We start from the raw sequence: 114,843 nt of genomic DNA, 5'->3' as shown, positions 1-114,843 counted from the left end.
TCTCCTCTTTTTCTCTTTTTTTTTTTTTTTTTTTTTTTTTTTTTTTTTTTTTTTTTTTTTTTTTTTTTCTTTTTTTTTTTTTTTTTTTTTTTTTTTTTTTTTTTTTATGCAAGTACAGAAGCAGAGATTGCAGCAATGAGGGAGAAGAGACTCAAATAAAACAAGTGTGTAATTATGCGAACATATGTGTGTTCATGTTCTTGGATATAAAATACAACAAAATTGTAAAAACAATTTACAAAATGCATGCATTCATGCATGTGTATGTCGTCGTTAGGAAGATTCTCTTTCTCTATGGAAAATAAAACTTTAGGTTCTTTTTTTTTCTCCAATTCAATAAGTCTAAAAACAGATGGACTATTGAGTCTATGGCAAATCGTACAGATCACACAAGCCACACAAATCGCACAAACGGTTGTAGGTATAGATCATGAAGAAGCTTCGTCTCCCCCTCTCTCTCTCTCTCTCTCTCTATATATATATATATATATATATATATAATGACTCTATGGTTTTTACTTTTTTGTATAAAATATACGAAAAAACTTAAGTTCTACTGAATGTTTTAATTAATTTGAGGTGTCTCAAAGAAACAAAGGTATACCCATGTACATACATGCATGTATTTTTATGTATACAAAAAAAAATAAAATAAAATAAAAAAATACACATATACATGTGCATATACATACACATATATCACTTTAAATCTAAATCATATTCGATGATACGTACTTTTTTTTTCTTTTTTTTCTGAGCTCTAAATTGTATGCAATATATTATGAACAATACAAGATGTACAATAAACGAAGATTAAAATTAGGAGCATTTTTTCAATCATCCAATTTTTTCTTCCTTTTTTTTGAATAATCTACAGATTCGTGTAACAAAAATGGTTTATGAATTAATAGTGAAAAAAAGAAAGGAAATCCTCGGAGAGGTAGACAAAAAGGTACACTAAAATTATTTAAGTTTTTATAATTACGACGAGTATGCAAAATTTACAATGGCAGTGATAATGATTATTATGATGATCAGAATAGTCACAATAATTACACCAAATTTTTAGGAATAAAATATAAATTAAAAAAAACAAAATTATCATTATATTTCTATATACATGGGAAATCAAATCATAATATGAATGTACGTACGTACGTACACATTTTTTTTACACATTCTTAGGTTAGTATGCTGTCATGGTGCTCAGACGTACATGTGGAGCTAGCCGGATAAGTTACGAGAAGAGTTATGTATTCACTGTGAATATTAAGAAAGAAATTTTACAAAGGATATTCCTTGGTTCCTTTCTTATGTTGCAAAAAAAAAAAAAAAAAAAAAAAAAATTATTATGGACTATACGAATTTATATATACAAAAATGTATATATTTTATTTAAAGCTTGTCTAATTTTTTCTATACTAATAGAGGTACATCATAAATACACAGCTATTCACTCCCTTCATTTCAAATTTCCATATTGTGCTCATTAAATAGGAAAAACAAATAAATCGTTCAGATTTGAGGTGAGAGACAATAAAAAAAAAAAAAAAAAAAAAGAAAAAAAAAAAAAAAAGGTATAGACATATGTATGCACATATGGATATATAATATTCACATGAACCCCTTACCATTCGCACGTTTGTACGTGTGTATGTACTCTCATATATGCACATATACATGTGTATTTATATGCATACATATATATGTATGTTTGTAGGGAATATTTAACATGTATGAGCATTAATATATACCAGGTTTTAAGCAAATGAGACAGTGATAAATGTTCAAAAACGACAGAAAAAAAAAAAAAAAAAAAAAAAAAAAAAAAAAAAATCGTTTTGAATAATTTAATTAAAAATTAAAAAAATGTAATTTTTTTTTTTTTTTTTTTTTTTTTTTTTTTTTCTGTCGTTTTTGAACAAAATACTATGAAAAATAAACTCATTAGATTAAGCTGAAATTAGTATTTACAACAAAACAAGGCAAAAAATACATGAAAAGAAAAGAAGAAAAAAAAAAAAAAAAAAAATTATCAATACCTATACAAGTAAAGCTTATCCATTATTACAAGAAATGAGCGTGCAGATGTTATTAATATATTTCTATATGTCTCAATATTTGTAAACACACGCCCTTTACAGGTTCATATGCGTAAATATATTCTATATGGCGTACAAATATAAAGAATAATAAATTAGCTGGTTCGTACTTTTACCTTATAAAAGTGCATATTGCTTTGTATGGAAAGTGGAAAAAAAAAAAAAAAAAAAAAAAAGTTAAATAATTCCTATGAATAGTGATAAATTTTATTTTAACGCTACTTTTAAAAGAATAAAATGAATGTAAGACAATGCATAAAGGTAAATAATAAAGGGAAAATATGGGGGAATGGAAATTTTAAAATTAAAAAATTTACTGCATACAAAGTGGTAAGTAGACTCTAGGATAGAAGCGTGGCTTTGCAAAAGTGGCCAAGTTAAAAATGGAAAATTAAAAAATGGAAAGTGAAAAATGGGGAACAAAAATTAGAAACAAAATTTGGAAAACCAAAAGTGGAAAATCGAGTATTGATCATTCATACACTGACGAATCGTGTAATGCAGAACAGTATTCAAAATTTAATCTTTTTTTTTTCTATTTTTTTTCAGACATAGATATGAAAAGGAGGGAAATTATATCATACTCAAAAAAAAAAAAAAAAAAAAAAAAAAAAAAATTTATGAAAGCGATTGCAGAAACGACTACACTACACTGCACAGTGATACTAAGTCCAATGATATTTGTGGTAGAGAAAAAATATTTAAATACTTTAAAAAAAGAAAAATGAAAAAAAAAATGTTCATGTAGAAGATTCCATATTTTGCTTCCTCCCCGATCGAATAAAATAAAACAACTGTGTAAAAACTGGTAATAAAAACAAATAATATAAAAAAAAATAAATAAATAACCAGTAATTTTAACAAATCACCTGAAAAGGGAAGCAAACATAAGTGTTGTAAAAAAATGAAATTTATGCAAAGTGGAGGCAAAGGAGAAAATTTTCCATAGTGACGGAATAAAACAGCGAAACAACGTAAATGGGAAATGAAAGAAAAATGTAAAAATGATATAAAAATTACACGCGCATAAATCTACCCGACGCACTTAATTATGCAGACAATGTTGCACATGTGTAAGGAGACATAAAAAAAAAAAAAAAAAAAAATGCTAATTTGATGGGTTTGGGAGAATGTGAGAAATAATGGAATATTGATAAAAAAAACTTCTATAAAATTAAAAAAGAAAAATAAATGAACAAATTGTTTGTTAACTTTTTTTTTTTTTCTTTTGCACACTGGGAATATCTATTTTGTGCCATAGATGCATAAATAGGTGATCGTGCACAGGTCGGTGTAAATACTTACACGTTGCGATATTACTAACTGGAAAAGAAAAAAAAATGAAATAAGTATAATGAGTAATGCTGGAAATGTGAGCAAATACGAGAAAAATGAGCAATACGAGTATGAGCCATGCATGTAAAACAATGTGAATATTGAATACTCCTCATAAACATTCGGTTTGAATAAACATACAATAAAATTTACTTTTTACAAAGAATCACCGTTTAAAAGAAGAAAAAAAAAAAAAAAAAAAAAAAAAAAAAAACATTGGATATATGTGCAGCGCGTTCAAATTTTCATGTCTACGTACATGTCTATGTTTATTTCAATTTTCATATCAATTTTATTTTAATTTTTATAATTAAAAAAAAAAAAAAAAAAAAAAAAAAAAAAAAAAAAAAGCATTGGATATATGTGCAGCGCGTTCAAATTTTCATGTCTACGTACATGTCTATGTTTATTTCAATTTTCATATCAATTTTATTTTACTTCTTATAATTCGTAAATTCAGATTTATTGTTTCAGATTTCCCATCTGTTTATACTTATAGCCATTATCTTGAAACTGTTTTTTGCATGTTTTGCATTTTTTTTCTTTAATTTACATTGCATGAACGGGGTAAGACAAAATGTGAAGCAAACTACGTTAAAAAAAAAAAAAAAAAAAAAAATTGTCAGATTAAATACAAGCAGTGGTATGGCATGTTGAATGGAATTGTGGCGAAGCGTAAAAGGAAAAATACGAAAAAAATATATACATAAATGGTTAAAGAAATCAGACGCTGAACACTTGGGTGTTTGAACATATGAACCAAAAGCTGAAAAGCAACAGAGAAATTCAAAAAATGTGTCTTGTAAAAAAAGAAAAAAAAAAAAAATGGTGAAGGAATATATAGCCTTGTGCAGAATTTCCACATATCACGAAGGCGTACAAATTCAGTTGGTAGTATATGTCCAATTAGAATACATTGTCTTTGAGTGAAAAGAAAAAATGAAAAATGAATGATCAGTTAAGTGAGAAATATTTTAACTATGTAGAATATAAAAGTCTACCTTCGTGTAATTTTAAATTGCTGAGAGAGCATAAAAAATGTGTTTTTCACATGCAAGTAGTGCAAATATGGAAGAAGAGCTCTAAAAAAGGAAAAAAAAAAAATAATAAATAAATAAATAAAGAGACATAGACAGAGAAAGAGAAAGATAGATGCAAGAACACTCAAATTGGAAAAGAAATGGTAGAATGTGTGTTCACCTCACTGAATCTGTTGCACATGTTCGTATATACACAGAGCCACAAATAGGCATAATCACAAACATGTTTACATACATATGTGTATGTATATTAATATTTTACCGCGAGAATGAAGAGAATCAGGACTAAAAAAGTCTTATAATAAATAGGGGAAATTAAAAAGGTGGAAATATAATCAATAAATTTCAATGAAAAAAATAAAGATGGAATTTTTTTTAAAATAATCATATACATGTACATTTTTTAAAATGTTAAATGAGAATAATTAAAAGCTACATTAAAAAAAAAAAAGTCCTAAAATTAAAGGAGGGAAAATTCATAAATGTCTGCTTTGTTGTTTATACAAAATCTTATATGATCACATTCGATTGTTAAAATTATTTGCTCAAGTAAAAAAAAAAAAAAAAAAAAAAAATGTAAAGAGAAGTATAGAATGAAATATAACAGGAAAGACATTGTGTTTATTTCAAAACTATGAATAGTAAGGATTTAATATAAAAAATGAAGTCCAAATGAAAAGAAGCAAGTATGATAACAAAATTCAGGATTATTTTTAATTGCAGTTAATTGTTTTGTTATGTACACAAAAGCATATACACTTGAGGGATCAATTATTTTTATAAGTATGCTAATGTTGCAACAAAATAGAATAAAACTTCTATTCTTGTCTTAAGTATTATAGTTTTTTTTTTTTTTTTATAACAATAATTTTCATACTTTTTTTTTTTTTTTTTTTTATTTAAAAATGGATTTTTAATCGTAAACCCTAAGATTTTTCTTACACCAATTGTCTATCGTGTAATTACAACACAAAAGGGAAAGACAAAAAAAAAAAAAAAAAAAGAAAAAATAGAATGTGAATAGGAATTTCACTTAAAAGGAATGAAATGGTGCATTTGCAAACATAAGAAGCGTAGTGTATATTTTTATCAGCAATTAGACATTTTTACCATTTGTGAATATCCAAGTTGTATAAATTTTTGAAACCCTCCGTTCATGTTTTCACATGTAATATACTGGGATCAATGCTGAGCAAAAATTTAATGATTTTTTATTTTATTATTTATTTTATTTTTTTTTTTTTATGAATGTTCATAAGAAAAAGTAAATTCTGCATATAGCTAGAAATTAAAAAAATAATCATTTAATATGTTTCAATATTGAAAAAGCCAAAATGAAAAGTATGGATTTAGAAATAATAAAAACGGGAAAGACAATTACGAGGAGAAATTATTAATTTCAATTTAAGATTTTTATGAGGAACCATTTTTTATATATAGCTTGAAAAGGGATGGATGAAAAAAAAAAAAAAAAAAAAAAAAATTGTGAACATTTCAGAAAAACCAAGAACAACTATTTTAAATAACCACAAGCAGTTTTGTCTTTTCCCTTCAATCAAGTTATGAATAAAGCAGGGTAAATTTTTTGTTTCGTTCAGGATTTTTTAAACGCAAATAATTCTTATTTTCTTAAATGTAGCATTACTTTTAATTCTAGACTTGTTACTCTAATGGATTACTTTCATATTTAAGAAATTGTTATTTGATTTCTTGGATATTATAACCGGATGTGTGTTTTTGTATGTGGGGTCAGGGTAGTAGGGACTTGTTACAAATATCTGATAGGTAAAAAAGTCACTTTAATACTTGAACAAAATATGATTTTTAAGAATTTATTTTAAACTATATTTAAAATGATGAAAAATGGTTTTACGAAACATTTTTTATCTTAATGAACTCTGTTCCTTTTTTTTTTTTTTTTTTTTTTTTTTTAAATTGAGCATAATAACTTTTGGCAGCATCTAGAAAACACCAATGTTGTTTGTTGTGTGCAATTATGTGCTTATAATATGTTGGAATATTTTTTTTCTTTTTCTGCCACTTTTCACAAGTTGAATGAGATGATTTTTTTGGAATATATATTCATGCATATATATACACATATTAACATATTAACCTGTGGGGGGTTATTACTTTACACACATTGCTATGCAATAGCAAAGATTCGATAGGTATATTTTTTTTTGTAAACATAACAAAATTACAATGATAAAGCCATTCTGATGATCTCCAATGTTTAGGTTAGACAGGTACAACTTGTGAAATATGAAAGAAGAGGAAGCAGAAGAAAAAGAAGAAGAGGAAGAGGAAGGCTTCTTTATGGTCTTTCCCCTTTGTTCACCTATGCCTACTTACAACAGTTCAATTGAAAAGTGGAATTTCTTTGAACATTAAATTGATCCATTTATATTTTTAAGAAATTGTCTTAATTCAGGAATAATTTTGAGGACTCATGAAAATGGAATGAGCATAATTAAAAAGGGAAAAAAAAACGGAAAAAAAAAAAAAAAAAAAAAAAAAAAAAAAAAACAGGGTTATAGATGAGTAACGATGGAAGAAAGAGAGCTGTAGACACATGGTAATAAAAAAGGAAAGAAAAGGGATATAATTTGGATCATTTAGGTGGTATTACATTAAAGGTGATGACATATTTTTTTATTAACAGTAATCTATATATACATAAATTATGATGATATACAAGATTTAATCTAAAAGGAAATATTAAATAATTTTTTGTTTAGACAAATTTAAAATTTATAATACGTTCTTTGTGGTGTGTGTGTGTGTGTGTGTGTGTGTGTAGATGTGGGGGAAATGGGGTGAGGATAATTTAAAAAAAAAAAAAAAAAAAAAAGGGGGGCAAAAAATAATCTTTGTAACACAAATAAGTAAATTGCATATATACAGTGTAAATTTTATTCTTTTTTTTTTTTTTTTTTCCTTGAGAATCCACTGTTCCATTTACATGGTTTCTTTAATAGGTACAAGCCATAAAAGGGGTGAGTATATTATCAATGATATCAAATAAAAAAAAGCTAAAAATGGGGTAAAGGAGGTTCTTACAATGAGTTATAATACTGTGGTGATGATGCAAGATGTTCGGTAGGTTATGCTGAGGTGCACATAGGATGAATAGATGAATGGATGGATGAATAAATAAATGAATGAATAAAATAAAATGGATGAATTTACTTGTTATTTTAAATGTGCTTCTGTATGACGTTATGTCGGAAAGCCATCCACCTGAAAAGTTAAAAGCGGGATTGGCGAACATGGGCAAAAAATGAGGGAAAAAACATGAGAGGGAAAATTAGAATGAAACTATATATTCTGCATTATTCTAATTTTGTGGCTCTTACCAAAATAAGCGCTGATAGACCAAACGACGTAGTATAAGCTTTGTACACCCATCCATCTCCCTAATTCATTTAAAAAAAAAAAAAAAAAAAAGGTGGAGAAAATATATTTACTTAAAATCAAAGATATATATTCATATTAAAAATGTATTTTCTAGTTGTGTATATTTGTCTACATCTCACATATTTTACGCATAGTTTAATTTAAAACATTTTTTTTTTTTTTTTTTTCTTTTACAAACCTGTGTACCGGTTCGTGTCAATAAAGTCATACAGAATACTTTTATCTATAGAATTGGTACAATTTTGAAAGACGCTCCTAGGGAAGAAGAAATGAGAAAATGTAGTTTTATGGATGTGCTTCTCAAATGGGGGGTGTGTTTTGCTCTGTTCGTACAAATACTAATTGGTGATCTTCATTTAAAAAAAAAAAAAAAAAAAAAAAAGGGTACCTAAAAATGTGAACCTTCAAAACATCCTGATAATTGTGTATGTATAAGAGTGAACATAGCAACCTGAAAATGGGAAAAGGGTGTGTCATATGGTAGGGGTGGTGGTGGTGGTAGAGGAGAAGGACGTCTATAGAAACGAATTTCCTCTTTGCTGTGTTAATTTAAGCATAAACTTAGTGAGCATAATTAAAATATATGGCAGTAGCCTAAAAGCAGTAGGGCATATTCGTTTTGTGATATTTTTAAAATAATTACAAAAAACCAATGCTCGTGAAGAATAGGGAAACCTGGGCCCTCCCCAGGGACTTGGACAGTTTTTGCGAGACTATGCGGGGGAAAAAGGTAAAAAAAGGTATATATATATATATATGTATGAACAAATGTGTGTTGTTTCGCGCCCCATTTTAACGGACGGATTTGACAGATGTAAAAGAATACACTTCAGCTCATTCGCTTGTACAATACATACGAGATAGGACGATCCTTTTTTTTTTTTTTTTTTTTTTTTTTTTTTTTTTTTCTAAGAAATTACTGTATGTAAAAAAGGTTAAGAGGACAGGAATAACAATGTTGAGGACGCACATCAAAATGGGAGAAACTTTATATTCGGATTTCAGAAACAGAGAGAAGTATTTAAATGTCATGCCTACAAAGGTCAGGGTGCATAATGAGTGTGTAACGGGGATGCACCAGTGTAGGATATACTTGTGTGTGTGTGTGTAGCAGAAGGGGTGGTTTTCTACTCCTTTTAAGGGAAAACATTTGCAGATAAGAGACATGTCAATATGAAAGTCTTCCCATCCTTCACTAGAGATGGTAATAAAAAAAAAAAAAAAGTGTTAATGCAAGAAGGGTTACCTGCTCCTGCTAGGGTAATGATATGTGACACAAAAACAATGTATGGTATATGATTAGTGGAAAAGCAAAACATATGTTTTTTGTCATTTTTTTTGGTAATTAATTCTATTTCTTCAGGACTTTTCATTTGATCTATACTATTATTCTGCCATAGAAAACTTATCAATGTTTGCGGGAGAATTGTTAATATAGAAAACTGAAATATGATAAAAATGTTTTTAATATTCCACTTGTCGTTATACACATAAAATAATATGAGACAAAAAAAAGGTCCTAGCATGGTAGCTGCAGTGCTTATAAGTTTTTGGTATGTGAAAATGATGCTCTTCTTTCCTGAGAAATAGTCGATATGTTTTTTTTGGTTCGTGTATTTGTGAATATATGTGCTACTCGATTGTGGTGTGGTGGTGGTGTGGTGGAAGGATTGGCGATAAAAAGACATAAACACCATTTTGCAAAAAAGTATGCACATGTGGATAGGGATACAAGTAAAAATATTATGTAGTGATATATGAACAACTCACCTCGATCTATGCTTTCTATGAATATGGACTCGGTTATAACATGGGAGCACTCATGTAACATCTTGGTTATGGCAGTGACAAATATAATTAATCCTAAACTGTTGGTTCTTATAAACATGTAATGAATAATGTTAACTAAGAGATATGATACGGATATAATTTTCAGAATTTTTTTCCTTTCATTTTTATGCTTATCACAGTAATACCCCACTAAGGGGGTTATGATTAAACATACTGAAGAATTAATAATAGACAACAAACCGATGATTTTATTTTTCTTAAATTTTAAATAAATATAATGATCATGCAGAAAGGTGTTTCTCATTGAATAATTTATCCTGTCAAAGAATTGGTGGAAGAACATCAGAATAATATTTATGTGCCATCTTCTTTTCCCTTTCCATTTTTTCATTTTTCCTTCATCATTAGGATGTTCCTTCTGCGTCCACGTTTCTTAACTTTTGCCTCCACGCTTCTTAACTTGTGAGTACACTTGGAATGTCTTGATTAAGGGCAGTACACACTGTCAAGCTTCGCACCTTTCTTCTGCAGACAAATATGAAAAAAAATATAGTGATCCTCCTCTCAGAGATTGCTTTTCTCTATATCCTTATCGATGATTCTGAAGTTTTTATTTTTTTTCTTACAAGGAAAAAGTTACATATGTCTGATGATTTAAAATGGGAATTCCTTAACTCTTACAAATTTTTTTTTATTTTTTTTTTTTTATTTATTTTTATTTTTTGGTGGGTGGGTGGGGGGTATGGACACCACCACGTGTTAAGAGAACTGCTCCAAATTAGCTTCTCTGAATTGACAGTACTAAATTAGTAAGAAGAAAAATATGAATTGGCATATATCCAGGTGATCTGTTGTGATAATGATGATGATCATGGGAGAGTGAAAGTGACGAAGGTTGGGCATAGTGTTTAGTTTAGACGACTTAAGAATGGAATTAAATAAGAACGGGGTGGGAGTTCAGAGTGTACAGAAAAAAAAGGAAAAACATAATAGCCTAAACGGGTTGTAGCATGCATGTGTGTCTATGCTTTGATTTTCCCCAGTTGGAGTGACTCAGATATATATATATTGGATTTACATATTGGCATTTGGTGCGTTTAGCTAGTTGTCAAAAAATCATCCATTTTGCAAAAGTCACTTTTTTTTTTTTTTTTATGTATGCCACTAGACATGAGCAATCCAACGTAGAAACATATGATATACTCCATAAAGTTAAAACGTAGAGATGTGTGGACTTACCATTTTTGCTTCACTTGAGTCCTTTTTATAACCAAAGAATTAGCATTTTTATTTTAATGGAGATATATTAGCACTTAATATTATGTCAGGCATTAGTATGCAGTAGGGCATTATGACTATAGTTATGAATAAAGCAATATGTATGTTTATGCATATGTATGTTTATGCATATGTATATTTATGCATATGTATATTTATGCATATGTATATTTATGCATATGTATATTTATGCATATGTATGTACATATGTGTGCGCCAGATGTACTAATGAGTGTTTCACACGTAGTAAGTAGCGGCTAGAGGACATTCCTAAAAGTATATCTTCAAATGGTGAAGATGTAGGTGGCTCATGATATAGATAGGTAATTATGTAAAAAAAAAAAAAAAAAAAAAAAAAAAAAAAAAAAAAAAAATGAAAAAAAAAAATAAGGGGAAAAAAAGAAATAAAAAAAAGAGAGGGAAAAGGGGGAAAAAAAAAAAAAAAAAAAAAAAAAAAAAAAAAAAAAAAAGGGGGAGAAAATAAAAATAAAATTAATAGGTAATTATGTAAAAAAAAAAAAAAAAAAAAAAAAAAAAAAAAAAAAATAAATGTATTAAAACAATTAGGGGTCAAAATGCCTTTATTCTACTGCTGCGTAAGTTGGGAAACAACGAAAAAAAATAAAAAAAAATAAAAAAATTAAAAGGGGGTACGTGGGATAGATGGGGCTAGTCGAGAAAAAGGAAATAAATACCAATTGTGTATTATGCATATATTTTAATGGGTATAGAGCTTTCATAAAAATACATAAAAATTGACATATGAGAATGAGAGGAAAAGGCTGATTCAAAAAAAAAAAAAAAAAAAAAAAAAAAAAACGCTGTTGTGAAGGAATATTCGGAGGTGAAACAATTGTGAAAAGAATAATTCCAAATTGTTGGAAGGCAAACAAGAAAAGGATGTAATAGCGGTACAATGTAAGTGCATGTCATGGTGCCTAATTGTAAAGCTTCAGATGCATAGAAAGGTTCAGACGGGATAAAGCATAAAGGGTGCTCCATAATATATGCATATATGAATATATTCAATATATAATATGTATACAATGTATATATTATATTTTTTTTTTTTTTTTCCGCTTTCGCTGAAACTTTTAACTTCTCCTGATTTCATAAATCACAATGACAGATAATGCCTTTTTTCGAGATTTTATTTAGTGCACTATATTTCAAACAAATTGGAAAAAAAAATGACACCTTCTGTGTTGATATTCTTTTAGTGCCAAAATTATCGTCATATTATTATTAGTGGATGATTACACGAATTTTGCCTCCACTTTTTTTTTTTTTTTTTTTTTTTTTTGTAGTTGTTGTTGTTGTTGTTGTCCTGGATTCTGTGAATTGTGTATATGTATACAATATATATATGTGCATATATGGGTATGCAATTTTTTTTCCCTTTACCCTTCTTGTGGAAACAGAACCCCAAGCTCAGAGGGAAGGGAGTAGGTAGTACCTAGCGGAGGTGTACTAAAAAAAGAGGTTAACTATTTATTTATTCTATTTATTTTATTCTATTTATTTTATTCTATTTATTTTATTCTATTTATTTTATTCTATTTATTTTATTCTATTTATTTATTCTATTTATTTTATTCTATTTATTTTATTTGTTGTATTTTATTCTATTTATTGTATTATATTTATTTGTTTTTTCCCGTGCGCGCTGTTAATAACATGAACAGTACAGCATGTTTTCGCTTTTTCGAATTGAGGATGTTATAAAGATTGAAGCTCATTTTAAGGATGACGAGATAAAAAGTGTAATTGAGTTCTTGCTAAGAGCAAAGTATATCGATAAGGTACGAGATTCAAAAGACCGAGGAGCACATTATAGTTTCCACAAATGCTCATAGAAGGATGGTTTCATATGTTAGCCTAGCCGAGTCACTGATGTCATAGCTCATAGCATAGTGCACATACGTACATGTACATATATAGAGAATATACATATGAATGGACATGTCCGGTTGTAGTAGGGGGAGTGATCATCCTCGACGTTACAACCTTGAATAGAGTTTTATTATAAAAGAAACGAAGAAAAAGCGATACAACTTTTTTTCTTGCTAAGGGAACATATACATTTCAACATGGAAAATATAATATTGCATTATTACATTTAGCAACTTTTTTTTTTTTTTTTTTTTTTTTTTTTAAGGTGCTTCAAAATGTTGGTTTGTGTGTTGGATTATATGACATACTTGATGTAAAAAACAAAGAAATCCTGAAAGGCACAGGTGAAATTAGATTTAATGTGATTTTTAGACTTGTATATTTCCAGCCCTTTGAAAACGAAATTATTGAAGGTTTTGTTAAGAACTCGGATTCTAATGGAATTATAAGTAAAATTATATGTACCCGTGGAGTGATGCGTATGTATGTGCATGATTAAGTGGATGAGTATGTATGTGCATACGTGTGGACGTGTTATTCCTTGAGTGTCCCAAGGAGGTACCTGAAAATACATGTTCGATGTGGTAACACACGCGTAAGCATCCTATTTTCCATTTAATTTGTAGTAAGCATAGGCTTTTTCGAAAACATAAGGGTGAACTCTGCCAATCTGAGGGAACCAAAGGAATTGTACGATAAATATGATAAAAAAAAATAAATAAAAAAATAAAATAAAAATAATAAAATAAAAAATAAAATAACAAAATAAAAATAATAAATTAAAAATAATAAAATAAAAAATAGAATAAAAATAAAAAATATAAACATAAAATTTTAAAGAAACAAAAATAAATGTCCCTGCAATAGCTGTAGTGTATGAATTATAGGTCTGAAGACGACCACACGTGTTACATATATGTGTACATATGTGTGCACTTATATATATGTACATATGTATGCTTTTTTTTTTTTTTTTCTTCACCCGGTTAGTGATGTGGAGAAGAAGGAATGGTACTGGACATACGAAGGAATTAAATTTTTTTATGCAAAAAATGAATTAATAAGAGTGAGAATTTTGGATACCTATTTCAGTGGTAAGCAAAGCAGGGAAAAAAAAAATAGAAAAACAGAAAAACAGAAAAACAGAAAAACAGAAAGGCAGAAAAAAATACATTTAAGGACTGCACATGAGCTGTGGCAACTGAAGACTAATGTGTATATATACTAGCGCGTACATGAAATATGCACATAAAAATATGTATGTATTTTTTTTTCGTCATTTTTTTGTAGACCCGAACGATATAAGAAAAGACAAAACAACACCATCCATGTCTATCACGGTAATATATTAGGGAGGAAGGATAAGTGATTACACTATTTGTTGATATGCTTTTTTTTTTTTTTTTACTTTGAATTGTCAATATAGCCATTTTGATACTTGACTGTTTTCCCATATTTCTTCATCCATTTATGTTATGCAAATTTTTTTTTTTTTTTTTTTTTTTTTTTTTTTATGTAGGGCACTGTACAACAGGATGGATTAGGATTGGTCAAATGGTGGAACTAATATATTACCTATGATATTATTTTTTTTTAAATTAATAAATGGATGAAGTATTTTTTTTTTTTTTTTTTTACGCATGATACGCACATCACATTAGTATATTGTTAATGTGCATGTTTATGTAAAGGAAACATGAGTTATAAACCCTAAGGATAGAGATGTGATGAATTGGATACATGTATAATCCTACACATGTTCTTCTAAACAGATACAAAAGAATTACTTTTAATTTTGTGATCTCTAGGTATGAGGTTATATTATTCCATATTCCCTCCTCGTGTGTATCACTAATGTAAATAAGAAAAATGGAACAAAGAAAAAAAAAAAAGAAAAAAGGATATCTCTTGGAAATGTAAATATAATTTATATGGCCCTAGACGATACAATGGGTTTTAACAAATTCTAACTTATTAGTATATCGCCCTTAGTATGCCTTTATTTTATGCTATTATTTTATTATTATTATTTTATTGCTATTATTTTATTATTATTATTTTATTACTATTATTTTATTACTATTATTTTATTATTATTATTTTATTACTATTATTTTATTACTATTATTTTATTATTATTATTTTATTACTATTATTTTATTACTATTATTTTATTACTATTATATTATTATTATTATTATTATTATTATTATTATTATTTTTTTTTTTTTTTTCCCTACTTTTTTGTATGAACTGTCATGTATTTAAAAACCTTCCTCTGTCTTTTCCCTTTTATGAACGAATTTAGCTTGTTTAAAATATTACAAAAGAATTCAACATCCCATTGATTATTCATCCTTTTTCCTTTGGGAATTGACACATCATTCTTAGCATACCATCAGATGAAATAAGACATTTATCCGTGTTAGAGAATACTAATATGATAGGTTTTCGAAACTTGTTCAATGTCGAAAGTTTTAATTTGTGTTTATAAAAACTTGTCACTTTTTTTTTTTTTTCTTTCAAAATTGATTTTGCACGGGAATAGAAGTTATGTGAAGTCGATTCAGGCCCACTACCCTTATGTAAGAACAAAATTAGGCTATTATGAAGGGGAAGGGAAAAAAAAAAAAAAAAAATAATAAAATCACGCAACCGTTTCTAATGGTACATCATATAAGCATGTAGATTTTTTTTTTTTTTTTCCGTTCATGTGTGCGAATCGATGCCGATCAACCTGTATCGTCAATCTCTGACAATTCACTTTCGTCTGATTCTATTTTTCCAGGTTGGTATGTGTGAATAAATGCATGTTTTGATTTTATTCCATTACCTATATAGAAGTTGAAAAATTGTTTATTTGAGTATACTGTAAAGGCCCCGTAAAAGAACAAATTGTATATAACGATTATGTCGTAGTGTAGATTATGATCACCATAGTAATTTCCATGATTGTAATGTCTCATTTTCCATGTGTGAATATTCTGATTTTCCTTTTGTCTATTTATGCTTCTCAATATTTTTAAAGGTGGGTTTTGTTTAATGAAGGTTTTTATTTTTGCATTTTTGTTGCTTCCAATTTTTGGATAGCTGATATGCCCATTTGGAAGGAAGTTATACTTAAAGTAGACCCAGTTCTCTAATTGTAACAGAATATTTGTATCAAACTGAAATTTTTTATTTTCTATTAAATCATCATCATGATAATCTTGCTTGACTTCATTGTTCCGTTTGTTTTCATCATCATCATCATCTTCCCATTGATCATTCTCTATATTTTCATTTTCTTCCTTGGATTCCCCAGAATCGTCAAATTTTTCTTTAGAACCATCCGAATGTTCTACTTCACCCTCTTCATTATTGTCTGAATCTATTTCTTTTTTTCTTTTCACAATTCCCTGTTTTTTTTTTCCACCCTCAGTACTTATGTAATATTTCTTAGGAGATATATGTGTATAGGATGATATGAGAGAAATGAGGGCTCGGAGGTAATGCTTTTCTTTTATTGCAATATTTGGAAATGAGGTTATAGTTTTGTTCATATTACCAGTAAGTAGTTTATTCGCTCTACTAGCTATTTTGATGTATTCTGGTGTTGTATGTTTTAGCTGAACCCAATCTTCCGTTCCGTTTACAGATACCCAGTAGATGTATTTGTTGACCTTTTTGTTGAAATTGGCATAGTCTTCCTCTTTGTATTTAAATTCGCACTCGCCCTCTTTCTTGGAAGTTTGTCCTCGGGTTCTTTTCTTAGTCCTCTTTTTGATTGCATCGTCTGTGTCGTCATCTTCATCCTCTTCGTCATCTTCATCCTCTTTGTCATCTTCATCCTCTTCATCACCTCCCGACTTGTCATCCGCTTGTCCTCTCACCATCGATGAAAAAGTGTCGCTGCTGGAGGATATAGATTGATTGGAATCGCTTAAAATTTTGAACTTTTTTTTTTTCCTTTGAAATAACAGATTAGAATCAGCCTTTAGCAATCCTTCCAAAATGTAGTAATCATTTTTTACCCCTTTCAGAATTCCCCAGAAATTTAATGACATCAATTCATGTTTATATTTTTGAAGAACATTTTTTATAGATTCATTGATGAAACAAACAGAATGGTTTTTAATATGATACCCTGCCCAATTGATTAATTTCGCTTGTTCGTAGAAATTTTTCATGAATGGCAAATGAGCAGGCTTGTCATTTGCATCTGGTTGGAATAATAATTTTATTTTAGCTAGCCAAACTTTTTTTTTTTTAATATAATCCTTTAGTATGTAATTATCTAAATTAGAGTCCTTTAAGTTTAGTTCTTTCGAATTATTTCCTGAATCATTGTTTGTGGTGGAAAAAGAGGAAGAAATGGGGTCCTTTTTTTTACTTTCCTTAATATGATTAGATATCATTTCAAAATTTTCATAGCATTTTTCAGGCTTCTCTACAATGATAAAGTTGATTAAATCACATATATGGCTATATACAGAGTGTCCATTTTCGTTTCGATTTTTTAGATAGTCCTTCGCGTTGTTAAGAGACAACATTAGGTTATTCTTCATTTTGGACACGTGCGTGTGTGTGTGCTATATGTACATTATATGTGTGCATGTATACTATATGTACATTATATGTGTATATATATATATATATGTATATATTTTTATCTCATTATTTTAAGATGTCTAGTGATGCAGGGTTCCTTTGTGAGTGTCCGTGAGCAGGAAATAATATTTCTTCCATTTAAAAAATTTATAGCATAATATTTAATGATACACAATTTGAATTACAAGAAAAAAAAAAAAAAAAAAAAAAAAGTGGATAACTTTCAATCTGGTTTTTTTCGAATATGTTGTCTAATGTGTGAATGTGGTGACAAATTGAATCGAACTTGACTCATAACCAAGTTTAGTTCAACTTAAATGAGTTTAAATTTAAGTTTCTCGAAGGTTGAGGAAAATAGTATTACATGTGTTTTATTTAATCATTGCGTGAAAAATGAAGAAGGCAAAAGTACAGGTATTAGTTTAGAGGTGTAACTGAAGAAATGCCATCTACGTGACACATTACAATATTTAGAATAGATGTATATACCCAAGCGAGAAATATAAGACCCGAAGAAAAATGCACAAACAAATATGTAATATTAACTCATTGCTCATGTAACCGAATTGTGCAAATTCGTTCTACATTTAATAAATTCTGTGGGCAGCAAAATGTGTTTCATGCACTAATTTAAGGAAGTTAGTTAATTTTATTATTGCTTCTACTATTATTACTACTACTATTATTACTACTACTATTATTACTACTACTATTATTACTACTACTATTATTATTATTACTATTATTTATTTTTTTTTTTTTAAAGTATTATATGGTAAGTGTACTTTACAGTGAGGTAATCATAATTTGATGAAGCATGTAGAGAGATACAATGAGTGAATAATATAAGAAACTTGAAATTTCTATATTTGTTCATATTTGCATTTAATACATAGTCTCATTAAATTATTTGATAACATTGACTATATCTTTAGTACCAATTCTCTTACAATGTGGAAGTGGAAAAACTGATGTATTGGTTTTTCTCTCATAGTACCCCACCTGTGCATCTAAAACGGAAGAATGTGCATTGTGCGGATGTCGCGAATGGGTCAGTGTGAAAGTTTTTTTTCGGACTATTTTAGGTGTAGCAAAAGAAGGAAATTGGATCTTACATTATTTCAATTAAACGAATTGTTTCATATGAGTTCCATTTTGACGATCTTTTTTTTTTTTTTTTTTAAGATATAAAGGTTTCATGTGATGTGCGCGTACAGTTAAAAGGAAGAGATAGAGAGAGAAAGAGAGAGAGATAGAGAGAGAAAGGGAGAGAGAGAGAGAGAGAGAGAGAGAGAGAGAGAGAGAGAGAGAGAGAGAGAGAGAGAGAGAGAGAGAGAGAGAGAGAGAGAGAGAGAGAGAGAGAGAGAGAGAGAGAGAGAGAGAAGAAAAAAAAAAAAAAAAAAAACTTGGCCTTTAAGACAGCTAGTAAAGGGGCACAAAAATAGCCCTAGTATTTCTGCTTTTTTTTTTTTTTTTTTTATTTCTTATATTTCTTATATTTTGAAGAATAAAAAAGGGAACTCGAACCAATGGTGCTTGCTATTTTTCCTATTTGTTTTCATTTTTTAGTTGTTTTATGGGCGAGAAATTATATAAGTTATTTTCTTCATTAAAATTGCAAAAAAAAAAAGTTCCAGAAACATGTGTGTAGACATTTTGTTATGTAGATAACTCGAATAAGAATTGTCTGTTTCAGTTTCCTTTTAATGAAAACTGTTCAATTTTCAATATTACTGTTTTTTTTTTTTTTTGGCTTGAACACAGGTGTGTATATATGTGTGAATTGGTAATTTTTCTAAATTTTTTATTTCCTCTTTTCCAAAAATTGTGAACGTGTGATCATCTGTGTTGTAGAAACCCACTTGGAATTTTTTTGTCATGTATAAGTTTTTCATAATTGTAGAATTTTGGTAAAAATTAAGATGGTTGTGATTACCACAGAAGAAAATTTTGAAATATTATTTTGCATATACTTTTTTGCATGTCCATTTTGCATGTCCTTTTTTGCATGTCCTTTTTTGCATTAACATTTTGCATGCACTTTTTTTCAAAAATTTACCCAACCCTAATGCCCTTATGCTTGTATATTGGGACATGTCAAATTGAAATCCACATTTTTATTAGTGTACATTAGGAAAGAAGGAAGTTTGGAAAATTACATTAGAAAGAACTGCACTAGGAGAAGTGGAAAGAAGAAGAAGAAAAAAAAAAAAAAAAAAAATGGATTTCCGAAACTGTCTATCAAGTGAAGACTATATATTTGAAATAAAAAACAATGAACAACTTTTTTACAGTAGTAGGATGTCTGCCAATATAAAACCAATCTGGAGTTTTAAAGGACATAACAATTCGATTGAAGGAATACATCTAGTTGATGAAAATGAATTTGTAACAATTTCACACGATTGTTTTGTTTCTGTGTGGGCATTAGATAATAATAAAAAAAACATAAAAAATTTTAAGCTGGAGAATCCAATATTATGTTCTAGTTATTATAATAAAAGTAAATATTTATGTGTTGGCATGACAAATAAAAATGACAACTTATGTATAATTGATATAGGGAATAAAAAGGTTAATGATAAAGTAGATAGTCAATGTAATTCTATTTTTTGTGTAAATTATTTTGATGAAGATAGAATAACGTATGGTAGTAAAGAAGGTTGCATATGTTTAACTGATTTGAATAGGAAAAAAAATATATATAGATATGAAGAACATGGAGATTGTTTAAATTCCTGTGCATGGAATAGTGATTATAAGATACATATTTTTAGCACGTATAAAGGGAATGTACTTTTTTTTGATTTTAGACAAAATTTACCTATATATCAAAATGAATATTTACACTCAAAATATTCTGTAAATGTTGTATACTCAGATAGTAATTATTTGTATTCAGGTGCATCTGATTGCTTAATAAAAAAATTCGATTTGAGATATATTGATTTGATGAAGCCTTTGGAAATATACGTTGGACACACCTCTCCGATTAGATTTTTATCTTTTTCTAGAAAGTATGATAACCTCTTTTGTTCTTCATCAGATAATGGTAGTATAAAACTTTGGAAGACAGAAAAAAATGTAGCCTCTGTGAATAGATTAGGTAAATCTTTTGCTTATCCTTCAACTTGTGTTTCTACAATTAATACAGGGTGTACTTTTCTTCCCCCTCTCCAAGGGGATTTAACAAACAAAACAGTCACTGGACGACAACAAAACAAAAAAATTATCAAAAATTTTTTACAATTAAACAAAATAACGGTGCGAAGAAATAATCGATCCGGTTCCAACATGTCTGAACGTAATCGTGGAAAACCATCTGACCCGTTGAGAAATGAAAATAACAATAAAAATAAAGAGAAAATGGGAAAACAAGAACGAATTAGTGCACTTGATACATATAGAAAAAGAACAGTAACTCCAAATTTACAAACTAGCCTTGATAAAAGAGTTCCAGTTGTTTCTAGGGACGAATTATTCAACATGATAAAAAGGAAGGGTGCAAATAAAAATAAGGAAATTTTACATAACCTCACAAGTAAGGTATATTCAAAAAAAAATACATCCGCTGAATTTCTTCAGGTTCAAACGAAAGGTACGAGAACAAGTAGCAAGTTTAAACTATCACTAACATCACATCAGGGTCCAACAACATCTATAAATAATTTGAGCAGCAGTAGGAACCTGAAAGTTCAAGGTAAAATTAGTGAAAACATGTTAAATGATTCTATAGATAGAGAAAGCAGCAATATTCCCTTGAATCCAGAACAATTGGTTGTACCCTTATTTTATAATGCAAATGACTTAGTTAAAAGTCATATAAAAAAAATTAAAATAGCACATCCCACTGTGACAATGTTAAATCATAGAAGTAGGGTTTCTTCCATGGTTTGGATGGATGATTTTGTTTTATCTACATCATGGGATCAAACCGTGAAATGTTGGAACATTCGAAATTATCTGAATGAGTAATCTTGTGTGCAGACGAAAGGGTTCCCAGAAACAGCTCTGTGAAGTGTGGGAAGTCTCAAGGCAAACTTCATGGTCAGCAACTTCGGGCCTAGTCAACTTTTGTGGCTCTTCATTTCACCATTATACACACACACATACACACAGGATCACAAGAACAGAAGCTAACAAGCATAAGGTGTAAAAGCATGCCCACATTGGCCTCAAATGTAGAGTCCCATTAGAGGAAATTGAACATGTGCCAATTCTTTTTTTCCCTACGCTTTTTTGATGGTTCGAGGAACTTGATCTTAACCTCGTGCACGTGCCTAGAAGTGCACACCGTACTGGCAGATATTCTCTTTTAAATAAATACCCATGAACTGTTCTTTTTTTTTTTTTTTCTCCTTTCCTATTTTTCATCACTTTTAATTCATTTTTTGATAATTTTTTTTAAAAACGTAAAAATGTTCATATAATTTTGGTATAAAAAAAATGCAGGTGGGTGGGGGGGAAAGAAGAACGAAGAAAGATGAACGAAGAAAGATGAACGAAGAAAGAAGAAATAAGATATACCATGGCGATATAACCAAAAAAGGTTTGAGAGTTTTTGACGAGGGTGAAGGGATATAAGGGGAAAAAAATAAAAAAGACACATGGGCCAAATATATGGACGAAAAATATTTCCCCCTTTTCTCCAAGAGGTAGAGGAGTTGATGAAAAGATAAAAAATGGAAAAAAAAAAAGAAAAAAAAACAAGTGTTTCAGGGATTAACGACTAGGTAAACATATGTGATCACACATAATTTAGTACTTTGTTTAAATGTGTCTACGTGATGGAGTACAATTTGGAAGCATGATGTTTTTTTTTTTTTTTTTTTTTTTTTTTTTTTTACAATTCGTCTTTTTCGTTCGACTTCGAATCATCCTGAACAAATTCAGGTAAAGTTTGTCCCTTGAGCATGGTAAATTTAGCATCTCCTCCAGATATTTTTTCCAAAAGTTTTTCAATATTTTCTTTAGTTGCTACTAAGTCTTCATTCAGTTTTGCATATCGAATTCGTTTGTATGGGTTGAAAACAACGACTGAAGGATAATTCTTGAGTTCGAATAGGGCGCGAAAGTTTACTTCCGTGGCTATGTCTATCCACATGTATCGAAAGTTGATACCTCTGCAAAGTTAAGGTATGTTGTGATTTGGATGGTGCAATCGATATGGAAGATGCATGTGGTATGGGAGATGTAATCGATATGGAACATGTCATTCGAAAAAGCATGTATGTATGTATGCGTGTAAGCAAGGCACACGCTAATAGTGTTTTCCTTTTTTCCACACTCATGTGCTGTAAAAACGGGGACAGGGGGAAACTCACCTTCCATCTATGTGTGGCTTGAACTTCTCCTTTAAGGCAAGAAGCATGTCGATTTCTGATTTTTCCAATTTTTCTCCTTCCTTCAAATAAATGAGACACAAACCTTTATCGGCTTTCTTAAAACATATATCTCCATGAGACAATTTCGTGCATTTGGGTATGAGTTCAAATTTCCATGGTTTTTCTACAGTTTTTTCAGGAGATATGTCAAATCCTCCACCAAGGACAAATGTCTCCGAATGCACATTCAGCCAATCAAACATGTTAATAAAATTTGGTTTTCCTTTATAGGTATCAACAAGTTTATTTTTTTTTAAAATGATTATACTTGGAAAATTTTTGATGTTATATTTTTGAACTAGATCATTTAATTCGTTGTTAATATAACAGAACATTAATTTTTTATTAAAACTGGTACTTAGTGCATTTAGTACATAATTTGGTTTTTTTTTATTACTAAATATTAAGACTTTTGGCATGTTTTCATGTTTCGAAAGAAAAACATTAAAATCTTTAACTTCTTTAATAATATCTATTTTGGATGGAATAAGATACGTATATTTTTTTAAATTGGTTTCATTCATTTCTTCAGTAAATAGGAACTTGGGCATTGGGGCTATAGGGTATATCATGAAATGATGTGTATTTGTATTTTTATAATCTGGAACATAAAGAGATAATTCACTTTCACATAAGGTTGGGTTATCATCACAATCGGCAACACATAAGGTTAAGATTCCTTTAAATTTTGCTGCCACATCATTGTAACTTTGTATTACATTTTTTATATTTTTATTTGATTTTTTGAAAAATAAAACAGAAAATACTTTTTCACTCCGAAATTTGTTTACTACTGTGTTGAAATTATGATTATTCACGATTTGCAAATCGTGTTTTATTGAATCTAGGAGGGACTCAGCATTGCATGTCTTGTACAAAAGTAGTAGTAGCAGCAGCAGAGGAACAACTCGGGATGGGACAAAAGGATGTTTCATTTTTGATACTCCAAAGTTTGTTTATATTATGAAAGTTTTTTTTTTTTTTTGGGGAGGTAGTGGACGAAAAAATTACACAATTCTGCTAAATTTCTTTCCTGAAAATGAAAGTTCTTAAGTTTTTTGCAGAATTTAGAGATCCCACAGATGAAGTATCGAGATAAGAACTCTTTTTTGATAATGAATTTTTTTTTTTGCTTAAGCATATGCGTACTTGTTTATGAAGTGTTTTTTGATATCTGGATCTGTGTTCCTTTACATATTCTGTGTCAGTTGTACATTCTATCGTGTGTATGTATGTGTGTATGTATGTGTGTATGTATGTGTGTATGTATATGTGTATGTATGTATATACATATATATATATCAATATATCAATATATCAATATATCAAGTCAATGTTTGTGATTAAATGCACACAATATATGTCACACTATATGAACACACCCTGAGATACTAGCATAATTTGCATTCGTCAAATGGTGTATCCCTCCGAAAAATGAAGCCAATAACTTTTATGCAACCCCTCTCAGAAACAAATTATCAAAAAAAAAAGAAAAAAAAAAAAAAAAAAAAAAAAAAAAAAAAAAAAAAAAAAAAAAAAAAAAAAAAAAAAAAAAAAAAAAAAAAAAAAAAAAAAAAAAAAAAAAAAAAAAAAAAAAAAAAAAAAAAAAAAAAAAAAAAAAAAAAAAAAAAAAAAAAAAAAAAGAGGGGGAAAAAAAAAGAAAAAAAAAAAAAAAAAAAAAAAAAAAAAAAAAAAAAAAGGAAAAAAAAAAAGGAAGAAAAAAAAGGAAAAAAAAAAAAAAAAAAAAAAAAATGCTTGTTTTCTCGTTTTGGTAAATTTTACGCAAAATTCAAGAAAGCGGGGGAAATAAAAAAAAAAAAAAATAAAAAAGGGGTGATCAAAAGGATGTACATAATAATAATGGGTATACTGTTTTAGGCATACACGTTTAAGAAGTGCATTTTAGAAAGTTCAGCTTAGGAAGTACAGCTAGGAAAATGCAGGTTTAGAAATAGTTATATTGGAACACTAGTTTAGAAATGTACTTTTTTCCGTGCCATGTAATGTGTTAATAAAGATCCTTCCCACGTGGGGTTAGGACATGTAGCCTCACAAAATTGCTATTCTGTTTTAATAAAATAAAATAAATAAATAAATAAATAAATAGATAAATAAAAAAACGTTGAAATGTTTTTCCCCCTATTTTTTTTGAAAGGAGAGAAGAAAAAAAAAAAAAAAAAAAAGTTTTAGATTCACACTTATCTTTTTTCTTTCCCTACTTTTTTGGTTCCCATTTTTGGTTCTCTTTTTCGGTTCTTCATTATTCATTTTTTTTCTGTGGATTTTTATATTATAGTTTTCTTTTTTGGCATCATCCTAAAAGAATGTCGTGTGATTGTTCTATTCATGAATCATAAGGTGCGCCTCACCAAGGTGGTGTAAAAAAGTGATACAAAGAAATGATTATGAAGATTTGGCAAAAAAAAAAAAAAAAAAAAAAAATCGAATTGAGTGAAATGAGAAGTAAAAAAGGGTACAATATAAGAAATAAAAAAAAAAAATAAATGTGCACACTGAAAGATTGTTCTATGAGTTCACTTACACGATTATGCAAATTTTTGATGGGGTACTTTCTGTCAGCAGATAACGCAGCGAATGAGCATTCTACATTTTAAAGGTTTTACGTAACGCGTAAAAAGAGAGTAATTGGGGGTGTGCGAAAAACAGAGTTCATTTTTATTTATCTGCAGATTGATCTATTTGTTCATTCGTTTGTTCATTCGTTTGTTCATTCGTTTGTTCATTCGTTTGTTCATTCGTTTGTTCACTCGTTTGTTTATTTATTCGTTCATTCGTTTATTTGTTTGTTTATTTATTTATATTTTTTTTTTTTTTTCTATTTTTTCTTTGTGTGTGCATATAATTAAAGGCTTTTTTTGAATATGCTTCCCTCTACACATACGTGTACATTTTTTTTTTTTCATCTTAAAAATACAAAGAATTTTTGCTTTGATTTTTAATCATTTCAGACATGTATTTGCATGTACGTATGCGCATGTCCTTGGGAATACACCTCAATCGATTGTTTCTTTAGACCACCTCAAGGCGGAGGAGGCGGTAGATTGTGGAGATCCGTTTAATGGGAAGGTTTAACCAGAGTTAAAAAAAAAAAGCAGAAACGCAGAAAAGTAGAAACGCAGAAAAGTAGAAACGCAGAAAAGTAGAAAAGCAGAAAAAACAAAAATCAGTGAATGCTTAACTCAAGGTAACTCGGAAAAAAAAAGATATTGTTGTTTCAAAGATACACTGTTGCAATGATATACAAAAAATAATTGGGCAAAAAGAAATAAAATAAAACAGTGAATACCACATTCTGTCTGAAAAATCTAGCATATGTGTTTTGAGCTAATTTTGTGATTAACTCGTGAAGACGAATCGTTATTTGCTTCAAAGGGGTTGAAGCCGCTTAACACATTTTGAGGAGCGACGAATGAGGGTGGAAAAGAGAAGAAAATAGAAAGCACAAAAAAAGAGAAGAAAATAGAAAACAGAAAAAAAGAGAAGAAGAAATTGCTTCTCCAAAATATATCCACTTAATGAATGCCTTTATTTCACATCCTTTTGATCCATTTTTTTTTTATGACCAATGAACATTTCTTGCAAGAAATGGTTCCACAAAAACATCTTGGCGTGACACAATACTAGCACAACAGCGTATATATGTGCACGTATATATATGTACCTGTATATGCATTTACATACATATATATATATATTTATATTTATATATACAGTTATATAGCAGAAGAGCAGAGCCTGTCAAAGCAAGGGCGGAGCATTAATTTAAACGCTTCGTGAGGAATGCACATACATGGTTACAGGATATTCTTTCCATGAAGACACATGATGAAGGAAAATGTGAAGAAAGAAACTTATCCAGAAGAAGAAAACAAGAATGATCGGAGGGAAACGAACTTGAAAAATTTCGAAAAAACCTTGTAATGCTTGCATGCCGAAAAGGATTACATTCAATATTTTTTTCATTTCTACTAGCTTTGTCATCTCTACGATTTTTTTCATCTCTACGAGTTTCTTCATCTCTATGAGTTATGTCCTGTCAGTCCTGCTAAATATGTTTCATGAAGTTGTTTACGGGAGGACAGTTGTCGTGCACTGCTTTTTTTTTTTTTGAATGAAAATTTCCAGGCGATTTAAAGTTCGCTAGAGGAACCCCTTCACATGTTCATCGTGATGACAAAGTGAAGAAAAAAAAATAAGTTTTAGCAGTTATGTGTTTATATCTCATACAACCCTGTTCTGTCCAATAGACGCAAATGCAAAAAAAAAAAAAAAAAAAAAAAAAAAAAAAATAATATTTTTATTTAGATCATTGTGTCAGTTCTGTCCTTATTGTCATTTCCTTTTTCACATCCACTTTACAGCATTGACGATTGGCAGAAAGCCCTGAAGAGAGTGGAAGAAGGAAGGAGGTGCTTTGAACATGTAAGCACCATATTTTTGGAGATTATTCGTATTGAAAAAGAATATGAGCATAACTTAAGAAACTTATGTAACTCATTTAAAGAATTTAATGATGAATCATCAGGTATTAAGAGCGGAATGATAAGTTTAAAAAGAAACCTTGAAAGGAGATGTGAACAGATAACAGATTTTATTAATTATGTTGAATGTGAGATATTAAATAATACGTTAAATACAACTTTAATAAATCATAAAAATGTGTATGATCAAATAAAAATTGATGGGATGGAGAATGATAAAATGGTAGAAAAGGCGAAAAGGGAAACTGTAAAATATGTGAAAAATTGTATAAATGCTTATGAAAATTTAATAGAATCTATTCATGTTTTTCATAACAGTACTTATTATCATCCACTAAAGAGAATTCAACTTTCCAATACATGTATAGATCAATATTTACTAGCGAAAAAAAGGGAATATGAATATAGGAACACCATAAATAATGTTAATCAAGTCGAATTAAAAAAGGAAAAAAAAATGAAAAGTATTTTGTATTCCTTAGAATCAATGGATTATAAAAGAATTTCATGTATAAAGGATAATTGCATGAAATATCTAATTTTTTTTACTTCATATATAAGAAATGTTCAGTATGATCTCAACAGTTGTATAAATGTTTTCAAGGACGTGGATCCAATTCGGGAGATTGAGGAATACTGCACATTGTATGGGTGTGATCGTGGTGGTGAAGATGGCACTACTACCGATGTGGCCACTACTGCTGGTGTTGGTACTACTACCGATGTGGGTACTACTACTAGTGTTGGTACTTCTACCAATGCAGGTACTACTGCTGTTGTTGGTAGTAAGAATCTTTCAAGAAAGAGACAAAGTGGGGAATTTTTATTTTACAATAATATTGTATCTTGGCCAATGCTAATAGATTATCAAAATGAATTCAATTTCGTTGGAAACAGATATCCACAGAATAGTAAATTAGATTATTCTGTGAACCATGATTATGTGAATAGCTCTAAGAGTAAATATAGCAATTTAATTTCTTCCCTTTTTAATGTTAACGTGTACAGAAATTTAATTCAAAATGAGGATAGTGACAGAAGGTTCAAGGATCATGGGGAGAAAAAAAAAAGCGTTAATAATGTATATACAAACATATTTAATGAAATTGTTTTTTTTAAAACCAAGGACGAAGAAGAAAAGGAATCAAGTCATGAGGACATGAGTCACGAGGAGGAAGCTTCTGATGAGGGATCTGTCAAAGGTGGAGAGAATAATGATGAATCGTCCAATCATAATTACATATCTAACTATGATAAGGAAACATTTCCCACGCGGAAGGAAGGCAATGACAAGGGAGATGAAATTTATGAATGTTCAGAAAAAGGGAAACATGACAGAGGAGATGAAATTTATGAATGTTCAGAAAAAGGGAAACATGACAAAGGAGATGAAATTTATGAATGTTCAGAAAAAGGGAAACATAACAAAGGAGATGAAATTTATGAATGTTCAGAAAAAGGGAAACATAACAAAGGAGATGCAATTTCAAGTGTGACGATGGGGATAACACTAGATAAAGTTGATCCAAGTGAGAATAGAGTGGTAGGGAATGGAAATGCAATGAATCCGAGTAAACGTGAGGAGGGTGTTGAGTCATATGCTGATGCTGAGGGGACAGACACAGGGGATTTGGTTAGAAGTAATATTGATGATATGAATAATAAAAACGATGATAATATGAGTCAAGCAGAAGAGGTTAGGAGTCCTGGGGAGTGTATGGAATGTGTTAATAAAATCATCAATAAACATGGTGATAAACGAAATAATGCTCCTTACGAAGGAGGTATGAATGCACCGGTTGAAAGAGGTAACAGTGTGCAACGAAATTCCGATTTGAGTTACACGTACATAAGAGACATGCTCGAAAAAGAGGAGGACACCGAAAAGGAGGATGAGTCAGACAGCATGAGTAGTGAAATGAACTGTTCTAATAGATTTAAAAAGATGGAAATTTTTTTTCAATTTTATTTAAAAAATTTATTTCATGGTAATTTTGCTAAAATAGAAGAATTTAACATCACATCATATTTTAATGTGTACAATTATAGGCTTATATTTTGTGAGTGTTTATTGTATTATATTAAGAAGGGGAAAACATATTTTAAAAATATGAATGCCATGATTATATTTGCAAAAATTATTTTATCTTTTTTAGATTACTGTAGTTTATACTTTGATTATTGGTCTTCCATATATATTTTAGTTGCATCAGAAAATTTTTATTTTGAAGTGCAGGAAAATTATCATCTGAATGTAAAGCGGTTGCTAGATGAGTGCCACTTTTGGGAGAAATATGAAAACAAAATTTCATCTAGAACTGGAGAATCCCAAGTACGGTATAAAAAAATGAGTCCTGACAATGTACAGGGAAAGATAAAATCCACTTCTCGAGAGAGTGATTTTCTCTCGTTGGACGTGAATGAAAATGTGAATGAAAATGTGAATGAAAATGTGAATGAGTATGTGAATGAGTATGCGAATGAGTATGTGAATGAGTTTGCGAATGAGTATGCAAATGAGAATGTGAAATGCGTCTCTTCCAAGGGGAAGAGCGTACATGTACTATCAAAAGCAAATAATACACTTGTGGAAGGGAAGAGGAGTGTTGTAAATATATACGAGAATAGAGAAGAAGGAGAAAAGGAAGTTGTCGCCACTGAGAAGGATGGTCATGAGGATATTTCCAATGTTGAATCCTCCATACGTGCTGAAACAAGAAAAGAGGATCAAAGACATGAAATATACGAAACAAACTCTTTAAGTATACTGAGAGAAAACTCCACAAATAAGGATTCCATTGAGGATACAGAAAGAAATAATCAGATGATGGAAGACCATCACACTTTTGAAGCGAACATAGAAGAGTGCAAGAAGAGTACAGAAGCGGATACATCATCTATCAGTAAAGGCAGAAGCAAGATCGAATGCAAGGGCAATTGTGAGGATAATCCACAGATGAAGAAAATTTATTTGCACAAATTTTTGTATGCCCATAACTTATGGAATAACATAAAGTTCTGGGAAGTGAGTCTCTTAGTGATTATATCAGAAATAATTCAAGAAAATGTTTTAATGGAAAAACTAAAATATGAAAATAAAGAATCATTAATTAAAAAATATTTTTTTTTTTTCAAATATTTTAATTTATACAATAGTATGATTGATTTTGGCTTGTCAATTAATCAAATAGGTTTGCTACTGAACAAAATATTTCACAATTTTAACTTGAAAAACGACCCCATTTCTCGCAAATATTTTTTTCAAGTTATTGACATAGCTACGAATAAAAACATTACTTTAAATTATATCAAAACAGATGCAAGTAATTTAAACACCGAATATAAGAAGTATTACCTGCAGTATTATAACAACTTTTTGAATGATGACAATAGAGACGGTGGGGGGAAAAAAAAGTGACGTTTACAGGGGGGAAGGGGGTCAATCTTCCAGCACAGCTGATATGTATGTATTATATATATATATATATGTGTGTGTGTTGCCAATTGGGTAGCTCCAGTTGAAGAAGAGAATGCACATGTGTAGCTTTTCATTGCAGTTAAAACATAAATATTCTTTTTTTTTTCGCAAAAAAAATGTTACATATTTTGTTAGCAATTATTCACACCTTTTAGGGGATTGTTATGCCTTTTGTAAAAATATTTTTCTCCCTCGTCCTTTTGCTGTTCACATTTATGTCTTTGTTTTGCATCCGTCTGTATGAGTAACAAAATCTTTATCTTTGCATTTTTTTTTTTCACATAAAAATGGAGGAAAAATGAATTGAGATTAATATTTTCCGTTTATCAGAAAAAGTAAATATTTTTTTTTTTTTTTTTTTTTTACAACAAATAATTAATGATTATTTTGTGCTACAACGGAACAGTACACAAAACCATTTTATAATAACATTTGTAGGAGCCACTTGAGTGTATTACATTATCTTATTTTATTTTACTTTTACTAGTTACCTCTTTCACTGTTGTAATTTTTTTTTTTGTGTGTGCACAAACATGAGAAAAATATAACGAGAGCTATTTTTGCAAATTCTGTGTAAGAGGAATTCCCTTCGTTTTTGGATTTTTATAAGGATTGATTTTATTGTGTTCAAGGAAAAATGTAGAAAATAAAATAACACAATGTAGTTTTTTTTTTTTTTTGTGTTAACCCCTCCTCTCCCTTTCTACATGAGAATTAAAGCGTTTAGATGAATTAAAAAATAGAAGAGGTCACTACTTTATGTAAAAATTTGACGTTATGACTTTTCACAGTTTGAACATTTTGTTCAGTGAAAATGCAGACCGAGTAGCATAGTTTAAGGTTTGTACAGAATTCGTGAAGGGGGAAGTTGAATAATCGAGATGATAAAACTTCACGTATTCGTGAAAATAGGAAAAATTGTAGAAATACAAAATGTGTCATAAAAGGGAAAAAAAAAAATAAATCTACTTTTACACCACGTGTGTTACCTTTTTAATAATAATGCGATATACTTAACTTTAATTATGTATTTGTCATATGCATGTTCATGTCCTACTTGTGTGTACATTTGGCATTTTCACGAACATTGCAAATTATTGAAAAATTATAATTTAGATTAAATTATTTACGTATATATTAATTTTTAGAACACAAGTTTAATTATTTAAGTCTTTTACTTAAATGATTAACGTACTGTTTCTTTCCCCAAAGCTACATTCTTTGGAGAAATTATTTTTGTGTTTTGCAATTTTGTGGTATACCTTGAGTGAAAAGGATTGTTGTTTTTTAATTTTTGGAACACTTTTTTTCCTCTACGAAAAAATTGTAAGCCATGGGAGAAGAGCAATAAAAACACACATTATTCACTATTTATTTTATTTAAACGCAGTAAATAGTTGATCCTTGTATACACAGCCTCTTTCTTTTCCTAAAAAGGACTTGGTGAAAATAAGAGGGGGATAAAATTTTACTATGCCTACAGTTTATTTGCAAAATAGTGTAACGTGTATGTCACTATTTTTGATGAAGGGAAAAATATATATATATATATATATATATATATATTCATGTATGAATTTTTCTTCACACGAATTCATTAAAGATAGTGAAACCAAAAGGTGGTGAGAATGAAAAATGTGTATATTATGCAGTATACATAATTACGCATTTGTATGTAATTACATTCTGCTGATATTTGTGTAATATTGTTACATTTTTTTATTGCATACCCTTTTGACACATGTTGTTAAGGCTTCACATGAAAAAAAAAAAAAATACTATTCGCGTCAAATCACCTGACCATGCATACATAAAACGAACAATATATAATATTTCGTACATGCAATTCATGCGACATAATGTATTATTCACATTTATGAATCATTTTGTAGTTCGTTCTGGTTGTATGAATGTGCTTATACATGTGGTACATAAACATGTAAATATGGATTTTTCTCTTAATCCATTTGTTTAAATACCTATTGTGACAACACTTTATAATGTAGTTTTCCTATTACTTAATACATGAAACAGTGGCAGAGAGAGTCTGCATTAATTTCACAATCTCACAAGCTTTGTTATGATATATATATATATATATGTACATACATGTGTATTGTATTCCTGTGCACATACACCTTGCAACAATCCGTTGTATGTTTTATGGAGTTGCATCCTGCATTAAAGTGTAGAAAAATTTGCTTGTAAAAATGCTATGAGTTCAATAAATGTTGCAAAAGTTCATTTCTACCATTTTTAAGATTATTTAAGATAATTTGTGACTATTGAATTTCTTTCATTTGTGTTTTTAAAAAAAATTATACATACTGATGTATTAATTTTTTTTTTTTTTTTTTTTTTTTTTTTTACGGCGATAGCCCTTTATACTTTTTTTTTTTTTTTTTTTTTTTTTTTTTTTTTTTTTTTTTTTTTTTTTTTTTTTTTTTTTTTTTTTTTTTTTTTTTTTTTTTTTTTTTTTCTAATTATATGTGAAGGGGAAAAAAAGAAGTGGTTGTTTAAGAGTATAGTTATTGTTAAGGTAAAAAAAAAAAAAGATAGTGAAAAAATTATTTGTATATATATGACTATTTTTGTATATATATTTATTTATGCATTTCTTTATACGTTTGTTTATACATATATAATGTGGAAAAAGCGGAAATTTTTTCAGCCTTTCATTTAAGAGAAAAAATAAATAAAGTCAAGATTAACCAAATTTAGTGAAATTATTCAAGGTTAAAAAAATTAATAAAAAAAATAAAAAAATAAAAATAAAATAAATAAATGAGAATTAAATTAAAGTGAAAAAATGAAAAATAAAGGAAAATAAATGAAAATGTGAATGAACGATACAAAAATATACATATATGTATATATATATATATTTACGTATATATGAATAAACGTACATGCTAGATATGAATACTTATTGTTATGCAAGCTTCATTGCGAACGTACGCATGTTATGATGTGCTCCTTGTGTATGCACATTAAGGGAAATACACATGCCATCCATACTTGCATCGCCTGCCTATTTTTTTAGCATTATAACTGTGCTTGAATATTTTTCACTTGATTTAATGCGTGTTCTTTGTCATAACAAATTACAATGTGTAAATTGCGTCCTTTTGCCTCTTTGTTTTGAATTTTTTCTTTTTTCTTTTTTGTTTCACAATTTCTCTTTACCTTTTTTGTTTCACATTTTTTCTTTGCCTTTTTTGTTTCACATTTTTTCCTTGCCTTTTTTGTTTCACATTTTTTCCTTGCCTTTTTTGTTTCACATTTTTTCCTTGCCTTTTTTGTTTTACAATTTTTTTTTTTTTTTTTTTTTTTTTTTTTTTTTTGCCTTGCGTGCCTTTCTACCTTGCATTTTTGACGTGCCAATTTGTGGGCATTTTCCATCTTTCTAGTTCTCGCTACCCATCCCTCATGATTCATCAGATTTATTTTCATTTTTCTTTTAAGAAAATTTACCACCTTTAAAAATACAAATACGAAGACAGAAAATTGTGGAAAGAGGTACAGGATTGTCAACTTTTTGCTTGCAACATGGTATAGTGTGTCCATGCTTATGTCATTGCACGTATATATAAGGAATATAGGCATGTATATGTGGATAAATATGTACACGCCTGTATGCACACATTCATGCGTATGCATAATTATGCAAAAAGCAGAATATTTTTAAATATACATCAGGATTAGAAGTAATAAGCATATACGCAATAAGTGAGAAAAAAAAAAAAAAAAAAAAAAAAAACCAATAAAAGAATTTGCAAAAACGAAACAATAAAAATAAAACAAGAAAAGGGCTAATTGGATGTAACAAATTATACAACTCTCCCCTTTTTTGTGAATTCAAAGGGGAGACAAGAGAAGAAATTTGGAGAATTGATAAAGTTTATATAGCGTCATTCTTATTTATTCATTTTGAAAAAAGAGAACTATTTCCTTATACCAATATATACGCTTTTGTGTTCATGTGTTGCACCCAAAAATATCAGAAGGAATGCACCACGCAACTGTATTAACACGGGTCAGCAGAAAAAAGAAAAACGTTTGATTAATTAATTTGTTAATAAAGTGTATCGTGTTATATTGTTTGTGAATAATTTGTGGGCTTAATTTGTGTATATAACTGAGTTTATAAATTGCGTCCATTCGTTTTTTTTTCATTTTTTCATTTTTTCTTTTTTTTTTTTTTTTTTTTTGTATACAAGCACGAGATAGTGTTCACGAAAATTCAGAAGACATCATTGTCAGTGTTACCTTTTTTTGTTACGTAAAATTTAACCGGAAGGGGAAAATTCATCTAACGCGTGTGCTGTGTATGTATGCATTTGTTTATATGCATTACATGTGTATATGTATGTGTGTAAAACCTTGCATGTGTATTTACACATAAGTGTTTGCAGAGTATGTACCTGTCTCATGTACAGACCAGCCTTAGGTCCATTTGCACGCACACACACATGTATATCCATATATATACATAGGAAGCATACGAGCGCAAATCCCAATTTGTGGGAAGATAATCAAAAAGAACACATAGACTATACATTTCAAAATGTTCAGAAATGTACGTGATTACTTCAAGAGTACCAATGAAAAAAACGAAAACGAAGATAAAGCAACAGTTATTGAAAACATTAACAATTGTAACGACAGTAACGAAAGTAGCAAGAGGAATGGAAATGGGATGAATGACCAAATTGATGAAAGAGGAGTAGGAGGAACCCCGTGCGATGTGACAAACAATGAAAATTATTTAAATGAAGCATCTTACAAAAATATAAGTGATATTTGTAAAGAAGAAATGAATATAGAGAATAGTTTAAAAAAAAAATATGAAAGTTATAACGACTTGGATGATGCTAGAAAAAGATTTATTATGAGTGACGAAGAAAGTGGACGGAACAAGGATCCCCCTAGTAATGGAGATACGAACAAAACTAGCGAATCCTTTGTGAATAATTGTGAAAACGGAGTTAGTTCCGTTATCAGTGACGTTGTTGAAGAGTCCAACATGGACTCGGAGAGTAGAGGTGTCGAAGTGGGAAGTAAAAATGGAAGTAGTCATGGTAGTAAAGATGGAAGCAAAGATGGAAGCAAAGATGAAAGTAAATATGGAGGTGACCCTCGGAGCGAATTTGAAAACGAGGAAGACACTTTTGTACCAAATGATAACAGCATGAGGGTTAAGCACAAATTGGACCCAAGTGTTGAATCTCTTAAAAGGAGGAAATTAAGCGAAAATGGTATAATGGAACAAGAGGAGGAAAATAAAGAGAATGAAGATGAAGAAATTGTTGGTGAAACAGAAGAAATGGACGAATCCCAGATGAATAATGATGTGAAATCGAACGAAGGAGATACTGATGCAGAAAAGGAAGAAGCTAAGGAGGAGGATGGGGAGAAGAAGAAGAATAATAATAATCAGGAAAATACCCATGAACAGAGTGAAGAAAAGATGAATTATTTACAAGATAAACTGGAACTTCTTTTATCTGAGACGAAACGATACACGGAAAAGCTTTCAGGGCAACGATTAAAAATGAACATGCAATCGAAGGTCAACAAAACGAGACGTTGTGCATTGACTGAAAAAGAGGAAGATTATATGCTATTGCAAGATGCAAATGAGGAGGATGAACCATTTATTATAAAACAGCCAACTAACATTAATGGGTGCATGAAACCGTATCAGATAGAAGGGTTAAATTGGTTATATCAATTATATAGACACAGAATTAATGGTATTTTAGCAGATGAAATGGGACTTGGTAAAACATTGCAAACAATTAGTTTGTTATGTTATTTACGATTCAATAAGAATATAAAGAGAAAAAGTATTATCATATGTCCAAGATCCACATTGGACAACTGGTATCAAGAAATAAAAAAGTGGTGCACTGAAATGAAGGCTTTTAAATATTATGGAAGTAAGGAACAAAGGAGAGAATTAAATAAAAAAGTATTACACACAGATTATGATATATTATTAACAACGTACGAAATAGTTATTAAGGATAAAAATGCCTTGTTTGATATTGATTGGTTTTTCCTGGTTATAGATGAAGCACATCGAATAAAAAATGATAAAAGTGTGTTAAGTACATCGGTTCGTTTTTTAAGATCAGAGAACAGATTATTAATCACAGGTACACCATTACATAACAATTTAAAAGAATTATGGTCCTTGTTGAATTTTTTAATGCCAAAAATATTTGACAATTCAGAAGAATTTGATAATTTGTTTAACATCTCAAAAATTAGCACAAATGATAATAAGCAGAGTGAAATAATTACCCAATTGCACACAATTTTGAAACCATTTATGTTAAGAAGATTAAAAGTTGAAGTAGAGCAATCGTTACCTCCCAAAAGAGAAATTTACGTTTTCGTTGGCATGTCAAAATTGCAGAAAAAGTTATATTCAGATATACTTAGTAAGAATATAGATGTAATTAATGCCATGACAGGAAGTAAGAATCAAATGCTTAATATACTGATGCAGCTGAGGAAATGTTGTAATCATCCATACCTATTTGATGGTATAGAAGAACCACCATATATTGAAGGAAATCATTTAATTGAAACATCAGGAAAAATGTCCCTTTTAGATAAACTTTTACCAAGATTGAAAAAAGAAAATTCTCGTGTATTGTTATTTTCACAAATGACAAGAGTGTTGGATATTATAGATGATTATTGTAGATGGAAAAATTATGAATATTTACGGATTGATGGTTCAACTGTGGGTGACGAAAGACAAATAAGAATTAACCAATTCAATGAACCAAATAGTAAATATTTTATTTTTTTACTATCAACAAGAGCAGGAGGAATAGGTATCAACTTAACAACTGCTGATATTGTTATTTTATTCGATTCAGATTATAATCCACAAATGGATATCCAAGCAATGGATAGAGCACATCGTATAGGGCAGAAAAAAAGAGTTATTGTGTACAGATTTGTGACGCAAAATTCGGTAGAAGAGAAAATTGTTGAAAGAGCAGCAAAGAAGCTGAAGTTAGATTCACTTATTATTCAAAAAGGGAAATTAAATTTAAACAATAAAGAAAATAATAAACAAGAATTACATGACATTTTAAATTTTGGAGCACCAGAAGTATATAAAACGCAAGACATTTCTTCCATTTCGGATGAAGATATTGATATCATTCTTGCGAATGCTGAAAAGAGAACAATGGAAATTGAAAACAAATTGAAAAATTTAGAAAATATATTTGATCTATCGAATATATCCCTGGATGGAGGATTGAATATGTACAATAATTTGACAAAGAATGATTCTGGAGAATCAAGTGATGAAGAATATTCTGATTCTGCAGATGAGGAAGAAGAAGAAGAAGAAGAGGAAGAAGAGGAAGGAGGAGAAGGTGGTGGTGCTGCTCATGGTTCATTAGGAGGTAACGTTCTTGAAGGGGAGGGGACAACATCAGTAGGAGGAGTAGTAGATGGAGGAGGAGGGAAGAAGAAAAAGAAGAAGAAAAAAAAAAATATTAACAAAATAAGGAGAACAATAAAAAATTTTTTAAAAAATAATAAAAAGAACATGACTTTCCTGGATTTAGGAGAAAGAAAAAGTAAATGGAAAGTTATGAATTCTACATGTAACAAAATCAATAAGAAAAAAATGGTACTTCATGGATGGAGAGCAGAAGCTAGAGGAGGACATGACTTTCAATTTTTTAATAATGAAAAATTAGATGAATTAGAAAAATTAGAAGAAAAGTGGAATAAATATCGCGTTTGTCAAGATAAAATTAGGAAAATTATAGATGCACAAAGTGATCAAAAAGATTTTGAAAAATATATTAATTTTTCAGATTTTCTAGACAGACATGGAAAGAATGTTTATGAAATTATTAATCTGATATATCCAAATATTTTTGATGAAAAAATGAATGAAGCTGATAAGGAAGGTAGAGACGGGGGGGAGGAGGGAGGGATTGGTGTTGTTGTTTGTGGTGGTGGTGGTGGTAGTAGTAGTAATCACAATAAGAGCTTTGCAGAAGATGGAAATATCAAAAGTCAGGATGATAAAAGCAAGGCGGCTAGTTCTAAAAGTGGAAATGGTATTATTGTTAAAGGAAGTGTCAATGGAAGTAATGATGAGGTTCAACAGATTAAGAGGAAAATTATACAACTTTTTGAATCCAAAAACAAATTAAGTATGGTTAGGTTTAGGGATAAGAATGTGAAGGTGTGTTATGAATATTTGACAAATTTTATTAAGAGGCACTTGGGGGATAACAATAACGAAAGTAACAATAACAAAAAGGGGAAAAACAACAAGCCGATTAGAAAGAGTATCGATCATGATATGGCTAGTATAGATATTGATCAAATTAAAAATGAAAAGGAAGAACTTCTGAAACAGGGGTTCTCTAAGTGGAACAAAGCAGAATTTAATAAACTCATGAGCGGCTTGATAATTTATGGCAGTGAAGATATTGAATTCATTTATCAGAAATATTTCAGCAACTCGAAAAAGTCAATGGAGGATATAAAAGCTTACCTGCGAGTCTTTTTTAGAAGATACGATCGGGTGAAGGGGGTAAGTAGTTTAAGCTGGAGGTGTCCGTTTGAGAGGGGCCCACCCACTTTGAGAAAAACCTTGGGAGAAAAAAAATTTTTTTTTTTTTTTTTTTTTTCTTTGCCTCATCGGGAGGTATTTCGCTATACAATGATTGTCCCCCTCCCCCTAGATGCCCTTATGATATTCCATCATTTCTGTGTCTTGCATCGTAGGTAACTTAAATTATTTACATTTTTCCTATTTCTTTCATAGGGTATAAGACTATTCGACAAAATACAAAAGTCCGATTTGCAGAGACAGATGATACAGGAGGAAAATGATCTTATTGCAAATTTTGTAATTTAAATTTTTTTTTATGAATATAACAACATGAGCATGCATGTTTGTACACAATGAATTTAGTTATCTGCATGCACAATTTTACACATGTAGGAATGTGTAATGTATTCCCCTTAGTTTTTTTTTTTAATCCGTTAACACATTATCCCTGAAACGAATTTTATCTCTTCCTGACAGGTTGAAAAGCAGTTATCTGATGGAGTTGATACTATTGACAAACTACAGCTTCCTCCTAATTTGTGCTATGAATATTTACAAAAAAAAGAAGAATTGCCAAACACTACCGGTGAGGTTAAGGAAGAAAAGGAAATTAAGGATGCTTTGAATGAAGAAGAAATTTCATATTATGAAAAAGAAAATAAAATATTACTTTGGTTATTGTACCAGCAGGGGGTAGTTCACACGAAGAGCATTCATATTTTGGTGAGTTTACATACCAGCTTGATGGGAAAAAAAAAAAAAAAAAAAAAAAATCTTAAGTGGTTCATCAGTTTTGCTTTTGTTACTCGAATTTGTAATATAAACAAATGGTACTTTTGTTCTTTACATGGATCAGAGGGGTGGGAGAGTGTATATCTTGTTTCCATTTTTAGTTCATATTTTCTCATTTTTGCGATTTATATTTTTTCTCTCATAAGTTACGGTGGAAAATCTCGTGCATGCATATTAGATATATATATATATAAACATACATGCATATATATGTATGCACTCGTCCCTCATGATAATTTAAATACACTGTATTATATATTTCTTTGCCCATTTTAGACGCCATATTATTGGGCCCAAGCGCATAATTTTTTTAAGTACGCAAGCACCCCGTTTGAAAACATTGAATATAGATGCAGACTAATCGTTGATGCTGTTGTCCAAATGAGCAGAACAGTAAGTGAACATTTACTTATTCTTGAGCATGTGTATTTAAGTCATCACCAGAGTGTGTTGTATGTGGATAATGCTATCAAAATGAATTTCTATTAAGAGGAAGAGATTCTACTTCTACCTCTTTATCTCATCGATTGTGCATGATGGGTGTTTTTCATATGCATATATATGAACCCCCACACATATATATATATATATATATATATATATATATGTACTTATATATAAGTACATATATGTAATTATGCTGGTACTTGCATCTTTGTTCCCGTTTTGTTTGACGTAATCCGAACGATGACAGTTTAACAAAATATACAAAATTTTCTCATTATCCATACACGAGTGATGATATGATGTGCACATCCTAAAAACTGTTTATACAACACTTTTTCCCATTGTCTAGGATTCAAAACCTCCCAGTAATAAAGAAAAGAAAAAATGACAATAGTGATATATTTTTTGCTCGAGCACGTGTTCTAGCATAATTTTTGAGGTTTAAATTGGTAGAAGTTTTTTCACTTGTGAATTTGAAAGCTGAAGTGTGTTGCGTTACGAGTATATGCATAAGCATAAGTTGAAGTATAAGTATAGCCATAAGTATAAGCACAAGTATAGCCATAAGTATAAGCATAAGTATAAGCACAAGTACAGGAATAAGTATAAGTATAAGCACAAGTATGCATTGTGGGAGATTTCACGTCTCCTTTAAAATTTTTTTTTTGCATAAACAGGAAACAAAAAAAAAAAAAAAAAAAAAATTACTATTTTGAATGTTCTTTTTTTATCTCGACAATTTGTAATGTACTAGGTTTTTTTTTTTTTTTTTGCCATTAACCCTTAATATTTATGTTACATTTTTTAACGTAATTATTCTATTTTATACAATTTTTTAAACAACTCTTTTTTTTTTTTTTTTTTTTTTTTGTTCCTTATGCCTTTATGAGATATGACAATAATGGCAAGCAACACATATTATACATATATTTTGTATATACTTTGTCGTAAGTATATGTAATTTTATATATATGCTATACTATATAGATTTATACATATATATTATATACATTACACGAACACGTACACGTACTCGTGAATCTCATTTGGTAACATATAATATGTATACATGTGTTAAATTGTATATAGAAACTTAGTGATTTTATACACATATGTGATGATGAATTGTAGGTTATATATATTTCCAACTTTTGTTCACATACCTTTTAAATTGTCAATTGATTTTTTTTTTTTTAATTTTTCTCAACATTTCTTAGAACTTATCATTTCTTATCATTTCTTAACATTTCTTATCATTTCTTATCATTTCTTACCACTTTTTATCATTTCTTACCACACCTTACCATTTTTTAGCACTTCTTAACACTTCTTAATTTTTTTTTTTTTTTTTTTTTGCGATGTTATAGCTTCTACTTAGTTTTTTGTTGTTCTAAGGTTTTGCGTTTTACAAATTTGTTATCATATGAAGGAACATGAAATAAAAAAAAAAAAAAAATTATAACAGAAATGTTAGAAATTGAAGGAAAAGAATTTTTTCTACAATCCCTTCGAGTTACAGTGCATTGTTAAATTGTGCATAAACACATTATATAAAGGCATAGTTTTTATGGCCTCACGTCGCTGAAAGACTCAGAATTTCCTTGTTGATATACAAATTTGAATATGAATGTATAGATGTGTATATAAGAAATTCAAGTTTATACAAAAATTTCGCCCTTTTTGACAAATATAGCTCGTTTTGTTGCTACTTCCGTTTCGTCCGTTTCTAATGTTTTGTGGCATCAACGCCACATCACTTCAGTGTTACATTGTTTCAGTACCTTACGAGATTTCACAATTTTTCCATCCTCAAGATTTCTTTAAAACATGTCATATTCAACAAAAAAGAAAGAAAATAAAAAGATAAATCAGAAGAATGCGAGTAGTTTTGAATTTAACTCGGACATTCAAAATGACATAGGTATTATAAAGTCCTACACCTTAAGGATCTTAAAAATAGTAAATGAAAAAGAGGAGTTTTTTTTTTTTTTTTTTTGTAACTATTATAAAATGGCCGTTTCCAAATTATTGAAATGAGCGAGAAAAAGACGAAATACAAAGATGTTCCCAATCATTTTGTGTACATATGACACGTTGAAGTATATATGTACTTTTCAACACATTGATGAACATTTTTTTTTTTTTTTTTCCTTTTTTTCTTGTTCCACTTTAGAATGAAAATGAAGTGTGTTCGGTTGAGAGCTCCGAAAAAGTGTAAGCACAATGAGGGGAGACCAAAATTAGGGAAAGAGAGAGATAGAGAGAGAGAGAAAGAGATGAAGGTCATTTCTGCGAATTTTCAAAATATGAATTCGTTGATATGGGGCTTCTGTCCACATTTGGCTCATAAATTTAGAAAAGCCTGATGAAACCATGTTAAAATTAAGAAGAAAAAGTGACACATTTTTTGTTAAATGTGAAAATTAGAGAATAAAGTAGCGTAAAAACTAGTATAAAGGTGCACGTAAAAAAGGAGCTCCATCCATGGTCCACTCCTACAGTTGTACATATTTTAAACTAAACAGTTTTGTACATATATATTCGTGTACTAAATTTGTAGACAAGGAATTGTGCAAGAGGGAAAAGTGAAAATCCAGGAAATACAGAGAAAGTTGAAGAATTATTCTAGTAATGTAGAAAATGCCCCACAAAGTGAAAGGGTATGCCTATCCGAATATAGCTCAGTGTGAACATTTCCTTTTTTGTCACTATACGTTTTCATGTGTGAAATTTATGTATACTTACTTTTATATGCACATATTTGAATATAAGAATGAGTATATATCCAGCACCATCCACTTTTCTGCATGCCAGGGGTGAAAAATTTAAGAGTACATAAAAGGCACAACAATTTTGAGTATCGAATATATATATATATATATATTTTCTTCGTGTGACATTTAAATAATGATTTTTTTTTTTTTTTTTTTTTTTTTTCTTCCTATTTAAATTGTATAGATAAGAGTGAAGCTTATGTTGCAGAAGTTATCGAACTCATATATAGAAGCGGTAAACAATTTTCAAAATGCATCTAAAAATTATATTAACAAAACAGTTTTAAGTGACATGTCATTAAAAAATGTGAACACATCTAATGGGAATTTGGGATATGATTCATTTAATAACTTTTCAAGAAATAGTGATTCAAATTATGATTCTAATAGAGACAAGTTTAATGTAAACATTTATGATTATAATTTTTATGAAAATGAAAATTATGAGGGAAGTTATGCCATTCCTACGGGAGGTTTGGAAAATGTAAAAGGGGAGAAAAAAAAAAAGAAATATAAAAATAATATTTTTACAGGAAATAAAAAAAGTGAAATTAATGAATACCTATTGCAGAATGATGGATATATGGAAAACGGTGGATATGAAGATAACAGAGATCTGGAGAATCCTGTGCAAAATGAAGAATTTATATCAGTAAAAACGGTAGATATTGAAAATGAAATATTGAATCAGAAAAATAAGGAAATAAAAAAATTACATAAAGATATAATTAATATACAAGAATTATACAAGGAATTATTTGATCAAATAAATGTTCAAGGAGAAAGCATTGACAACATAGATTCTCAAATAATGACGACCCATGATAATATTCTTTTGACCGGTCGAGAAATTGAAATAACTAGAAGTAGATATTTTAGGAGTATAAGGTGTACAGGATTCCTTATTTTTGTTTTAATAATTTTGTTAGTAATTATTTTGGTAGTCTTTAGGGTTATATGATTTGCTGGTCCCTGTATGTGTGTAGTGCAGCAAACGGTAAAAAAAAAAAAAAAAAAAAAAAAAAAAAAAAGAGTGATCACAGAAAAGTAGTGAACAAAGTTTTAATTTTGTCATTTTACATACATATGTTATTTCCTTGCACAAAAGGATTTTTTTTTTTCTTTTTTTATACACTCCCATCTATTATATACAGAATAAGTATTCCACATAAAAGCTGTGTGTTTGTTTAGTTGTTATAGAGTTATGGACACTTTTTTCATTTGGCTGTTTTTTTTTTTTTTTTTTTTTTTTTGCATGTAAAATTAGACCCACCTTTGTCAATAAAATGAATGATGAGTCTATTGATTTCCTTTTTCTTTGAATTTTATTGTACAGTTGTCGCACCATTGCTTGTAGTGGAACACATCTCACCATGTCTACCAACGGTGTTTTTATTTATATCTAATAATAAATACCCTTATATTCCTATCTTGCTTTATTTTTGCAAATTTTTTTTTTTTCACACATCTAGATGAACAAATTCATTCAGCTGTAAAAGGGACATATGGGTTACACTCACCCAATCCGTCTTGATTATTGAATTGTTTTGCTGATTTTTTTTTTTTTTTTCTTTTTTTTGGAATGCATTTCTTTGCATTTGTATTTCTACGTATTACTACTTTGTAGTGCTTTTTTGTAAGTTTGCAATTTCTGTTGAAATTGAATTTTTTTTTTTTTTTTTTTTGCCTGCTTCATAGTGATAAGATATAATATGCATAACTGCCAATAATATTCACTTTTTATTTTATTTTTTTAAGTTTTGTAAAAGATTTAATTGAAGTCTTGTTCGTGTAAAACGAATTTTTTTTTCTTTTTATTTAAATCAAACTTTCATTAGATAAAAAAAGGAGTAACACACATTATGAACGTAAGTAAAAAGAAGCTGAAAATTTTATCTTGAGACATGTGGTGAGACAAGCTTTGCATTTTCTCTGGCTTCTTTATGTATATTTGAAAGAAATGCAAACCTATTTGTGCAGTGGTTGTTCGTAAAGGTTGATTTGATTTCTCTGTAATGAAAAACATACATATATATATATATATATATATATATATATTGAACCTCTGCAGTAACTATAGCAATTGTCAAGAGTGATATGTAGGGCCGTGGAAGTGTGGTAGAAACTGGAGAATCTAATTTATTCTGGTGTTGAAATGTCCATAAACGTGTGTAATGTAATATGTACGACTATAAGAACAATGTACCTTCAAATGTGTATGCGAATGAACGAGATAATTGTGTTTTTTGCCTAAGCACAAAGTTTTCTCTTTTGTTAACATGACAAAAAAGCAAATTTAAAAAAAAAAAAAAAATTTTTTTATAGGAAGAAAAATGGTAGTTTTAAGAAAGAACATACAAGTTCTAAGGAAGTTGCTTTGGGTAAGAGAAAAATACACTGAGCAGCAATTGAAACAGATTGTTATACACTTGTATATATTTTTGTATGTTTGAGAGAAATTTGGTTATGCTGATTCATCACGAACGCACATACACCACGTCCGTACTATCTTTGCATCAAGGGATGAACAAAAAAGTTATTATTCAATTTGATTTGCATAAATTATGATGGAAAAAGGAAGAAAAAAAAGTGAGAAAAAAATAAGGAGTAAAAAACAAGGAAAAAAAAGTAAAATAAATGTAAAAAGGTAAAGATGAGAAAATGATCAAATCATAAATTCTAAATAACCTGCAAGAGAGAAAGTTGTGCAATGAGAAGCCTGCAAAGTTAGGATAGCGTAAACCGAAAAATAAGTAACAAATTCCAAATTTTGTTTATTGTTAATTTGTGCAGAACTGAAAGAAAAAAAAAAAAAAAAAAAAGGGAAGTGGAATTCTTTTTAAAATTTTTTAAATAATATATTATTACTTGCTTGAAGTTGAAGAAATATAAATCAAATATCCTCGAATTGGTTTATAAGGCATTTTTATACTCCTTTTCCCCGCATACTTAAAATATAGGCAAAACTGATAGCTTCATAAATGGCTACAAAATATATACAGGTGTATTAAAAACACCAGCACGAATGTCTCTATGTTTATATGACACGTACATGTACTTACATATATGTGTACACGCCCTTTCCTCTACATGTGCCAATTTTTTTTTTTTTTTTTTTTTTTTACCAATCCTGATAAAGGGAAGTTCCCTAAAAAGTAAAGAGTAGTTGGATGAGAAGTGGAGAAATTATTCTGATCTCATCGTTTCGGAGCATATTTTTGAAAGGCATTTTTTTTTTTTTTTTCAATTTGATGAAAGGGTGTTTATTTGTAGTGGGTAAAACGTACATGAGGAAAGGGCACTGAAAGGATATAAATAAATATATATATGTATATATATACATACATATATATATATATATACATGCATATATACATATCCATATACAGGCATGCATATGTATGTACAGACATTCGGCAGAAGGAAATTGAATTTTGTTCGAGGTGAAGACAGATCGAAATATCTGTTGTACAGCATATTCAGTTAATTTTGTAAATACATAAAAGTGAACAGTTAAAAAGGGAAGCGAACCTACCACTTTTCCAAGCTTGGGTGGAGGAATGGACGAGTAAATATATATGAACGTGCAGAGGGGAAGAGACATCAGTTCGTATGTATATATGACATGCTGGTAAAATATATATATTGTGTAGAAGGTTGTAAATATTTACGTTTCCAAGAGGAAATTGTCACTTCAAGCTTTTTTCCTTTTGAAGAGACAAAATGCCAACGATATCCGTGCACGAAGAAGATCTTATAGAAAAACTGGGAGAAAAAATCGAAGAAGAAAAACTGAACAACATTTGCTTCGAATTTGGAATAGAAATTGACGACGTGGAATATAAAAATGAGAAGAAGATTTATAAGATAGAAGTACCTGCTAACAGGTATGATCTCGTATGTGCAGAAGGATTATGCAGAGCGTTAAAAAATTTCATGGGAAAATATGAAAAGATAAAATATAATTTATTAACAAATAGTGAAGATGCATGTATGAAAGAAAATCATTATATGAATGTTAACAAATCGGTAGATGAAAGAAGAGGTTATGTTGTTTCATCTGTTTTGAAAAATATAAAAATTAATGAGAGTATTTATAATAATATAATTGAATTACAAGAAAAGTTACATCATAACTTGGGGAAGAGGAGAACTGTATTAGCTATTGGAATTCATGATTATGATAAAATAAAATTTCCTGTAGAATATAAATTTGAGGAAAAATCAAAAATAAATTTTATTCCCTTAAATGAAAGTGAAAATTTGAATGGAACTAATTTGATAAAATTTTATAAAGACAATATAAATTTAAAATCTTATTTAAAAATTATAAGCGATTTTGAAAAATATCCAATCATAGTAGATGCAGAGAATAAGATATTATCCCTTCCTCCAATTATAAACTGTGATCATACCAAAATTACGTATGGCACAACAAATTTATTTATTGAATGTACAGCCATTGATAAAAAGAAAGCTGAAATAGCTGTAAATATTATTTGTTCAATGTTATCAGAATACTGTACTCCAAAATATTCAATTCATTCTTTTCTTGTTTTATATGATAAAAATCATAATCTCGAAAATGGAAATAGGTATTTATATCCTATTTTTAAAAATAAGACCTTGACATGTAAGATTGATTATGTTAAGAAGTTATCAGGTATTTCAGATTTAACAGTAAAAGATGTTGGACCCTTGTTACAAAAAATGATGATAGAAACGAAAGTCATCGATAATACAACATTCATTGTGGATGTTCCTTTTTACAGATCAGATATAATGCACTGTTGTGATATTATTGAAGATATAGCTATTGCTTATGGGTATGGAAATATTAAAGCTGAAAATGTTGTGTTTTCAAAAAAAAATTCACTAAATGCATGCTCAGAATTGTTCAGAAATGCATTGGTTGAATGTGCTTATACTGAAGTTATGACAAATGCATTATTATCAAAAAGGGAAAATTACGAGTTTATGTTGAGGAAACACAAGGAATACAACGACGAGAAGATAAATGTAGAAGAGTATAATCCATTAGCACCACCTGTTCAAATACTAAATTCCAAAACATCAGAATATGAAATTGTAAGAACATCTCTAATTGTGAATTTGTTAAAATTTGTTTCAGCAAATAAGCATAGAGAGTTGCCATTACGTTTTTTTGAAATTGGAGATATTTCCTACACCACATGTAACAAAACTGATACCAATGCTGTGAATAAAAGGTACTTATCCATTATCTTTGCTGATAAGTTTACTGCTGGCATGGAGGAAGCACATGGTATGTTAGAAACAATTTTGAAGGAATTTCAGCTTTTTAGCGATTACAAAATTGAGGAAAAGAAAAAGGAAAACATATCCATAAGGTCTGACGTTTTTTACAAGTTGGTACAAAAGGAAGGTAAGGGGGAGAGAGAGTGACGGGGATCGATTAGCTTGCACACACGTGAAGTATGCGACACCATGGATGTGAAAAAGGAGTTGCTGTTAGTAGAATCACTCGTGGAGCTGCTATTAGTAGAAGCACTCGTAGAGCTGCTATTAGTAGAAGCACTCATAGAGCTGCTATTAGTAGAAGCACTCATAGAGCTCCTATTAAAAGTGTTAATCTTAAAAACATCATTTGTTATGCAATGTCTGTACATTTTTATACGCACAAGAGGTGCATATATGTGTACATTTGCTCATGCCATTAATTGTGGCATATGATCATATTTTGAATTTTTGCTGTAATTATTTTCTTTCATTCGTCAAAATTTTAAAAATACGCAGATCCTTCATACCTGAATGAGAGAGTAGTTGACATCGTTTTATTTCCACACAATTTAAAGTTTGGAATTTTGGGAATAATTCATCCCAAGGTTCTGGAAAATTTTTCCATCGACATTCCAGGTATAAATAAATTCGTTAAAGAGTTTTTAAGCGTTCTTTTTTTAGTTTCTCATGAATATGTATGAATGCACATTTGGGCGTCCTTTTATTTGCTGGCAAATTATGTGTTTTCCATGTTTCTTCAGTTTCTTCAGTTTCTTCAATTTTTTCAGTTTTTTCAGTTTTTTCGGTTTCTTCAGTTTCTTCAGTTTTTTGTGTTTCTTAAGTTTCTTCAGTTTTTTGTGTTTCTTAAGTTTCTTCAGTTTTTTGTGTTTCTTAAGTTTCCTGCGTTTCCTGCGTTTTTTTTATTATTATTAAGATGTATATTGCAGTGTGCACACATTTGGAATTTTTTCAAACGTCACTTCATTATTGCATACTCCATTTTTACAGTGTCTGTTGTAGAGATAAACATCGAGACCATAATGGACGTCCTGATGATCTGAAAAGTTATCGAGTAATATTTTCCAATTCCGTTAAATGGAAATAAAGAAAAAATGGATTTTAAAACATATTCAGTTATGTATATATTCCTTCAATTTTTCATCAAAATAGTTGAGAGCGAATAGGTATGGATTGTCCGGATTTTTTTGAACCAATTTTGCAATGAATTCCGAAACAATTTCTTCAAAGTAAGGGGGTACATTATACTTGTCCAGATTAAGCTTATCGATTTTCTTAAATTCAAACGTGTTTGTACTTTCCATCATGAAGTGGGGGAAAAAAATTTTGCTGAAAAAAAAAAAAAAAAAAAAAAAAAATACATACATGCATACGTATGTACAAATATACGTACATACATACAAACAAACAAAAAGGGAAGAAAAGAAAAAGAGAGAGAGATTGAAAGGTAGAAAGAGAAAATTAGAAGTATTAAATTAAATCATGTTTTATATGTTTATCTGTAAATATATATACCATTTGTGCATATACATGAATACTTACACTTTCATACACCTTGGGTAAATCACGTATGCTTAGGGATTCAACAAGACAAGAGAAATTTTACATGTGCATATTTCGTAGTTGTGAAAAAAAAAAAAAAAAAAAAAAAAAAAAAAAGACTAAAAGTTGTACCAGCATAAAATGACATTTTTTTTTTTTTTTTTTTTTTTTTTTTCATTGTCAAAAGTGAAGAAGTTTATGCTTTTTCAGAAGTAGAACTGAACACAATAAATATATGCATGTACTGTATATTGGTTTACGTGTGTATATGTATAAATGTTGTTGTGTTTTAAGGTGCTTTTATAGCTGTTATTCACAGTTAATATGAGCATCTATTGGGAGGGCAGAGAAAATTTTTTCACTTTTTATGCAAAATGTACACCTTGCACATTGTTCATTACAGAATGTGTATGAGTCCCATGGATGAATACGTAATTTGAGAAAATTTTTATTTTATTTTTTTTTTTTTATTCATAACACTTTGACGTTATTAACATTTATCAAAATTGAAAATTCCATTTTATAATTAGGAAGACAAAAATGATTATATATGTTGTAGTTTACTGTTTATTGGTAGGCTGTTTTAACTTTTTTTTGAAAACATGATTAAAAAGGGGGTGAGGGTAGGGACAAAACATGTGGAGAAAAATGGGAAGAAAAAAATCATGTTACTTTTTAAAAAGTAAAAACACATGCTTGAGGAGTAAACAAAAAATGAAGGAAAATTTATAGAAATAATCACATTATTCAGTAGTAGTATATATATATGTAACGCAATGGATGTATGACATTTATTCTTGTACTGCTTTATTTACTTGCTATGGAGGAGGAAATATTACGCATAAATATGTAATTACATTTTCGGGAATACATGTTAGAACTACATTTTGTATATACAGTAAGACAATACATGGTGTAAAAAAAAAAAAAAAAAATACGTACGCATGTTATATGGTACATATATATATATATATATATATATATATATATATATATTTTTTTTTCCCCCTTTCTTTTTTAATGGAAATAAGAAAATTACACTATAATAGTATATAACCGTATAATGGCACTTTTATTTATGGTAAAAGCATGCACCAGTTTTGCTTCGACATTATATGTGGGTCGTATACAAGGTTTTTGCATATTTACAAATGGTAATGTGTTTCTCTATGTGTGTTACTTGTCTATTCTTTTCTTCATAGACTAGTAATTTACTGGTTTTCATCATGGTTTGAATTATTGCTAACGGTTCTTCGATTGGAGTAATTGGTTAAATTAATTAAATTCTCCATATTGTGATTGGGTGAACTTACCCCCATGTTAGCTGTAATAAAGTTGCGGTTCGTATTGAATTTGGTATGAGATCTCCCATTTATATCTGCATTCATGCCTGTATTAATATTTCTAACAATGTTTACATTTCTCACATTTTCACTGGAGATAGTATTTCCATTTTGCGCATTCCTTTGCATTTCGCTAAAATTGTATTGACTATCGGTATCTAACATTTTATTATTTTTATCACTCAAATTGTGCACATTAGAGAGATAATAATTTTCATTATGCTTATTTCCTTCTACTATAGCATGAGATAGGATGGAGGAACTGTTAAGACAGTTGATATGTGAGGCATGGTTTTGGGAGATTTGATTATCCATATCACTCGCATTTCTTCCATTGTAATTGGGATATCTTTTTACAGTATTGGATGAAACATTGTGAGATTGTTGATGTATATTCGTGTAGTTGTTAGGTTTGGTGATGTTTCCATTTATATAATTATTTTTAATTGCTTTTCTTAATATATCAATGTTGGTGATATTTGCAAAGTTGCTGTTCAAGTTCATACTTGTGTTTTCATTCATGTTTACGTTGCTTTGGTTTATTAGGTTGTGTGTATTAGTGGTCGTATTACTATGATTGTTATGACTCATGTTTGGAAATATTTTATTGAAATTTAAATCATTTGCACGGGTGAAATTTTTTACATCTATACTGCTTCTGTCCTTGTTGTGTGGGATGCCATTCCTCACATTTGTCAAATTTATAGCGCTAGTACTTGTACTTGTATTTGTATTTAGATTCGTATTTGTGTTACTTGGGTTGATACCAGTGGATCCAGCACTTACATTTGAACCCAAACCAGAAGTGAAATGCTCCATCTGGTTAACTAAACAAGAGTGGGCTATGGATTGAAACAAGTTTTCTATTTCTGGAGATACATGAACAAAGGAACAATTCCAAAATTTAAAAATTGGATTTTTTATTAATTCAATAAATGTTATTAATAATCCCCAAGGGTGTGGTCTATGTACTATTAAACGTTCTAACAAAATTCCTGTTATTTGTTCATTGACAATTTCCATTTTTGATATGTTGAATATCCATAGGAGAAGACAAGAAAAATAGTGGGTATGAGCATTGGGATATCTTAAATGATTGGCTATGGAAGACAATAAATAATATCTTCCTTCCATATCTAACTTGTATGTCAAATGAAGTATTATTTCCAATGCTGGATGAGATTCTGATACTTTATCTATCATTAAAATTTGAGGAGGCAAAGACATTCCTATGTATAGAACTAGAGCATTTATTAAAGATATGTTATATTTTGTTTTTAAATATAAAGCTTTCATTTTGTTTTTTACAATAAGTTTTTTATGAATTCTTTTTAAACTTTTAACACTTCTTGTAACAAAATAATCATCTACATCTTTTTTTATTTTATAATCAATGAGTATAAATGTAAAGTTGTTTAAAATAACTGGTACCACTTTCATCTCTGGTAGTAAGTCAACCTTCAAATTTGGGTAAAATGGATGAGGTAATTTGAGATTTCTTGGAAATGCTGATAAAATTAAATTCCTCAACTGAACACAATTTAATGGTATGGAATTACAAAATGAAAAATTGTATACACATAAAAACTCTGGAAAATCATGTAATAATATTAACAATGTTCTTAGTGTTCCTCTATATAGTATTTTAATGGATGGGGTTAAATAAGCATTTTTTAAAAATACATACAAAAATTCTAATAAATAAATTAGTAACTTGTTGTATATGCACCATCCTTTGGAAGTTTTTAATATTTTTGGTAAGAATAATTTATGACTAATCAATTCTAGCCATGCAAAAATGAATGTTGGGACACGTAGTGGATTCAGAATACATAAATAATATCCCAATGCTAAAATTAATTTATTATATGAATATTCAAAGTGTTTTTCATTTTTATTTATCTCAATTAGTATTGATAAAAATAATCGGAAGTATGGTCTTTGATTGAAGTTCCCAGAATTCCTTCTTGATTCCCGTACTACAATTCTGCAAAACATGTTCATCACTTTTTGAAACAGAATGAAAGGAGATATTTGCTGCGTGTCAACTAATTTCATCATGCATATAATCATTTTTGCCAGCGCATCCAGTGATATGGTATCAATTGCGTCCTTCAGCTGAGAATTTTTTTCCAACTTTGCTTTTGATTTGTCATTCCAGCTGTTTCCCCTCGTCGCATTTTCTCCCTCTACGTCTTCGCAATCGTGCAAATCCTCTTCATCATAATAGATATCATCGTCGTCAGATTTGTCAAAAAGGACGTGATTCATTTCTTCACTGTCCATCTCTTCATCGTTCACCTCCTCAATGTTCATCTCCTCAATGTTCACCTCCTCACTGTACACCTCATCATCGTTCACCTCCTCAATGTTCACTTCTTCCAATTCTTCCTCCACCTCGTAACTCTCATTACTATAACAGTCATGCTCGATATCCGTTTCGCGCGTCTCATATGTTTCATCTTCTTCTTCGCTCTCAATTTCTGTTTCGTCTTCTTCTTCGTCGCTCTCAATATCTGTTTCGTCTTCCTCTTCCTCGTCATCCTCTTCCTCGTCTTCCTCTTCCACGTCTTCCTCTTCCACGTCTTCCTCTGTTTCTTCCTCTACTTCTTCCTCTGTTTCTTCCTCTACCTCTTCCTCTGTTTCTTCCTCTACCTCTTCCTCTACTTCTCCATCTTGTTCTACCTCTACTTCTCCATCTTCCAGTTCCTCTAGCTCAACATCGGTACCATCTGCAGTATCCTCTGATCCCTCAGTTTCATCTTCTTCCATTTTGCATTCCTCCTCTTTATTCACTTTTTCTTCATCTAAGATGATCTGATTTCTGTCCTGATTATTGCATTTCTTCATGGGAGAGGCTGTTTTATTTTGACTTGCGTCGTGATACCCTCTTTCTTCTTCTTCTCCTCCTCCTCTATTAATATCAAAATTAGCTTCTGATTTGTTAAATTCTTTATCCGATTCTAACATGATCTCGATGCCTGCCGATTCACTAATTGCTGAGGATAGATTCCTTAACATTTCATTTTTTTTTATTTGCATATGATTTATATTACCTTTGTTTTTTCTTGAATATTCATTGTACTGTTCTTCACATTCAGAAAGGGATTGCTCCGAATATGACATGTTTGAATAAAAAGTTAAATTTGTTGATGCGACGTATGAGGAGCTTTCATCATTTGAATCTTCCGAATATTCACTGCTGGCATTATTTTTTTCTCTTTGTTCATTTATTTCATCATTATAATTTTTTTCTAAATTTTTTGTTTTTACGTCAAACTGTTCTGTTTTTACATCAAATCGCTTTGGTTTCTCTTCTTGAGAATTTTTTTTTGTCATTTTGCTTTTACAAGAACTCGATAATACTTCTTCATTTTTTGAACCATCTTTACATGTACTGTCAGGAATGCATACTTCATTAACGTTGTTATTATCTGTTTTCACAAGATTTACTTGGCTTGGGGTATTTTTTTCATTTGGAGCTTCTTCCTTTTGAGATTTTTTTTGGGGGTCCATGTTTGTGTGTTTACAATTTGCATCTCCTGGAAAATACGAATCATTGTTGTTTGAAATATGGAATTCATCTGAACCATTTTTATCCTTTTCCATTTCAGGTGTATTAGTGTATGGGTTGAGTGTTATAGTACGTGTACCTTCTACAGCTTTATAAATACATACGGAAAAAAAATTATCTGTATTTTTGTCAATTCTTAATAATCCCTGATTTGATATATTTTGAAAAAATTTAACATAACTCTGATTTGGGTTATCTACATTTTTTATATTGATTAATTTGATCCATTGAAAAAAAAAAATACTAATAATTTGTTCATGTTTTTTCGGTATTTTTTGTGGTTTTGGTACTATTCTGATACCTCCTACGCCTTTGTCCTTAAAATTTTTATTATTTGTTTTTTTTTGTAATACATTCCAATCTGTGTTCAGACAGAAATCAATTATTTGTGTGAGAGTTGTTATGTTATCTGGGTTCATTAAAATTTTTAAGTATTTTTTCTGCTCCTTTTTTATGTGTCTCTTGGATCTGTAAGAATGTACATTCGCCCTGTTTGCATTTTTATTCACCCTGCTGTTCAAACTGTTGTGATTGTCGTTGCGATTGTCGTTGCTATTGTCGTTGCTATTGTCGTTGCTATTGTCGTTGCTATTGTCGTAGCGATTGTCGTTGCTATTGTCGTAGCGATTGTCGTTCCTATTGTCGTTGCGATTGTCGTTCCTATTGTCGTTGCGATTGTCGTTCCTATTGTCGTTGCGATTGTCGTTCCTATTGTCGTTGCGATTGTCGTTCCTATTGTCGTTGCGATTGCCCTTGTCACTGCCGATGCCATTGATGAGGGATGGGTCGGTCTTCCCATTTTTGTTATGCATGTGCATGCCCTCCAACGAATATTCTTTGGCTCCTTCTCTATCTATGAGGCCAAAATTGTCTACACCTTTCAATTCGTCTTGGATTTTATGAAAACTCTGTTCCTCATTTAGCGAACTTAAAAGATCATCACTTAAATGGTTATACTCCCTTTTAAAATATTCCAGGGGGTTCTTTAATAATTCACTTTTTTTTATATCATTCATATGGGAAGAAGTGTTATTTATTCCTATGTATTTTGATTGATAGGTACTTTCTTCTTCTTCTTCTTCTTCTTCTTCTTCATTGGTTTCTCTTCCTCTTTCTCTTTCGCTTTTCTTTTTTTCATTTGCTTCTTCTGTCTCCTTATCTTTTAACTTGGCTTCCTCATGAATCTTTTGCAAATTTTTGCTATTTTGCACGTCTTTCCCACTTAGCTGTCCCTCCTCCCTCTGCCCTTCTTTTCCCTCAGTATGTATATCATTTCTGCTCAGAATCATTTGCATCATTACGTGATTTTTGTTCTTTCCTCTTTGTGCATCATCATCGGTTTCTGCTTGATCATCATTATCTTCTTCGTCATACTCCTCATCATCACTTTTTAAATATTCTTCACAAAAATGTGATAAATCAGAAAAAATGACGCTACCTCTTTTTTCTTGAATTTGTTTAGCCTGTTCAGTTAACAATTGGATAGCCAAATTTATGTTAACTGCTGGGGAATTTATTGAAAAAATAACATGATTCCTGAGAATATTCTTCTCTTTTAGAGTATTTAGAATTGTAAAAATATTATCAAAATAGCTGTATCTAAAAATTTGAAAATCAATTAAAATTTTTTTTAGCAATGATACAACAAACTCAACATTGGCAGTTAAATACATTTCGTTGTTCAGTTCCCTTTCCATGTAATGTTTATATTTCTCCATATCAACTAGATTATATCTAATAAAACCTGCTATTACATTAGCATTGTGTTTATGCAAATTTTTATTGATATACTTTCCATCGGATTCATTTTTATTTTGAATGTCATCTCGATTTAAATTGCTATAATTGAGGGAAGAAATTTCACTTCCCGCTTTGCTTATATCATCAGATTCTCTCTCCTTGATGACGGAGTTAGAAGTGGCAAAAATGGATTTGTTATAACTTGATGAATTATCATTTGAGAGGAATGAAATATCATCTGACGTTATATAATTCGTTATATGTTCTTTTAATGAGGGGCATTTCCTTTTTAGTTTTTCTAGTATGCATAGAAATACTTCAAAATATATTCCAGATGGATCATTGGCTTTATAAATCCATTGTGATTTGTTACTGTTATGAGGAATAATATCAAAAAGAAATTTATAAATTTTGTTTGAATATGATATTATGGTTTCATTTTTATGTTGTGTCAGGGCAGCAATTTCGGGTATGGATTTTATTAGGTTAAATATGCTTCCATCAACAGACAGGCTATATAAAATGTGCAGGCTAATTTTATTTACATTATCATGAGATTTTTCTTTATTTATGTTAAACAGTATTGGAGGCAATATGAGAATGTCCTTAATGGCGTCTTTCAGTTGGCTGGTTGCATGTTCCAACTTTTTTAGCACTTTATGTAGCTGTGAATTGGATCCTAGCGAAACCGAGGATGCAGAACCCGATTGATGATGCTGTTTATTACTATTATTGTTACTATTACTATTGTTACTATTACTATTGTTACTATTATTGTTACTATTACTATAGTTACTATTATTGATACTATTATTGATACTATTATTATTTTCATTCAGGTTACCTTTCGTGTGGCTCACATTCGGCAGATTTTTTATACTATTATTTTGGCTACATTCTGGGCTCGTTTTTTGGTTTGCTTCTCTGTCTGTGTCATTTTTTGGCGTGCCATTTTGCTGCTCATTATTTGTTAATTTTTGTTCGTTCATATTTTTCGAATGACCGATTTTTTCTTCTTTTTTTTGTAAATTTGAACTTGAAAATAGAGCATGCATGAGGGTACTTTGCTGATGATTATCTGCATTGACTTCATTAATGTTTTTGTATATTCGTGTTAATGCTTTGGCAGCTGCATGTAATTTTTTTAGTGGTGCTATATTTAAAAAATCTTTATAAATTTGCAACTGATTGTTAGTTACGGGTGATCCTAAGTTTAAGTATTGCGAAATTTCTAACTGAATTTTTTTGGTGTTTATTAGATGTGTGGGTTCCTTAAGTGTTATGCTATTTTCTTTAGCTACTTGTCTAGCTAAAAGGAATGGTTCTAATGCTTCATTTATATCTTTGATAGCTTTTTCAATAACTGCCTGTTCAATTAAACTACAACCAAATTCTAAATTATCTGCACTTAGAATTTGAACTACTTGTTCAATTAAAACTTGGTCATTACAATCCTTTGTACTTGTTTTTTCTAACCAATGCCTTAAATGTTGAGTGAGAGAAATGCGTAGAGGTTCTTTACAGGTAGCTAAGGCTAAAGAACCAGCTAGCGAAGCAATCATAATGTGGGCTGCTTTACGAATTAACATTTCATCTTTTTCTAAACAAAAATCTTTGCATATAATTTCTCTCGTGGTGACACAAGATATAGCTACTGATCTTTCTAATATGGCTGCAATAATTTCTTTAATAGCCTGGTAAAAAGCTATAGTGACTAAACTTTTTAAACTGGGTTGAATTTGAAATAGAGCTATTGATGGGGATATAATAACTGCATTGTTCAAGCTTTGTAAAAATTTACTGTTATTTATTTTCTCATTAATTAAATTGCTGTCAATCGATATATCTGGAATGTTTATGTTGCTATTACTATCATAATAGTTGACACTGTTGTTACCACTGTAATCAGTACCTCCTCTGCCATAATAATTGGCTTTACCCAAGCAGTTGCCATTATTGGCATAGCTCAGATTTGGGGTAGGCTGTTGTTCGTCCATAGTGTTTGGATTTTGATTTAAATTATTGGAAATCTTTTTGCGATAATTCGAATTAATAAAATTAAAATCTGGTGGGGAAAAGGAAGAAACTAACGTGGTGTCATTCGTTAGGGCATCAATCCTTTCTGCACCATGCTTGTTCCATTCGGATTCAGCATTATCTGAATTAATGTTTTGCTGGTTATTGTTACTGCTCATGTATTGAGCTTTATCTGGGGTATATCTGTTGCTTGGTCTTGCAATCTGAGCTGCATTATTCGCTGCATTATTCGCGGCATTATTTGCTGCATTATTCGCGGCATTATTCGCTGCATTATTCGCGGCATTATTAGCGGCATAATTCGCGGCATTATTCGCTGCATTATTCGCGGCACCTTTTGCAGCACTACTTGTTTTATTCATTGCTGCAATTCTTATTACATTTTCTAAGTCCCCCAACTTGGACTTCTCATTGAGGGAGTTTTCTGTTTTACTTATAAGATTATTATTAACATTTGTTAAGGTATCCCTTGGAGAAACATTTTTTAGATCGCCCCCAACTGAAGGAAAAATTGTGTTATTAATGATGTTAGTACTGCCACCTTTTGACACGAGCAAATTATTTTTCCTATTTTGTGCAGCACTACGCTTGCTGAGTAGAGTAGTTTTATTCTGAAATGCATGTATATCTAATGCCAAATTTTTGAATAGAATTTCTACTTCAAATATTGTATACGTTTTCACATTTGGTAATTCATGTATTTCTGTTAATAAGCATAACATAGTTGTTGTCCACGGATTTGGTGGTTTAAAATTTTTGGACAATTTTATAGATTCTAAAATTCTGCATACCATTGGTAATATGCAAACTAAGCATCCTTTTTCATATGCTTCGAATAAAACTAATTTTAAATCTAAAATTTTTGATTTTAGTGGTCTATTTCTCCCTAAGGTTATGAATCCTAACCAAGAACCTAAATTTTTCAGTACTGTTTTAAAAGCGCTAACTTCTTTCAGTTCATTTATATATTTAAATAATATTAGGATGCAGTCATACGTCATATTAATAATTGTATCAATAAGCATTGGATAACTTAGTTTATCAATAAACTCAAGGAATACTTCATGTAGGTTTACTTCCTTCGAGGCTCTGGATTTTACAATGTAAAAAGCTAGCCAATTGTAATACTCTGGTTGCATCACCTCTTTTAAAATTTTTATTTTTTCATCAATATTGAATGAACATAGGGTGTTAAATATACTAAATACTTCTCCTATTATTATTGAAGAAGGTACAATAACATTTTTTGTTAAATCGGTGTGATCCATTAAGCATTCAATTTGACCTAATCCAAATCCCCCCATGTTGTTTATATTTAAATTCGGTGGTAACTTCACCTGTACTCTGTCATAGAATGATTCCATAACTTCGTACAATGGTTCCCCTTTCTCTCTACTACTGTTTTTATTGTTACTGCCGATGTTGTTATTACTTCCGCTCTTGTTGCTGCTGCTGTTGTTGTTGCTGCTGCTGTTGTTGCTGCTGCTGTTGTTGTTGCTGCTGTTGTTGTTGTTACTGATACTGTTACTAGTGTTGTTATTATCACTGCCTCCATTATCATTATCCTTATCATCTTTATCAGCACTCTTGTTATTATTCACACATTTGACGCCTTCAGGCGTGGTGGCATATTTGGAACCATCGACAATACAATTTAAGCTAGTTTCACCTATATGTTCATTAAGGCTAGAGATATTAACAGAATTTGCAACGTATCTATTACCAAGGTTGAGTGTATTTCCTTGTGTAGTTAGAATTCGGTTAATTTGATTTTTATCATTTGGGGAGGCATACGATCGGTTAGTATACAACTGATTCGTGATACCAAAGGTATTGTTTGACTTATCACCATTTAGCATATTCACATTGGAAGTACTATTCTGGTTATTAACTGATGGGTTAAAGTTGCTTATTTTTGCATTCAAGTTATTGTTTATGCTATCGTCTATATTTTTGTTTTTGAAAGTATAATCACTTTTACTTAGGATATGATGCTGATTATTGTATTGATTAGGCGATTGCGTTAAGCCTGAGTTATTTGGTAATATGTCATTAATATAGGATAGCATATTATCATTATTTATGTTACCACTATTTCCACCTGTTTTATTGTTAGTATTAGTATTTTTCAGAAGACTGCTTAGGGCGCTGGAAAAAGTGTTATTATTGTTGTTACTGTTGGAACTGCTGGTCCCGATGAGATTATTGCTCACATTTGCATTGTCAGAAATTCCAGCACTGGAAGTGATACTACCTATATTGTAAATTAAATTATTTACATTCTTCACATTATTTGCATTGAGTGCAGGCGTCTTTTTCATCTCGTCACTAGACATTGGGGATATATTGTTGTTCCATGAGTTATTGTTTGAACCCATTTCTGAAAGATGTTTTATTTTTAATATTGTAGATGCATCTATGTATGGTAAACTTCTAAAATGCTCTGGAAGTGTATTTAACAAATTATTGCAATTAATTACGTATTGCGGATTGTACTGTCTTAAACTGGGGACTGATACTAGGGAAGATAAAAAACTGGGATAGCATATTAATGTGTCCTCAAACTGTTCCAATGCTGTGATTCCAAAGTTAAACATTTTTGAATCATTTCCTTTTTTTAAAGCTTCCAGAATACATTTCAAAGCAACAGCCAAAGTATTACCATAGGATAATAATAAATTATGTTTTATTAATTTTCCAAACAGCTGTGCAGTAGTATCCAATTCTTCTGAAGGATATTTTGGGAAAAATCTACATTCATTGAATAAAATTAATAACATTGATTTATATACCTCATTATTTTTGGATCCTTTGGGGGAATATGATAAACTTTTCATAATATCTATCATTGTATTTACTGTAATTTCCCCCGTGTATAATTTTGCAAAATAACCATTCACTTCACCCTCATGTTCACTCAGGAAAGCAGCGTCGACATGGACATTTATGTTGAAATTGTTATTCATTTTTTTAGCGCATGTTTTGTTTTTACTATATGCCTATAATGTAATATCGTTAAAGTATGTTTCTGCAGTTTTTTTTTTTTTTTTTTTTATTTACTTGGTGCTACCACGCACACAAACAATTATATATTTTTTCCGATTTATTTGTACGTATGGTTATATACAAATGCATGTATAGGTATTTTTGCGGTATATATGTTCGTGCGTGCACAAGTGGTTATTGATGTATATATGTGCTTACGTAAAAATATAATTATACAAGTATGTATGGGTGTATGTGCAAAAGTGATGGGATAATATATATATATATATATATTTATATCTCTCTTTAAATTTTTCCTTTTTTTTTTTTTTTTTTTTTTGCTTTGCTTTGCTTTGTGTGTTTGCGAGATTTTGTTTTCTTGTTGAAGCTTTGAAAGTAAAATGTACAAGCACTGTAAAAATTGTTTTGGGTTTCTTAACTTCTATATAAAGTGGAGATGAAGAAATAAAATAAATCTTAAGAATAACTTTTTAGTTTTTTTTTTTTTTTTTTTTTTTATAGTTTCTTGGGTTGTTTGTTTCTTCCTTTGTTCATGTGTTAAATTTTGTCATATATTCATTTATATGTGTTTAATGGCCCACTGATTATTTATTTTATTTTTTATTTTATTTTTTTTTTCTGTCATAAGAGCCTTTAAGATTTTTCTATAAAGTATGTACATATACATATGTACACGTAATATACATATATATATGTATATGTGTATATATGCATATTTTGACCACATTTTTTTTTTTTTTTTTAGCATACAAGAATGATGCATTGCACTACAAGTAATCACTAGTAATCTTTTGTTATTTTGAAGTGCACGGAAAGAGCCACAAAATGGAAGAAACCTCCTCTTTGGAATACAGTGTACACTACCAACATTTTGGTTTTCCTTCATGCTGTACTAACTCCTGTGCAGTGCCTATGTATTCTTAAGCAAGCACATTCTTACACGTACACGAGCATTTATCTGTGCTGATATTTACGCGACGGTACGCATAAGGTGCGGAATCAGTTAGCACATAGTGGTAAAATTCATTATTAAGTAATTTTTCCTTAAAGTTATATAGTTCCTCTACGTGTGGTGGCTTAGCTTTTTCTTTTTTTTTTTTTTTTTTTTTTATTCACAATGAGAAATGTATAATTGTACATACATGTGCTTATATATAATTATACATATTGTGTGCGTACCTTTTTTTTTTCCCCTCTATACATATTTTTTTTTTTTTCAACACACTTTTTATTCGTTTTAAAACTTGGGCGACAGAATATATTTTTTCTTCAATGTGGAGAATCATTTTCAGAATGTTAAAAAATAAAACCTTTATATTTACAAATTGAAGTAAAAGGAAGTCCCTTAAAATTGATGAGCCAAGAAGATGTTTTTTGTTGGCTATTTTCTAGCATAGGCAAATGTTGTGTGAACGTTTTTCATCCCCATGCTTTCTTTTCTTTTCTTTTTTTTTTTGCGTTTTTTCGTGTTTTTTTTTTTTTTTTTTTTTTTTTTCTTGATTTGCTTATTATTTCCAAAAGTTTCAATAGTTAAAGTTGAAAATGAATTCTATAAATACGTCAGTTTTTTAATTTTGATATAATTTTTTTCACATGAATAATTGAAGCTATACATATAAGGTATTTCAGATATGTACATTTACCACTGAGCACTAATACATATGCTGTTTCCCTTTTGAGTTTGTACATAAATTAATCCATTTTTGTGCTTGCACATACATGAATAAGAATGTAAGGATTTATTCACAAATGGGACATGCATTTGTCATGCGCACATTTTTTATGTTAAACGAGTTGTTTAATATGTAGTAAGGGGAAAAAAAAAAGAAAAAAAAAAAAAAAAAAAAAGCAAATACCCAACAGGAGTGTTCCAGTGATGAAAAATATTTACAGTGTTGATATTGGTACACATACAATTATATGTAAATTAGAACGTATAAATTAATGTAATCACAATAACAAATAGTAATTTCTGCTAATATATATATATCATAGCTTCATTCTTGAGGAGAATTTATCGTATCTATGGGCTCATTCGTGCAGGTAACATTGATTCGAAAGAGGAATAAAAAGTTTGTTTTATTTTGGAGCTCGGATATAGAGTTGGCTTCTTTTTTTTTTTTTTTTTTTTTTTTTTTTTATTCATGCTACAAAAGTAAATAATTTTATTGCAAGTCTATTTTATCCTATGAATATATAGAACTTGATAGAAAATAAACACCGTATTGGTAAATGCGTAAAAGTTGAAATGTGCACACATTTAAAATTTTGTAACACACACATTTTTTTGCTTTGATCTTTACATGAACAAAATCATAACCACTATGAATTAGTTAAGTCGGTTTTAGATTTTGTAAAGAGGAACGATAGTGAATGCTAATATACTCGATTTGGACAAATTAAGCTTTTTTTTTTTTTTTTTCCCTCCCCCAAATATCTATGAACATCACATACCCAAGTTTTTTTCTTCTTTTTTTTTTTAACAAAAAAAGTATTTATTTTTTCAATACTTTTAAAAGCATGCATGGATTCGAATAAAGTTTTATGTTTTTGATAACATTGATAAGGACATGACTGTCTTAGAAATATATCACACTATATTTTTATTTTTTTTTTCTCACTTTTTTCACACAATTTTTTTTGGATACAAAATTAAATGTATAAAACTATAGTGGCAATATAATATTATCTACAAACTAAAAAGAACAAAAAAAAAAAAAAAGGATAGGAAAGGGATATACCAAAAGATATTCATTCAAAGATCCAAACGTTTTACATCAATTTTATGAAGAAGGCATATATAGCAAAAATACACATAGAATTAGCAATAAGCACTGTGATAGTGAACTTTTGAATGAATGGAAAATATTTTATAAATTATATTAAACAGGAATGAAAAATAATAGTGAAAAATATTAATCAAAAATAGTAATGAAAAATAGTAATGAATGAAAAAAAAAAAAAAAAATCCCTTTTCCCCTTTTCCCTCGTCCTTTTTTTTTAATTTTTTTTATTGTATTAACTGTACTCTTACAAAAATTAGTTTTCGAATAAGTTTTTCTTTCATATTTTTACGTAAATATACAAAAGTGTACACTATATATATTGATACATTTTTGATACTGTTTAAAAAAAAATGTAACAATCGTTTTTTTACAAATAGGAATAAGTCTTTTTTCTATTTATTCAACTAATATAAAATATTCATAAAAAAGAAAAAAATATAGGAATATATTAGACGAGAAACACAGACGTGTAATGGTTTGGGATAAATCCATTCACACAAGGAGGTGTAATATATTTTTGCTTATGTGTATATTATGTATTCTCCCATGCACATGAGCAAAAATTTATATACATACAAGTAATTATATGTAAATGCCCAACTGAATATATACAAACATATAGGCATTTCAAAGGGGAATCAAATAAAATTTTAATTATACTTTTCTTTTTCTTTTTTTTCCCAATGATTGGTATGAATACGTGTAAGAAAAATAAAGTTTCATATAAAACAAATATTTTCTTAAAGTTGACTTGTAAAAACTTCTTTAACTTTTTTAAATATTTTGGATTTTTTTTAAGGAAATTTTCTCTAGACAATTTCCCAAATTCTCCTTTCGCAATTTTATATTCTGTTCTTGTAAAATTATGGTAAACACTAAATCCGAAAATTTTAGAAGTGCAATAAGCAGGTGTTTTCAATGTAGCATAGTATGGATAAGTTTGTAAAAGTATATGCGGAAAAGATGTTCCAAAAAAGGATCCATCTAAGTATACTTTTTCTTCTTCAGGTATTTTATAAATTTCTTGACATAATGGGCAATATATATGCACTTTTGCAATTTTAATTTGATCAAATAGACCAATTGGTAGTACATTATGCTGCGAACAACTAACTCTTGGACAACATCCAAAATCTCCTTTAATGTATTTATCCTTCATTAATGATAATCCTTTGGGAGTTGTAATAAATCTTGCATGAATTAGGGAATATAAACAAACAGCATCTTTTCCAAATGTGTTCTTAGCGTCATCTTCATCAGGAGCATCTCCAGCTATTATTGACAATAAATGATTAAAATTTGGTATTTCGGATTTTAACCCGTATAAATTAAATGAATCTGTTATATATTCATTATCTACTTCCACTAAAAAATTGCTCATGGCTTTACTGTTAAACCATTTTACCCATGATGTACTTTTATCTGATTTGGAATCATTATCATCTTTGTTTGAATCACTATTATTCATTTTTTTTTTTTTTTTTTTTTTTTTTTCTCTCTATTTAGTCTTCAAGATGTATCTGCTTATTCCGTATTTTATGAAATACTTTTATAACTATCTTAATCACACACATATGTATGTATTATTAACATATGTAAAGTGATAAAAAAAAAAAAAAAAAAAAACATATCTAGTTAATGATAATTATAAAATATACTAGACCTAATTCTTTTTTTTTTTTCTTTTTTTTTTTTTTTTATCTATATAATATCATGTGAGTTTAATAAAAGAGAACTAATTTTACATTTGTTTTAAGATTAGTGTGTTAAAATAAGTAAATATCTTAGTAACCTTCCAAAAAATGGTTATTCAAATTTTTATTAAATTTGCTTTTATATTTAATATTACGACATTCAATTTTTGTTCTGCTTTCGGCTTTTTTAAAAAATGAATGAAATATATTTTAATATTCCTTTTTTCCAACATTTATGAAAAGATTGGTATAACTCTTTGAATTATGTTCTGTTATTACTTGTTTGAAAGTGTGCCTTGGGAAGTAGAAGTTTGGGTAGAGGCTGGGATAATAAACTGATAACTAATAGTCTTATATACAAGAAAATGTATAACCCATGGTTTTAGGGATTCTTTTTTCATGGCGCGTTAATTTTCTTTTTATCCTTTTAGGGAAAAATGGCACATGTGAAAAATTACCATAACTTCAATTCGTGAAGTAGTGAGGAATAGTTATATACATGTGTATAGTGTATAGGTTTGAGGGGTAGTAGGAAGTATTATAAACCTTTTATGCATACATGTATGCCCCACCTACATTGGTGTTATAATTATACTCATTTAAATATACATAAATATACATAATTTCTCGTGGATACATTTTAATTACGCCTTTTTATATTCAACAATTATGTTAATATCAATGGTATAGAGATATATACACTTTGAATCATTCGTTTCCTTAATTTCATTATGGAATATTGAAAAAAAAAAAAAATTAATTAAAGATATATTAAATTTCGTGATAACAGTAGTGGCATTGTGAATGTACAATTATTTTAAAAAGTTTGTTTCCTATTTCGATTGTTGAAAGGCCTTGAATTTTTTTTTTTTTTTTTTTTTTTTTTCTTTCCTAATTGAAATATTACATACGTGTAAATAGGATAAATATACATACCCTATTTAAGTATACAAAATTAATGAGCAATTCTTGAAAATAAATTTGATCATCCTATTTTTATTCAATAGGAACATGAGAAAATTTTAATTCTGTTAAAATTTTTAAGTGTATACTTGTGAACATGGAAATCATTTTGCGAACAATTTTTTTATTCTCTTAAAATATAAAATAGAACTGGATTTTCATGGATGAAATCTTTCAGAATTTACATCAAAAAGTAGCTTATAAAACTCTTTATATGATAAAATGTCATTTATGCATATCATGTAAAAAAAAGGGTTAAAAGTTGTGTTCTTACATTCCTATTTGTAAATTTAAAGATTGCATAAAATATAAAATTAATAAGGTTCATTCGCTTTTGTACATGAGGTGTAGGAAAATGTGAAATACAAAATCAGATGAATATGGTGTGAATTATATGTTTTTTTCCAAGTGAAGAGAATGTAATGTGAGGTAAACTACAACTGTTTGATGTTGAAAATAAGTTACTTTTTTTTTTTTTTTTTTTCCTATTCCATTTTGTCATAATGAAATTACTATAGTGTTTTTTTTTTTTTTCTTTTTTTTGTCCATTTTATATCCTTCGTATTTATGCAAGCTCTGAGATGTTTTTTTTAAGAATGCTAATATTTGAAATAGTAAAGACTTGTTAGTCTCGCTTAACGAAAATAGTGTTGTAACATAGATAATATGGGTGTGTGTATGTATATATGTATGAGTACATGTGTACCTACTCTTAGAGCTTGAAGTTTGTGTGAAAATGTTAATTATTTACTTAGAAATGTTTGTAGGTAGGCATTGTAGAAAATTTAACATGGACATTTTTAACATTTGCAATGTGTTATGTATGTAATTTCGAAATGAAACTTCAAAAGGGTAGCACAAAAAATTTTATTACAATTTTTTTTTTTAATTTAAAAAAAAAAAAAAAAAAAAAAACATTATACTTTAATGTGTTTATTTGATTCTCTGAGTGCAATAAAATTTTTGCATGTTTTCTTTTTCTTTTTTTATTTGAAAAAATGGGCAAAAACAAAAATTGCGGGGAGTATGAATAATTTAAAACAAAAAAATTCAAATTCGGGAATGTGAACATGTGCATTTTGCATATTCGTATCAAATGTAAATGATACATCATGGGATGCATTTCGAATTTGCAAATGTTTAATCGTAACTAGGAAAAAAAAAAAAAAAAAAATCAAAATTTGTTTAAAACGAATGGTTGTCCATAAAAAAAAAAAAAAAAAAAAAGGCACACTTAAGAGGTGAATTAATTGAAAGCAAGCACATGCGTACGTACTTGTATGTATGCGTATATATATGTGTGAATGTGTCATGTGGTCTATTTGCTTATGCACTGGTTTTATAGAACTTCTGTTACAATACACGTTTTGCAAAATGGTATATCTTTTGTTAAAGATAAGCTTTATATTAGAAAATGTTTTCTCTATATGAATAAAACAGTTAATATATACTCATCCTTTTTTCAGACACATTTTTTATCTACGATATTTTTAACACCAAACTCTTCATATTCACTTTTGGTCATACAAAATTGCGGGAAGGTTCCCAAGGATGACAAAATGGATGCACCTATGAAACAGTTGTATTTTCTATCAAGCCCTTTACTATAAATAATTTTTGTGCTTTTCTCTTTTATTGTGTCTATAAAAGGTAGATACGATTTTAATATTCCAACAAAATTATGAAACATTGTAGATTCACCTGTTACAATTAAGAAATTAAGAACTTCATCTAAGTTCATATTTGCAGATATAAAGGATAAAATTCCTTTTTTAATAAAATCTTGTAAGCCATCAAATATTTCAAAGTAAGTTTCAATGTTATTTGAGTAACATATATTGGAATTCTTGTCAGCAGGGTTGTCTGGCATTCTTTCGATAACTGAATTAGAATTATTAATTCTGTAATTATATTTGTGTAAAGCTGGAAGCTTTAAATTTTTTAGGGAATCATAAAATAAATTAAAGTCGAAATTATTTAATGTTGCCATTTCGGTAACTTTACTTATACTATTTTGATTGTATTTCTTTCTAAAAAAGATATAAGGAAAAATAAGTTTTAATGATTCACAAGTGTTTTGATCTATCACATTACCGTCAGGTAATTTATAACTATTGCTAATTTCATTTATGTCTGCATTTTTTTTACTTTTATCAACCAAAGGTTGAAAATCATTAACTAAATTATCTTTTAATTGACTAACTACGTGAAGAGAACCCCAAAGATAGTACGATTTTGTGACTAAGGGGCATTTTAATATTCTAATTTCATTACATCCGTTTTCATTACTTAAACTTTTATCAATAGTAAAGTAAGGATATATTTTTATGTTTTTAGCATTTTCTAGATATGCTAAATAAATTCTATCTATTAGGTCTCCTCCTATGGGAACTTCTTCAATGTGTTTTTGAAATATATACCCCTCTTGTATTCCACATAAATTTGTACAATTTCGTTCAACATTTAGTACTAATCCAGATGTTCTTGCACATCCATAACATGATAAAACACTTCTTCTAGATAGGAATAACTGATATACATTATGTGTTTCAAACATTAATTCTGTAAACTTTTCTCGATATCTACTGTCTGTTTTGTTAGGTTCCGTTAATAAAATAGGATGATCTTGAAAATTATCATCTAATGCTTTACTACCTGATATGTCTTCAAGCAATTTTTCCATTACATCAAAATTTATATCATACTTACTCTTGTTATTATCGTCATATATATATTTCATTCCATATAATAATTCCACATTATCTCTTTTTATTTCTGGCAATAATGGGAATATAGTATGTTTTAGAGTTGCATTGTGTCCTATAGGTAACCCTAGAATTAGGTTAGAATTGTATCTGGGCGAGCATTCGCCTGAATACCCTGCCCTCATTTCACCATCGTTAATGTCTAAAATTATGGTCTGTATGTTCTGAAACATTTTTTCGCATGTGTAAAGAGTAGAGGGGGGTGACAACAAAAAAAAAAAAAAAAAAAAAAAAAAAAATATTTTTCAAATATCCTTATCTATTTATATAGGTTTATTTCCTGTTGGACTGTCCCACTCTATCTTTCCACATTTCCATATTAACCTGTGTGCAAGCTATCAAATGGGATAAGCAAAATCTTCAGTTTTTTTTTTTTTTTTTTATAAAAATGTTCTTATTAACTATTCTTTTCTCATATCGCTTCAGCATGTACAAATAGATGTTTCACCTTTTCATATCCTATAAAACTTTTTGAAGTCCAGTTATGTTCGCTATATTTGTGTATGTTAGTGTGGGTTATATATTTTTATATGTATTTTTGCTTGTGCTTCCTTTACGCTTGTTTTCTCTTTCTTATATGTTTCCAATTGTACATTTCCTTGTTTTTCTTTGGCATTTGTATAAAAACTAGTTTGTTAATCCCTTTGCGTATAAGAATGGCGATGCATATAATGGTAAAACAGTACACCTATACTAGTTTGACATATCTCCCCCAAGGAGTATAGCCGATTTCAACACGCACGTGTATTTATTATTTCATCTACTGTAATCGTTACAATGTTATTATGAGTGTTTAATAAGAGTGCTGGAAGCATTTTCTTCTTCTCTATATTTTCTAAGAGAAAAGTATTATATTTCGGAGTAAACTTGTATGCTTTGTTGAGAATCATGCTTTATAATTATTTTCACTTTTTTTTTTATTTTTTATTTTTTTTGGTACAGTTGGGGTGAAGTGGAAAAAATAAGGACATTTACACAATTTACTGCCAAAAAAATAGGTGCCAAGTGAGAACATGCCGTAAGCCTTCTTTATTTGTATAAATACATACGTAAATATTGTACATGAAAAATAATTTTTTTTATTATAAGTTTATGTAATGAAATATTTAATTCCCAATTATGTCAAGTTTGCTTTCACTTTATATTTTTTATTATTTATTTATTTTTTTTTTTTTTTAGATAAAGCTGCTTATTTTTTACTGTAATATTGTAAAAAAAACACAACTTTACAATTTCTTTATTTAAATTGATTACATTTTTAGAATATTCCCTTTCCCATTCCCTTTTGTTCTTTTTTTGTTTATGGAATGATTTGAAAACATTCTACGGAATGTTCAGTGAATTTTTTTTTTTCTTTTTTTCTTCTTTTTTCTTTTTTTTTTTTTTTTTTTTTTTGTCCCTTTTAGCCTATACGCTGGACATTAGTGGTAGGGCATGTAAACACATAGGCATATTTTTCACATATTAACTACGCTAATGATATAGCATAAAGAATTGTTGAAATTGAAAGATATGACATGAAAAACAATTAAAATTAATGTAATGTTCAGATGAAAAAATTTGAACGAACTTTGATTTTTTGAAACCCTTCATCCGTATGTCCAATTATAATTTTATTTTTCCGATTAGATATTTTCCCGACTTTGTCATTTGAACCTGCTTATTTTTCTGTCCAGGTATACACAAATATATGTTCCCATGCGAATATATTATGTGTGTTTTTACCTTTTCCAGGATTTTAGCACATTGTTCCTTTTTTCTATTCCTCGACAGTTTTTCATTTCTATGCAAAATTTTGATGATGCTATATTTTCACCTATTTTCCTTAATTACGTAAATCATGCAACATGATAAAAACTGTGTCACTATTTTAATTTATATTTCATATGAAAAAAAAAAAAAAAAAAATAACATAAAAGATGCAATTTTGTTTCTGCAAAAAAGTATTATGTGAGTTTAACTTTTTTATGAAATTTATAAGGTTGTGCATTATTTTTGTAAATCACAATAATAGTTTACTTAGTTCCTGTCTCATTATGATGAACTATGGTTTTTCATTTCCCCTTAATTTTTGTTCATTTTTCCGTGTCTTTGAAAAGGGGAATTTACCAATAAACACAATATGGCATCATGATTTTAGAAAAGCTTCCATTGCTACTTTTGTGATCCAGGGGTTGTTAGAGACTTGGTGAACTATTTTTTTCCTCGTCTCCAATATGTTAAATGCTTGTTCTATAATCATGATGAATTAATTATAAACAAGTGGAACATACAAAAGAGATAAAATAAAAATAGGACAAAATAAGGTAAAAAATAGGACAAAATAAGGTAAAAAATAGGACAAAATAAGGTAAAAAATAGGACAAAATAAGGTAAAAAATAGGACAAAATAAAGTAAAAATAAAAAAATTGCACTTGTTTTTTCAAGGCGTTAAAAATGTGTACATACATAGATCAAGCAGGATTTCAAAATGGGCAAGTCATTTATGCACGTCCTTGCTAAAAGGTGTAGTGTGGAGGGGAAATAAAACTGATTAATCAAATGTAATAACCTTTTTTCGAAAAACGTTTTAAAGTGATAAAAGAAGGTTTCTATGATATCGTTTAGCTCCTTTGTTTCATGTGATAATTCTAAGTGTTACTATAGTATCACTTAACTATATTATTTTTTTTTTTTTTTATTTCCTGTCTCTTTAAGGGTGATGCAAATGTTTGTTTTCCTTTTGTGTTAGGAAATAAATTAATGATAGTAAAAACTTGTTTGTACACTCTTGTCGATGTAACTTTTTTTTTTTTTTTTTTTTTTTTCATGTAACAGGACCATATATATACATATATTTGCACACATACATGCATTTGTTCATATTTACATATTTTTTCATCAAATTGTATAATAATATAAAAAATGCTAGTCATAATGAAAAAATTGGGAATTGTTTTTTTCATTTTACTTATCAAAGAAGTATTCACATTGAAAATATTATCAAAGAGAAAATATCCGAATGTGCAGAACGGAGTATATCAGTTAGACAACCGAGGAAGACCAATAAAAATTGTTGATGTAAATTACAATCATGTGTGGGAATTGCCAAAAAATGGAAGTGTTAATTCTTATGCCGTTGTTAAAAAAAATGGAAAAGTTAAAAAGTTTAGTGAAGGAACAAATATAATATATGGAACTACAAAAAAAGAAAATCTGGATGATGTTTTTGAAGATGAGGAAGTAGATGAAAATCAAATAAAAAAAGATATTGCAAAGAGTAAAAGAGTAAAAAATATAAAAAATGTTTCTAGTGTATCTAAGAATGAAAAAGAGATGGAAGAAAAGAAAAAAAAAAAAAAAAAGCTTGAAGTACCTGGTGCTATGCATATAACAGCTGAAGATGTCCCGGAGATGCAGGAGAAAGAAGAGGAGGAAGGGTAATGAAAATTTAAGAAAGATTTACAAAAACAGAATTTTACAAATTGTTTGATGACAATTGTTTATACATTTATAAATATGAGTATGTATGAACCAGAGGAAAAAATTCCCAAAGTGGGCAACATAAAATTCCTACTACTATTTCAACAACCCATGAAAGGAGTCCTTACATTACACAATTAGGATAACTCTAAAATTTTTACAAAATGTACATTTTTTTTTTTTTTTTTTTTTTTTTTTTTTACACATTTTAAGATATGGCGATATAGCAAAAGAATTAGGAGGTACTTGAAAATATACAATGGAATAATAAAATGAGCAAGAATAAACAGTTTTTGTGTTGTCACATTTATTTGGCTGTTCTGATGGACTGGTGTTGAACTTGTTAAGGGTAATTAATCTACGAGTCCTTTTATATTACATTATCATTTTTTCCCTCTATTTTATTTTTTCTTTGCAGCTAAGATAAAGGAAAATTTAGAGAGGTTTCATTTAATATAAAAACGGAAATAAAATAAAACACAAAAGAAGGAAAAAAATAAGCATACACATATATGTCTACAGCTTTCGTACTTATGTAAACTTTTTGGATGAATTACTAAAAAATTAACTTATGTTTGCACCTGAACATGTTCAGCCATTACCAGGAAAGCAAAGTCCCATCGTCTTTAAGTGCCGATTTGCTAGATGTTAAAATCCCCACGAATTTGGAAAAACTTCTAATGGACGATCTGGAAGAGAGGAGATGGTTTTCGAAAAAACCTGTACATGATAAAATATGCTTACGAGATTACTCAAAACAATGTCCTTCTATGTGGGAGGAAATATCAGAAACTCAGTGCATAGCCCCCAAGTATTGAAAAAGAATAATAGAACGCCACTGATTTATAGGATTCTGTGTTTTCCGTTTATATTTATTCTACTTTGGAGACAATATATTTGTTTATGTACACATATATATATATACATATACATATATTTTTTTTTTTTTTTTTCCTTTTCCATTTCATCCATTTTCCGTGAAAGAGATTACACGGGGCCCTGTTCACATTTAATGACTCTTGAACCCATGACTGCAAAAGAGAAAAGCCTAATAGGAAGCGATTGCAATGGTGGAACACGAAAAGTGATGAATCTAAAATTTTCATATAATTTTATAAAGTGTTATTTACATTGTTGAAATGTATGCACACATATATATGCACTATATATATATATATATGTATATATTCACGAATTGAAGTAAACTGGTTGTGCCTCAATGAGTCATGTGGCAATAGCGAAAGGGATTACTCAAAGGACTGTCCAGAGAGTTGGACATACACGGGAAAATGCGAAGCACCAAAGTAGGTTTAAAAAGAGGGGGGGAAAAAAATATGCAAAGAAATATGCGAAGAAATATGGAAAGAAATATGCGAAGAAATATGGAAAGAAATTTGAGAAGAAAAATGCATGATAACAATTATTACCGTTCCGATAGGTAACGATGAATATATTTATTTTATTTTTTTTTTTTTTTTTGAAGAAATTACTCAGGAGGGTGCAACAAGACAATGGTAACTGGATTAGTACATTTCATGAATACTAAAATATATAGCATTAACTTTTATAAATACACAAGTATGGAGATTTATTCCATGTTGAATCATCTGTGAATTGCAGGATTTTGGGGCCTTTACGCAAAACGAAAAGGAGGAGTTTTCTTCTGGTAATTTTCAAGACGTTTATAAAAGGGCAACATAGAGGAGAGGCCTTATTTGCTTCTACTTTTTTTTTTTTTTTCTTTATTGTGGACTTTATGTTATTATTTTTTTCACTTTTTCTCAGCTTGTAAAGCGGTAGGATGATAGTTTCTCAATTAGCGAAGATTATATTAATAGAATGAATTTGTCTGATAATAAGAAGAATGTGTTATAAAAAGTTTCACAAATACTTTAACACATTTAAAAATGTAACTTTTGTTTTCCATCAATGACTTCATAAATTAATGGATAGGTTTGGCCATGCAAAGATACGTCGTGCGGTAAATTCGAGAAGAAAAATAAAATTTGCATCCATTCGTGTAGACATTGCAAAAGTGTAAATTATGAAACATTTGCTTACTAATATGAGATGGTGGATATGGGTATGATTGCTCATATAGATTTATAAATAAGTATATATATGGTAAAATAATGCCCAGTGTAAAAGTTGTAATTATCCACTTTCCTCCCTTTTTTTGTAGAAAGAGATTATTCAATAACATGTCCTAAAGGTTAAAAAAAAAAAAAAAAAAAAAAAAAAAAAAACATTCATATAAAAAGTTGAGAAAATCGTATATGTCAAAAAATGCACATTTTAAATACTTATTAAAAAAAACTACAATATTCTAATTGATAACAGGATGGTCCTATAATACAAATAAGGATATATGTAGCAGCAACCAGGAATTCGAAGGAATAATTTCGAAGGAGGAAATGGATGCTATAAGTAACATGTCTTATCATGTAAAGATAAAAATGAAATGTATTGATCATGTTTGAAAAAAAAAAAAAAAAAAAAAAAAAAAGTACTATTATTAATCATATTAACTGAACATTTTGCTTAATTTGTACATATTCTTCCAACAACTTTTCTTCCCCTCGCCCCTTCAGCAAAGAATAGCCTTCTCTACAAAATATGAAATCGCTTGGCCATGTAAAAATAAATGTATTATTGGTTACGATATATATGATTGTCCTAGAGGATGGATGAATTTGATGAATTCAGGAGTTTGTAAAGCTCCTGATGATTACATACCTCCTCTGAACTGCCCCCGAATAACCCATTTTGATTACATGAGTATAAGTGAAAAGGAGATGTTTAGTAGAAAGTGCAATGTTAAATGGTTATGCATTGAGAACTCCCAAAGAGATTATTCAAAATGTCCAAAATACTTTGAGTATGTATCTGAGGGAAATAATAAAGGATTTTGTATACCAAATGAAAAATATCGAGGACCCTGTAAAGATACTCAAGACATATTATCATTAACTCTGGAACAAAAATATAATTTCGAAGAGACTTGTGAAGCTCAGTTTCATAACATGAGAAGTGAAGATATTCCTCAAGCGGAACAGGATATCATTAGCCCTACTACGATTGAAAAATTGCTCAAGGGAACAGATATAACAGAAAAGGGTATTACCTTGGAGTAATTTCCACACATGTCTGTACAATTCTCAGACTAAACTGTGCACATGTAAATATGCATTTGTAGGCATAAATGCAGGTGTAAGCATGTTCAATTTGAGTGTTTTTTTTTTTTTTTTTTTTTTTTTTGAGATGATTTTAAAAAAGTTAAAACCTTTCAGCATTAAATTTGTTGGAAGCACAGAAAAGGGAAGTAAACTACGTAACAAACGAATAAAAATGATACACACACAAAAAAAAAAAAAAAAATAAATAAATAAATGAATAAATGAATAAACGACTAAAAAATTTTAGTGATGTAGGATCGAAGAAATTGCTCTTACAATTTGGTTATTTAATTAAATTCAAATCCGAGCAAAATAATAAAAGGTAGTTTATTCTTTAACATGTGTATAAGACACATATTTTTTTTTTGGAAGAGTATGTGTGACAGGGAATACCAAATGATAAGTCATTCGTTATAATTGCATTATCTTATTTGTCAACCTATATGTGTATAGTTATATTATTTCCTGTTTTCTATTTTTCCATCCCCTTATGTGGTAACATTATGTCACTATAATTGAATTGTTTTACTTATGGATGTAAGTTTTCCATATTTCAGTAGAGGATCTATAATGTGGTAAAATTCTGTACTTATTCGTAAATAAATTTCAAAAATATGGAAGATTATTCCTTATGGAGTATTTATATTTTTTTTTTGTGCATCTAAATTTGGGATAATTGTTTTTTTATATTTCAAGGAAAATTTCAAAACTTTTTCGTATACCCTAAGCTTGAGGTTCTCATCTGGTATATGTTCAAGAATTTCATTAACAAAAGCTTTCATCATCATTTGCCTAGCAATTTTTTCAGTTATTCCTCTTGTCATTAAAGAAAAAACTGGTTCTTCTTCTAAATCACTTATGGTTGCTCCATGATTTGCACATTCAATGTCATTAGGAATAATTTCCAGAGTTGGTATAGCCACAGCACTGGCACCAAAATTTAATAACACAGATCTGCATAAAGTATTTAACTTGGCCTTTATTGCATTTCGTTCAATTCTGCCTCTACTTCTCCAAACAGCATGACCTTTATCCGAGACTAGAACTTTAAATAATTGATTAGTTTCCATATTTGGATGTTCATGGTGAAACATTTCATATTGGCTAATGTTTTGTTTATTCTGTAACAATGATAATCCGTAACTCTCTTGCTTACATCCATTTTCTCCTTCAATTTGTAAATTAACTCTTGATGATAGACTACCCATGAGAACATCAACGAATTTATAATTTGCTTTGAGTCCATTTTTTACTGAAACATTGTGAAAATACCACACATTTTTCCCTAATTCTTGAGACAAGGTATGTTTAACGTTTGATTTTTCTTCCATATAAATTCTGGAAAATGCATTTACAAGACCACTATTGTTGTTGTTTAGAGATATATGGGATTCATGAATGTTTATTTTGCTATTCCCTTTAATGTAAACTACTAATCTAGGGTTAGTTATTGGGCTGTGTATATAGTCTGTCAGTTTCTTTTCTGAATAATGGTTTTTTTCATTTTCCAAAATTGGTTCCTCCTTTTTGTTTACACTACTGAGTTTGTGAGGGGTATTATTAATGGATGAATTTTTTTCTTCGTTCATATGGTTATTATGAATCTTTTCGTTCGGTAGTAATTTATTTATTTTTTGTGAAGATTCATTAGTTGGTGCATGTTCATAAACAGAATAATCTGCCTCTTTGTTATTTATCTGATAGTCTTCATTCTTAGATGTTGCTAAGAATATGACATGAATAAATTTATCACTTAGGTCTATGTTTTTATCTAGATAAATCACTGCACAATCTTTTATTGAAGCAAGATTTAGAGAGGAAAATTTGGCCATCCCAAAATCGCTTTTTCTGTAATCATAAATTGGATAATCGTTGTCAAATTTTCTAGACTGTTTTCCTATTTGGCCCCTAACAAAAGGTTGTGTATTTTTTTTATACCAATTTGAATGTTCAGGTATGAAGTACAATTCATTGTTAATTAAATATTCTATTTCAGCATCTTTTATGTTAAAAAAACTACCCACAAATATTTTTGTTTTTTTATTTTTCTCTTCCGAGTTTTCATTATTGGAAGATTTAAGGTGGTTATTTCCATCTTCTGTATTTTGTGCATTTGATTGCCTCAGTTCATTATCTAGACTTTTTAAAATGGTTATATCGTCGGATAAATATTCATCCACTATTCCGTCCCTAACAACTAATGTGTAAAATGCTTTTTTAAATTCATTTTTGCATTCATTAATATGGGAAAAATTATTCTGTTTATCGTCATTTAATTTTTTGTTTGAAGATGATGTGTGTGGCTTTAAACCATTGGGAGAGTTATCTCTTGATTTCTTATCTTCATTGGTTAGATTGTTATATGTAATAGTATTTTTATCACTTGTTTTTGCTTCTTTGTAAAATTCGTTACTTTCTTGTGTTTGTTCTGTATTTGCACAGCTGCTCGTGTTGTATAAATTTTCTGTCTTTTTTAGATCTTCACTATTTGGACTATTTTCTTCGGATATTTTTTTCTGTATATTATTAACATCCCCTTTGAGGTACGTTGTATGGACTACTTTCATTTTAAAATCCGTTAATTCTTCTTTGGATATTTTTCTTAAGCTTATGCTGTTATCAAAATTTTGTTTATAAAAGATTTTTAGATTTACTTGTTGTCTCCAGGCTTCTAATTTTCGGTTTGGTGTTGGAACTTCAGCAAATGCACTTTTTCCTGAATTCTGTAAAATTTTCCACATGCAATATTTTGGATCATCAATATTTATGTAAATTTTCGGTATAGGTATGCTGTTCACATTTTCTATTATTTCCCCGTTTTTGTCATATTTCCACAAATTAATATATTCTGCATCTTCTAAAATATTTTCACTGTATTTTTCTTTGAACTTTTCAATTTGATCATCAAATAAATTTTTTTTGTTGGTAAGGTTTCTAGCAATTTCTTCATCAATTGTGTCGTCTTGGTTTTGTCTATCGTGCTGAGTTTCTACATTTTCAACTCTGTTTTGGTCTTCTATTCTTGGATTTGTATCATTTACGTTGGTAGTTACAGGATTGGTGAGAGTACCTTCTGTATCATTGCTGCTACTTTTTATCCCCAACTTCAATTCTGAGTTTTCCATCAAAGTATCGTGAAGAGCTTTTTTTTCAGCACCAAATTGGTTAAGAGGTTTAAGAGAATTTTGCATCTTTTTCGAAATAGTGTCATTCATTTGTATTAGTTTTTTTTTTAACTGATCAAATTTGTCAATTATGTAATCCGTTTCTATAGCAGTTTTATCTCGTATCAAGATTTGCAAGGTGTGTAAATTTAAGAGAAAATTTAAATTTGGAAAGAAATGCTGATTGTAGGACGAAGAAATTAACATTAAATCATTAAAATGCATGTTTCTTTTAACATCATTTGGTGTATTAAATGAGTATATTTTGTTTCTTTCTTTTCCAAATGTATCTATGTTACGAGCACTGAACCCACTGGTGGTTAGGGCATTGATTGGAGAGTTATTGTAACATTTTGGAGACTTATAATTAGATGGGATAAATTTAGGTTCTGTCGAAATGTCTTCATCATAGATCATCAATTTGGGTATATGATATTTATATTCATAATAATCTTCTATCCTTTTAATTGGGTGTATATATTTAAATTTATATTTATAAGTTAAGTAGTTTTTTTTTTTCTTCTCCCATTCTTCTTTTTCAATTAATTCATTATTTTTAATAAAATTATTTACACTTTTTACGTCTTGAAATTCTGTATTGTGCATATTTGATAAGTAATCATACATTAAAGTCGTGTTGTATTTTTTCTCATTATTACTTAAGTACCATTCGTTAATTGTAGCATTTGAGACATTTCTTTCACAATTTTCTGAAATTTCATCCTCCTTGTCTTCTCCTTCTTCACCTTCTTCTCCCATTTGGGGGTTAAATTTTTGATATAATTCTTCATACTTCCTTAGGTGCTTCTTGAAGTTCCTGCTTCTTTTTTTCTTTCTATTTTTAGCACACAGGTAGATGAAAAGGGATTTCAAAAATTTCGCAGAGTTTGTTCCTTCTCTTCTGACGAACCAGCACCTTTTATGTTTTGACGAGATTACGTTTTTACTACCACACAAATGTGTTATATTTTTTGTGATCTCTTCCTTCTGTACCTTTTTCTGCACCTTTTTTGTATATTTTTCATATCCTTTATTTTTTTCATTTTTTATAGACTTCTTATTTGGGGATTGTGAATTTTTCTCGTTCATATACTCTCCTCTGCGCACACCATTTTGGTTAGGGGTGGGTGAACTGTGAAGATACCCTTCAATAGATTTGTTATGATTTTTAAAATGTTCACATTTAATCCTGTCTTTAGCATAATCCAATTTGGTATGCTTCTCAAATAACTTTTTAAAACTGTTATTGAATTGAATGGTGTAAAGTTTTCTTTTTATTTTATTTCCATTGCATTCATGTCCTGTTCGATAACATACATTTGTTCCTCTTTTATGTAAATTATTAAAATCATATTTTTTATGTTTGGGCTTTAATTTGCAGTTTCCATTTGGCTTTGTTTCTAATCTAAGACTTGAGTTATTCACATAAATAACATCAAATATTTTGCATTCTATATAATATAAAGAAATCACAAAATTGTTAGTTAGCAGGAGGAGAACAAAAATGTAACTCCTTATGATTGCTTTAGGCATAGTTCCCTTTAATTATATGAAAAAACAGCATTTTTGTAAAAAAAGAAAAAAAAAAAGAAAAAAAGAGAAGAGAATAATAAAAATTTTATACGTTAAATAGTTTCCCTCATATTAACATTTTTTTTTTTTTTTTTTTTCTTTTTTTTTTTTGAACACACCAATTTACACAAAAAAGAAAGGAAATAAAAAAAAGAGAATGAACTTTTATATTAGCTAATATGTAAATCTCCTAATCGTGTTAAGTCGAATGTTGCATTTTATATACACAAATGTGGTGCTACTTCGAATATGATTAAATTGTAAGAAGAATGTAACATGTCGAAATTTATATACACCAGTTACTACTTGTTACCATAGGCTTCTTTTGTATAAGCTTGTGTCAAAATGTACATATAAAATATGCCGTAAATTAAAATTAAAAAGAAGATTATATTCTTAAAAGTGAATATTTTTACAAAATATAGCAAGTGCATAGGGGTAATACGAAAAAAAGATAGGTGATAAATGGATCCCTTGATGTTATATTTTCACACTTTATAATGAAAACATGGTGATGACGATAAAAAAAAAAAAAAAAAAAAAAAAAAAAAAACATCTTAGTTGAAAGAAATTAGTTTAACATGTTAGCAGCTTACTATTTAAGCAATCCATGGAAATATAAGAATGATAAACTATTTGAATGCTTCTGGAAAAAGGGAAGGTGTGTGGATAAGTTCTCTTTTAAATGGTAATTCACACTTTTCGAGAACTGTTAACAGTGTTTGTAAATTAAATTAAAAACGTCCCAACAAAATAAATACTTCCTTTTTTTTTTCGGGTGTTTATTTTTGCAAAAGAATTCACATTTTTTCCTAACATGTTTACACATGCGTGATATGGTGGACAGAAATGACAGATGATCCAAGTGTTGTAACAAATTCACACACTGAGAAAGAGTATTTTCTCCTTTAATGCGTTTGTAATTTTTTTTTTTTTTTTTTTTTTTTTTTTTGCGTTATTTTAGTAGAAAGTTGAAGATGTTGAAGAAAGTTTGGACTTTTACAAATAATTAAATTGAATTTAACTTATAAGTATGCGGCAAAGTACATAGTTTTGCATATTTAAAAAAAAAAAAATAGTTAATGGACTACTTTGCTTTTCTATAAAACAGTTAAGACTGCCATATAATATACATATATATATAGGTCTAACCCCGTATATGCACATGTTTGATTATTTACTTATCCTTTCATGTTTCCTGCTATTCCTTATGTTTTCATTTTTCTGCAATTCAGCAGAGAGCAAAAAGAAGTACTAATTTTGTGTTGAGGTCTGTGATAAACAAACTATGGAAAATACAAGCAATGTACTTTTTTTCTATATAGCAAGGGGAGTTATATAATATTCACGTTTCACTCGTGTAACACATTATAAGTAAACACAAGGTTTTTTTGGTGTATGTTTTTATATTTCTTTCAGTAGGGGAACTTGTTATGGGCTTCTGAGTAAAAATTTTCCAAGTATAAATAGAGAAAAGTGCACATAATTAATAGTTCCTTATGTAGATATATAATGTGTCATACATGGCATAAATTGAATTGATGCCAAAATATATAAATTATAATATTTGTATTTTAAAGATTTCATAATAAAGTTTTATATATTGTAAATTAGCTTCTGATGTGTTCTTTAATTTTTCGCTTAATGTATATTTTGCAAATTTTGGCATACTTTAAAAATGTGGAATAAATTTTAAATAGTCATAGATATTTATATGTATACTACTTTAAGGTACGCAAATTTTTAAAGGTTATAATAAAAACTTTTTAAATTTTTGTAATTTTCAAAACGAAGAAATGGAGAGGAATTTTATAATAGCACATACACTTCACAGTACTGAATTTGAAATTTTTCAAAGAATGCAAAAAAAATATATATAATAATGCACCTTTATCTCAGGAAATTAGAATTATATAATTGATATTGAAAGAAAAATAATCTTATTAAGCACGGATGGCTGAGTGGTCTAAAGCGTCAGACTCAAGATCTGATGAACGTAAGTTCGCATGGGTTCGAACCCCATTCCGTGCAAAAAACTTGAAAAATAAAAGAATAATGCATAACATATTAGAAGTTTTATTTTGTTTAAATTTTTTCCCAAAAAAGTTGTGTAGGGAGAGAGATAAAAATATTAAAATGTCTCTTATTTGTTTATATTGTACGTTATTTATTCTTTGATATTCTTTGATTGTAATTCTTTTTAAATTCAATTTTTTAATAAAATATATTTTATATGAATGATAATTGCATATCTTTTTTCTTTTTTTAAAGCACTGAAAACATTTTAAGGAATAAAATTTCACCCTTTTTAGGAATAAAATATTTTGAGTTCAAAAAATAATGGTTTTATTAAGTATAAATTAGAAAAAAAAAAAAAATTACTTAAAGATTAAGGGTGATTCACAACATTTTACTGAAAATTTATTTATTGAGAATAACACCATATATCAATATTTGGGAGTGGAAAAAAAGTGTGTGATGAGAAACTATCAACTGAGTTTTTGCGATTACCTTTTATACTGATTATTGATTTATTTTTTTAGGTGTAAAACAGGTCCAATTAATCATTGTGTAATATAATATATATTTTTAACTGGGACCATATAGCATATTGTTATTCAGAAATTGCTACACTAATCGCTTAAGCAAAAAAAAAAAAAAAAAAAATAAAAAAACACTTAAAAACTTTTTTCAAAATTGTAACATTTTTAAAGAATTAGAGTTATTTCAACGGGATATCGAATTTTTCCAATTTAACATTTTGTTGGAAAATGGCTCTACACATGCTACAATGACTTATATACCTGTGAAACAGAACCACATTCATATTAAAAATAGGAGAATCAATAAAGCATTAAATTAATGGTAAAGCATTACATTATGCATATCTGAGAACACGTTAAGGTATTATCTTCTTATGCGAAATGGGGTATGTCTGAATTTATATTATTTTTAAATAAAGAATGTAATAAATGAAACATCGTTTTAATTAGGTTAACATACAATGTAAAACTTATAAAAGAAAAACGTTGTCTCATAGGAACTTCTTCATTTTGTGCTTTCCTGGAACTGTGAATATATCTGCATGAAATTGTAATATATGCGAAAGATAGTTATTTTGCTAGTATAATTTCATTCATTCCAAATTCGGCTAATATATTTAAAAAAGGGTAGTTGTGAAAATGCATATTTCCACAAGGAATTTTTTTCAACAATAAAACATAATATATAGTAATAAAAAAAAAAACTTACAAGGGATTAAAAAAAATGCTATTCCCTAAAGGTAGAGAAAACAAAAATTAAAAAAAAAATCCTGTAATGAGAAAGGGTAAAAAATAAATTGCAAGAAAGTTATTAAAAAAAACGTAAAATTTTGAAAGGTACTTCTTCATTTGCGTCAACCGGGAGTCGAACCCGGGTCACCTGCTTGGAAGGCAGGTATCATGGCCGTTAGACTATTGACGCTATAATGTTGTTATTTTCTCATTTATTATGTTTTTTTTTTTTTTTTTTTTAAATAAATTAATATGTTTTTCCCCCTTTCCATTTTTGCACTCCTATGTGATACACGAAAAGAAAGAATTCATGCTGTAGTATATTGCCTATATATCCCAGTAGAATAACAAATACATCATTCAGTGAGCTACATTGATAAATGAATATATATATTATTTTATGCTCACCTTTCTCATTGCTGAATTTCTCATGTTAACGTTGGTTAAGATGAAGGCTAAAAATTTTTTTCTTAGAGATTCATTTGTTTCCATGGCATTTATTAGAAGTTCCGATAATATATTTTCACTCTACAACTTATTTTGAGAAAAACGCAAACAAAGAAGAAAAGCGAATTTACAAATATACAGCGTGAACTTTTAATAGTACCTTTTTAAAATACATACTATTTGTTTACGTTGAATATGTATTTATCATGTGTTTATTTAGTTTTGGCATGGTCCGTTTGTTTTATTACTCTGTGTTAACAGTGTAAGCTCATGCATAGGAGTAAAATATTAGAGTCCCCATTTGGTGACGCAAGCTTTAAATGAATAAAATGGTAAAGCAAAAAATAGAATCATCAGGCATAAACATTTAGAATAACAAATGTTATTAACGCGTTTCTAACTAGTTAATAACATAAAATAAATGCTTTCGTTTGTTACACTTAATCTATTATACCTTCAAATATAATGATGGATATTTTTTCATACGCTTGTTATTATAAAAACCATGATACAAAATCATGTTCGAGTATATGCAAGGATGTCATTTATGAAAAGATATACTTTCAAAATTTCATAATGAGAAAAAATCGATAAAACAGAAGCATAATTAATATGGATGGAATATGGGGATAATAATAAATTTTACCGCTTCCCAATTTTATGAACCTAAATAGTGTAATTTGCTTTTATATTACTTATTTTACTGCATATTGCTTAAAAATATAACAAAATAATGAGGGTCTATGCAATCACAGATTATTGAGGAACATTTATTTTTTGTAGAATAATGCTCATCCTCATAGACACAGTTTGCACTTTTTTATGTACAATGTAATTTTTTTCTACAATTTTATTCGAATGCTTTTAAAGAGGGAAAATGTAGAAAGGGTAGTCTTTTCAGGATGTCTTTTTTTCTTTTTTCTTTTTTTTTTGTAATGTTCATGTACTTCAGTTCGTAAGTTTTCGATTGTAAGGGGGATGGAATAATGGGAAGAAAAAAATTTATATAATTTTTTTTTTTTTTTTTTTTTTCGTTTAGTTCTTCCCATTTAGCTGTGTATAATAGTAGCTAAAGGAAATGCCTTTTCCTTTTACCTTGATAATGTTACAATGCATTTTTGCTTTTATACTTTTAAGGCATGTTTTTTGTAAAGTTATAAAAAACATGTTGACAAACATTTTCCATTTACATTTAAAAATTATGGAAAAAGATTAAATGGATTTAATTGCACCATGTTGTGGTGCCTATTTAAATGTTTAACCATATGTTATCAGTGTACATTCCCCTTCATAACCACACTTCTGTTGTCCGTGTAATTTCTCAATTATGGAACTTAAATTTTGATAATAATACTACAATAATGGTATTTTTCATATTGGTTAGGGGTATGCAGCAGGAAGAGCGTATACGTAAAATTGTTCTTATTTTTACATTTTTTTTTTAAAATAAATGGGTCAGAATTATTTAAAAAAAAAGTATCTTCAAACATTTGTTATAATCTATATGCGTGAATTAAAAAGAGTCAATTCTTTGAGGCCCTACCTCCTTTTTGCGCATTTCTTTAAATATGTTTATAGGTATATATTTTTAACACCATTTGTAATACATGTAATGTTGATGAAAAAAAGTGTAATGATTAATCATGTTTTACTTTAAAATTGTTAATGTTTTGCATTGCTGCACTTAGGGCTGCGTGTAAAAATGTAAAATTCTTCTATACTTTGTTACAACATTATCTTACTCCTAGAAGTGGATATGTGCATTATACTACAACACATCACATATTTTACGTGGGGTTTTATTTTGCCGTTTTATCATGTTTATTTTAATGTTTTGTGTGCCTATTTTATTGCTTGCAAAGCATGTAATGGATTATGTGAATAACACTATACATGATCAAATTCAGTTATTTTGTATATAAATATAAATACCCCTTTATTTCATGAATAACAACTGTTAAAGAAAAATTATCTCAAAGAGGTATATTTTTTTTTTTTTTTTTTTTGTTATGAAGGAAAAAAAATCCCATAAAAAAATAGAAAAATGTTGGTAAAATATGGTTTAATACGCATGATTTTTGTTATTTACACTCACATTTTTGGGTGATAATCGAAATACGAAAAATTGTTGCATTAAAAATTAAGAATCATAGCTAAAATGTAGTATTACGCGTGTTACATATATAAAAACGTGCACGTGGTTTAAAGGCAAGAATTGCATAAGCATATCTAGGAGCAAAATAATGTTGCATTGAAATTGAATAATGACCTCTTTGATATACTAGTGCATTTTTGCAATATATTATATGATGAAAAATATGGCATGGAAGTGTTTGCTTTTTTTTTTTTTTTTCTTTTTTTTTTTTTGTAATTATTTATATACCAACCTTCATATAACATTTTTTGCCAATTTTCGGGGATCCTCCCTTTTTACATGAAAATTACTTAATTAAAAATATTTTATTGTTTTTTAAACTATTCCTTAATATAAAATTTTTCCCCAAAATTGTATATAAAATAAAATTTTTTCTTTTCTGCGTATCGCATTAAAAGTTAAGAAAATTGTGCAAACAAAAAAAAAAAATACATTTTTGCAAGAATAGAGAAAGTAACTTTATTTTATATTCAGATAATATACATTCTTCAAATTTTTCGTAACACTTCGCAACATAAACAATAATTAACATTACAGCAAAATGGCAGCAGTTCCAGTGTCAGAATTAGCAGAATGCGAAAAGCAGGAACTTTTATGTACCTACGCAGCTTTAATATTACACGAAGAGAAGATGAGTATTACGAGTGAAAATATTCTGAAGCTAATAAAAAAGTCAAATAACACAGTGTTGCCGTACTTACCAATGCTTTTTGAGAAAGCTTTAAAGGGAAAGGATATTGAGTAAAAAACGAAATAAAATTAAAATAAAATAAGAGTATACGTGAATGAGCATTGCACATATATACATGCACCAACTTGTGTATAAAGGCATATATGTTTGTGGCAACTTAAATTCCATGTACACGAACTTTTGTGCCATTTTCCAATCACGCAAAACGTTTCGTATATGTTTTATTAGGTCACATGTTGTCTTTGTGTTAATCTCCACTCATGACACTGCACATGTGCACATATGCATAATTTAAGCGAAACTTTGTTATTATGCATCCAATATAAAGGCATCAAAAAAAAGGAATATGCATACATAAGATGCTATACACTACATGTGTATGAGTTGAATTCAAGTTTATTTTATTTTCGCACGTGAGTAACAATGATTTATTCCACTTTTAATTTTTAGGAGCTTATTAAGCAACTTAAGTGTTGGTGGAGGAGCACCTGCTGCAACTGCACAAGCGGCAGCCGATAAACCAAGTGATGATAAGAAAGAATCTAAAAAAGAAGAGAAAGTAGAAGAGGAGGAAGAAGAAGATGACTTAGGATTTTCACTTTTCGGTTAGATTTGTATAAAAGGAAAAAAAACAGAGACACATCGCATAGGTTTTATATATTTAAATGTAAGAGGGACCAATTGGGAAATTGCATTTAATGTACAAGTATTTTAAGGAATTAAGGAACGGAATTTTCATTAATTTGTTAAAGATTAAACCTATGGAGTAATTTAAATATATCGTTTAAATTTACATAAAACGTTTTTGTTTCACCTTTTTTTTTTTTTTTTTCATTTATATTTATTTTTTAAAATATGGACAAAAAAAAAAAAGAAAAAAAAAAAAAGTAGAATAACTTTCATTTAAATTGTGTAAAACGGAAAAACTTTTTATTGTGCATATAAATAAAAGGTTAATTTTTTTTGAAAAATACAAAATAAGTCATATGTAACAAAGTTTTAGCTGAAGGGTTGGATTGTGCAATATAATTCTGCACGAAAAAATATATCTCCACCAGACCCTGTTACTACATAGTTGTTATTTTACGTAAAGGTTAAAGAAAATTTATTGTACCTTTTAAGAATGGATCAACATGTGTGTATCTTATATATTTTACCTTTGTTCCCCTGATTTCCCCTTTGCATTATGAAGTTTATAGCATAAAATAAAAATTGGGGCTTACACCATAAGATTGATTGAAATTAATATGGCAACAACAAGTCCCCAATAATATCAATGCAAAAGTTACTTTCTGTTTTGAGGCTTAATCGACATAACGTCGGTGGCATGTTATTGTTATTTCGCGAAACGTGTAGAGTTAAATATACGATCACTAATGGGTGACTTATAAAATCATTCCAAAGGAAGAAGGTATATCGTTGTTCTTTCAACATTAAGATTCTTTCATGTTTTATTAATCTATTGAAAGAGAAAAAGAATGTAGTATTTCATAGCTTAATAGACAAATTACAACTTGAATAAAAAATTAAAATTCGTTAAGTTCCTTGAAAAAGTTCCACATATTCCAGTGGGCCAAAGCAATCGATAGATGAGAAAAAAAAAAAATCTATCATTTAAAAGGGGGAATAGGAAAATTATAAAAACGTATTGGGAAGTAGTTAGCTCGTGTATATATTTTATAAATATGTAATTTTAAAACGTGTATAACATTGGCTCAAACATCATTTTTATTTTGCTTAAAAAATTTTAATGTATAAAGAAAAATAAACTTTGTTAAATTTTGAACATTTTAAAATACGACACATTAAAAGAACGAGAAAATCGGAGAGGCAGTCGTAAATTTATAAGTTAGGAGAAATAAAAGGATATGCTACAAGGATGAAAATACACATTTTTGTTATTTGGCATATAAGAAAAAATAAATAAATAAAAATATATATTACAAATGTGAAATATTTTAACACTGTATATTTATCGGGAAATATTAAAAACCGGTACGTCAATGTAGCTCATTTTTTTATGGTAAAATGGCACATGTGAATAAAATGAAGATCTGCAAAATGATGTTCAGTCTTATTTTTGGCACACATGAATTAGACAAAAATGAGTAAACTAAAATGAGTGTAATCATTGTTTGGAGAGAATAAACCTTCGTTACAAACACCTGTAATGCGCATAGTGACACTTTCAAATGGTAAGCAAATTAAAGGAAAAATACAAACATATCATGGTGACCATGTTTTAATATATATTGTTAGCTAAAATAGGGTTACAAAATTGCTATTTAAAGGGGATATTGGGCATCAGAAATGAAGATAAAAACAAAATATACAGTGTGATTAAACAGATAAATAAATAATTATTATTATATAACTGCATGAGAAAAGCATTTAAATATTTTTTTCCCCATGTTATTTTATCTATTATCGAATGATATATCCTATTTGAACTGTGTCACTATGAAAATGATTGATTTTTAATTTTTTTTTCTATTTTTAAATGTAGACAGTTTTTTTTTAAACTTTACCTATTTGGTATAAAATGGCATGAAAAATCAAATTCAATAGGACAATATTTTTATCACATCCAAAAAATTAATATATGATTCTTCGTCCTACAGATATTTTTGTATAAAAATATAAAGGACAATGTTCATATTAAAAGTTAAGGGTATGATAACTTAATTAGATCAAAAACTGAAATCGTTTGGCTTACGAATGTTAATTTATGCAATAAAAAGGCGGAAATACTATAAAAATGTATGTGTCATTACGGACTGTCCAGAGTTTGTGACAAAAATTCAGTATAAATACAGTGAATTATAACATACCTAAATTACCGTTCTATATCGTAATTTATTGTACACAGTTTTAATATAGTGGTAAAAAAAAGCATGAAAAAAATTAACAAACAAAATGAATTAAAAATATTACTATATTTGTAGGAAAATATTATACATTTATGTAACCCTTGGTACGAGCAGAATGAAAAAGGTGCATGTAAAAATTACTTTCTATGTGGTTCATATTTCAAAAAAAAAAAAAAAAAGAAAAAAAAAAAGTAAGCAAGTAAATATAATTTTCACTGAGCAACTCGAAATCAAATGTGCATTTTTTTATTCAGCTGGATATATATATATATTTTTGTATTTTTTTTTTTTTTCTGATAATATCCACATATTCCTTGAGGGGGTCGTCTATTTAATTTGTGAAAAGGAAAAAATTATACCTACAACAAAGTACACACTATTTTAGCCAAAACTGCTGTCAAGAAGTTGAAAATAAGACTGTACAGGAAAATAATACATTTAGATATATTCCTAATTTGATATATGCATAAAATAAATAAATATAAGACAATGTCTATTTTGAAAGGGAGTACCTTTTCCATGATCAGAATAATATATATTTTAAAACATGTGACGAAAAAAAAAAAATAAAAAATGAAATGAGATGGAACAAAATAGTGTAGAATTCTTATATTTAATTTTGAATAGTTCTATATTACAAAATTAATATATGCTAAATATGCACACTTGATACGCATAAACTAGATTACTTTTAGATAATTTAAAGGGAGATTCCTATCTTTGCATTCTTTCTCTTATGATTTATTCTTTGATGCTTATGTATTCCTTGTCTATACTTCTACATTTATGTTGTTGTCCTTTAAGAATTACTATCACTATTATAACCAGAATCTTGAGATACATTATCAGGATTTTGTTGATTAATACCATTATATATCTTTTATGTGAAAAAGAAGAAAAAAAAATTTATTATGAATAAATTATTGGATAAAAAAAAGAAGATGTTTTAAATAAATGTAGTTATTGAGTGTAAGCTTTTCTTACAATTTTAACTATCACTATGGATGAGCATAATAAGAACACGTAAAGAAAAATACAAACGGAAAGTATAATGTAATACGTTTTCAAAGTATTTGTTTGATCCTCATTTGTGTCTTGAATGTCTGTGTCATTCAGTAATGTTCTTGTAGTTGTTGTAAGATTAATGAACTCCTTCTCATTCATTTTAAGTAAGTGTAATTTTTGCTTCTTTTTTATAATTTTTTTTTCTGTATATATTTGAATATAGCATGAACAAAAAATGTTTCTATAATTATGAAGTAATGCATGTATATATAATTAAGATCTGGGAATGTGAACTTAAAAGTATGTGAAACTAAATGGTAAAACATAAATGCTGGACAACTTTTATTTGCAAGGGATAAAACTGTTACCCTTTCGTTTCAAAATATTATTCTTGACTTGTGAAGCAAATAAAACATAATTTGTACCTGTTGGAAAAAAAAAAAAGGTTCGTTATAGGTTTTTAATTGTGCTAATATTTGTAATTATATGAACGTATATATATTTTACATATCTTTTTGATGAATTTATGAAGTAATAATGCTCATGGGATAATTTTAATCTTTTTAATGACTTTTTAAAATATGGAGATATATATTTCCAAGGATTCTTGGTGTTAACTAGACAAATAATTAACAGAATATAATAAAATCTCTTTTGTCAATACACAAGGACAGATTTAACAAGAAGTTTCTTTTTAAAATACGCAATGTTATAACAAGGAAATAGAATGTATGTATTTTGTGCAATTAGGAAACATAAAATTAGTTCTTTGAAGATATAAGGGTATATATATAGTTTTTTCAATTGTTTTAAAGGTTTAATGAACGTATTTATAAAAATGAAAAAAAAAAAAAAAATAAATAACACTATTTTCACAAGAATATTAGTGATGTTGATTAAATAAAGGTTGTTCGTCATTTTTATAAATAAACCTTTTAACAAAAAGTTTTTTTCTCTATTAAGTGTTAATAAAAATTTATATCCAAGAGCATATTCTGGATTTTAAGTCACTTCATTTACTTGCAATGTTGAAGTCGAGAATTTTTAAGCACAACATTTTTTTAAAACACATCTGTGAACGTAATGTGAAATAGACAAATACTAAAAATAAAAACCTTTTTTTTATTTCTTTGGTTGCTCTTTCGTCATATACGTGTATATGTATATGTGTCTGTATGCTTTATAGTGGTTCTTATTTTTGATGAATGCAGAATATTTTTTCAGATGCACGTTTTTCCTCCTACTAGTTTTAGCTATAGAAGGTTTTTCATATTTCACGCAACACAACTGATATTAGCTGAAAAAAACAACACAAAGCAAAACAGAACAGAACAAAAGAAAAATATTTTATGAATACATGAATTAATTTAAATAAATTACAATTTTTTAAAAATAGTAATTTTCTTTTTATTTACGATTTAATCTTTATGTACAACATGTTTTTTGTGATTTTGCTTTGAAAAATCATTTTCCTCAATTATGAGTATTCCATAAGTGGCATAAGAGAAAAAAAAAAAAGCCTCCTGAAAAAATAATACCTTGTCATTTTATTAAAAATGAACAAACTCTATCATTTGGATATTGGGAAATACATGTACAATGAACACATAATTGTCTTCAGTAAAAATGTATACATGTTTAACGCATATATATATCATTTTGCAAATTAATAAAAAAAAATTTCCACAGAACAAATAAGCGGTAAAAAAATAAACCACTAATAAATGGAGATCAATATTTTTTTTTTTTTTTTTTTTGGGAGTACTCAATCATGTAAAAAAATGAAATGAAGAAAATATTTTAACAAAAATATTCTTTATTTAAAGAGTTTTTTTTAGAAATACACATATTTTTAAAGAATTAATGTTATCAATTCACACAACGATAAAAGAGAAAGAACATCATACCATTACAAAATAATCCTAACAACAGACATGGCAATAAAGAATTAATTTTTTAACATGTGATTATATGTCTTTATTTTTGGAAAAAAATATATGTTATTTATGTAGCATAAAATGGAAAATACAAAAAAATGCACATGCTTTTCTTTATATGGAATAGGATGCATTTTCACTTCAGGTTTAATGATATAATAAAATAATGACGCTATTAGTACTAATAAACAGACAAAAATTGGTTAAAACACATTGGAGTTCATAATAAATGAGCTTCTCCATAATGTGGAATAAAAAATTGAAGAAATTCCTTCAATAAGGAAAGAAAACAAGAAAAGATATTTTATTGTAATGGATAATTTACAGTGATAATTACAATAAAGTTCAATTTTTTTTAAGACAAAATGAACACGTGTCAGATAAGAGAACAAAAAATTAAACATACAGAATAGTTCGATAATGAATTAATTAGAATATGAATGAGTATGATGAGGTATACTGATATTATGTATACTAACAATTCGTGTAAAAGGGCAAACGATATGATGAATTCAGCGTTTTAAAAAATATTCAACTGATCTAGGTTAACATATTTTTTTTTTTTTGCGAAAAAGACAATGTTATTTGAGTACCTATATTGTAGATTAAAATCGCAAAAGAAAAATGTTAAAGTTTATTTTCCCCACATATTGATTTTAAGAATATATATTATTTTAATTATACATACTTTGCATATATTTTTTTAATATTTTTTTTGAGAATCCCTTTTTTTTTTTTTTTTTTTTTTTTATATATATATATATATTTCACGTTAAAGATTAGTTTATAGTATATTTTATTAATTATTATTTATAATTTATTTTGAGTATAAGGTAACTTATTAGAACTTTATCCTCACTACATTTACACTATTTTATAGTTAGGTGTGCATAACAATTTTGTTATTTTCCACGGATAAATCAAGTGTTCCTAAATGTATTTTACTATTTAAGCGTTTAAGATTGTCATTTCCCGTTTGGCTTATAAGAAAGGTAGAATATATATTGAATAAAAGATATAAAATATTCCTAGTCCTTTTTAGCCCCTTTACAATGAATTCAAGTGCATAAGCTTTTCGTTTTTGAATGTAAAAAGGTTTCTTAAGAACAAATGTTTCATTTTTAATGCACAAATTAAGAAATTGCTTTCATTATAAAAAAAGATATTTAACACAATTACAAGTATATTGCCACTTTGAAGCAAGTACTTTTTTATTTACTAGAGATCAAATTATCAGAAAAAAAAAAAAAAAAAAAAAAAAAAATGCAAGTTTTCATCACACAATAAAAATTTAATTTGGGATGAAAGTATACACACTACATAAAATGTATCATAATTACAGCGTGTTTTAATATACTATAATTATATATTAAAAACAAACGAAAATTTAAATTCGATCATTATTTATTTTAAAACGCAAGAATTGGTTGACACTTGTTGTTAACGTTATGTGACGTCAACTCCTTTGCTACATTCATTTTATTATTTTTCCTCCACGAATATATCCACATGAATATGTCTTATTTTAGGAAATAAGCGTTAAATATACATGGTTCAAAAATAGGGGTTATAGAAATGCAGATAAAATGAAACATGAATAAAATTGAGAAAAAATAGCAGAGAAAAAAGGTAAAGAACAAAAGTGTACAGAAAAGAAGTGTAAAAAATGTTCTATTAATATATGCATATAGCTTTCATGAAATGTAAGGTAAGATGACCATTAATTTTTGCTCAATTATATGTATGTGCAAAATTTTATGGAAAGAATTTTAATTTTAATTGAGATAATATAGACTCTTACTACTTGTCAAACGTACATATAAAATTTATTTATAATGGGAACTTAACTATTTGCACATAGTTATTTCTTTTTTTATTATGTATTCTATGGATGAAACTAGAAGTGAGACAAAACAAAGTGTAACAAAATGAATACAGAAATTAGTTATCATTTTTATGACTAAGAATTTTGTAACGAATTTGTCCATAAGTTGAAACTATGTAACAGGATATGCATTATCACGCATATTTGAGAAGTTAACTGATCAAAATAGATAAAGTTTCGATCTTGTTTGCGATTAAAGTAGTGATGCTTATGTACTTTAATACATTGGGAAGTATTCAAATCCTACTAAATCGTAGTAAAATAAATTGCATATTTTTATATATATTGTAAATAATACAAATGACTGTGAAAAAAAAAAAAAAACGTTGTTATAAAGACTTATGCTTTGAGACCATATACATGTAGTTTTTTTATGAGTTTCTTCATTTTTCTCGCTGACAACTTGATAATTTTATGTGTTTATTTTTTCCACACATTACATTTGATTTAATGTTAAAATAAGTTTTTATCTGCTTTTGTTCGCATACAAATGAAGAATTTCCTAATGCATAAATTTAGCAGTATTTATACTGTGGAATGGATTAAACATATTTAAAATATTTAGAAGGTATGTTTAAGTAGTCCATAATGTAGAACAAAAAAAAAAAAAAAAAAGCAGAGGTATACATAAACAAATTGCAAAACATATTGCGTTGGTGTGGTAGGAAACTCGGATTGAGATATTAAAAAAATAACAAAAAAAACAATAAAAAAATAAAATTAATCGGTTGATATGTAAGGGTATGGATATGTAACACGTTTCAAATATAAAATAACAAGCAATTGCACATTTATATGGAATTTTTTTGTAGAAGAAACATTTCAAATGAATACATTATTCACTCCAATTTTTATTTCATACAAAAAAATGAACTTGAAGCAAATTTTTTTTATTAATCACTTTTATGAAAGAATAACTATAACTGCATCTTTTTATTTCTTCTATATATGTCAACGTAGTTCCAAATAGATATAATGTTATACCAAGACATAGAACCCGGAATTTGTCAAATATAGTACTATATATTACTCTTTAGTGAATTTTTTTCATCATGTCTTCTACCTCTTTATTGCAGAGATAAAGAATATGAGATAATTCTCAACAACGCAGCCAAATAGTAAACAATATTATTCTGCAATTCATGTTATTCTTTTAAGCAAGGAAAATGTAACTGAAGTGGAATAATAATCCACGCTAAAGGATAGTGAATGATTTATAATTTGCATTTGCTTAAACCATGTGTTGTTTTAATAAAAGTGATTATTAAATTGTCCTAATAAAATAAGAAAAAAAAATTGTTCTATATTTATGTGAATTCTTCAACATATTTCCTCTGAGAATTGTTAGAAAATTGAACAAAACAATTAACCTTTTTTTTTTTTTTTTCTTCTTCTACATTTAGAACATTCATAAGAATTCATACATATTTAAACAGTATTTATTGAATTAAAGAAAATTTCACAAAACTTCAACTTTTCACTTAATAAATATTTACTAACTTTTGATGCCCTGTTATGAACTTCAATACAGTTACCAAATTGAGATATTATTTATAAATATAAGCTCGCTATATATATCAATTTATGCTATTCCTATAAACAATAAGAAATTCGTACTGACAATCATCATCCATGTATATTATATGAAATATACATATAATTATCTTTCATAATATATTTATTGTGTAACATTTCTTATCTTTCCGTAACTTAAGAATAACATGTGGAATATATGCTTTCCCAATTGCTTTTACAATTTTGTAAGAATTCAATCCATATATTTTTTATTCTACCCAAAGCATTGAAAATACATTAAATCATCCTTCAACGTACACAAGTAAGACTTGAATCCAGGGACATTGTTAATAATTTCATTACATATAAAATTTAATATGAGATTCTGATATTCTATCTTTAATAGTTCCACAATGTGTTTATAATTACTTTATATATTTTACATTCCTCTTTGTAAATTCGATCATCAAATTTTGTGTACCAAAATGTATACCTAGTTGTAGAAATTTCATAAAATTAGGGGAAAATATATACTTCTATAAATCAAAACATTTGGATGCCCTTTAATTTTATTCTTGATATTTTGAATTTATTTTGGTTGTATTATCGTCATAGTTATATAATTAAAATTGATAAATCATGTAGGTGTAGAATGTTCGCAAATCTGAACACATGGATATATAATCATAACGTGTTTGTTGGACATCTGAATAATTTAAGAACCTTTTTTTTTTTTTTTATTCATATGTATTTTCATAAATTAGATTTGTACAATAAATATTTTTTTGTTAATTTTTATTACGTCATCATACACACATTTCCAATTAAATAGAATGTTTTATCATTATGTTTATATACAACTTCGTAATAATTGTGTTGCACATTGTTTACCATCCCACTTCATATTTACTAGTTATCAACTCCCTTGATGTCCTTAGAGTGTGAAGGGAAAATTATATATATATATTTACACATATATAATTTTTCCTTTATATTTTCCCTGTATTTTTGTTTCAAGCATTTCTTCTTTTTTTTTTTTTTTTTTTCTCTAACATACACTAATAAATTAAACGTTTGCACAAAATTTTCTAATACTAATACATACTACATACATATATATGTATGTATATACATATTTAATTTGTTTGTACTATTCCTTATTTGACCTAATTCCTTTATAATACACACCTTTTTTATGGGTTACTTAAGTGGAAAGTTCATTAGACATTTAGTATTTTACATTATTGTCTTTAATATAACCAAAGGAGTGTAATTATTAAAATTATCCTAATTCATCGATGCTACATAAGCACAAAATTATGCATTCTTATTTTATGTCTATTATTCATTATATAAATTTCTTTTTATTTGTATATTTTGCATTTTTTTGACGTTTACATTATAAATTGTAATATTACATATTTTCTTTGAATAAAATTAAAAATAATACATCATTTGTTTTATGATTAAAGTGATTTATAGATAGTTAATCTGAGGCTGTCTATTATTTTATGATAAACCTCATTTTGGTGTTGGATTATATCCCACAGTAAAATTATCATTTTTTGAACATTTACTTTGAAGTGCAGGAGTTTTATTTGACGAATTTTTTTTGTCCTTTTCCTTTTGGTCCTTTTTATTACCCTTATTGTTATCATTTTTTTTTTCTTTATTTTTCTCTTCGCTTTTCTCTTTCTCACCCTTTTTAACTCTTTGATTTGGTGCATTACAATCCGTGTCTTCCATTGAGTCTATTGATGATACTGAGTGTTCATCTATATTTTCTATGCACATTTCTTCTCCATGTTGTGTATATTGATAATAATATTCACAATTTGCATCCTGACAGCTGTAGTAATATGTTACGTTCGCTTTTTTAGATGGTGTACGCTAACATAGAAGTAAAAAATGTAAGACACATATAAAATATTTAAATATTTTAATAAAAACATAAATTACGTAATAAATTGTAGATTTTATTTTATAACATGGAATAGTTTTTGAAATGAAAGGTCTACGTACCGGATACATAATGTATATCGCTATAATTGTTACCAGAAAAAATACAACTAAAAGTAAAATGATTCTATTTACTTTTGAGCAATCAAATTTTGTACCTTTATTAATCAAGCATTTAATAAGATCAATAATACTTTCAACCATGCATTTTGTAATCTGAGCGATTTGTACGCCGGACATCAACCCAACCTTAGCTGCTTCTTTTGTAATGTTGACTGTTGTAGTACCATTAGACATTTGTTCACCTTGTACAGGTCGTGACACCGAATCCTCTGCATTTGCAACTGTAAATTGTAATATAAAAACATTATATACTCCTACTAATATTAATAAATTTGTTGTATCATTATAACGACGGATTTTTGATGAAAATTTTATTAAGTTAAATGGTAATTTTTTTTTGACTATGCTATGTCTACATTTTTTTAATACCTTTGCAATGTCTGTATATATACCTTTATTATTTAGGCATAAAATGTTACTCTTATAATATAGTTGTTTGTAACAAAATTCTTTATAACTTTGAAATTGCTTTTTTAGTTCCTTGTTACTATTCTTCATATTATTTTACCAATAGTATTGTAAAGAATAATACAATGATGGAAATTCTTTTTATACATTTCAACATATGTAGATCTCCCCTTGAAAGATAATAAAATTAATGAATAGTAAGATACTTTTCTGCTAATAGAAAAAAGAGCAAGGTAGCTTTCTCACCCGATTTGGTGATGTCTTTGCGTTCCTTTCACTCAGAATTAATTTCATTACATAATTGACTACGCTGGTGGATATATATAGGTCATTGCATTTGTTGTTTTCAGTGTAACTTCCACTTTACAAAGCGCATATCATTGATGGATTACAATTCGTTTTAACCAAACAGATATTAACGAAATAGTGTTTTTAATAATACGTAATTTTTTTTTTTTTACATTTTAATATTAATGAAAAAAATATATTCATTTTCTAATTGTCATTAATTTTTTTCAAAAGTTTAGTAGAAGATTAAAAATGAATTAGGAATGAATTTTATAAAGGTTAAGGGGAATAGAACACATATATTTATTATTTTGTATCGGTACTATAAAAAAAGTAATGCTCTATGTACACTTATGATTCTCCTTATGAGAAATGAGAAAGTAAATGAAATCCAAGTGATTGTTGAAAACAATTGGTTAAAATACAAAACAAGCGATAATTCTGCAATTCGTGCGCTTTTATTTTATTTTATTTTTTTTTAATTTACAGGAAACAAAAGAAAGTGACAAAAAAATAATAATAATTAAATAACCCCCTTTGATAAATAAATTAGGCAAATATTATATCTACATATAAATGGTAAGATCATTACTATGGTTTAGATTATTTCAAGTGTTGCTCATTTAATCATTATGGAATAGTGATCTAAAAGGGTAGCAAATTAAATAGGAATATAATTCTTTTAATAATGAAAAGGCAATTTAGAACTTGGTGCTTTAATGAGGGGGATAAAGAAGGAAGGATACTTCTTTGTTTTGTTATTTTTTTTATGAATTTTATATATCTGTATTTATCTATTAAATTATTCTAATAACTAACCTACCTATTAAAAAAGGAACAATTATATTAAAGTGCTTTTAAATAATTAAAACTAGTGTATTGTATGAAAAATACACGGTCCTTTAATTTGCAAGTTTTGAAATCCTCAGAAAATTATGTTAGGAGTAAAAGGGTTATTCGTTACGACTATAGGAATTTTATTATATGTGGATAAATGCTTTTTCTAAACCAGGAATTCATTAAATATTTATATATGTCACAGTATAACATTGTTTAAATTAAACCAAAGTTGTATTTAACTTTACTTAACCTGTTTTAAAATATTCAATTTTAAGAATTTGTAAATATATTTAGATCTATATTAAACTAATTTAAAATATAAAATATTTATCGAATTAAAGAATAGTTGGTAAAAGTGAAATTTTCTTTAATTAGAAAAAAAAGAATAAAATTTTAAATTATATTATGTTTATCGTTAGAAATATACAGAAGGTTGTTTTAATAAACTTTAGTTCTTTTTAGAACAATTCATTTTTCTCTGATTTAATTTTTTCCTGTTGTCGGTTTTTACAACTAATTCGAGTTCAATTATTTTTCACAGTTTGTACTTTTCTCTATCGTTTAAAGGATTATATAAAAAAAAAAAAAAATGCATAGAATGAATTAATAAAGAGCGATAATCATGAAATATACACAATTTTTATAAAGTAAAAATATGATGATAATTTTTAATAAAATTTTAATATTTCCTCAAATGAGATAATACCATTTTCAAATAAATTTGCACTTGGGTAAAGCATATTATTTGTTCTAAAGAATAAAAAAGTATAACCTGCTTATGTTGTATTTTTTACATATATTGAAGCTAGGTACACTACTAATGTATATAATTTTCATTTTATGTGCTCTTGAAAAAAGAAATTAGAAGATTAACAATGCAATAATTTGTATTCATTTTGACGTTTTATCTTTTGTTAATTTTCACAAAATTGAAGTAGTACTTAAAAAAAAATTATTATATACTACAAAATATTGCTAAAATGTAATATGATTTGAAAAACATATCAATAAAAATGTGTTAAATGGTTTCTTTTACAGCAGATTAGCTATATATTAGTGCTTATATATATAGAAGCATGAAACAATGGTATTTTATTTTAAGTACGTAAGTTACTTTCCTTAATAGATCTTAAGAACTTTTTCAATATGGGTAATTGAATCCTATGGGGAAAAAAAAATTAAAAATAGTGATTATATAAAATTAGAAGGAAATTATAGTATTCTATTAAATTTTAGTTGGAAAACAATGTTTAAACATGATTTTTATTGAACATCATTATAATATTCGATATTTATCTCTGTTTCTTATTTTTTTTATTTAAGTATGTTCGTTTTTACATATATTAGAATAATTTTAATTTTTTTACGTTTTTGCCTAATACTTTTATTGATTAAAAAAAAGTAAAATTGTTTTGATAAAAAAATGACTAAATTTTCAAAAGAAATGTGTTGTGTTAACATTTTTATTATAAAAAAAAAAAAAAGAAGCTGATTATATAATGAATATGTAATTTCTAATTTGAATTCAGTACCTTTACAATTACGTAGAGATATATCGAAAATGAATGAATTTGCGATTAACAACTTCATGGGTAGGATTTATTTTGTTGAAACAAAACATTATTGATTGTCAATATGTTACATACTACTGAGGTTTTGAAAATGTTCCTGTAAAATATTATACTATTTGAGTAAAAATGTTTCTTTTAAAGATAATGTTTTACATTGTTACTGAGGAGGGAAAGGAATTGTTATATATTTTGTGTGTAATTGTTATGTGCTATGAAAAATGTGTTGTTCGTTTACATTTTAATTGACAAGATTACGTGTTGAAAAAAATCATTAACCGTTTAAAATGTTATCCTTTTATCAGTTTTCATTCTTTGCCTTATTGTGTGATATAGAATTTCATCATTTAATGGCAATCCTATACAATTATATAAACAATCTTTTACTTTTTTTTATAAGCTAAGTTTTCATTTTATCTATGGAGACAGAGAAAATGAGTGTTATTTGTATGTAGATTATATTTACGACTGAAATTACTTTATAACATGAGTAATTATTTTTTGCAATTCATTATTATTTATTACAATGAGAAAATATGTCAATCAATGTTTTCTTTTATATGTTATCTTCTCTAAGCTTAAATTGTATTATTTTTGCTGCGTTCATTTTTTTAACTCGTCTTTGTAGAGCATACAGTAATGATTAAATTAGTTTGTTAAATAATAATTTAAGAAAATTTATAATGAAAGTATACTTAATTATTCTATGTCAATATTAATGAAATTTCATTATGGAAAATGCAATGTAACTTCAAATCACAGTAATAAAATAAGCAGATTAGTTTAAAATATTAAATACCATTATTTCTATTGATGGTATTGTAAATATAATTTCCTAATTACTAGACATTTATAATAAAACTCTCCGATTAATATAAAAGGGCTTTTGTCACAAATTTAAGAATTAAACCATTGGTTACAAAGAACACATGGAAATTTTTTCTCCTTTTTTAGTGATGATTAGTGAAGCAATAAATTAACAGTAAAACAGCAAATGTTTTAGATGAATAATATGTAGAAAAATATTATTCGATTGATTATATTTTAAAATTTAAAATTTCATTTGTCAAAAAGCATGGGGGAGAAGGGTATTAGGGTTGATGTTAGAATAAATTCTCTATCCATGAATCCGTACTGTAATTCTTAACATGTACATTATTCTGTTTAAAATTTATTGAGACTTTAATTGACATTACAAATCATTAGTTAAAGAATTAAGGAAATTTATTGATCTTCAACAAGCATGTTGAATGTTATGATGAACACTGAATATATAATTACATTTTATATCATAAAGAACAGCTTTTTAATACCCCTTCTTCAGTAGAAAAATATGGTACAATTAATTTAAAGAACAAAAATATGAATATTGTTGGGATGTTTAAAATATTCTATACATTTAGTCGTGGGTTAAGTTGATGAGTCAAGTATGGGAAGTGGAAAAGAAACATTTACGTTCCTTTAAAAAAAAAAAAAAAAAAAAAAAAAAAAAACGAATTTTATAATATAAAAAATTTCATTGAAAAATTTTACAATTATATTTTTAATCGTACTTGCATGTTATTACATATTTACAAATATGAGATGATGTTAGACGGTAAGAAAAATAAAAAAAACTAATACATAGATGATGCATATTCACACTTTGTTAAATAAGAAAAGTTTCAACAATTAATGGTACGGGAATGTTGGAATAGGTAAACCTGTAAGACATATGATAGGATGTGTAAAAAAAAAACAAATTAATGACAGTATTTATAAAATTATCATGTAAAATAATGCTTCGTGTAGATATACAAATTCAAGTCATATATTACAAATATTCACATAAATATAAGACCATAAAGGTTCTGTACATTTAAGCAAGAACAGTGAGGGAAAAAAAAAAAAAAAAAAAAACATACGTCTTCACTGTGGCACCGTAGCAAATAAATTTAGTCATAAATAACTAAATAAAAACATAATTACATTGATTGAATTTTTTTATTCGTTTTTCTTCTTTACAAATAAAACAAATATGACTTATGTAGAACAAATATTAAGAAAAAAAAAAAAAAAAGCTAAAGAGGAAAATTATATATAAAAATTGCAAGGTACCTATACATGTTAATGTATCAGTATTAAACACATTTTATTGGTATATAAAACTTTTTAGTGTACATGTTATTCCATTTTCTTTCAAGTAAAAAAAAATTATAAATTCCTGAATGAAACATTTTATTGATCAAAAGTTGGAAATGATCTTTTCCAGAATAATTATATGTTTCACTTATTTCAAATGAGGTAGGTGTTATCTTCTAGAAAACTGATTATCCTAATAAAGCTGACGTTTCTCACATAAATTTACACTATTATCTTTCATTTATAATATTACATAATTTCTGGATTTTTTGATGCATAATCTGATTAACTGAGAAATATATCGTAAGTACAAAGCTTTGTATTTCCTTGTATCAAATATCATGGAATGGCAACAGTGTTATGCGATAACATGTAAACTATAGACATACACCAAAATTTACTAATCAAAAGAAAAACTATTCATGAAAAAACAAATCAACATTTAATATTTTAATAAATGAATTTGTTATTTTATAATAAACTAAGTATATTTTTGAATATTAGTTTCAATAAAACCTTCGAAATATTTGGAAATTGTTATATTCACACTAAATGCAAATACGCCCTTTGTATTTACAAACTTAAATATTTATATTGGGTGGCATATACATTTTGTCCTATATATTTATATATTTTTTGTATATTCGACTCTAATGTTAATAACTCATTATTAATATTATTCATATTATATAACATAAGGAACATTTGAAATATTCAATTATTTCATTAAATTTAGTATTTCCATATTTCATATCTTTGTTTTTTTGCTAAAATCCCCTTTTAATTATAGTAACTTATATCTCATTACTTTTTTATACACTATAAATGGATATTAAATATATGGGATTAATTTACATGAATTATATGCGTGTATGGTATGCATGTATGCATATTTTAAATCTTTTTCCCCCACATTTTATATTTACAACGTATATAATTAATTTAATTCATTTAACAATGTTGTCTTCTTTTTTCAATTTATACCCCTTTTATAGACCTACGACATATGCTATGTATTCTATTTCTGTGTTGATCTATAACACTGCAAATTCGTCACATAATTATTAACTCAATTAGGGGAATGGCACAACAGTCATATTTTCTTTTTGTACTGCTTAAGGTATATTTGCACATACTATATAATATACCTAATGATTATCTAAAGTTTCTAAACCTGATACTATTATTTAATATTTTCACATTTTACATCCTTCTAAATGAATAAATAGAAATATAAGTAAAAAATAGTTCCATTATTTGTCGTTATCTTATACTTGCATTCATACATTCATTAATTAAACCTCGTCTTCTTCAATTGGACTGTTGTACAAAATTTAAAAAAATTTAGATAAAAGAAATATCAGAATTAATACTTTACATATCCAACTGTTTTATCTTTAATTTTATGGAGAAAAAAAAACAATAAAATTTTATCTATAACAAAATGGTCCTACTTAAAGAGACAATAATTTATTACTCGTTAATCACTTGTTAATCAAATATTATCGTTTTCATGTAAAATTTCGCAGTGTTTTATTTTAATTTTGTTTTATTTTATTATTATTTTATTTTATTTTTTTAATTAAATTTTAATAAAATGTATATGGTATTTCCTTTACATTAAATTAGCATAAATACATAAATAGTGTTATAATAACTTTGGGGGGGGTTCTTATAATATATTATTTGGATGTTGGGTGATATCCTAGATAAAGTATATCCTCGTTTGAACTTGTATGTTCAATGTTGGAATATTCATTTGGCGTTAAATTATATTCACTACTTCCATTTATTTCATTAGTATCACAATCTTCATTTCTCTCATTTTGCTCACAGCTTTCATTTCGTACACTACTTTCATTTAGTTCAATACTTTCATTTAGTTCAATACTTTCACTTCTTTTTTTTCTTGCTCTTCTTTCTTTTCTATATCTTTTTTCTTTTCCTTCACTGTCTTCATTACTATCACTATTTTCTTTTCTATATCTTTTTTCTTTTCCTTCACTGTCTTCATTACTATCACTATTTTCTTTTCTTACTTTTTTCTCTTTCCCTTCACTTTCGCTATTACAGTCACTATTTTTTTTTCTTACTTTTCTCTCTTTCTCTTCACTTTCGCTATTACTGTCACTATTTTTTTTTCTTACTTTTCTCTCTTTCCCTTCACTTTCGCTATTACTGTCACTTTTTTCTTTTTTTATTCTTCTCCTCTTCCCCTCACATTCGCTATTACTGTCACTTTTTTCTTTTCTTATTCTTCTCCTTTTCCCTTCACTTTCGCTATTACTATCACTTTTTTCTTTTTTTATTCTTCTCCTTTTCCCTTCACTTTCGCTATTACTATCACTTTTTTCTTTTTTTATTCTTCCTTTCCCTTCACTTTCGCTATTCCTTTCACTTTTTTCTTTCCTTTCTATTCTTCCTTTTATGTCACTTTTTTCATTTCCTTGGCTTTCTCCAATGCTTTCACGTTTTTCTTTTATTTCTCTTCTTTTTATTATTTCATTTTTTTCTTTTTCTTGCATTTCCTCTTCTTGCAATTGTTCTTGTAGCCATTGTTCTTGTCGCAATTTTTCCTGTTTCATATCATCATCCAACCAATGATCTTCGTGCAAATTTTCTTGATCATATTCTTCGTCATCATACTGTTCTTGTTGCAACTGTTGTTGTAGCAATTGATCTTGTATCCAACGTTCTTTTTCATATTGTTCTTGTTCATATTGATTATGTTGCATTTGTTCATATTCACTAGGACTTTGTTCTTGCAGATGTAGCATTTGTAATTGTGACATATGTGGATGTAACATTTGCGACTGTTGCATTTGTAATTGTTGCATCTGTAATTGTTGCATTTGCAACTGTTGCATTTGTAATTGCTGCATTTGTAATGGTGATATGTTTGGGTGTAGCATTTGCGTTTGAGCCATTTGTGGATACAACATTGGATTTTGATACATTTGTGGACATAACATTGGAGTTCGATAGACTTCTGGAGGTACAAACAATTCATCCACCATTCCTTCTTCTGGTGACTGTGTTGAAGGGTCATACTTTGAAGTTCGTTCCAAATGCTTTTTACGTTTACTAGATTTCTTTTTACGTAAAAGATACTAATAATATAAAAATGGAAAAATTGGATGATACACAATATATATATAATATAATATAAATTTTTCATGAAAAAAAAAAAATATATATATTCATTTTTATGAAATTTTTTTTTCTTTTAATATAGTTTTTATTTACCTTAGACATGATAATAAAAGAGACACCAAAAATCACGAAAAGAATAAACACAGCAAGTGGGATGGTAATTTTGGGATCTTGCCAAGCACTTTCATCTCCTTTAAGCGCCTTAATTATTTTTTGATTAAGAAAATGAAAAAAATTATCACTTGTATTAAATGCATTTTTTAGTGAAACCTGTGCAGATGACATAACACTATTTACCGCTTCTGTAAACTTGGTAACATCTATTGTCACTGTTTTTCCATCCTGTGCCATTGCAACTGAGATCTGCAGTATGAAAACTTTATAAATTTTTATTGAATTAAAATAGTTTTCCATTGCTTTCTGATACGAAAAATTTAAAGATTAATAAAAGAAGCTAGGGGATGATTCATCTGGAGTATTTTTCTGATAATACTTTTCTTTAATGTTTTATATTTTCTGTACTTTTACCATTATTGTTTTAATATATTTCTTTGTCTTTATCATGTATTGGTCCATGAAGCAAAATTTTACATTTTCCCTACGATTACTTATATACTTAACTATTATTATTAATATCTTTTGATCCAATACAATTTCAAGTACTAACAGAGTTGTAGAAGTGCTTATGCTTTTTCCATTTATGTATTTTAAGTATTAATAATTATTATTACGTGACACACACAAAAAAAATTTTAAATAATTATTTATTTTTTTTCCATTACGAAAACATATTACAAAGTGATGTTCACATATGCTTAGTGAATGTCTTGTGTTTTCATTATGATCACTCTCTTTTTAGAGTTTCTAATATTAAAGGAAGTATTAACCATCGCGTTTGTTATTATTAAAATAATTCTCAATATGCGAGAGCTCTGTATTAATTATGGGTACTACAGGACTATGCACAAAGAAATAGGTTAGAAATGATATTTTCGTAAAAAAGTTATTTTCCGGGCATACAATATATATTTCTTCAAACTATTTATATGATTCTTTAATTAATTTTTTTTTGCAAAAAAGCATGCTAATAATGCAACAATTATCACACATATAACTTTAAATAAGTTCATTAATATTTAGGTGAAAATGTAATATATACTGAATAATAAACACGTATGTATAATAAATAATGTTTTTATGAATTTAATATTCATATTATATTAATACAAAAAATACAACAATTTTATTAAAAAAGTTACATTAAAATGTAATGCTATTTTTACTGTTGTAGAAATTTTTTGAAATTTCATTTTATTCCGTATAAATATTAATAACGAGCAATAATAAAAATGGTCATTAATTAAAGAATTAATTGGGGTAATACAAATTGCAATTAATACATTCGTATGTATTATATATATATTTTATATGTTATTTATTGAGGCTTATGCCATAAAATAAATATTAATTTATTTTTATCACGGAATATATTTTGCCACATAATTTTAGTATAATTTATACAGAATTAACACTCCAAGAAAGTAAATAATTCTCCAAATATTTAATGTATTTAAAAAAAGAATATAAAAAAAAAATATATAATTTAAAGTACATTTTTTTATTAAAATTTATAGCATCATTCTATATATATAAAAATTTATTTGTAAAATGAAAAAATTATATTATCGAGCAACATACATATTTTTAAGTGGCAAAATAAGTTGTAGCTACTTTTTAAGTTTTATGAGCACATTTTCTAGCATGAGAGAAATAAGTTATTCGTAGAAAATACAGAAAATTTTGGTGTAAAATTAATCTTTTTTTTTTTTAATTTTTACATTTGTATTTAAATTTTTTACATTATATATTAGCGCTTTATTATTTCAAATAAACATATACTTAATTTTCCTTATCTCATTTTGAAGTGTTTCAAATTGGTTAAAATATAAGTGAATTCACTTAAATTTATGCTATTTTATTTTAATATAAGAAGAAACATTTATTTGAAACAACGCTGTCGCATCATCGGTGAAGAAAGCGTGACATTTTTATCAATTAGAAAAATAAGTAAATTAACAAATTATTTCTATTATGTGTACTGAGTTATAAAATATGTAAATAAGGTTATTTCCGCCATTTATAATTTTTTTTTTATTAGTTTCCTTTTTTTTTTTTTTGGAGTTATTCGTTTTTCTTATTTTATTTAGCTCGCATATTTCAACTATTTATTATATATACACATAGTTTCGATTTTTATAGGTTATTAATGCATATATACGTATTATATAGTTATGTATACAATATAGATTATTATAAAAACAAGGTAATTCATGAGTTTTCCTATGGATGATTTAAGTACAATGGATCTTTACAATAAAGGCATCGCAACACCTTATTTTTGATCCAATAATATAATTTTGCATGAACTCATAAAATGTGTACTCTTATGAAATAGTGTTTTATTCATGTAAATGAAATAGTAAAAAATATATTGTGTGGGTCTATTCATTTTCACAATTTCCATTAATTTATACATAAATGAAAAGGGTAAAAATAAAATATTCATTTACATTTGATAAAGAGATTTTAATAATTTATGACTTAATTGAAATAGCATTGTACAAAATTGTAATTCTGCAAAATTAGGTTGAAAAATGATGGATATAATTTTTATATTTTTTAATAAAGGTATTCATTTTTAAAGAGTCATTTTTATAAACTTTAAGGCACACAAGTTAGTTTATTAAATTATATAAAACATTATTCCTTTTTAATTTAAAAGAATGTTCATGTTTTTGTTTATGTAATTTAATATAGGCAAGGCAACTGATTAATCGAAAAATATTTGACTTAAAAATGCACACAAAATTTAATTTTCCTTTTTAAATTTGATTTATTAAAATATTGATTAATAAAAAAATATTTTATTGAATAAGTGCACATTTTACTATTATATTTTTCAAATACATGTATTTTTGTTAAATTTTTCGTATTTGACTTAAAAATTTAATTACAAGTCTTTAAATTTAAATGTGTTCGTGATATTAGTTTATCGAATGGACGTCTTTTTTTTTTTTTTTTTTTTTTTTTTTTTTTTAAAGAATATATACTTTAAGAAAACTGCTGAATTAAAAAAAAACAATAATTATAATTACTTATATTTACAGATTTTATGTAATTTGGATTTTTTATTAATCGTAAAATGGATATATATTTTATTATTTTAGTTATCAACACATAGTGTTATGTAATTCATTGAAACATTTGAGGGACAAGGTGTGCAATACAGAAAAACATATTTTTTAAAGTTAATGTTAGGTTATTTTACATGAGTTAATTTATTCATGTCTTTATAAGTTCATGATATGAAAATTACATAATTCGTGTTATAACATTAGGACATAGCATTATATAAAGCTTTGATGATTTTTTATACGAATAATTATTTTCACATTTTGACCACTTTTGATTTTAGTTGATTGAATAATTTATTGGACAATTGTATGAATTTCCAATACTTGACCGAATGCACTTATTTTATGTATAATATTTTTTTTTTTGTTTATTATTTTTAAGAATAAAATGATATAGTGATGTTTCATAAAAAAAGTTAGTCTTACCCAAATTAAAAATTTCATGAAATAATTTTTTTTTTCCTAAATTAAGGATCTTTAAAGTAATTGTGTTTTCACTATAAAATAATGGTTATTAGTTATATATAAATGAAGTCTGACTTGTTTTATAAAAAATATTATTAGAATTATTAGTAATATTACACCTGTATGTGAATAATAATACAGGACATCATTACCTTTTTTGTAGTAAGCACTTACTCATTTCAGACATATAATATTATTTATGATTTTCTGGAATGAATTATCACTATTTTCGAATGCTTATTAAAACATATAAATAAGTGTTTTTATAAATATTGCTATAGGGGGAATCAAAATGTTATAATACTATCGTTTTATAAGAAATAGTAAACTCTTTGCTTCATAAGGGTTATGCTAGTACACAGGTCCTTTAAATATTAGACTAATGAAAGTGTAACTATTAATAAGATAAACTCGTTAAATTGTGAACTTGATAGTTTATCACTGAAACAGTAATATATTATTTTAGATTATTACCTTTTTTGAAATATTAGTGAAACATCAAATAAAACCATTTCTTCATATTAAGAACTGCAAATCGGTAATTTGGTAATGTTTATACTTAATTATAAAATAATAAAGTGTTAATTTTGTGTTAAGCGATTAATGCAAAGAATCTTTTATTTCGAATAGAGAATGTGTATTTTTAACAATTAAGTCTTACAGTTGAAGTGGTTGTAAAACAGTTATCAAATTATCATTTATCATTTGTAACTGCATTATATGTGAAGCATCATATTGTGATCGTATTTTGTTATTTTTTATGTTCATGAATTCATTGAGTCGTAAGTTAATGTTTTTGCAACTATGTTTGGACAAAATGATGAATACACGTAGTGATCTGAGTTTTAAGCGTAATATTTTGTTACTTTTCTTTTTTTTTTTCATTAAGTTATTTTGTTATGAAGAATGTGCATACATTACTTGAATATACAAACGTTAGAGAAAATATACTATGTTATTAATAATGTTAGTATATTTAATAGGACATATGAATATACAAAAGTGTGCAAAATCTCTGTTATGTTGTATAAATTGAACATTATTGAAATGTTTTCCACTTAAAATAAATAGAATAAATATATTTAGTACTTAATATGAAAGAAATATATATTTTGTTAATATACGGAAAATTTTTTTATAATTTCAACACACTTGTAAATATTGATATATAACTATTTTACAATTTAAGGTCATATCAGATTCACAATTGTTTATACTATAATTTTTATGTGTTATATAACAGTTTATAAAAATTAGTAAATAATACTATTTATGAAATTGAAGCATAGAAAATATGCTGCAATCCAAAAATTCAATGTAAAAGTTTATAAATGTGTTATATATTAACCATTAAAACAGTAAATTGATAATTGTTATAATTTGTTAAAATTATAAAATAACAAAAGTGTATATTATTTTCATGGGTACTTTAGAGCAAAAAAGTATTATAGATCTGAATGTTGTGTCAATTTATAAGTCATAATAACACTATAAATTTACGAATTAATGTAAAACAGTATAATTTGGAATTTAACATTATACTTACACAATTTTAGACCATATAGCATGAGCAAAAATATGTAAAGAACATAATCTATGAATGTTCAAATTATAGTTCAAAATTAAAATAGGAACTTTGCAGAGTGGTTGCTGTTCAATTTAAATTGCTATATTAAATAACATCTTGTAATATAATACATTATTTAATACTCATGTTATAACAAATAAATTGTATTAAGAACACGTAAACTATTATGATTTTACAGAATTATACGTTTCTTAAAGTTTTGCAATTTTATAAATAAGTACAAACAAAAAAATAAAAGCTTAAAATATAACATGCACTCATAAAAAATGTTATATCTATGTCTCAATGTAAGTACAAATTAATACGTGAATTGTTCAATGTATAAGAATATAAATGTAAAAAAAAAAAAAAAGAAAATTATATAAAAAATATAAATTTTAGCTATAGTTTCTGATAAATGAAAAAATTACAAAAATGATTATTATAATATTAGAAAGAACAAGCCAACGTTACAAGTAACTAAACAAACTACTGAGGGGAAAAAAAAAATTATGCTCCATATTGTATTTTCACATAAATGTTTTTTATAGAAAATACATAAATAACGTTTAATATTATAACGTTGCACAAATATTCATATAAATTAATGAAATGGGGAGGTGCCACACATTTATACCATGAATACAGGATAAATGTATCAAATAAAAAAATACTAATATATGTATTTTTATATTCATACATGAATAAATAAATAAATAAATAAATAAAACAAATTTTTACCAGAACACGTCACCAAAAATATCAATCAATAAATACTTCATTTTATTAAGAGAGTGTAACTTTCTGACCTAAGGGAAACATATTTTGGCATCATTTTAATTCTGAAGAAACATAATATATTTTATTCATAATTTTATTACACATTTATTTTTATGGAATGAAACAAATAGGACACATAAAAAAAAAAATTGTTGGAAAATAGATGAATAAATAAAATACTTAATATGAATTTCAATATAGCCATATATCACTATTTCAATTGTATATATAAGCGGAAAAACCCCTTGAATGAAAAAAGTATTAACACATTTATGTGCTTCTACTTTTACTTCACACATCAAAAGTTTATAAATGTTTTAATAATATATTATATAAACTATTCATTGTAAACAAAAAATTTGTAATAGTAATAATGGATAATCTTTATTTAAAGCATTATAACAATGTACATTTCTGAAATTTGGTTATAATAAAATTGAATCTGAGCACAATTTATGATGCTATAATTGTTATACAATATCGAATAATTCCTAGATTTACTGATATACATATTTTGATAATATATCAAGTAATTCTTTCGCATATTATTTTGTATTTTGTCCCATTTTATTTCATTGATTAGTAACAATGTTACGCATTGTTATAAATAACACACACAAATACTAAACTAGTACTTAAAAGAAAAATTAATAAGCCCTGAAATAAATGAAAATTTAACGTTTGAACGATTCTGTTATTTTATGATAACTGAGTTATCTTTTGACATATTAGTCTAAATTAAAATTTCCCAAAATATGTAACAATTAAAATTAACGTCAAACACTTGATTATTTCTCAAAAATTCGAATGTTTATGTAGACATTATTTTCTTGTCCTATACATTTCCAAATATATTCTACTTTAATCTTGATAACACATTCATAAAATTATTTATGCTACATAGTATAATGAGTATTTGAAATATCCACATATTTTTTAACATAAAGTATTGTCATACCTATTATTGTTCATTTCTTCAGGTCTACTTTTGATTATAATTATTTATATATATTTATTTTTCTATCATTGTATGTATTATAAATTGGTGTTATTATATTTAT

General features: G+C 27.8%; 18 protein-coding genes and 2 non-coding genes across 20 annotated transcripts; 9 read left to right on the top strand and 11 right to left on the bottom strand.

Annotated features, from left to right (window-relative positions):
- Positions 1-7,438: 7,438 nt before the first annotated feature.
- Positions 7,439-10,079, bottom strand: PGO_090240 (metabolite/drug transporter; the record flags this gene model as incomplete). The annotated part of the gene is made up of 8 exons (XM_028687614.1): positions 7,439-7,512; positions 7,670-7,720; positions 7,837-7,896; positions 8,076-8,152; positions 8,541-8,610; positions 8,818-8,931; positions 9,144-9,476; positions 9,668-10,079. 8 exons carry the CDS (start codon positions 10,077-10,079, stop codon positions 7,439-7,441), a joined length of 1,191 nt encoding a protein of 396 aa, XP_028543415.1.
- A 2,578-nt stretch (positions 10,080-12,657) lies between these two features.
- PGO_090230 (RNA polymerase Rpb7, N-terminal domain containing protein) lies at positions 12,658-14,426 on the top strand (the record flags this gene model as incomplete). Its single annotated transcript, XM_028687613.1, has 6 exons — positions 12,658-12,768; positions 13,125-13,308; positions 13,486-13,549; positions 13,850-13,953; positions 14,150-14,199; positions 14,379-14,426. The coding sequence occupies 6 exons, from the start codon at positions 12,658-12,660 to the stop codon at positions 14,424-14,426; spliced, it is 561 nt and encodes a 186-aa protein (XP_028543414.1).
- A 1,165-nt stretch (positions 14,427-15,591) lies between these two features.
- Positions 15,592-17,406, bottom strand: PGO_090220 (hypothetical protein, conserved; the record flags this gene model as incomplete). The annotated part of the gene is made up of 1 exon (XM_028687612.1): positions 15,592-17,406. One exon carries the CDS (start codon positions 17,404-17,406, stop codon positions 15,592-15,594), a length of 1,815 nt encoding a protein of 604 aa, XP_028543413.1.
- Positions 17,407-19,669: 2,263 nt separating this feature from the next.
- PGO_090210 (WD domain, G-beta repeat domain containing protein) lies at positions 19,670-21,424 on the top strand (the record flags this gene model as incomplete). Its single annotated transcript, XM_028687611.1, has 1 exon — positions 19,670-21,424. The coding sequence occupies one exon, from the start codon at positions 19,670-19,672 to the stop codon at positions 21,422-21,424; it is 1,755 nt and encodes a 584-aa protein (XP_028543412.1).
- Positions 21,425-22,292: 868 nt separating this feature from the next.
- On the bottom strand, positions 22,293-23,768 carry PGO_090200 (hypothetical protein, conserved; the record flags this gene model as incomplete). Its single annotated transcript, XM_028687610.1, has 2 exons — positions 22,293-22,572; positions 22,774-23,768. 2 exons carry the CDS (start codon positions 23,766-23,768, stop codon positions 22,293-22,295), a joined length of 1,275 nt encoding a protein of 424 aa, XP_028543411.1.
- Positions 23,769-26,679: 2,911 nt separating this feature from the next.
- PGO_090190 (hypothetical protein, conserved) lies at positions 26,680-30,753 on the top strand (the record flags this gene model as incomplete). The annotated part of the gene is made up of 2 exons (XM_028687609.1): positions 26,680-26,771; positions 27,216-30,753. The coding sequence occupies 2 exons, from the start codon at positions 26,680-26,682 to the stop codon at positions 30,751-30,753; spliced, it is 3,630 nt and encodes a 1,209-aa protein (XP_028543410.1).
- A 4,627-nt stretch (positions 30,754-35,380) lies between these two features.
- Positions 35,381-41,048, top strand: PGO_090180 (helicase,PfSNF2L; the record flags this gene model as incomplete). The annotated part of the gene is made up of 5 exons (XM_028687608.1): positions 35,381-39,400; positions 39,635-39,718; positions 39,899-40,144; positions 40,490-40,606; positions 41,010-41,048. 5 exons carry the CDS (start codon positions 35,381-35,383, stop codon positions 41,046-41,048), a joined length of 4,506 nt encoding a protein of 1,501 aa, XP_028543409.1.
- A 1,439-nt stretch (positions 41,049-42,487) lies between these two features.
- On the top strand, positions 42,488-44,395 carry PGO_090170 (hypothetical protein, conserved; the record flags this gene model as incomplete). Its single annotated transcript, XM_028687607.1, has 4 exons — positions 42,488-42,619; positions 42,834-42,874; positions 43,221-43,320; positions 43,619-44,395. The coding sequence occupies 4 exons, from the start codon at positions 42,488-42,490 to the stop codon at positions 44,393-44,395; spliced, it is 1,050 nt and encodes a 349-aa protein (XP_028543408.1).
- Positions 44,396-47,157: 2,762 nt separating this feature from the next.
- On the top strand, positions 47,158-49,754 carry PGO_090160 (phenylalanyl-tRNA synthetase beta chain; the record flags this gene model as incomplete). The annotated part of the gene is made up of 3 exons (XM_028687606.1): positions 47,158-48,838; positions 49,210-49,329; positions 49,702-49,754. 3 exons carry the CDS (start codon positions 47,158-47,160, stop codon positions 49,752-49,754), a joined length of 1,854 nt encoding a protein of 617 aa, XP_028543407.1.
- A 69-nt stretch (positions 49,755-49,823) lies between these two features.
- PGO_090150 (hypothetical protein, conserved) lies at positions 49,824-50,015 on the bottom strand (the record flags this gene model as incomplete). Its single annotated transcript, XM_028687605.1, has 1 exon — positions 49,824-50,015. One exon carries the CDS (start codon positions 50,013-50,015, stop codon positions 49,824-49,826), a length of 192 nt encoding a protein of 63 aa, XP_028543406.1.
- Positions 50,016-51,464: 1,449 nt separating this feature from the next.
- PGO_090140 (CCR4-NOT transcription complex subunit 1) lies at positions 51,465-61,913 on the bottom strand (the record flags this gene model as incomplete). The annotated part of the gene is made up of 1 exon (XM_028687604.1): positions 51,465-61,913. One exon carries the CDS (start codon positions 61,911-61,913, stop codon positions 51,465-51,467), a length of 10,449 nt encoding a protein of 3,482 aa, XP_028543405.1.
- A 3,358-nt stretch (positions 61,914-65,271) lies between these two features.
- Positions 65,272-66,207, bottom strand: PGO_090130 (casein kinase II beta chain; the record flags this gene model as incomplete). The annotated part of the gene is made up of 1 exon (XM_028687603.1): positions 65,272-66,207. The coding sequence occupies one exon, from the start codon at positions 66,205-66,207 to the stop codon at positions 65,272-65,274; it is 936 nt and encodes a 311-aa protein (XP_028543404.1).
- A 2,651-nt stretch (positions 66,208-68,858) lies between these two features.
- On the bottom strand, positions 68,859-70,334 carry PGO_090120 (actin; the record flags this gene model as incomplete). Its single annotated transcript, XM_028687602.1, has 1 exon — positions 68,859-70,334. One exon carries the CDS (start codon positions 70,332-70,334, stop codon positions 68,859-68,861), a length of 1,476 nt encoding a protein of 491 aa, XP_028543403.1.
- Positions 70,335-73,078: 2,744 nt separating this feature from the next.
- Positions 73,079-76,758, top strand: PGO_090110 (CPW-WPC family protein; the record flags this gene model as incomplete). Its single annotated transcript, XM_028687601.1, has 13 exons — positions 73,079-73,581; positions 73,838-73,866; positions 74,043-74,067; positions 74,220-74,435; positions 74,609-74,694; positions 74,826-74,928; positions 75,108-75,138; positions 75,245-75,290; positions 75,410-75,420; positions 75,578-75,605; positions 75,807-75,836; positions 75,965-76,068; positions 76,216-76,758. The coding sequence occupies 13 exons, from the start codon at positions 73,079-73,081 to the stop codon at positions 76,756-76,758; spliced, it is 1,755 nt and encodes a 584-aa protein (XP_028543402.1).
- Positions 76,759-77,429: 671 nt separating this feature from the next.
- PGO_090100 (FeS cluster assembly protein SufD) lies at positions 77,430-81,497 on the bottom strand (the record flags this gene model as incomplete). Its single annotated transcript, XM_028687600.1, has 1 exon — positions 77,430-81,497. One exon carries the CDS (start codon positions 81,495-81,497, stop codon positions 77,430-77,432), a length of 4,068 nt encoding a protein of 1,355 aa, XP_028543401.1.
- A 1,986-nt stretch (positions 81,498-83,483) lies between these two features.
- Positions 83,484-83,567, top strand: PGO_090090. Its single transcript has one exon. It is a non-coding gene; the product is annotated as a tRNA-Leu (tRNA).
- Positions 83,568-84,929: 1,362 nt separating this feature from the next.
- Positions 84,930-85,001, bottom strand: PGO_090080. The gene has a single exon. It is a non-coding gene; the product is annotated as a tRNA-Gly (tRNA).
- A 2,953-nt stretch (positions 85,002-87,954) lies between these two features.
- On the top strand, positions 87,955-88,714 carry PGO_090070 (60S acidic ribosomal protein P1; the record flags this gene model as incomplete). Its single annotated transcript, XM_028687599.1, has 2 exons — positions 87,955-88,154; positions 88,555-88,714. The coding sequence occupies 2 exons, from the start codon at positions 87,955-87,957 to the stop codon at positions 88,712-88,714; spliced, it is 360 nt and encodes a 119-aa protein (XP_028543400.1).
- A 10,123-nt stretch (positions 88,715-98,837) lies between these two features.
- PGO_090060 (hypothetical protein) lies at positions 98,838-99,896 on the bottom strand (the record flags this gene model as incomplete). The annotated part of the gene is made up of 2 exons (XM_028687598.1): positions 98,838-99,206; positions 99,411-99,896. 2 exons carry the CDS (start codon positions 99,894-99,896, stop codon positions 98,838-98,840), a joined length of 855 nt encoding a protein of 284 aa, XP_028543399.1.
- Positions 99,897-106,305: 6,409 nt separating this feature from the next.
- Positions 106,306-108,190, bottom strand: PGO_090050 (hypothetical protein; the record flags this gene model as incomplete). The annotated part of the gene is made up of 2 exons (XM_028687597.1): positions 106,306-107,733; positions 107,921-108,190. 2 exons carry the CDS (start codon positions 108,188-108,190, stop codon positions 106,306-106,308), a joined length of 1,698 nt encoding a protein of 565 aa, XP_028543398.1.
- Between the last annotated feature and the right edge of the window lie 6,653 nt (positions 108,191-114,843).

The sequence above is a fragment of the Plasmodium gonderi genome (genome assembly GCF_002157705.1).
Source record: "Plasmodium gonderi DNA, contig: Chr09, whole genome shotgun sequence".
NCBI lineage: Eukaryota > Apicomplexa > Aconoidasida > Haemosporida > Plasmodiidae > Plasmodium > Plasmodium gonderi.
The sequence above is the reverse complement of the archived record's forward strand: the minus strand, read 5'-3'. Positions and strand labels throughout refer to the sequence as shown.